We start from the raw sequence: 119,893 nt of genomic DNA on the forward strand, positions 1-119,893 counted from the left end.
GGAAGACCTGGTAGACACCAAAACTGTCTCCTTCAGATAAACAGCAATTACAGCTTTCATCTTTGAGAGAGAGGAGAAAATCAAGCTGCTTCAGATCTGAAAACATCCACAGGTGCTTCTGTCCATCCTTCCACTGTGAGAAGACCACGCAGCGCTGTGGGTCTGAAAGGATGTGTCAAGAAGCCTCACTCTTTAAAGCAACTAGACAAAAAATTTGGAAAAAGAAGCTGCGGACTGACTTTGTGAACAAAGGACTGACCACCCGAAAGTGCGACTTTGAATGCAGTGTGTGAGGACGGAATGTCCTGTAGCACAGTAGAGGGCATTGAGGTACAACACAGCAAGTGACCGTAACGTTCTGGCAACAGCGAACAGCCATCAAGATGTTTAATTGATACGGCCTTCTGGGTATAATAAAATGCTTAGTACACTGTTGCTGTCCATACAAACCAAAATCTCCATTGTGCCTTTCTGCAGCATTTGAACACAGCAGCTACCCTTCATACTGTGTGAGAATTCAATGATGAATGGACCCACATAACAAAAGTTGAACTTATTTTATCAGCAAAGTAAATCTTTGCCCTTTCCTGTGGAGCTGCCATTTTGAAGATGTTTATTTTGTAGACTGTGTTGATTGTTCCTGGGAAGTTCCTGTGAACTTGTTTTGACGTACATCTTATCGCTGATCCAGATATGAGGAAGTGTGTTTAGTTGGGACACCAGTCGTCCCACTCAAAGAAAGCAACTTCTTTACATTCTGTATATAATTATGAGCCTTTTTCATAAATATGTGCAAGTGGTTGTAAGGAGTTGAACCTGTGCTAATAAATGGAATAATAATAAGTGGTGGACAGTAACTAAGTAAATGTAATTCGTTACTGTACTTAAGTAGTTTTAACGTTTTCCTTTCACTCCACTACATTTCAAAGTCAAATATCTTACTTTTTACTCCACTAAACTGTGAGAAATCTGTCGTTCCTTTTGGTTTTTGTGTGTATAAAAACAAACAAAAAAACAAAAGAAGCGCGAAGCAAGAACCCCAATCAGGGCACAGCGGTCACTTTGTTCTAAGCTTGCATTGACCTGTTGGTCATACCAACCCAGGGCAAGCACACGGTTCAACATCAGTGCAGCAGCGTAAAAATTTGGGAGCAAATACGTCCCTAAATGATGAACTAACCTAACTTTGTGTAAATAGAGCACAATATAGAAATATGTCCACATATGCAGTCGAGACTGACGCGGCTTTTTTCTGAATTTATACAAACATTTTCATTTTATAGTAAATTAGTTTGGGTTAGTTTGTTTATGAACAGAGGCCTACAAATCAATACAGTAAAGGAAAACTTCTTTGTGATCCTGAGTTTAAAGACAGTTTTTATTCAACTTAAACTTGGAACTAAGTTGTAAATAAATCTGAAACTGAAACTTTGCTTGTGTATAAAAAGTGATTTCAGAGCCACTCGGTTCTCCCTGATGGAAACTGTTTACCTTCAGTGTTTTGTGCTTATGATCATTTTAATAGACGTCAGCGTCACTAATTAATGACGTTCTATTAAAACACTGGTTTACCAAGAGAGACGCTGGAGGACTTTCACCTGAAATGAGTTCATGAAGCCAGTCTGGTTATAAAAATGATAACAGGACATCAGAGCCAGAATTACTCTTTTAGTACTTTTACTTTCGATACTTACTTACTTTCGAAAGTACATTTGAAGGCAAATACTTTAGTACTTTTACTCAAGTTGAGGTCTAGAGTAAGGACTTCTATTTTTACTGGAGTAATATTTTACCTTGGGTATCTCTACTTTAACTCAAGTACATGATTTGTGTACTTCGTCCACCACTGATAATAATGAAATGTTCATTTCTGATACATGTTAGGTGTACGTGAACAAGACTCACCAAACATCCTGCACTTCCGATTTGAAACAAATATTTAACCTTCAGCTGTGGAAAATGTAAACTTTACACATAGCAAACAAAGTTGACTTGTAGAATCTCACAGTCTTCCTAATTCTTTGGAAAGGAGCTGACCTCAGACCTCATCATCACTGAGTGTGTTTGAGATTACTTCGATTGCAAGAAGGAGAAAATGCTAAACTTTGGAGATGTGAAAAATATTCCTGCATATTTCCCTGAAAAACTGGTATCGAGTAATCTGAAAAATACACTGTAAGAAATAAAGGTACAGGTACATTTTTCATTCATCAAGGTATAAACAGTGTAAATGTTCCCTCAAAGGTTCAACAGTGGTTTTAAGATCCAATTGTGTGAGTTTTTCCACAGGAAAAGTACGTATTTGTACTTTTTCATAGCCAAATGTTTATAAACAGAGAATAAAATAAAAGCCTGGAGGCGAGACGGGGTGTGTGGAGTCAGTATAGCTTAGAAAATATCATTTCAATGGATTATGGTTTAGTTATGTTCCCTGACTAAAGGTACTGAGATGTACCTTTGAGGATACCACCCTAGCAACAAAAGGGTGCTGCCCCAGTGACAGTACAGTAGCTTTATTTCTGTGTGTGTAGAAGCTGTAATAAAGGCAAAGAACACACTAAATATTCAGGAGTCAGGAGAAAAACATGCTAAAATATGGTGTGTGCGCTTTGCTGAGTTGCCCTGTAAAGACTGATATAGTGATTTAAAAGTCATTGGTGTTAAGTTGAATTTCAAGGGGGTTTTCGGGCCACATCATACATTTTGACATCACATGCACAGACTCAAAAAGAAGTTCAGACTCAATGTTTAGGTCTCAAAGGCCTTAATACTGATGAAGATGTGATGACAATAATAGACAATTGACTTACATCACTGGAAGACGTGTCCTTCACCAAGTTTTGACCAAGTTCTCTTAGAATACTCTTTCAACATGCTCACATTCATCTGTTCAGGGAAGGGATCTGACGCACAACCCAGGTTACAAAACGGTCTTCCCCATGTTACAGGCAATTCCACATTTCCACCAGATGTCTGTAAATCTTTAATAAGTGGCTGATTTCGAATGTTCGTTGGGCGTGTGTGAACAAGACTCACCAAACATGCTACACTTCCATTTTGAAGAAAATGTTAAAGCCACAGCCATGTTCAATTTACACATCTTACAGACTGTCACAACCTGCCATCTTCATTCTTCTTCTGGTTGGGCAGCAAAAACCACTTTCTCTGGTAGGCGCTGCTAGCAGAAGGCCTATGTGGTTTGAGAGTACATAGTTTAAAGCATATGTGAAGCCTAAATTGGCATTTTAAAGGTAGAAACCAGAAAATCACTCCTTTTCAGCCAGGTTGAGTACAGGAGTGTAAGATCCCATGCTGGGGCACATGGAGAATGATCAGGGGCTTCTTGGTCTGCTCTAATTAGCCAGGTAGATTTCACTTTTGATTAATACCAAAATAAAATATTGCAATATTCACATCATACAGTTTTCTTTCATATTATTTTTCGCTCATACAATGAGAGCACATTCTTATATCAGTCAATGTAATATACTATTAATTGTAAAAAGTGCATCAGTCAAAACCCATTGGTTTTAACAAAAGCTTCAAAAGTAAATGCAGAGGGAAAAAATATATGGAAATAAAAGAGATTTGACATGTTTTTATTGAAATAACAAAAGTGTTGAAGGGGAGGTAGAACTCCTCAGCAGTCTGGCTTTGGGCCAGAACCCCTTTGAGGCCTAAAATTAAACAGAAAAGGAGGAGCAGGGAGGTGGTGGGCATGAGCAAATGACACAAATGGGTTTCTGGTGAGTTTGCAAGGGGAACAGGTGGGTACAATATTTTTGTGCAGTTTGTTTACACTTTAAACAGTGCCTTGAGGAAACAGCCAACCCCCTTGAAATATTATCTGCATCACATATTTTTGTATTTTTTATTTTGTGAAATCATGCTGTATATATACAGGCCAATTCCCAAATAAGTGGAGGAGAAAAAAAAGCCTGTTTTTCCTTTTCCTCTGTTTGTGGCAGCAGTATGTCACAAAAATGAAGAAAAAAAAAAAAAGACATTTCTCAAAATACTGGCTTAATGTCATTGACATTTTGAGATTATTTTGAAATAACGAGATCCTTTCAAGAAAGTATTTCAAGAGAATAAGTACTTATGATACACACATACATTTTCTAAACTGCTTATCCTCCTGGGTTTTGGGGGGAACTGGAGCCTATCCCAGCTGTTGTTGAGTGGAAGGCAGGAGACACCCTGGACAGGTCACCAGTCCATCACAGGGCAGACAGACAGACAGACATACATTCATACCTAGGGGCAATTTAGCATATCCTGTTAGCCTGACTGCATGTCTTTGGACTGTGGGAGGAAACCGGAGAACATGCAAACTACCCACCGTGAATAGACACTAGTCAATATTGGGGAGAAAAAAAAGCAAATATGTAATTTTATTAAGATACTAAGCTGAATGAGAAAAGAATTCTTCATTTGGATACAGTAAGTCAATATTTTGAGAATTAGTCCGAGATACTAAGCCTAAATTTTGACATACTGCTGCCAGAAGCAGAACATGAAAAAGTGCGCTTCAATATGCAACACTAAACTGTCGGAACCAAATTAAGTGATTTGAGGGCTTGTCTCGCTCATATAGATTGGTAGGTTTGCAGCAGATTGTTCAGACTGTTTAAATTTCCAAATAGTGCCACAGATCTGCAATAGGACTGGGGTCAGAACTTTGACTGGGCCACTGGACTTTTTTTTTTTTTTTTTTGGTTTCTGGTCCACTCTCGTGCTGATTCACTTCGTCTCAAAATTCAGTTTCTTAGCAGACTGAAGACTTTGTGTTCTCAGTATATTTATTTTAATATACATCAAGTTTGTTCAATTAAGAAGTAACTGTGCTCGTTAGAATTTTTTATAAGCTTCTAGCCTTTAGAGCGAAGAGGTTTGAATACTTATGTAACTGGCATATTTCTGTCACTGATTTTCTTCTATCTGCAGACAAACAACTTAGGTTGGTGTTAAAGACATATAGTTAGAACTGCTCTGTATTTCAGAAAAGACTGATATTACAAGAGGGTTGGAGACTTTTGCAAGGCACGTTTTGCAGTTTATGAACTGATTAAATCACAAAAGTGTTGAATAAAAATAACCACCTTTTAAACATGCAGAATAAAATTTGATAGTTCAAAAATACAAATAATCAGGTAAAGCAGAAATACTTACAAATGGTATAAAAGCAATTAAGTAACATTTGCTCAGTTGCTCTCCACCTCAAAAAAGAACAGAGATTCTTAAAAGCAGAATTACACTCATTTTTTGGAAGTTGGTTAAAATGGTTAAGATGTGATCAAAGTCATTCAGAGTGGCTTGACTTGAATCTGCTCACAGCGGTGGTGGTTAGATTGTAAGAATGAGACGTCCAAGGTGTTTAATGCCTTTAAGGCACTTTACAGTAAGTTATTACATGAAATAGGTACAAATAAGCTGCCCGATGCCAGAGAACCTGTCTTTACAACAGCTTTATAATAAGGTTATGGCCTAAACTGTATTCTTTAAACTCTGTTCATAGAAGAGAGGACCATGCAGAGTGTTATAATACAAGAGTGTGGTTTTTTTTTTTTTGGTTTGTTTGTTTTACAACTATATTACCTTCATCATCATCACCTATAAAAACTCAGAAGTCCCGTGTAGGCTCCCTGGTCACTTTGTATAGTAATTAAAACGGCTATATTTTGGTTGTTGACAGTGCAACGCCTGGCTTTAAATCACCTCCACTGTAAAGAAATCAAAGTAAGCTTCTCTACAATGCAGTGTTCCACATCACACCACTCTGAATGACTTGGTTTACGTCTGTATGATTTAATTACACAGAAATCTTGAAAAATAGGTGGAATTCCCCTGAAGTGCTGGAAAGAGAACCGTCAAACAGTTATGACAACTCTTATCTGTATCTAGCATTAATTACACCTGTTACATCCCAGGAAAAGAATCGTTGTGGTCTGCATTTGATACAGAAGGTTCGATTCCCACAGCACTTACGCAGTTGGCATGTATACAACAGCTGCCTTTAGTGTAACTCCTCAAGTTAGGCGTCACACTCCATCAAGCCCACTAGCTGACGCTCACTCCACAGACACAAGATGTGTAACCACAACAAGCAGCACACAGGCAACATTCTTAAAAATAAACGTTCCTAAAGGTTCCTCGTCCTTAAAGTACAAAGAACTTTAACTGGTATGAAGTTTTTCCATTATGTGATTCTTTGACTTTAACGGAGGTGATTCACAGCTTGTGCATCATTCACAAAAATGGTTGCTTAAAGAACTACTGAAAGGTTATTTGAGGAACCAAAGGTGGTTCTTCTAAATCAGGATTATTTAATTAAAATGCAATAAAGTCCAGTTCAGCCGTACAATTCAGTGATATTTCAACATTTGTCACTTTTCTCTTTTTAGAGCCCACCATGTGAAATAACTTCCCTGACTCACTTTCTTCTCCGACTGCTGTTTCTCACCTCGTCCCTCCCGTGTGTGGGCCACTCACTCGAGTCTCAGTGCTCATGGTAATGCACAGATCTGATTGGCTGAGTAGCGTGACGTGTGATATTTACAAAGCATGTGATTGGTCAGCAAGTTTCCCAGCCATCAAAACGGTAACGTAAAGCCTAGAAATGTTACGCAGATTAAAATAGGACCACCCAGTTTACCAGTTATAGGTCCAAGTCCGCATAGGACAGCGTCTGGGTCCGGATCCGCCTATTAGGGACCTCTGCTCTAAATAATAATGAATTGAGTCATTAAACATTTTTACTACTACTGTAGGGTGTTTGCTGGTAGAAAAAAAAACCCTAGCAATAAACAGGACGCTTTCGTTCTTTTAAGGTGTTGATTTAATCATACAAATGTTCATTTACACATACAGGAAAAGGGCTTCATTTTTGTATTTGTCTTTTTTGTTAAAATGTGCTACCATAGGACTCTATGCAAACGCTCTGTTCATCCATTCACCATGCCACTGTGAAGAAAACCCAACAGCAAACAAAAGAAATATGTCCAAAAAAATTAAGGAAAGAAAAAAAAGAAGAAGAAAACCATAACATAGCAACTTCTCACTCAAACACAGCCTTTCGCACATAACTCTGACAGTAATATTAATCTGGAAACAGGCATATCTATTTTGTTGTGGATGAGGACATTCACAGACACAACTCAAAGGAAGACTCGACTCATGAGGCAATGACATTGTCCTTGAGCTGTAGGCAGCACACAATATTTGCAAAGTAATTTTACTTGTCCAATCTCTATGGCAATCCAAGACAGTCTCAGTTAGCTGTATAGTATCGTTGTGTTACGTAACTTTTTTTTTTTTTTAACTCTGACAAACAAAAACCGGATGACCCCCTTCAAGCACTGCATAGATAATCAGTGATCTCAACTAAACGCACAGCTATTCCGAAAACATAAGACGAAACAATTGTGTCAGTAATGAACACGTCAACATTTTATCAGTTACCAGATGCATAGCAAAGAGGGCCGTTTTGACAAACTGTAACATCAGTTAAAAGCAAATTACAGTGATCACGTTCACTTCAACATGTCAGAGTGATTATGGGCACAACACATACTTTCCATCGCACATCTTTTCCAAGGAATTGTTTTTGCATGATGACCAATGAATTGGGATACTGCACAGGACTCTATATCAGCCAATTAGATTATTACACAAGCCAATTAAAACTGCACAACAATCACAACGTTCAAATTTCATCATAAATTATAAATATAAATAGATATGTAATCTATTCCCTGACATATTGAATATATCATGTCCTTGCCTGTGTACATACCATAACATCAATCTGTAAACACAAATTAGGCTAAACATTTTCTTGTATATATGCATTCGTATGCATTTTATATTTGGGGTTTACCAGCAAAAATGTCACTTATGAAAGAACACATTCAAAAATCAGGAGAGTGAAGACAGTTCAATAAACATCCTCCATAAAAATAGTCAAAAACTTCCTTGACGTGAAACAGCCTAGATCATTTGTGACTAATTATATAGTGGTGAACTAAAAAAAGAAGAGGGGGTAAAAAAAAAAAAAAAAAAAACACTGTGGCTAAGCCGAGCAATAGTGTCAAATGATCATGTGCTTTGGGGACTCTTGCATTAGAAAAACCAGCAAGCCGTAATGAAATGAACACTTGAGTCAAACGTCTGTGCCTCAGGCATTGAGTTACTAGGATTGAAGCCACCACACACGCTCAAAAGCTATTGGCCTCCAAAGCGTCAGAAGAAGAATGAACTGTCCGCACGAGCGACTGCAAAAACAAGACCATAAGGGCTTTCAAGTGGGAGCTGTGGAGCTCAGTGCAATCGTGATATTAGCCCAGAATGATCAAAGGGCCGGTTAAGCTTTCCAGTATAACAGAGCTGCAGGTATGTGTTCTGATCATAGGTTCAATGGTTCCATCTTCTGGCCTCTAATAAGCACTACTGTTGAGTTTATGTTCTGATGCTGGCGCAAGTTTGTTATCTGAAATACTTTTAAAAGGACAATATCACTGATAGGTTTCTTCATAATTAAATGGTTAACATGTAAACAAAGCCATTCAGAGTGGTCTGATGTAAAATGCTTTGTTATAGAAAAACTTACTGAGTCACAACTGTTCACAGTAGTAGTGAATGGAACCAGGCGCCTTAAGTGTTCAGCGCATCTAAAAGCTCACAAAATGGACACTGTTATACAACAGATTGGAGTTAAGCTTTTGGCCTAAAACCTATTCTTTAATACATTCATGGCTGAGTGATACATGCAGGGCGTTATAAGGCAAAATAGTCCCTAAAGAATACTTACCTCTTCAGATTCACCACTAATTTGTCATTATAAACAATATATAAAAACCTAAAAAAAAAAAAAACCCCACACGTAGGTTCCCTGGTCGACAATAAATAACGGCTATACTTGTGCAGTAGACATTGCAACCCCTGGTTCCTATCACCACTACTGAACCTTTTCTCAAGCCATCAAACCACTCCAAGTGACTTTGCTAACAATTCAATGAGTGAATTATGAAGAAATTTTGAAATTCATTTGAAATCTATTGTTAGAATTCCACTTTAAGATCAGCAATCATAACTTAGGACTAAATAAGGCAAGTGCCTTGTGGATCACTTGAAGAAAAGTATGAAATAAAGAGTTCTGACCAAATCTACAATTATCATGAGTAGTACAGGTCAGGATGACTCATTTTTCCATGTAGATAATTACCGGTTTCTTTTTTTTTTTTTCAGTAAAATCGTTCAGTTTGCAAAGTAAAAGTCGAACAACATCAATGTAAAATATAAATCTACTTGACAAGCAAAAATTCTTTTTCAATGGCTTTTTTTCACTTCTCTTTTGTGCATCGTCCACACACGCGCATCCAAGCGCACACAAACATACGCACTCATACGCACATCAAATCTCTCACTTAATTCTACGGTTGCGACAATACAGACCAAAAAAACCTGTGTATTTCATTTTGAGGATTTCTAGCACTCATCTTAATTTAGCATTCACACATGCGTAACTCAGGTGTCGACAACAGCTGATTATTGATTAAGAACCAAAACAGCCTTGTCTGTATCTTAGGTCGTGTTGTGATGCATGGGGGGAGAGGAGGGCTGCAAAGTCTTTATAATAAATCTGTTACTCCCCTGTGTAACCCCGCAGAAAAGGGGGGGATTCCAGATGGTGATGATTTCTGTCCCTTAAGACTGTCCAAAAGGGTAGGGCCCATGGCAGCCCTATGGAGAAGGAGAGACAAATGAACAAATGTGTTGGTTAGATGATTTGACACCCCCCCCCCCCCCCCCCCGCCAAATAAACAAACAAACAATAATAATTCAGCAACAGTACACAGTACACATGTAGATCATATTATTCTAAAGGTTTGCGGTGGCGTATTTCTGCATTATCTTAGCAGAATAACTTCGGGGTACAAGTGTGTACTCATGACGGAAGTATCAGCACACCTTAGCTCACTCAGGTAAAGAACACTCCCTCTTGTGGCAGAGAGACAGTGTAGCAGTACGTGCAGTCTGTCACCTACACCGTTGTTCCCATTAAAACCACAACAGCACATCGACCATCACGTGCCCTATGTGCTTACCAGGTTAAGATTGGGCAGCATTCGGTTTTAAATCACACTGTCAGATAAGACATATTAATGTTTCATGAACTTGTGCTCTTCAGCCCTTCAGATTGGGTGTGTCAGTAAATAACAGCTTTGGAATGAAAGCCATGATGTGATGCAGCACGTTTAAGCACCACATACCCAATTAAAATGATTGTGCAGGTGATATGCCCAGGCTATACTTAGTGACCCAAACAACTGTGGACAACACTGACTGGAGCGTAAATATAACCACAGGCTGCTACCTGGTTAGTAAAATGCAGGCCCAAAATATCTGACCAAAGTGTTTTCTGAAGGTCCCACCTCAGGGGTATTTCACAAAGCAGGATTTCTCACTTAGCCAGAAGACTTCAACCAAAAGCTAGCACTGTCCAATAGCAAGAGAGCTAAAATGTTTTCACACTGGCCAATCCTCAGTTTGGGCTCAAGTTATCCAGCTTCTGTGGCTCCTGAGTGGCACAACCACCTAAGCACTTGCTCCATCGCTGGGAGATCAAAAGTTTGATCCCCTGTGATGCCACTACCATCCATGGCTGGGAGCCCAACAGAGCACAACTGGCCTCGGTAGGATGGCCCTCCCTCACGGGCACCTGTGAGCTGATGTAATAGAATTTGTACTTCTTGTTCAAGCATGTTGTCCAATGGCATTGCATTAGCAGCATCTCTGAAGAAGGCTTCATCCTCCTAGCTAGTGGGTTTGGGGAACAACTAAACATGGGGGAAGGTTTAAGCAAGGGAAAAAAAAAGTTATTCAGTTTAATAAGAAATCCGGCTTTATGGAATACACTCAGGGGTCCCAAGAGAATTTCACAAACCTGAACATCTAAAATACCAAAAAACAATTCTACTGTTTTGGGAAAGAGAAGGGACAAAAAACCAAGAATACCAGTGTATAAAACATTTTTAAACACCCCTGGTTAAATCATGTTTTGTTGAAAATAAGTTAACACATCCTCTACAGGGAAAACACTTAAATCCTCTACAGAGAACAAACATTTTTTTGCTTATTTTCTTGCACAATTTCTATTTTATTTCTTTTCTTTAGTTTAACAAATTTCAAAAAATAAAGTAAAAATCTTACATATGCTATAACCTTTTCATGTCACATTTCATATTTTATTTTTTCCCCCCACAGTGTGTTAAATTCAGCAAATAAACAGTAAGTCTACATTAAACGTGCAGGAGTGTGTTCTCTGTAGAAAATGCCTTAAACTTATTTTCACTTAGAAAATCAGCAAAACTTAATTTAACCCGGGCGCCCAGTCAGCTGTATGTGGTGAGCTGGTGTAGGCAGTGTTTTGGGTGTAGCAGAAGATTCAGTCATTTTGCTTTGGATGGATGCTAACTAGATTTCAACAACCAAGGTACTTCCTAGTTTGTGTGAAAAGCAATTTTTTCTTGCGACTAAACACAGCAATTTGGGTGAGAAGTTTATGATCTTCTAAACGTCACCGTCCAACTGTTCCTCTGCATAACAAACTAGTTCAGCAACAGTCTGGCTCCTCATGACAGTAAAGCCAGCAGACAAGCGTTCTGCTCCTGTGGCCCTGACTGTCCCCCGGATCACCTTTCTAGCAGCGGCCGCCTTCACATATGTGCATGCCTGAGTTCCAACACAGTACATTAGCAAGAATTGACAGTTATGGGGCAACAACTCTATAGTGGTGTCTGTCCTTGGCCTCTATCAAGCTTCTTACTGCTTTGTGTTTCAGCCTTGCTGTCCGAGAACTCAAACTGAGTCATGCTCAGTTCACTGACCATGCCAAGTGGCACTTTAGATCAGTGTAGCCTTCATACTATATAAATTTCTACATGCTCTGCAGATGTAAACCTTACATCCTTCTAGAATGAGCAGTACCTTTCGTTGGAAATATAATAAAAAGTACTGTATTATCTCATTTGACAGAACGAGGACAGATGTAACCCAATGCTGTGAATCATCACATCAATGTTTTTTTTTGTTTTTTTTTTAAAATCAGGTGTCACAAACTCAGGGGACAACAGAGTGACAGTATTAAGAAGGACCTGACTACTCTTTAGCTCTGCAAACATTTAAAATAAGAGGCAGCACCTCAAATTTCAAGTGCATGAGCGATATTTTAACTATTTCAGAAAAAACTGTAAATTATTAATTGTTAAACAATATATCTTAATTATCTCTTAATGTTTTTTGTCAAGTTATCTGCCTTGAGATTAGATCACAACTGAAACTGGATTTTCCTTTTTTCTTAGATGTGATGTTATGACTATCACTATCAGTCATTTTAGAGTCATCTGCAGCTCTGTTCATCACTTTGGATACATCTAAAATGTGTGTGTATATATATATATATATATATATATATATATATATATATATATATATATATATATATATATATAAATATAAATAAAAGTTGGAATCATCTGCTATATTAATAGTGCACATTATTTTATGTACAAAAATAACTTATACAATGTGGACTTAAAGCTAATAAACTTGACACCAAAATGTTCTAACCAATATTTCAAATGTTTTGAGTTATTATATAGAATAATGATCTACTTCAACGATCTGTCAAGTTATCCACCTTTTTTTAAAAATTAAGCGTTTTAGATGTTATTGCTACTGTAATTTCATTGTTAATGTTATGAAGCTTCTAGATGATTTTAGAATCATCCCTACAGCTGAGTCTTCCATTCTGGATACATCTTAAAGAATTTATCACTTTCCTAGTAATTATCAAAGGCTCGGACACAGCTCGGAGCATGCCGAATTCATTTCGCACATTATCTGAAATCAAATTTCGAAAACCTTGAATCCAAACCTCTGAACAGCTTTTCCAAACTTATGAACAGCAGTGCATACAAAACTAAACTAGCAAAAAATAAATAAATAAAAGTTTTCCATGATGTGAACATACGGCTGACAACCTACATGTACGGTCCTATTTTGACACCAAGGTAAGAGATAATGGTCAGTTTTAGTAAATGACCAATTATTAAGAAGAACAGACATCATGCACATACGTCAGAGGCAAAAGTCAGTACATACCTGGCTGTAAGTCACTACCGATAAGTTGTTTTGGAGACCATTTGGTGTAATATTTACAGAGTTGTGAGAGAGTCCATTTTGATCTTGCTGAATGGAGTCCAGAGGGGCCACCCAGGGGCCTCCCGGGTCCTTTAGGTTATCCTCGTTGGCATCTTGCTTGTTCTTCTGTGGTGAAGCAAAGGGGTTGAAGTCTCCCTCTACGTTACGATGTGGCTGAGTGTTGAATTCCGTCTCGAAGGAGGACAGCTGCTGCGTGACCCCAAGCAGACCCCCAACCTCCACACTGAGTATTACCCAGATCACGTCTACAGAACAATTCAAGAACACACCAAAAAAAAAAAAAAAAAAAAAAAGGTTTTCAATGCTGGACAGTCAACACATACTCTTGCAAGGTGCAAGATGATACTACACCATTGGGTACTGACTGTTGAATCTTGTTTGGCGCCTCACCTCCGTAGAAGAGTCCAGTGGCTGTGCACATTCTCCACTGGCCCTGGTACATGCCGGGATTAGCTGGACTGCGCATCTGCACACTGACATCTGAGATTTCCTGTGGCTCCAGAGACCGCACCATCACCATATTGACATGGCCAAACTGGTCCCCTCCTATGTATTTCAGGCACACACCTGGGGGCCATGACTCTGAACCTACAGTGTAAACAGAAACGCACAAAATATAATTTCTTAAAGCTGCATGGTGTACGTTTTTGTTAAAACTGAAAAAAGTAGCACTGATTTGGTGTCAGTGTGGTGCTGCGACTCCTAAAAATACTACAGTTTAACGTTGGATTTGGCAGCATTTTTCCAACTACCTTATACGCCTTTACATGTTAACGTTTCACACACAGGCTCATACAGAAGGTGCTGCCCAATGTTTAGGGCTCATAAGCACAATTGACAATATACTGATGAAAATATGATGACAATGATAAGTAATTCAATCAAATCCTCAGAAAACACAACCATCACCTGCTCAGGAAAGGGATCTGAAGCACAACCCACGTTACAAAATGTTCTTCTAGACATTGTGGGCAATTACACATTTCCACCCGAGAGATCTCCAAAACTAACAGAGTAGCTTTAATATGAATATTAAGACAAAATTAATCATCCTGGTATGTCTGAGGGAGCCCAGCCAATTACACTGAGAGGGGCCAAGGATGCACCAACATGGCCAACATTGCTGATATAGATATCTGATATTTTCATAGCGGCCGACGCAAAAAAACTGTGTTAACTGTATTTATAAAACGTACAAACTAGGACTACATCTATCTGGATTTAGCACGAGCTAACAAAGAAATAGAGTATTCACTTATAGCAGGTTACAAACTGAAATAAACAAAATACAGACATTTGGCACATTAGCTGAGCATTGTCTAAAACACTTCGCTCATCCAGAGTACAACAGATATCGGTCTGAAGTATAAACATCAACAACAATCTTTTTTTTTAAGCAATTATGTTCCTAAACCAAAATTATTTCAATAGCAATCTGCGTCCCCAAGCAGGACCCCGACCAGGGCTCCTGACTCCAAGAACCGCAAATTTTTCTTTCACTGGACACAGCGCTGGCATGAATGATGCATGTAACTGTTTACAGTCCACCCTGAATATCAGTATTTACAAAATCTATCACCAACCTGTGTTCTGTATCCGCCACGTCTTTGTAAACTGTGTGTCAGGGGGCACGGACTCTCCCTCTCCAATAGTCACATCTTCTACAAAAGACATTGATGGTGTGTTGATGTTCGGACTCTCAAAGTCATAATAAGCTCCAATTGCTGCTTGAAGATTCCTGTTAAGAGAGCAACGCCGTACCAGAAAAGATGGTGAGTTTATATTATTAAAATTGTGAAAAAGATGGGTTTATATCATTACAAAAAAAATAAATAAAGCCGAGCTAGCAACATATTTATCCCCAGAACGACAGGGTAGACTCTGTATTTACAGTAAAACCCGTCCTTATTGTGTAGTTTAGAATGATCTTCGGAGTGTTTTCAAAAGACTCATAACAGCTACATAATAATACACAGAAAAACGAAAGCAAGAAGTACAGAGAAAAAGATCTAAGGCGCTATAACGTGTCGAGAAAATTGTAAACAAAGTCGAGGGGCTAATAAGAGAAAGAGCGGAGTACTGTACGTTATGTAACTCGGCGCAAACACTTTGACCCACGACAGGAGAGGCTGCTGCAAACTTAGCTAGCGATAGTTAGCAACCTAGCTAAGTTAGTTAGCTATTTGGCAGAGACTGGAAAAGCTCGGATAAAAAGGCGATTGTTTTCCAAGCCCCTGAATTAGCTAAAAATGCACTTGTATGCTTACTTAACGTAAACGGCATACCACATAGTAACATTACGATGTCAAAATAGCCAAAATATGGACAGGTTGTTGAATCGTGACTGAGCTAGCGAACATGCTAAAGCTACCCGAAATCCACTCCAGGCAGAGTTAGCGTTAGCTTAGCTTAGACTAGCGAGCTTGAGCTCGTCTTCCCCAGCAACAAATAACCCAAAAGACCCCGGACCATATTCTCCCGGTGTCTTGTCCCTCAGTGACCCGATAGGCGAGCATTTTTGTTTGTGGACTGAATTAACGACGCGCTGTAACGGTCCTTATTTACACTAGCCCAGTGCTATTCCAGAAGTAGCTTAGCGCAGCTAGGTTAGCTGGGCAGCTAGCCTAGCGACATTGGCTGAAAGTCAGCTTCTTATTTGTCACCTTCCTCCTTAAATTTCGCAGCAGTTACATTCTGGTGCCTGAGGCGCCTGCACGGCACATAACTGCTGCATCATTTAAGGTGGAACGGGAACATTCCAACAAGACACTAGCGATCAGGAAGCCAACTTCAGCCTCGTATTCTGGCTGGCTAACCACAGCCATGATAGGAGCAAGTTTCGGTTTTACTGCCTCCCGCTTCAAACCCCTGAACACTACGCTACAGCCACACTACAGCTCGTTCCGGGGGAGACCTCGCGTTTAAATGAATGAATTTTACGCTAGAGTTGAAAATTAATAATGTCGGAAACGTGGGAACACGGCAGCCCATGTGAAAAAAAGGGCCCCGTGTGGATCCCGCGGCTCACCAGTTGGTCATGTCTAGGAAGAAGGCGCAGCCAGCGGGGTTGAGCTGGAAGCCCAGCAGTCTTTGGAATTCAGAGATGAGGACATCTTTGTCCGTGGTGCCCATGCAACTGAACTTCTGCATGAGCTCCTGGTCCAGGTCTATGTCCATGCCCTCCATCGGCGGCTGTCCCGGGGCAGCGACGGGAGAAGTTTTTTAATTTAATCCGAGGCCTTCTCCACTCATAACAACCGAGTCAACAACAAGCTCAGTACGCATGGCTGAGGGCCACGCGTGACGTCACCCGGCGGAGCGGAGGGGCACGTCAGCTGTTGCTATTCTGAGGGGGGTAAAAGAACGAACCTGTTTTACTCCAAGAGAGGGCTGAATGCGCTCCCTTCCTCCATTTTCTGCCCCCCCCCTCCTCCTGTTCTAAAAAGTGACGTGAGCTTTCGGTTTCCTATTTTCCCCCCTCAACGTCATCACCAGCTCAGAGAGAGCAATGTTGGTGGGGACAGAAGATGCAGTGCTATTTTCCTCTCGGCCTGCATGCTATCATCTGTAGAGCTCTTCTACCAGGTGCTCCATAAAGGGACCATCGTTTGTTTATGTTAATATATCATAGCCACAGTATACAAAACAGCACTGCGTCTTTAAAGGGGAATTCCACCAGTTTTTCAAAATGCCTGAGAAATGAATGAGTGGTGAATGATGTCAAATGGTTAATTATAGAGAAGCTTACAGACTCTGATTTCTTTACAGCGGTGGTGACAGATGCAGGAGTTGCCATGTCTACAACACAAATATAGCAATTTTATTTACCACTAGTGAACTTACACATGCCTTTTTTATTAATGTTATTTTTTACTTAATGTTAATGGTGGTGCAATGGTCATAAATCTGAAAAAAAAAGTGTTTTCTTTGGGGACTATTTAGCCTTACAGGGCCCGGCGTGTGCTTTTCCTGCCATGAATGGATTAAAATAAACAGATCACAGTAATTTTAGCCAAAACTTGATCAGAAAACTATCATAAAACATTGTGGCAGACATTAGGCAGCATCTATTTGGGGCAGTCATGGGCTGGATGTTAGGGAACCAGCCTCACGACCGGAAGGTCGCCAGTTCGATCCCCAGAGCCGACAGTCCATGACTGAGGTGTTCTTGAGCAAGACACCTCACCCCCAACAGCTCCCCGGGCACTGCGGATTGGGCTGCCCACCGCTCCGGGCGAGTGTGTTCTCTGCCCCCTAGTGTGTGTGTGCTCACTAAAGTGTATGTGGTGTTTCACTTCTCAGATGGGTTAAATGTGGAGTTGGAATTTCCCCATTGTGGGACTAATAAGGGTCTGTTAATCTTATTTAACCATTTCATGTCATCACTTTCTGTGAGGGAGCTTTTAGAGGTGGACGCCTGGTTCCTATCACACTTCTGACTCAGCAGGTTTCTCTAGAACAGAGCATTTCACACCAAACCACTTTGAAGGACTGTTTATGTCTCATCCTTTTCATTATGTAGATGAACATAATGAGCTGCCCCCTTTAATAAGCTGCCATAACAGTGTGACCCCCATCCCCAGACCCCCCTTCCCAGTCCTGGCAACCTAACACTGGGCTCATTTTAAGCTTTGTCTCATTGAGCACATCTGATTCAACTTCTTGTCTAATTAAGAAGCGCCTCGTTGGCTGGATCAGGTGTTTAGAAGATGGAAACTGCAAAAATGGGCGGAGCAAAGAACCACCATGAATGGGCTTGGGGATCTCTGGGCCACTAGAGTTTCAAATGCTTATTTCTGCTTGTTTTCATATAACACAGCAATAACACGAGAGTGAGTGTCCCCACTTCTACTGGACACTATTGTGAGAAGGTGTGAGTGTTCATTGATCAGTCACAAACAGCTGTGAGACTAATAACCAACACTGGACTTTGCTTTCTCTTGAAGTCATGAGATCTGACTGATTTATATGATCAATGCAGCCAGTAAGCAAGTTTTTACAGAAAACCAGAATAAGCATGTATTTTGGAGATATGAGATATTGTTCTGACAACAGTGATATGCACATTCCACCAGTTTCTCACATTTTTCAGTAAATTCAATTGCTAAAATGTAAACAAAGTCATACAGCTTTAGTGGTTTGATGCAAAATGGTTTTATTGTAAAGAAACCTACTGACTTACTTTCTTTACGCTGTAAAAAGTGGCTCGGTAGATCAACCTAACAAAAATACTTCATGTAGTAAAAAGTAAATTAACTAGTTTTATTCAACTTAAATAAATACTCAGAATGAACGGTTCTTAGAATCATGCCATTTTTTGAGTTGTAGAAAACTTCCTGGCCTAAAACTAACATCTAATACATTGTAAAATAAATGTCTTGTCAGTTCAACCTAAAAAAATACTTAATGTGGGAACAAACAATTGAGCTAGTTTGATTCAACTAAAAAAATTGTTCATTCAAAGTATTTCTTTAGGTTGAATAAAACTAGTTAATTTACTTGTTACCACATGAAGTGATTTCTTTAAGTTGAACTGATGAAGAATTTTTTACAGTGTATATTATTTGTTATTCTTTGTAGCTCAGCTCTGCACCCTCAGCCTCATCTGTTTTCCTTTTTTATACAAAATCATTTTCATGTTATTTTTGCCCATCAGTGTTCTCTCACTACAATTTCCAGCATGCATTATGCAAATACATCATTAGGAAACAATCACTGGGAATACAATCACTACAGTGCTCAACAAATCCTGACTGCTAACTACTGATCAAGAGGCTAATGTATACCAGCTGTGTGGTGGTAGCTAGCATTAGTCATATTGAATGAACTTTTTTGCTTTATTAAAGGAATACAGATGAAGAATCAGCCAACAATAAACAAAAAAAAACAAACAAATAAATATCAAAGAGCCCGCCCCCAAGGATCTAGCCCATAGCACTTTCCAGCTTCAAGATGCATCATCAGAAGGGGGGTTTTGCTGATTTTTATCCTCTTATTCCCCAGGGTATCCATCTGATTTCACCATCCATCTGATTTCACATGACCAAATCATAAGTCAAATTATTCAGTAGCTGCATAAAATTTATTTATTTATTTATTTATTACAAAAGCTCCTCTCAAATTTATGGAAAATGTGTTTTATGATCACACGTATTTCTACATGTTTATGTAGAAAATGTACATGTTCATGAAATTATGCCAAAAAGTATTATTTTATAAAAATATGTGAAACACTTAAGAGACACCATCTGTTTATAGTTTATAGCCCAGTTTTGTGGAAAAATGGCTTGACTTTCAGTAGACAAATGAATTGTAAGTTCAGCTTCTTTTATTATAAGGGTTTAAATTGACATCACCATCTATTTGACTGGAAAGAAGAGTTACAGCCTCGCACGATGCCCAGCTTCTGAATGGAGCTTATGAAATATGAAAGTTATAAAGAACATGATGAAGTGTGTTTTGGACCCATCGGTTGTCTCAAGGAGTTGAAGAGGTTGATCAAGGAAATCTCACTTTAAAGACTACTACAGGACCACTGTAAGAAGCAAATACACATGATGTTTACAACAGATGTAGCAATTGTAAAAATTGTATGCTATCCAGTGTCCCTTGAAGTTCAACAAGTTAGGCTTGTCATTTAGACTCATCCACTCATGACAGCAGCCATTTCCCCAGAATTTTTAGCCCTTTAAATTCTCAGAAGTCTATTCCATCCTGAAGGTTAAGATTTAGTGTTTACAAGGAAAACAGTTCAAACTGTCTGAGATCTTCCTGCTATAGGAGTGAGGAATGTACAATTAAGGAGTTAAAGTTTTCATTTTTTTTACATATTGTGGATATTGTTCTCATCGTAATATTGACCAAGTCCTCTCAGAAAATATTCTGAGTATGGTTTTATCGTTGTAATGTAGAGCAATGTCTCTCTGAAAACTATGACAGAATGTATGCCACCTACACAGACACACACACACAGCCTGAATGGTCTGACCCACCATTCAGCATGGGTACAGACTCCCAGTGCCTCCGTAACCTGATTAGTCGGCCTGTCAGTAAGAATAAGACCAGGCCTTGGATCCCCAGAGCAGGAGCCAGTCCATCCTCAACCATAGACAGGAGACAAAGCAGGGCCAGACAGCAAAGGAGCAGCAGATATCAACAAATATCTTCCCAGGTGAGGCAAGCAATTTTTCTCTGTGTATTTATGTCCGTTTACTGTGTTATTTTGTTTGTGCTCCGACAAATAGGGCCTTTTATAGCAGACACTGACTTAACAAACTTTAACCTGCACACACTCACCACTAACTGCTCTGTGTGTAACAGGCATCTCTAAAACGGCACGCAGTGTTGCCCTTGAAAAGCTGTGGCACATTTTTTGGTTGACTGGTTGAATATAACTGTGTATCTAGTAGTTTGCTTAAGGGGAGTTTCAGGTGGCCCATTGCTGTCTTTAGTTTAGACAAAGAGGAGAGGTGGTGGTGGTGGGGGGCTGAGAGAATGAGGGGGAAGGAAACGGCTGTTTAAAAAACTCTAGGACTTTCTCAGCCAGGGGGAGGGCAGCAGGACGCAAACTGTGGGTGGACCCTGATAACAGAGTCAAAGCTGGCGACCTCAGTGCTTCAAAACATTGCAAGCAACTGTGCACAAACTGGACTTTAAAGGGGCTTAATGGTCCCTCTGTAATTCCCCAGATAATACAGGCTTACGCTGATAACGACAGGACCAGGACCGTCTGTCTGGTGATCGGAGGTAAAGAGGATTTGCTCCACAGCAGGGGCCTCTGACCAGACCCCATCATTCCCATTTCTGCTGCATATTCCGGCCTTACTTCAGCCATGTCCGCTTTGCTGCTGGACGTCGACTCCAACCATGCTATGTCTCTGGACCAGGCCAAAGATGAAGCCGTGCGCTCAGCCGAGTTGCCCTCTCATGCCAGAAGGAGGCCACCTGGGCACCTGAAGTTGACCCGCAGTCTCTCCAAGTCAGACTCGGATCTGCTGGTGTCGCCCTATTGTGAGGAGGACGGGGCGTTGGGTGGACGGAGCGAGTCGCTGGCCAGCTGCAAGGCAGAGAGGAAACCAATGGAGCGGCTGCCCTCGTTCACATCAGAGTGGGATGAGGTACGTGCTGGAGGGGGTTAAAGGGTTAACATGAGAGAGAGAGAGAGAGAGAGAGAGAGAGAGACAGATAGACAGAGTAAACCCACATGAAGAGGGCTAACCCTCCTAGATCCCCTATGGCGTATGCACACTGATGCATTGAATGGACTTGATTCAAATGTGTACATCATTTCCACATGAATATAAGATTCTACATCAATGCAATTATTGCCAAAAGTAAGTGAGCTATGCTAATGTAACATATTTTATTCATTTGTAATAACACATTCATAACAAATTTGATGACTCATATTTTTCACTGCAGCTTCTAACATTTTGGTGCCACATTTGCGTTGGATATATTTAAAATGATTTCAAACAGTAAAAAAGTGAATAAAAAAACAAAACAATTACATATTCAGACCATCGATATTTATAAGCATTATGTGTTTAAACTCAACACATTAATTGAGATAGTAATAAGCTAAATACATAAAAGTCATTATTTATAGGGCACTTTCTGTTGGGAGGTGGCCGTCACCAACCTTAACCTCAGAATTTCTTGTGATAATAACACTTACCTATTTTATTTATAATTTTAGTGTTTTACCTTTTTTAAAGATCAAAATTTATTAAAAAATTCTGAGTTTTAAAGAGATTCAGTCCATAGGTGGAGCCTTATATTAGGACATGAGACTGCATCCTTGTCCCTCATGGTGACACGGTGAGCAGTTAAATCCCATTCTTTTGAAGCAAATGTATCCCAAAGGCTGAAAATGAGTTTGTAACGCTAAGAACTGTAACTACTGAAACTCATATTTTCCTTTTTGTATTTTAATGGAAAATCTTATGAATGTATGTGTTTACAGCTGTTTAAAGCTGCGCTTGCTAGTCATGCACTGACTAGGGGTTTTGAGTTCTGCTCAGAATGAGCTAAAATTGTCACTATTGAAACAAGTGATAAGGTTTTGGTGACATTAATATTGTATTGGTGGTTATAAAATGTAATGTTCATTCACTTGTTGTAATAAAATAAACATAATTAAGGTAATTAAAGCACAGGGTCATTCAAAGCATTTTAGTTTAAAGTTTATATCAGTTCTAAGTCTGAAATGCGTTTTCAACTCAGACTTTGAACCAGTTCAGTGGAACTATGTCATTTATGCAGTTTACTAAATTGATGAATTAATTAATAAAGTACAACGAAACAGTACAGCAAAATGCCTGTGATAAGTGTAGACCTCTAAGGGTTAACGGAAGGAGGTGGGAGAAGAGCGCGCCACAGAGGAATCGAAGGCTAGTGGAAGGGCGGAGGAGAGACAGCAGGCGGTGCGAGTGCCTGTGGCTGAATGCTGAACGCTTGGCTGGGCCCATCAGTCCCTCCTGCTCTTCCATGCTGGCCACGGCGCACGGGGCTAATTGGGCCTTAGCTGTCACTCCACATCTTCTCAGGCACCTTCCCAAGGGTCAGCAGCCCACGCTCAGCACACAACAGCTCTTCTCCCATCCCCTCCCCATCCCTCCACTCCTCCACTCCTCCTCCTTCTCCCTGCTTCCTCTCACAGCCTTTAGTCATATTCATAGCCAGGCTGTTGCCCTCACAATCTGTTTTATCAGCAATTCCCATCAGTAAGAGTGACAATGAAACATAGGACCTGTTGTTTTTGCATAAACACAGTACTGTTCAAATGTGTTATGAGACAATTATTTAACCATAAGAGCAGTAAATGCTAAATTGTTCTAATGCTGATATTATAACAAATAGAAATACTCATTAATACAATAGACGGCAATTTTGTGTCTGCTAATCCGTTGGCTTAACCTTTTAAGTTATGCTTCATTAAGTTACATCAGTGCTGGTGGAATTTAATAAATACTTCCAATAGCTGGGGTTCACTGAGGTGAAAATGTGACACTAATCCTGTGGATGACACAGAAATAACTGTAATAATGTGTCAAGGATGACACAGAAATGACTCTGTTTTTGAAAGCAAGAAATGAAAAAATATATTTTATTGCCTTAATGTAATTTAGATTTATTCTAATGTCACATAACTAGGATCTTATGAACAAACAACTATTGGCTCCTGTGGAAATGACTGAGTGAACAAGACTAATATGTATTGTATATACAGTATATGTGTATACATATAGATTACCACCAGAGGGCGCACTACCAAACTACCGAGCACTACATTTGACTAGTGTATTTTTTTATTTTTCAGAGAAACAACATCTAAACCTTCGTAATATATATTGCATTTTTTCACTGAAATGTCTAATTTCTACCATTAACATAACATAATATAAAATAACATTATAAAATAAAATTCACATAATGTAATTAGCGCCTCTAGCTAAATCAATCACCCTGCGTTAGCGCCAAGCTAACCGAGGTGTACATTCACTTCTCCGCGCTGGATTTAATACTATTTACGGCGGTTTTACAGTAACGAGGACATTTGAAGCTGGTAAGACGCACTTATAACATATCTTTTACTTTGTTTTGCAGTTTTCAGTGATTCTTCAGTACATATTTTAGCGTAAATTCTTACTTTGAATTTTGTTGACGCCTCTTAGCTCTCTGCCCAGCTGGTCAGTCGAGAGCACGTTATTACAAAAGTTATGTTTAGCATGTTTTCAGATATTTTGCTTCATTTAGTGTTACATTCAGACTGGCTACAAACTAGGGCTGGACAGTATGACAATATATGTCATTATCATGATACAAAACGCCACATTATTCAATATAATATGTTTTCTGAGGTTTGATATCACCAGTACTGGTAGATTACTGACCAACTGCCTGTTTCTTTGTGAAGAGAGCAAAAATAGACCTGCTTAACTGGGTTTAGTGCGACACAGCGTGCAGAATATTGAATAAAAATGACTGTGTTCATGGTATTTTTTTAAATGTAGCACTACTGATTCCTTTTTCTTAACTCCAACTGATCAGATATCTGAAAAAATAAATACTGTGACATCGTGAATCATGAAAATATCTTTTTATAGTATTGCGATGTGTTGTTTTTGCCATATTGTCCACCTCTACTGCAAACATAAATGAACTCACAGGCCTTCCTGTATTCTCTGCAGATTTAGGTCATGCATTTTTGTCAAAAAGAAAAACATAATTAAATGATTATTGTTTAGTTCCATACTACGCATGCCTTTTTAGATTCCCAGAGTAAGGTATATCCATACTAAAGTGAGTGTGAATGTAGAGTTACATATCGCTGCTGTCGGAAGAAAACCTTGTATCTCCAAAATGGTAACTTTACAGGAGAAGGAAAAAACTTACTTTACTTTCAATGTAAGTCAATGGAACCAGATTTTTTCCCATGTCATTTTGGGTCATTTCTTTTAGGCCAATCATCATAAAATTTACAAATAATGTAAAGAGTAGCAGATCCTTTCAAATTGTGTCAAAAACTGAAAAATGCCAAAAAATGGAGATACAAGGTTTTCTTCCGACAGCAAAGATATATTTGAATAGCTACATCCATCCATGTAAAATATTGGATCAGGTAACCTGGATGTTTTTGTATAATAAAGCAGTAAGCCACGAGAGGCTGCGGGTTACTGCGATTTTATCACGAGAAGGGTTTTCTAAAACTCCCTTCCCTGTGATAAAATCGCAAGTGCTATCAGATGTTGGTATTAATGCATGTTTAAGTAAGAGAATGAGTAAGTGAGCACGGTATCGGGCCGATACTCTATACCAGTATCGGTATCCACTCACGCCTTCTTCTCTGAGATGCTAATCCTAGTGCGGGTCAAATATGTGTGCCTGCATTAGAGGGGTGTTAATGTCTTGAGGCTGAGGCTGTAGGTGTCAGGAGGTGCTGATTCAGGACCTGTACTACTCTTCCCCAAGTTCACGTTTGATTAATCAAACAGAAAGCAGTGGAAAGTGGGGTCTAATCCACAAGTCAAAGCAATGTTCAGTCACAGGTCTGTGTTTTCTCGGGCTGGCCTAGGGGTGGAGTGTCCTGTTCTCAAGGACATCCTGTTTTGCCATGGTTCTCTAGCACTGTTTCCCCTCCAGGTTTCGGACACATATGGGCCTGGGAGCGAGAGAAAGGAATGAAACCATGAGAGAGGGAGCTTGGAGGTTAAGAGCAGGTCGCTATGACAAAAACAACCCTGCAACTCCCCTAAAGCCTACAGTTAAACAGTCATGTCGCGTAGAAGAATACTAAGAATACTAACAGGCTGGCACACACCAGCATGAAATTCCTCTAGAAAATTGCTGGGAATGCTCAGTTAAATAGGCAAGAGTGTTTGAAATTGAGGGCCTTGCCCTGTAAATCGCACTAGGCACCTGACACCAAGCTTCAATTGTTTGGTTACATCATGCCCCACCTCATTCTTTCATCAGAAAAGAATATGACAGGGTTTGCTCTCTAATGGCTTGTGAAAATGTTGAGTCTAAGTTTAACAGAGGCATCCTTGGGGAGTTCCAACACTACAACGCCACAGAGGAACGTCTACTGTACATACATAATGAAAGGACTCAAGTGCACGAATCATAGCTTCATCTTCAGGGTTTAGAGGGAGAATTTCTTGCGTTCACCACCTGCATGGTTTCAACCACAAAATGCACCACCTTGTAACCAATGTGTGAATGTTTTAGAGTTCCCGTAGAGAGCTTTTTGTTTTTTGTTTTTTTTTTTTCTAAATAATTTCTCGTTTGAGTGAGCGGTCAAACATTCTCGGCACAGATGGCAATATAACTCCATTCATAATTCATGCGGCAAACGGAAGATGTCTAGGGAGTGCATCTTCAGATAGCGAGTGAAAGATGCAAGAAGGAAAAGATGGAGGGGAAAAAAAAAACCTCTCACCTGTCAGAAAAGCTTCTGAGGTTCTCTGGCAAGTTCCTGCTCAGAGCAGTGCATTTACAGAGCGTCCTCGAAACGTCTTAAGTAGTTTCTGGGAGATTTCGTCTATTCCTTATCTCTATTCTGGTGCAGTCAGACACAGCAAAAAAGGGGCCTAGGTTTCTTTTGTTATTCCAAAAGCTACACAGCAGAAGCTAAAATGGACACGTATCCCAGCCTGATGGTTGCTGCATGCTGTTCCTACCCAGGCTTGACATCCCTTCTGTCAGACGCTTCCAGCATTCTATGCCATCACTCCATTACTCGATATTGCGGCTAGTCTTTGGGGCCTGTAATCTTGTTACCACTCTGGCACATAGGAGCGGCCAGGCTGGTATTAAATCTTTATTACCCCTCCACTTCACATTTTCTTAAAGCTGCTGGCTTTCACATCTTCACTCGTTAGTGTGGACCTTGTGTAATGTCCCCTTATTGCTGGCTCTGCAGATTGGAACGTTAGCATTTCATGCATCGTTTTTGGAAGCCTTGGAACTTCAAGGCTCCAGGCTACGACTGCAATAACTGATGTGTCTCTACCCCTCCTCCTCTATCCACCTCTTTCCCTTTCTTTCTTCCCGGCTCCAGCATAATGAAGATTTCTGACCACAGTTCAATGATTTACTCAAACAGTGAAAACGCACTGTGCACATTTTCAGGGTTGAGGCGGTTCACAGATTTACAGACACTCATATGTATCTTGGAATTGCATTGCCTCACTAGGTTAAAACCACAGGAGAGGGTTTTCTACAGCTTTTTTGTGCAACATGCACACATTGATTCATGCAGATGCGGTAATTCTTCACTGCCTTGCAGATGCCTCGTTTGTCTACTACCTAGTTATTAACCAAAATAAGAAGCCTCTAGCAATTGTTGCTATTTACTAGCAATTGTTGCAAACACAAACATGCCATTAAAAGCTGGGATCCACCCCTTGTTCAACATACTAGCTAATTATCAAGGCCTTTATGAGTGAAATCGTTTATGTTGAGTATGGAGAGCTACACGGGCTCTTCAGGGCCAGCAGTACGCACACTTAATTTAAAGCCTTAAGTCTTTGCCTATTGGCTCTTAGACATATACTCAGAGATCAGAACCTTACCCTTTGAATTTAACCTAATCTGTTCTTTCAGGAGAACTTCAGTGAAAATGCAGTAACAGCACTTTTGCTGATATTACGGCTTTAGGAATTACAAAAAGAACATTCTGTCCAATCCGAGGATGTGCAGTTAGTCACTTTTTTGTGTAAAGTCTATATTTACACCAGAAAAAATTGCTCTTGATTCAAATGTGGACAGTGGTTTCACATAAACAAAATATATTACTGCAGTGCTGTTTGATTCATTTTACAAACCAAAATTCATAAGTTCTGTTTCACCTGTATTAAAGTGAAAACAGGACAGAGACACCATATTTAATATTTTACCTTTTGAACTTTATTGTTTTTGTTTGCCTACAACACATTCCAAAAAGTTGGGACAGGAGCATGTTTACCACTGTTACATCACCTTTACTATTAACGACGTGTGGGGACTGAAGACACCAGTTAATCCAGTTTTGAAATCAGACATTTTTGCCGTTCTATCATTATACAGTACTTTAGTGCAACTGATTAAGCATTTTGTGCTCATTGTGGTGTGATATTAAAACCACATAAGCGTTGCTGACATAAGCGTGGGTGGTGTTTCTAAAAAAGATCTAAAAGGCAGCATATGTTGCTCCAAAATGTGCACATCTTTCAGCATTCGCACATTTGCCAAGCCGTAGGCACTAACACAACCCAGACCATGACAGGCACTGGCATCTGAACTTTACGCTGGTAACAGTCCAGATGGTCCTCTTTTTTTGGCGTGGACAACACAACGTCCATTATTTATACAAACTACCTTAAAGGCTGGCTTGTCATACCACTATACACGTTTCAGCGGTGCTCCAGTCCATTTCAGATGAGGTCAAGCCCAGAGAGTCAGTGGTGTTTCTTACATATGTCTAACTTGCATTTGTGCTGCAACAAACAAAGTTGTTTGACAGTTGTTTGTCAAAGTATTCCTGAGCCCATGTGTTGATATCCATCATAGAAGCATATTGATTTGGGGGGGTTCCCCAATTTTCTCAACAATTTAGTCGTTTCCCATTCCACCCATTAGTTAGGACCCAAACACACAGTACCACCAGCCCTAGGAGCGCAAAGCCTAGCACATGCCTCCTCTGAGACCTGTGAAGCCAGCCTCCACATCATTTTGTTGAGTGATGGGGGTAGAAGGGAGGCCATCCTACCCACCCAGAGAGAGTGAGGAATTCAGAGAATTGTGCTCTCTTGGACTCCCAGCCACAGATGGCTGTAGCATCACCAGGGATCTCCTGATGATAGGGTCAACATTTAGACGGTTGTGCCACAATCTGAGGAATTGAAGGTCACAGGCAGTCAATTCTGGTTTTCGGCTTTGTTGTTTATATACAGAGATTTCTGAATCTTTTGCACATTATACACAGAAATACAGTCCTTTTAATCGTTTGTTGAGAAATATGGTTAATAAATTGTTGGATTATTCACTGACTCGAACCTCAACATGCTCAAAGTGTAGGCTAATAGGTTTTCCTGGAAGCTCCTCTATACTGTCCCACCGTTTGTGAAAATAAGGTTTGTACTTTCTTTTGACAATAAGTTGGTTTATGTGGAAACAAAGCACACATTTGAGTCAAGTACATTCAGGGTGCCCTTTTTCCCCCAACATAACTCAATAGCTTCACTTCTCTCACCGTCCACAAGCTCACGCTTGAAACACTAGCCCTATAGAAACCCAGAAAACGGACTCAGCACTGGATTTCTCTAGATGAGCTTTGCATATGCAGAAGCATCTTGGAGATCTCTAAGGTCTACCTTCAGAGACTGCAGTGATGTAAGGTGCACTCCACGGTGGATGGCAGGGTGGGGGGATGCGATATAGAATGTAAGTAGGTTAATTTGGAGTGGAAAATGTGAAGGGCTGTATGACTTGGGGGGATCTTCCATGTGGGCCTTGGCGTCTGACTGCTAAATGAATCCAGGGGCTTGCTAGCATGTTGATGCCACTAGCACAGAGCAGAAGGAGTTTTCAGACTTTAAATATTACATAAAAAACTCCCCTTTTCCTATTTTAGTCCTCTCATATAAATCCATTGATTGGAGACAAGCAATCTCTAAGCTCCTGTCCATCTGAGGAAAAGTATTGGCTAAAGAGTGCTAACAGTGAAAAATGCCCTCTTGGTTTTGTAATCTCATTTGTGGAATATTGAATGCATCCGAGTAACAAAATGCAGTCAGGCCATTCAGTCGTCTTAGAACACAAATCCTAGCTCTATGAGCTTAATTTTTAGATAAAAAGGAGTGCTTCCAACATGGTAATAATGCTAATTATGACTGAAAGCTACTGTGTGCCAGCAAGCGTTATGTAAATGATATCATGTTAACTGGTCCACACTAACTCTCACTCTGGCTTTTTTGGGTGGGGGAGGAGGGGTGAAATCTTCTGTTAAGGAAATCTTGTTGTTTCTCTGTTCCTACAGTATATTAACCGAAATTAGGTCAGCTCTTGATTTAGAAGGGGCTTTCGGTGGTTGGTGTTCAAAGGCGTTTTGTAACTGAGTATCACGATCTGAGGATTAGTCACTTGTACTGAACACATGAATGCGCATTCAGTAAAAACAAACTTAAAACATTAGACTGGCTAGGGGAAAGCTGTAATACTAATATGGTGAAATGGTCTGTAACAGCTGCTGTATTTTAAAGCAAATCTATAACTCTGTCCCTGCCATCTCTCTCCACCAGATTGAGAAGATCATGACATTAATTGATGCAGGCATCGAACTCTCCAAGGAACATCAGCCAGCATCCACAGGTAAATTCGATGCTACACCTCAAAGAGACATGGAAAATGCCTCTGTCTCTCTCTGATCTCTCCCCAGTTCCAAGAGCATAGCAAAATGTGCGCTGAAGTAGATGACTTGTAGGCCAATTCATTTCATCACATTTGTTGGGAGGATTAGATGCCGAACCATGCCAAAGAAACTGTGCATGAAAGAAAATGTAGAGCGGTTGGTAAGTAATTGGACGACACATTTTTCTCCTGTTTTGTATTCTGCAATTCATATACTTTTATTTGAAATGAAGCTGTGGCTGTAAGATTAAAGTGCACAATAGCAGCTTTCATTCAAAGGTAATTATATCCATATGGTGAATTATACAGCCATCACTGCCAATATACATAGTCTCCGATTTCATAAATAATAATTGGATGACATAACATACGCCTAAATAAAATTGTCATGCTATTACTTGGTTGTAAATCTTCTGCAGCTGATGACTGTCTGAGGACATTGAGCATCTTCGCTCTTGATGCTCTGCCAAGCCTGTAATGACAGCCATTTGCTGCTTGTTTCTGTGGCTTTTTGCCTTCAATTTTATGTTCAGTAAGTGAAGTGCTTGCTCAAATAGAGTCCAGGTCCATTGATTCATTTGGTCAGTCAAGAACGTTCCACCTCTTGGTTCTGAAAGAGCAGTGTGTTTTGGGCCACTGTGCTGAGGTGCCATCCACTAAGCTTTGAGACATTTGGTTGGATCTCAGTTAAGATTCATTTGTTGACTTCTGTTGATTCGTCCTGCTGCTGCTGTTGGCAGTCACATCATCAGTACAGGCAAGAGAGCTAGTTCCACAGAATATGCAGTTCCACGATGCTTCATATGTTTCTTCTTTCTCCATACTTGCCTCTTTTACTCTGCTTCATCTCATCTGCCTTAAAGCTTTACTCCTGAGCTTCCCAGGTTTTGGACGGTAGCTTTGCCTGTATCTTGTGGTATCTATATTGAAAAAGAAATATATGGACATGAATTTTTAACATGTTTGAAATATGTTTCAAGTGCCATATTATTCAAATATATTTTAAAATACATTTATTTTAAAATGTATAGGGATGTATCAGATATATAAAGGTACCATATAAAACAAATATATGTAAACATATTTATCAAATTCATCTGAAAATGTATGAAAAACTAAAATATGAAAATACTGTCAAATGCCCTTAAATTTGTATTACAGTATCTTCATTTATATTAGCAAATGAAGCTTTAATTTGGCAAAAGTAACTGTTGTAGGTATTGATGCACACATTATTTGAAATACACTGGGTGTGAGTGCCTTACTGAATACGTACATGGTTAAAGGAAAGTACAATACAAAGATTAGAAGACAGTGCTGTTAATTCAGTTAATGTATGTTTAGTTATATGTGTAACTTTTGTTAAAACTTCAATTGAAAAAGTATAAAAACAAATACAAATAAGTGCATTTTTAAAATATATATTTAACAGATATGTTTTTGTCAAGTTTCATACTTTGCAAATGTATATTTGATAATCACATTTTCCATATGGATATGCCTCTTGAGGTCTCTGACATCTATTTTAGATTCTCAGACATTGGAAATAGCACTGCCTTAAAGGAACAGATTTCCAGTTTTCGTTAATAATCGAAAAAATTGTTTAGTCAGCTACTACTGTACATGCTCAGCTAGTTTGGCTGCTATTGTTAATCTCACCTGCGCATTCTTGCTTCTTAGCCTCATTACAGGCCCCCTAGTGGACATTCCAGCAGTGGAATGGATGCCTTGGATATTTTTAATTAATATAATCAAATAAAATATTTTCCCCGTAACTCTGTTTTCAGATTAACTAGGACACTGTTGGCGTGTGAGATGTTGAGCTGCTAGCGAGCAGTGAGGGTTTAAAGGGGAGAGATACAGTAAAAACTGTGGAAACATCTCACACCTCTTCACAAAGACGGCTGTGTCAAGACAAAATGGACAGCACAGCTGCAGCTTCCTTAATATCAAAATGTCATATATTAATAACATTTTAAACACAAATTAACGTTGTAAATGTTGACTTACTTCGCCACTTTTTGAGGACAAAAATCCAGTGTTTTTTTCTGGTAATCATATAAATTTCTGTCTGAAATTGTTTCTGTTGACTTTGATAGATAAAATGTTTTGCCTTTGCCTCTGATTTTGTCTGATTTTCTGCCTCACAATGGCCTGCTTTGCTGGCATTGGTGCTTCTTTGATCCTCATGTTAAGAGACAACAGCATGTTATATACTGGACTAGAATCCCTCAGTGGAGCAGTGGCTGCATTAACAAGCTCCTTCCTGTTCAATGTTGAAGTATATCTGTTATATCTGTACTTTTTCTTTTTGGAGCACTCTGTATCTCTCCTCTTCCAGTCTGGGACTTGGTTCAGTATTTCTGTACTTGATATTTTAACACAGAATGGGCACCTTGGCCTGATTTAGGATAGATAGAGGATACAGAGTGACCCACTTCCCTGGCAATGCTGGTCATCCCTGTGACTCTTGGTAATTAGGCCCTAAGGTTCCTTTTTTCCCTTACACTGCCTGTGTCCCTAAGTGGTAGCTATAAATGGGCAAAAGCAGTGTATTTTTATAGTGCTTTGTCTGGGAGAGATACATTTATTTAGAGTTAAAGTCTTGGAGAAGAGAATGGTAGCAGTATGGGACCTGAGTGAGTCATTATTTGTGAGCTAGTGCTCTCCAGACTCTCGTGGGAGGCTCCCTGAATGTTTGGAATGGTTTCGTAAGGTGTTTTGGGGGGATAAAAAGAGCTCACCAGTGCTTTGTTACTTATAGCTTATCAAATTTGTCATCGTAAGAACGTCAACATGACTAAAGGGTCGTTTTCCTGAGTTCTATTGTTTAAGAGTCGAGTGGCAACATAGAAAGAGGAATCCTTTAAGCCATTTGTTTACATCAGCTTTATCCATTTTTCTTGAAGGCCATTCCTTTTAGATTTCTCAAGAGCTCAGTGTAACCTTAATTATCCAATTAAGAGTCAATATGCAGTGCCCTCCAGAATTATTGGCCCCCTTGGTAGAGATAAGGCCTAAAACCTTCAGTCATCCATCAGCATAGATTTTGTCTGCAAGAAGTCCCGGGTATACCAATAATTTTGACAAATGTTTATTTTATTATGGATTTTTTTCCCTTTGAATAATTTCACCTTGTACAAAGGTTAAAGTTCTCACATTTCTTTGTAAGTTACAAAGTTTATTATTTTTTCATACCCTTTTTATCACATCTTATAAAGTGGATAGTCTTGGTTCTAAATACTTGATAGACAAGCATAAGCATTCTCATTGCGGTGGTAATTGAATGAGCAGACACTAAAAGGTGAAGGTTTCAATATTATACAAAACTATATTATGATATTTATATTATAAAAAAAAAATGAAATGAAACTGCAGTGTACAGTGATTAACTGAAAGTCCTTGTCCTCCATTGGTTGTCCACGGTTGCTTGGCAACAATAGTGTGGTCCAAACCTGGGCTGCCCACACTGTTTTGTCTTGGCGGCCAAAGTACAACATGAGTCGAAGGCCAAAAAGACAAAACAGTATGCAAATAAAGAAAGCAGGCTGAATTTTGAAAAATCCATTTTACTATATTTTACAATGTTTTTACATAAAAATATCAATTTAAAAGGAAAATATTAATTTGATCATTTATAGTTTATATATTATATATGTCATATGAAAATATGTTTGTTCTCTCATTAGGTTAGGGGGGTATTGTTAGGGTAACTCTCTGGTGGGCCAAATGAAACGTCCTCATGGGTGAACTTTTGGACGGTGGGCCACACTTTGAGTAGCCTTGCTCTAAATTAACTACATTTCTTGGCAGAAGAACTGTTTATTGTGATCATTATTATTATTAATATATTACATTATTTATTGAAAATGTGTGTATCATATTTTGTGTTGCTGAGCTTTTACAGAAAAGGTTTTTATCACAGGTAAGAACTCTTATGTGATAAAATGTGCTGTAGATGCAGATTACTGATGTGTATCTCTAAGATTCTGAAAGGACTACATTTGTACATGAAACACTTTCTTTCAACTTAATTAATGGCAATAAAACTGCAGTGTCACCACAACAGTATAACAATATTATTTTAATTCCAAGTTCTGATGATGTAATCAGATAGAAGGCATCATTCACATTCCCATTGCCAGCACCAGTTTACTCATTCAATTACAAAGCTGCGTCAACACCTAATTTGTCGCACAGCAAGCAAAGCAAAAGCGCGTTGCACAGGTGTTTACCTCAGATGGTGCTACCTCCTCTGGAGTTTTGAACCAGTTCAAAAAGATGTCCCCGTTAATCAGCGCTCTGCACTGATATCATCTCAGGCAGGGAACCGTGCTTATGAGGTTGTGAGTAATGTTCAGGCAGGCTGACAGCGCATGTGATTGCACTCCTCCCTGATGTATTTCCATAATGCCCTGCATGCATGCACATGCATCGATGTGTAAGACTGCCAAATTAGAATATTTCACGACGCCTTTCGTGCCGTCCGTGGAATATCAGAAGCATATACGGCGCCACAGAAATGTATGATAATGGCTCAAAACGCGAGAGTGCACATTTTTAACAATACGAAAAATCCCTGTGCTAGGGAAGACTCAGATGTTGGCATATTCCGCTATGAAGGTGGGTTTGGGGAGGATTATGCTACTACGCAATGCGTTTCGCTGACTTAACATTTAACATGCAGCCCCAGCACCCCCCGCTCCCCAAATGGTACGGTGACATGTTCATGGATGTAATTCCTCTGATAATTTACCATGGTATATGACTTGGCTGTGATTTAATTTTTCATAGAGTGCATGGGCTCTGGAAGCACTTAAGAGTGCAAAGGGGAGGGGGAGGAGGGAGAAAAGAAGAACCTACACGTTTTTCTACCCCCCACCCCTGTTTTCTCTCATCCTCTGGCTGGTCCTGGCACGGCAGTTTGTGATTTGGGTTTGTCTCTCTCTCTCCCCCCTCTCTCTCTCTCTCTCTCTCTCTCTCCTGCTCCTGCCTCTGATGATGTCCTTTCTGCACCAGCAAGATCAGAGAGCCTGTGTGCAATTTTAATCAGTGTGGTGAGGGAAAGGGGGGTAAAGAGAGAGAGAAAGAGAGAGAGAGAGGCTGTGGATTGATCGTGGTAGAGAGAGAGAAAGAAAGAGGGGAAACAGAGAGAGACAGTGAAAAGGAGGGAGGGGGTGAGATAGAGGGGAGGAACAGAACCTCGGTTTACGCTGTGCAGAGGCACACAGCATCAGACAGCATATGGCAGCCCTGCAGTGCTTGCAAACGAGAGAATATCTCTCTCAATGAGAGAGCGGGCAAGGGGGTGTGAGGAGAGGAACTGGTCGCAAAAAAAAGGGGGGCAAAAAAAGGGAAGAGGCGAGCGTGAATGGATGCATGAATGGGATTAGGATGAGGGCGTTTGCGCGGCACAGGATTGATGACTGCAGCCGAGGAAGGAAGGAGTCGCCGGTGGCTTTCAGGAGGAGGAGTGTATTATCTGGATGTTTTCGCTTTGTGAGCCGTGATTGCGGCCGCTGCTGCGACTGAGTGCGCCCAGAATTGGGGATATGCAGCAGAGCCACAGGAACATCCACCACAGACCAGGAGAGACCTCAGAGCGCAACCGGACCGCAGGGTGAGAGAAGGAACCGCCTGCAGGGCTTTCCAATGGAGATATCAAGCGTACCTGCCTTCTACTGGATCAAAGGTCGCCTCTGCTCGCTTTGATGATGATGCGCTCCGCTCTGGCATGCTAGACCACCGGAGTGCGCTTGAGCCAAGAAGGACCAGTAGTCCTTGGATTAGAGCGAGTGGAAACAAGTCGTCATCAGGGGCCGGTTGATTCGGCAGTGGCCACACTTGCGAGCCTCTGATGGATTGAGGGATTCTGAATCAACAGCAGGGCAGGAGGATAATGTGGACTTGGTAAATGTGACATGCATTTCATTTCATGAGCAGAGGTGATGCAAGGAGTCTTTCTTATCTCTAACCAGTTGGCACTGTAGCTGAATTCCAACATTGGCCCAGTGAGTTTGAGAGTGTGACAGTTAAAGGGTCTGTAATGGGTACTGTGTAAGTAAGTGGTTTGGGGCATTTTGAAAAGTCCTCCTTCTGCTGTCTGTCTTGAGGGTCACCAACTAGGTTAGACTGAGCTTCACAATGCAAAGTGGCATGTGCATCTGAGAAAAAGAACACATGTATATCAGGGAGATTGCTGCTTCTTTGTATCGTGTGGTAGAGGTGAAGATCTTGTGGCGCAAAAGTTCCCTGAGAACTTTCTGATCTTCTAGTCCATTTAGGTCTGAGTAGTTTGATTTGAATCAAAGGGAGCACAATTGTGTATCGCTCCACTATTTTCCTCTCCTTTCGAAGGACAATGCCAAATTGTCCTTCTCCACTGGACTCACTTACTTGAAGCCGCTCTTCGAAAGGACTAGCTGCCGACCTCTACCTCTGCCCTTCTCCTGGCAGCGAGGGCTCCTGGTGGCTCGCTCACCACTCTTGTCGTCTGTGTGTGTGGTGGGCCCCTGCTGCTGGTGGCCCCCTTGTCCAAGCCTGGACGCTGCCTTGCTGCTGCTGCCCTTGGCTCTGCTGGCCAAAGATGATGTGGCAGTGCCACATCTCGGCCTCTGAGTGCCGCTGCTACCGGCTCAATGGCTTCTCGCTGCTCAAACGCCTCCCTCTGTCGGCAGATGCAGCAGGGAGCCGGGTGCTGGAGCAGTCGGTGGGGGAGTGGCTGGAGCACGTGGGCTTCCCTCAGTACGAGAGCAAGCTGCTGCTCAATGGATTCGACGACCTGCGTTTCATGGTGAGTGGTCTTTTGTGCCCCACTGAATATTCAGCCAAGTGGTTGAATTAACTGAAATCTGTAGACCACAATTCATCATTCTTCCATTTCTCCAAACCAAGCTGGTCAAAAACCATCCCAAAAGGTGCTGAGGACCTTTTGTGGCTGTACCAGCTTGCTGTTTAAAATGCAACTGAAAGATCTGAAATCCAGTCAGAAACCATAGCTTGAGCTGGGTGCAGAAGTATGTCCAAAAGTATCCTGACACATGCTCTTTCGAAAAAAGGTTTCAGTAGGGAGCTTGTCCCCCTTTTGGCCCAAGAATATTAGAGAGATCAGGCACATAAGTTGAGTAAGTCTTGCTCATAAATGACACTCTAACTCCTCCACAAAAGGTTCAGTGGTGCTTAGTCCCTTCAGAGAACATATTTTCACCACTCCAGTACTCAAGGTGGGGAGTTGGGGAGCTTTGCATCACTTCACCTGCTGATGCTTAGCATTGCTCATTGTGATCTCAGCTTGTGTATGGGTGCTCAAACGTGTCCTATTCTAGTGTCAAAATTTTTCAATGGGTTACACAGCTTGTACGCTTGAAATTTAACATCGGTGTCAGCAATTGGCAAAGCCCAGTTCTTTAATTAGAAAATGTGTCTGGATACTTTTGGACATCCCAGGTATTTGTGTGCCTATAGTGTTTGTACTGTACTTTGTATAGTGTTACTTGTGCCTAATAATTATCAAAACATGATTTAAAAATGGACAAACACTGAACTTGAATGCATGTGTGCAGGGTAGCAATGTAATGGAAGATGAAGACCTTAGGGAAATTGGCATCACAGACCCGGGCCATCGGAAGAAAATTCTTCACGCAGCAAAGAGCCTACCGAAGGTGCTGTTTATAATCTTACCACCAACAAGTCAGACACACTTTTCAGGCTGTGAAGTTCTCAAAATTATTTATAGGCTTTAAAATTACAAAGGATTCTGTGAATAGCCAAAAAGATTGGTTAACATAAACAGCAAAATCCCCAGTGCTGAAAGCACTCTTACAACATTTATCTTTGACCAGATGTATGTATATAAACAGCATATGTGTTAATTCAACATTAGGGATTTCATTATGTAGCTTTTCTTCAAAATTAATACCCAAACTGATGAAATGTTTACTGTATGTTAGGTTCAATTTCTTGAAACTCAGTGCAAGGTGTTCTTTACTCTTTCTATAGGTTAAAGCTCTAGGTTGTGATGGCAGTACCTCACTAGCCTCCTGGCTGGAGATCTTAGGTCTTGGGGAGTATCTCCACAACTTCCTGTCCAGTGGCTATCGCACCCTGGAGTGTGTGAAGAACCTATGGGAGCTGGAGATTGTCAATGTAATTATCTCTTCTGAATTCCCTTTGCATAAACGAATGCGTCTTACAGTCCATTGAGATTCCAGTGGGATTTTTAGGGTGCTTTCACATGTACCCTGTTTGGTGGGGACCAGTCAACCCATTCACAGGTATGCACTAAACAAATGAACTGTGGTTTGCAAAAAATCTTCCAAAGGAACCGAGGATCAGTTTTACTGTTGGCAGAAACATGGTTTTTCAGTGATTCACACCAAACAAGGGATTTAAATATTAGAGCTTGCTTCTCTCTTCTTCAAGTAGTACATCAGAGCTGTATTGTCTACACAGTCTGCCTGTTTTAATATTCAACTATTCACAGTTGCCCATAGCAGGCACACATGCAATAAGTCATGCTTCTGATGTTGCCATATTGACTGCAGAACATGTTTTTGATAGTTGGGGTCAGCACCAGTAGCTTCACTAGTTCAGTTTAACCCATAATTAGGCCAAGAGATCATAAAGAAAAAGATAAAGTTTTTTGCTTTAGTTGTGATACATGTAGAAGTTAAGCATCTATATGTTCATGCAACATAATTGCTAGGCTAAGAAATTTATGTCAAGAATACACTGTGTGCACAATTATTAGGCAAGTGAGTATTTTGACCATATTATCATTTTTAGGCATATTTTCTAACTCCAACCTGGATAAAATTGAATGCTTAATGGATTTAAGCATAGCAGGTGATGTGTATCTGTGTAATGAGGGAGGGTGTGGCCTAAGGAGGTCAACACCCTATATCAAGGTGTGCATAATTATTAGGCAGCTTTTTTCTTTAGGCAAAATGGACCAAAAAAGAGATTGAACTAACTCTGAAAAGTTAAAAATTACCAAAAGTCTCTCAGAGGGATGCATAACTCCTGAAATTGGTAAGATATTGGGGCGTGATCACAGAACCATCAAACATTTTGTTGGAGGGTGGCAAGAAACGTGCTGAGAAAAAAAGATGCAAAATAACTGCCAAGGATTTGAGAAGAATCAAGCATGAAGCTAGCAGGAACCCATTAATCTTCCAGTTCTGTCCTATTCCAGAACTGCAGCCTAGCTGGAATATCAAGAAGTACAAGATGTTCAGCGCTCAGGGACATGGCCAAGGTAAGGAAGGCTGAAACCCGACCACCACTGAACAAGACACATAAGCTGAAGTGTATAGACTGGTCCAAGAAGAATCTGAAGACAGATTTTTCAAAGGTGTTATGGACTGATGAAATGAGAGTGACTCTTGACGGACCAGATGGATGGGCCCGTGGCTGGATCAGTAACGGGACAGAGCTCCACTTCGAGTCAGACGCCAGCAAGGTGGTTGGACCTTTTCGGGTTGAAGATGGGCTCAAAATCAACTCCCAATCCTACTGCCAGTTTTTAGAAGACACTTTCTTTAAGCAGTGGTACAGGAAGAATCTGCATCTTTCAAAAAGACGATGATTTTGATGCAGGACATGCTCCATCACATGCATCCATGTACTCCTCTGCATGGCTCGCCAGTAAAGGCATTAAAGATGAAACTTATGACATGGCCCCCTTCCTCACCTGACCTGATCCCAATTGAGAACTTGTGGGCAATTCTTAAACGGGAGATTTACAGTGAAGGAAAACAGTACACCTCTCTGAACAGGGTCTGGGAGGCTGTGGTTCCTGCTGCACAAAAAGTTGATCGTCAACAGATCAAGAAACTGACAGACTCCATGACTCCATCACTGTTATTGAAAAGAAGCTATATTGGTCACTAATTTTTTTTTTATTTCTCAGAAATGTTCACTGGAAAGCTTTGAGTTGTTTGTTTATAATTCTCACTTGAACAGATGAAAATAAAAAAGTGAGATGGGAAAATATTTTTCATTTCGCTGCATAATAATTCTGCACCATTATAGTTGCCCAATAAATGTGCACATATAGATATTCTCCTAAGAAAGCCAAAACTTCACTTTATTTTTCTTAAACATTAATGTTTGAGATTTATTAACATTTTTAGATTAACCAAGAGCACTGTAGTTGGTCATTAATAAAAATAAGACTTGTGCACATAATTGTGCACACAGTGTATAAAGATCTGGATTTTTTATGACCACTATGGCTAGTGGAAAAAATATGTTGATTATCTGGCCACAATGGAGGTAAACGTGAAAATAACCAAGTGCTCAAATCGCAGTCAAATTCCTGACCAACCTGTGTTATAAATGTGTATAATTTAGTGTCATCTAGGTAAAACAAACAGAATCAAATAAAAAGAGTAATAGTGTCACAAAAACCTAAGCTCTGGTGCAGACTTACAAAAAAGCCTTAGTGTCCTATCTCTGTTCCTTGACCACAAGTACTTAGCCAACGTGCTTAGTTATATGTGTATTTTGTAAAGGTCTAAATAGGAGCTTTCTTTGGTAGATTCCTCTTTGAGGATGAATAATGTTTGCTGTGGCCTGATTTAGACTATGTTCTGTCTTGTGTAGGTGTTAAAAATTGGCCCACTTGGCCACAGGAAGAGAATCATTGCTTCCATAGCGGAGCGACCATATGAGGAGGCACCTTCAAAGTCCAACCGCTTTGCCCAGCTCAAGGTACTGGACATGCTACATATCATATCATCACTGTAGAAAGAAAGTTTATATCTGAAATGGCAACTTTCTGCTTATATTGTTGTATTCTGCGTATCACATGTTGCTGTTATGTTTTCAAATGGTAAACCTCTTTAGTGTTGAACTTTTGGTATTTAACATTAACAGAAATCGCATGTCAATCATAGAAAGCATGAAATAGTTACACGTGGCTGATATTTTCACTGTTGATCTGCAGCTACTGCTTGAACCTGTGTACACTTACAGGAGAGTGAAGGGAACAGTGTTTTTAAATGCCTTTTTTCTTGTTTTCATTGACATCAAAATTATTTTTACATTTTTGACACTATTGCACACCTGTTTAGTCTTTGTTATTTTCTGCCAAAATTCTTTGCCTTTTTTCTTTTTTGGGCTGAAAACCAAAACTATAAATCTTTGGCCAAAAAAAATTTGGTAGCTGAAATTTTGGTGCATGGATGATTTCTGTTAATCCATTCGTAATGAAATATTTACAAAATTCAAAGAGCACCCTGCATTTTCAGATACCAGTCCTTCTAACAGTGATAATGTATATCATTTCAAACCACCATATAATATGTAATGCACACTGAAAATGTCCCTTTGCACTGCTCAGAGACTTGTGGATGCACAACATAGTACTCTCAGTGCAAAGTTCCAAGGAATTCTTGTGCTATTTTTATCTTGCTGCATTAATTATACAGTTGCGTGTGTGTTTTAGATTCAGGACCTCTTGTCCCAGAACCCCCCTCTTGGTTACATGGACCCATATACGAGTCGTTCCATGGACATGCTGCTGCCCCTGGGTGAATATGGGAGGAGAAGCAGAGCGCTGGATCAGGAATGCAGCGTCTCGCTCCGCTCCTACAGTGAGAGGCCGCGCTCACATGTGAGTCTCCTCTCTGGTGGTAGATGGTTGCACAAGAAAGTTTGACATGTGATCTTAGCATAGGGGGCTAGACCAGAACATTCAGCCTTTACTAGTTCAGCTTTTACTAGTACGGTCATTCTGTACTAGCAATCACTTGGAATGATTGTGATGGAATGAGAAAAATGGCTGCTTGTATGCTGGAATTGATTTGAACAATGATTACATTTCTGATAAATCATCTAAAAAAGTGAGAACTAATACATGCACCATTCTGCATTCACCACATGGCCAAAAACATTTAGACATATTCATATGTGCTTGTTGAACGCCTCATTCCAAACCCATGAGCATTAATAGGGAGCAATAGCTTCTACTCTTTGAGGAAGGCTTTCCACTAGATTTTGAAACATGGCTACATGTAAAGGGACCTGCCACAATATCTTGCACTGCGGGAGTAACTGCGCAGGGCCGGGCAGGAAACCGGCCAACTGTAGGTGAGAAATCCCACGAATTAATGAATAGCCTAAATAAGGCATATGGACCACTAAATCATATACAGTATATAAACAATATTAAATGATAACAGTAAAACAATTAAAATGATTGAAGTCATTCTAAAGAGTTGTGAAGCAACTGATCATGTGAACAGCACAGAGACGGCGGAACCTTCAGTCCAATGGTGACAGCTGCTAAGTCTATAAGGCATTTGGTGAAGTTACATCATAGTGAGACCGATGACCAGGACTGCCATGTTATTTCAGCAGAAAATAACGTATTTGTGAATAGACTGTGTCAGATATTGGATATCAGCTCGTCTTGATGGAACTGCCTGGGGGGCAGCGGGACAAAACATTTTGGTTGCAGACAGGAGCGGGACAAATGATCTTGTGGGAGCAGAAGGGAGCGGGACTGAAAAAACAGTCCTGCACAGACCTCTAGCCACAGGGATGCCTTTGATCTTAGTCAATAGAGCATTAGTTAAGTCGGGCACTGATGTTAGGTGATAAAGTGTTCCAATTCATCACAAAGATGTTGGATGAGGTTGAGGCTAGTTCTTCCACACCAAACTCACAAATCCATTTCTTTATGGGTGCTGCCATCTGCAGTGTCATGGTGAAATAGGAAAGGGTTTTCTCCTAAATGTTTCAACAAAGTTGTATTCTCTATATTGTAATTGTATGCTGTAGCATAAATATTTCCCTTCGCTGGAACTAAGATGTCCAACTTAAACCATGAAAAATTCCTCCAAACTTTGGCACTGTGCATTCAGGTTTGTAGCTTTCTGACAAACCAAGATTTGTAGCATATACAGTATGAAGTGTTGCTGTACTACATAGAATGCATCACAGTTAGAGTGTGACAAACATCAAGCTATTTCTACACTCAATTTGTGTAACTTAATAAGACATAATTTCAATTAATGAGCTGCAAGATGTGAGGTGAGAGAAGTAACTTTAGCTGAGATAACATAGCAATAGCATTTGTCAGTTTATCTAAAAGACAGACTGCCTTTCTATGTGTAATTTTCAAGCCCTCTGTGATTTACACTGTGACTTGCTGCAAAACTGAACCGTGCTCAGCATTACTGAGCGCTAGCATGCATTGACACAGAATGACACAGAATTTTTAAACACTTCATGCTTCAGTACTCTGCCCTGTTCTGTAAGCTTGTGTGACCTACAGCTTTACGGCTCAGCTGTTGTTACTTTTCTACTTCACAGAAATGGCACTGATGGTTGACTGGGGCATCTTCAGCAGGGCGAACCTACTTGTTGGAAAGATAGCATCTTGTAACAGTACCATGGTGAAAGTGTCTTAGCGAACCTACTACTTAGAAGAGATGTCCACATTGGGCCATTTGGTGTGTTTATAGCTCCAGCAATCAATACATTTAACTTTGTTGTCTGCAAACTGCTCATCGTTTGGACTACAGGCCAAGAGTATGGATCAAGCAGTGTTTTTGCTTCTTTTTTTTAAATAATTAAATCAATTGGCTGAAAACCAGCAAAACACCAAATGTTTATAGATGCTGATTTTAAGCAAAGAGCCTTATCTGAAATATTTCATTGGCCAGCACTCTGTACTCTTACTCTAATGCATCATATGGGAAAAGCCATCACAGTCTTTATTGGCTTTCCCTTATAATGAGTTGTTTTTAATTATTTACAACCTCCTAATACACCTGATTAAATTAATTGGATTAAGGTCTGGGCTTTGACTAGGCCATTCCAATACAGTTACACGTTTCCTCTTAAACCATTTGAGTGTTGCTTTGGCAGTATGCTTTGGGTCATTGTCCTGTTGGAAGGTGAACCTCTGTTCCAGTCTCAAATCACTGACAGACTGAAACAGGTTTTGCTCAAGAATATCCCTGTACTCAGCACCATCCATCTTCCCCTCGACTTGGACCAATGTCCCAGTCCCTGCTGCTGAAAAACATCCCCACAGCATGATCCGCCACCACCATGTTTCACTGTGGATGTGTTCTTGGGGTGATGAGATATGTTGGTTTTGTTCCAGATGTAGCGTTCTCATCGGTGGCCGAAAAGGTCAATTTTGGTCTCATCTGTCCAGAGCACCTTCCTCCATTTATTTGGGGAGACTCCCACATGCCTTGTGGCAAACTCAAAACGAGCCTTCCTATGTTTGTCTGTTTTTTCTGGCCACTTTTCCATAAAGCCCAGCTCTATGGAGTTTATGGCTCTGCTTGGGAACTCTGCTGCTCCTTCATGGTTACCTTTGGTCTCTATGCTGCCTCTCTGATTAATGCCCTCCTTGCCTGGTCTCAGAGTTTTGGTGGGCGGCCCTCTCTTGGCAGGTTTGTTGTGGTACCATTTCTTTCCATTTGATGATAATGGATTTGATGGTGCTCCGGGGGATCATCAGAGATTTGGATCTTTTTTTATAACCCAACACTGACTTGTACTTCTCAACAACTTTGTCCCTGACTTGTTTGGAGATCTCCTTGGTCTTCACGGTGTTGTTTGGTTAGTGGTGCCTCTTGCTTAATGGTGTTGCAGTCTCTGGGGCCTTTCAGAAAAGGTGTGTATATATACTGACAGATCATGTGACACTTAGATTGCACACAGGTGGATTTCATTTCACTAAGCATGTGACTTCTGAAGGTAATAGGTTGCACCAGAACTTTTTAGGGGCTTCATAGCAAAGGGGGTGAATACATATGCACATGCCAATTTTCAGTTTTTTATTATCAAATAATTTTTTTAATATATATTTTTCTCATTTCACTTCACTAACTTAGGCTATTTTGTGCAGATGCGTCACATACAATTCAGATTAAAACAACATTTAAATGCAGGTTGTAATGTAACAATATAGGTAAAAAGCCAAGGGTGGTGAATACTTTCGCAAGGCACTGTAAGTATCAAAAATGAAAGTACTAAAAGAAATTATAACTAATGTCCTGTTACTATTCTTTAACAAAACTCTTGCTTTATCAACTCATTTGAGGTGAGAATACTCTGTCACTCTCGTAACAGCAATATTTTAATAGAATGTCATTAATTAGTGACACTGATGTCTATTAAAATGATCAAAAGCACAAAACACTGAAGGCACAGTTTCCATTAGGTAGAACCAAGTTTTGGTTTGGTTTAAGATTTATTTGCAAATTAGTTACAAGTTTAAATAAAATTTAATTAAAAACTTGCTTTAAACTCAGGATCACAAATGAGTTTCCTTTACTATATTGATCTGTAGGTCTGTGTTCATAAACATAAATCAGCCCAAAAGGAAAAACAGATTTAGCAAAAAGTAGTGGAGTAAAAAGTAAGATATTTGACTTTGAAATGTAGTGGAGTGAGAGTAAAAAGTCATCAAAATGGAAATGCTTCAGTAAAGTACAGATAGACAAAAAACTACAGTACAGTAACTAATTACATTTAGTTTGTTACTGTCCACCACTCTCTGTAACATCTGCATGTTAGAATCAGTGTAGCAGTACAGCTCTGCAGGAGCAAAGCAAAAGAAAAATCAGTTAATTATACGCCATCACTGCAGTTATTTCATCAGTTTTGTTATTTCGTCATCCTTTTGTTCAGTTATTAAACATATTACTGTCCGTTGTCTCTTGAAAAAAAAGTTAGTGTTGCTTACAGCCTACTGGCCTGTAATGTGCCACGTCACCACTTTGTCTTGTCTGTTATTCATGTATGTGCTTCTGAAGGAACGTCATACAGATCGGCACAGGGAGTCCCGGCTAAACCTGCGGCCCACGAGCCAGTCTGCCTCCTACGCCACTGTCTCTACGTGGCACCACCATCCTGAGAAGCTCATCACCGAGGCTTGTTGCTATGAAGCTAGTGTAAGTCATTTCTGTGGCTTTCTTCATATTCAAGCACATCAGCATATGTTTTGCATACATTTGAATGAATTATGCAACAGTTTAACCAAAGTCCTCTGTACTTTGCACCATACAAGTTTAATCTGAACTGCTCAGCATTTTAATTACTTTTAGGCTTTGCTGTGGGTCGGTTAACCAATAAAACCCTACTTAATTCACATATGCAGTATATACAGAACCAGACAAAAGTTAGGACACACCTAATTGTCATGCGCTCAGATCCAGCCTCGCAAGACAGGGACTCCAATTCCCAGAGTCCTTTGGAGTCTCATGTGACTTCATACTCCCCACCCCACTCTTGGCGGATCAATAATCAAGTCTCCTGATTATTTAATTACATTTACATTACATTTACGGCATTTGGCTGACGCTCTTATCCAGAGCGACTTACAATTTGATCATTTTACACAGGCAGGCCAAGGCGGTGTTAGGAGTCTTGCCCAAGGACTCTTATTGGTATAGTGTAGGGTGTTTGCCCAGGTGGGGATTAGATGGGACTCTAAGGTTGGGCTATTTAAGCCCAGACATAGCACTGCTACAATGCGAAGTATTGTTCCGCTGAACCTTACCGAGCGGTTTCACTGTACCGTTTGTTTGAACTTTGGTATTGCTCTGCTAACTTTCATTTTTTGCCCTGCCCCTTTTTGGATACCTCTGTCTTTGTCGTTTTGGATATATACCTTTTTGACCTTGGCTCGGACTGGGATTTTGATTCTCTTTTTTTCTATTGTCGATTGATAATCTTGCCGTTTATTATAACTACTCTGATTTCCGATCTGCGTTCGTCTGCAACTCTCTCACCCCTACACTAATTAGATGCATGCTTTTTAGAATCTTTTTATATTCTTCTTAGTTTGATCTAAAGGCGTACGCTTAATTTGCTTAATGGACTACTTTGAAGAATCTACAATATGTAGATTTGTTTAACATAATTTGGTCATTTTGTTGTAATAATCTATCCTTACAAATGCTCTTTCATAGCAAATGTTGTTAGGCTGGACAAAGTTATTTAGACATTAATAATGAAAGCACTAAGACGTTCGTAAAAATGTGATTCTCTAAATTAACTTAAGAAGTTCTGAAGTATTCTGTTAAGAACGTATTAATTATTTTCTTAAAATGATTGTAGTGGTTTATAAACTATTGGCCATTTGTCTTGTAATCTACCTTACATTTTACATCTTACCATGACGCAAAATACATTTAGAATATAAACGTCATTTTAGCCAGTTATTCATTTTAACCTCAGTATCAAACCAAAACCAAAGCTAACTTACCACTTGTTTTTATAATTGTTCTTATGAGAAAAAGTTAAGAAATGAGTTAAGAAAAAAAAGAGGAAAAATAATTTACTTTATTTATTAACTTTTTTCTTAAGTATGTTTGAATGTTGATGTTCTGTCTGTTGTTCTCACACTTTTGAAGCTGGCCCACTTTAGAATAAAACCGCTCTCATAAAGTGTTTATGAATGGTTTAGAATGAGTTTATGAATGGTTATTAATTAGGTTTTAAACACCTTAAAAATAATGAATAAGCAGTTATAACACACACATAAAAAGGTGATCTGTTGCTTGCTATATAGTGCACCCACATTCATCTCTACGGTTAAACCTCAGATCTTGCTCTTGGCTTATCTTACATTGCCTTCTCCATCAGTCAGCATTAAACCTGACAACTCCAACAGACATATTTATCATATATTGCACCTCACTGTTGCCTTTTTATATTTGTGGTGTAACTGATTATTAATGATTTTAAGGTGCTCAGGACCTAACTAATAACCACTAATAAGCTCATTTAAAACCATTCATAAATCCTTTATAAGTGTAGTCTTATTGTGCAGTGGTACTGTAATTTTCAGCAACAAAATGTAATTGTAAAGCTTGTCCAACCTGCAACAGTAGCTATGAATAAATGAATGCATTTTGAGTAGAACATGAATAAGTCATTTCACTATTACTTTAAAAGGTGGAAAATAGAAAAAAAGAAGCAAGCGTGTCCAGACATTTGACTGGTAATGAACATCATATAGCTCCTATATACGATAATATTAGTACTGTGAGAATATTATGAGAACACTTTGTTCTTGTCATTCAAAGTCAACTGCAGTTGGTGTAGTGTAGTGGGTAACACCTCTGCCTTCTATGCTGTAGACTGGGGTTCAATCCCCCACTTGGGTAAGCACCCTACACTACACCAATAAGAGTCCTTGGGCAAAATTCCTAACACTGCCTTGGCCTGCCTGTGTAAAATGACCAAATTGTAAGACGCTCTGGATAAGAGCGTCAGTCAAATGCTGTAAATGTAACTGAGAGGGAATAAAAAAAGATGGTATTGTTTATGCTATGAGAAATATCTGTCTATCCTAGTCTGAACAGAACAAATGACTTTATTCCTAAATGGTACCGATTTAAGCATAAAAAAAATACTGAGTTTTTCTCTTTGTAGTATCTGGGTTCTGTGATTATCAGAGACCTGCGAGGTATTGAGTCTACTCAGGAGGCCTGTGCGAGAATACGGGTAAGCACAACTGCATTTTTACTTTTCACTTTGTATTTGAATTGATCTGGTGCCACTGTGGATGCCCTGGTTCTTTGCTTTGACAGTTTAAAAAACAGTCCTTATTGTCTGTCCTTTGGTTTGATCAATATTTTAAATCACTATCCAATTAACTAATACAGGATAGCGTCATGAAAAAACGTTGACAATTCAACTTACCAGACTAACAAGCGCTTCTGTCTTGTAATGTCTGTCAGAAATCAAAAGACCATCGGAAAGGCCCCGTCGTAATCCTGTCCATCACTTACAGAGGAGTCAAGTTTATCGATGCAGCCACTAAGGTAAAAGTCAACCAATCCAATTTAACACAAAGACACCGTTAACGACCAATGGAAAAACAATGTCATTTCACTTTAGTCCTTTAGATGGCAAATGTTTTATAGTGAGAGAAAAGTCTTTGTGAAATATGTAAGACATGTGCATATACTCACCGCTGCAGGCCATTGTGGCGGAGCACGAGATCCAGAACATCTCCTGTGCTGCCCAGGACCCTGATGATCTCCGCACCTTCGCCTACATCACGAAAGATCTGAAGTCTGGGCACCACTTCTGTCATGTCTTCACCACAGTAGAAGTGGTAAGGGCTCCCATTTGAATCAGTGTAATCACTCAAGCACCCAAATCGGCTCCATTTATGAAACAGATTTAATCTAAAAATGACTATGTGGAAATTAATGTTTAAACAGGCATTTATAAAACATGAATTTGATGTGAAACCATGCATAGACTCAGTCTGATTTCGAATGGCAGTAGCACTGTGCTACATTCATTACCGTGTGAGATTCGTGAAAAGTTTTTATATGTAAATGCTGAAAATACATCTTAAGGACATATGTAGAAATAAAGTGTTATTTTATGTACAACCCCAGTTCCAGGGAAGTTGGGACGTTGTGTAAAACATAAATAAAAACAGAATATGATTATTTGCGAATCCTTTTCAACCTATATTCAATTGAATACACTACAAAGTCAAGATATTTAATGTTCAAACAGATAAACTTTATTGTTTTTTGCAAATATTCACTCATTTTGAATTTGATGCCTGCAACACATTCCAAAGAAGTTGGGACAGGGGCAACAAAAGACTGGGGAAGTTGAGGAATGCTCAAAAAACACCTGTTTGGAACATTCCACAGGTGAACAGGTTAATTGGAAACAAGTGAGTGCCATGACTGGGTATAAGGGGAGCATCCCTGATAGCCTCAGTTGTTCACAAGCAAGGATGGGGCGAGGTTCACCACTTTGTGAACAACTGCGTGAGCAAATAGTCCAACAGTTTAAGAACAACGTTTCTCAACATGCAATTGCAAGGAATTTAGGGATTTCATCATCTACAGTCCATAATATCATCAAAAGATTCAGAGAATCTGGAGAAATCTCTGCAAGTAAGCAGCAAGGCAGAAAATCAACATTGAATGCCCGTGACCTTCGATCCCTCAGGCGGCACTGCATTAAAAACCGACATCATTCTGTAACGGATATTATCACATGGGCTCAGGAACACTTCAGAAAACCACTGTCAGTGAACTCAGTTCGTCGCTCCATCTACAAGTGCAAGTTAAAACTCTGCCATGCAAAGCGAAAGCCATATATCAACAACACCCAGAAACGCCGCCGGCTTCTCTGGGCCTGAGCTCATCTGAGATGGACTGACACAAAGTGGAAAAGTGTCCTGTGGTCTGACGAGTCCACATTTCAAATTGTTTTTGGAAATTATGGACTTCGTGTCCTCCAGGCCAAAGAGGAAAAGGATTGTCTGGATTGTTATCAGCGCAAAGTTCAAAAGCCAGCATGTCTGATGGTGTGGGGGGTTTAGTGCCCATGGCATGGCCAGCCTGCACATCTGTGAAGGCATCATTAATGCTGAAAGGTACATACAGGTTTTGGAGCAACATGTGCTGCCATCCAAGCAGCGTCTTTTTCAGGGATGTCCCTGCTTATTTCAGCAAGACGATGCCAAGCCACATTCTGCACGTGGTACAACAGCGTGGCTTCGTAGTAAAAGAGTGTGGGTACTAGACTGGCCTGCCTGCAGTCCAGACCTGTCTCCCATTGAAAATGTGTGGCGCATTATGAAGCGCAAAATATGACAACGGAGACCCCGGACTGTTGAGCAACTGAAGTTGTACATCAAGCAAGAATGGGAAAGAATTCCACCTACAGAGCTTCAACAATTAGTGTCCTCAGTTCCCAAACACTTACTGAGTTTTGTTAAAAGGAAACTTCTCTAGAACGTGTTGCAGGCATCAAATTCAAAATGAGTGAATATTTGCAAAAAACAATAAAGTTTATCTGTTTGAACATTAAATATCTTGTTTTTGTAGTGTATTCAGTTGAATATAGCTTGAAAAGGATTTGCAAATCATCGCATTCTGTTTTTATTTATTTGTTTTACACAACATCCCAACTTCATTGGAATCGGGGTTGTAAACGAGGTCCCAGGACGATACTTCCCTCAGAGTTATACTGGTACATAAGCTTCAAAATACAGCAGTAATTAGACTTATACATGTTTTCTGTGTTTTTGGCGTGGTGTATGGTATTTGGCAAATGTCCTTAGCCAGAGTGACTTGCAATTTAATCATGGGTCCAAAGCAGGCGAAGGTAGTGTTTGGAGTTGTGCTTAAGCAATCTTATAGGTGTAGCACAGTGTTTTTTTTCTTGGTTGGGGGGCTTGAGGGGGTTAAACCCCAGTCTGATGCGTGGGGAGGGCATATTGGCCACTATGTATTTGTATCCCAAAGGAATTCCCAAAGGGGAATTCCATGGATTTTTCAGGACATCTGGATAATTCTTCAATTACCCAAAATTGACCAGTGAACTTAAGCATGTCCTGTAAATTTGTATATGTTATGTGAAAGATAATCTGAAAATTTGAAACAAATGGTTCTCATGTATGTCTCCGCCACAGATTCTTTTGAAAACATGTGCCACATGTGTCAGCCTCCAGTCCTGGTGGGCACAGACTCCACAGACTTCAGCATGCTGCCTCATTAAACACACCTGATTCAGCTAATCAGCTAATTAGCAAGGCCTTTTTGAACTGAATTCAGAGCACTAGATGAGGGTAAATGCTAATCTTGACCTGGGCAATGTGGCCAAAAATGTAATGTCATGATAAAACCATTTTATACCGGACCGGTCGATATCAATACATATCACGATAAATGTCAGACCATTATTTCTTTCAAGTTTGAGAGTGACATTTGCTCTTGGGTGCTTAAAAGCTGTTTTAAACTATCCTTTATGGTCATAACATGACAAACACTCACCAAAGAGTGGAACATTACACAAATCTGTCATGGGAGACTTAGAGCAAGTTTCTGATTAGCTGTTTTTACCAGGTGAAAAAGCACATCTGCAATTTTTATAATAGTCATAATTTAAGAAAGAAAACAGATTATTTTAGCTGTCTTGTGACGAGTGCTAAACTGTTTAGTTTCTCAACAACATTAGCTTAATTGGAACAGCAAACATTAGCTAGATAGATAGAGCATATCACGGTATTCAAACACCAGCTAGCAGATGACTGGCTTTCTCTATTCTATTGCAGTAGTTTGAGGGGTGAACCTGAAGTGTATCAGGCTTGATAAAATATGATATTGATATGATATTGGGCTCTAATATACATGTAGCTTTTTGCTGTTTGAAAGTACTATCAGAAGGCTCCATATGTTTCAATGGAGCTCTGGCTGAAAAGAAAAGGCTCTATGTGTGTCGATGGAGCCTGAGCGAGGGGGGCCCTAGTTTCAGGTCCCAGGAGAGAGTTGGGCCTCTCTGTCTTTCTAGAAGCTGAGGCCATAATAACAAAAACCAGATGTAAGCCATACCATAAGATATTGTCACATGTTAATGTATGGATTTTGTGTTATGTGTGTGCGTAAATTTAGCTTAAAAAGCTGAAGCATCTTGGACTGGAGGAGAGATTCCACATTGGCTTCTGGGTCTCTGCAATAAGGGCTTTAAGCGCTATCTTTAATTTTAAATAAAGTTGTTCATGTTTAAATTCAGATAGTGTCTACAGAGCTTTCGTCATCCCACCTACACAACTGAGAATAAACAACAAACCGCAATATATCTGACACTCGCTGTGTAAAAGCATTAACTGCAGTGTGAATCTCTCTCACCAGAGTCCTCCTTCTAGGTACATTTAAACTGAAAATCAGCGCTTTTTGTCATGTTGATCTACAGTAACATCAATTCATCATGCTGTGTGAGTGACTCGAGCGCTGCTTCAAGTTAGCCAGGTGCTGAAAACTGCTAGCCTGGGAAGCTAGCGCTCTCCCACTCTCTAATGCCACACATAAAACATCGCATCCTCAGGTTCCTTTTGTTTAAATCAGGGCTGTAACTTCCATGAACCCACTTCTTTCTTTCACTTTTGTTGCTTGGGAATGTACTAATACTAAAATATGACTGAGTGCTGTGGAAGCACTGTAATTGTGTGGAGCAGGCATGATTTAACGCTGATAAAGCTTGTTCGAATGTACGGAAAGAGGTGCGATCACTGTAGGACAGTACAGTTACACCACTTACCTTGTCACTCACACTTGCTCACAGGAGAACAGATCACCGGTCGCTCCACTCACACAGGGAATTCCACATTTCAGATGTTGCTAAAGTATATTTGGCGACCCTTTTTTACTCCCTCTCTAATCATGTTGAAAAACTCCGAAGTGCACCCTCTCCTGGCGACAACAGAGTAGTGTCACAGTAGAAAGAGAGAATGGTGTACTATATTAAACATTTATCAACATTATTTAACATTTATCAACAATATTTAACATTTTTTATAGCTCTACTGAGGAAAGTTGTATCGCAATAATTATCATTATCGTTTTATCGCCCAGTCCTATGCTAATCTCTGCAGTGCTTTGGCCTGGAAGGTCCTCGGTTTGACATGCCTGTTTTAGACCGTAATCATCTTAAAGCAATGTTTTACGCAGAAGATATGAGCTTTAACAGTATAGATGAATGAGGGCTCATTATTTGGCAAGCAACAGGTCACCAATGCCTTTTTTATGCATGTGTTATAACTGCTTATTTAGGTGTTTATGATTTAATTAAACCTCATTATTAACTATTAACTATTTTTAAACCATTTAAAAACTCCTTAAAGGAGTAGTCTTATTGTGAAGTGGTACTAAAAAGGATGTTGACAGCATATCTTTAAAAGCTATTTAGAAAGTTATTTCTTTGAAGCATTTAGTTACTTTAGTGTTTGTCGATGCACACCAGTTTGCTGTAGGTGGGTTTGTTTGGTTCTAGCGAAGATCGCAGATCAAATCTCCTGCTCTTACATGTCAGTGATCTGTGACTGGTTATATTGCATGTGAGTAAAACGATACTTTCAAAGTGAGCAGCTCTGGGCACCACTGTCTGATGATATGTTGATATGCAGATGTCTAAAGGCTTAGTAATAAAAACAGCCGGTTTAACTCTGAGATGAAGAGAAGTTAGAAAATTTGTCAAGTAAAATTTTATTTTTCATAAAACAACACAAATTTTTAATTTCTCTTTTCAGATTTTTGTGAAAAGTGAAATCTTGTATTTACTCTGAATAACGTATTCAACATTGCTCTTGTCACAGACGCAGACCTATGAGATCATTCTGACTCTAGGACAGGCATTTGAGGTGGCCTATCAGATGGCTCTTCAGGCACAGAAGGCCCGGCGTCACAGTTCCTATGCTGGTCCAGTCTCTGAGGTCATTGAGACCAAGACCAGCAGACCGACTTCTCAGTATCGCAACAGCATGCGTCGGTCGATGGTGAGCAACCACTGTCTCAAACATTTACTGTGTATAACTTGGTATCTTTTAAATACGTTTTGAGTATGTTTACATCTTTCTGTATATCAGATGTCCTGTGTTGCATTTTCCCCTGTCCTAACTGATTTCTGTCTTGTCTTCTCCTGTCCCTGGCTTGTTGTCCTGGGCCTTTAACACACATATGTGCCTCTGCTCTCGCTCCTCCTCCTTCCCAGGGTGCACCTGTACTAGAATGCCGCTGCTGCTACTGTCACACCTGCTCTGCCCACCGCCCCTCCTACCTCCCGCTGCCCTCTGTCAGCCCTGGAGTCCAGGTTCTGCACTTCTTTCATTCTTTCTTTTCATCTCTCTCTTTCTACCCTTCCTCACATACTCGCATCTTCTCTACCAGTCATTTTCCACCCTTTAACTAATTTTCTTGCCACTTTTCATTCTTTCACGTTTACCTACTTTGTTTAATTTACACATTTGGTTGTCAGGCCATCAGCTTTACAACACAAATTGAAGTCCGGATACTTCTGCGAGGGTGCTGCAATGTTTGTTCAGTGGGGAATGAGATAAAGAGGATCACGTCAGGGTTTCACGTGTCCGAGTCAGAGGTTTTAGCTTGAGGATTAGCTTTTTAATATTTGGTCTTTTGATCATATTCGGCCTATGTTAACAGTTTTGCCTGGACGGTGGTCGCACCAAAGTAAACAGGACATTCTTGAAATGCCAAAATGGAACTTGCTTTCGAGGAATTTCATTCAGACACAGTGATGTCTTTAGTCATGTCCTCTCAAGACAGGTTGTGCCCATTGGGGCAGAATATTTTCTCAAAAAAAGAAAAACTCTTCCCAAAAATGGCTTCCTTATGTTTAAAACACCATCACTTTCCAGCTTTTGAAAAATGCGCATTTGCTCAGATCTACTGTTCCATCTGCAGGAGGAAAATTCTGAATTGTATCACATTAGGTTTTCTGACTATTTTGAAATGTAAAAGGACACTCCAGCCAAAATTAAAAATGAAACCATCGCTGCTCGTGTTGGAAATATGCTTACTTGCATACTCCAGCAGTACAGCAGTAGTCTTTACAGTGGTATGTTCTGCGTTAAAAACTAGGATAACTCCTACTGATGATGCATCTTGATAGTTACAGGAACATTTGAAAAAGTTCTTTGAGGAAGATTTTCTAGGGTTATTCTGAAAGCTGTTTGATGCAGGAGGAAGGTAGATAGGCTAATGTTGCAGCTAGGAAGCAGAAAATCCTTTTACAACAATGTAACTGTTGTAGCTATCTTCATATTTGGAGAATGGATTACTCAAATGACAAAAAAGGCTCATCAGATGAGGAGGACAACAAGCTAAAAGCTAAAGTTAGCAAGGTAGAAGGGGATCTAGATACCTTATCTCAGTTTGGCTTCATTTCTCTGAATTAAAGGGTAAAAAAGTTATCTCAGATGTTGATTTTGTGCTGAATAAAATTAGAATTACTGTTTTCTGTACAATCTTGTTTAACAGCAGAGGTAAAACTATTGCTAGTTTGGTTGTCTTTAATAGCCAATAGCTCAGTGGTGAGGAGTCAAGATTGGTTGACGCCACAGGGATTCCCAGTGGTTGTTTGTATTTGCATAATGCATGATGGGTATTGTAGTGAGAAAACATTGATGAATGGAAATATGAAAACAGTATAAATTTGTGAATTCTTACAAAGTGATGTGGCCAAGACACACAAAGCTGCAGTACAGAATACTACAGGGCTGCAAGTTTTAGGTCAGAATGCCCCTTTAAAAAATAGCAATCTTCTTAACTAATGTAATAGCAATTATTAAAAAGCATGCAAATTTAGTATTCATGTTGTTGGAAACTGGACCCCGGGGTTTGATAAAAACAAAGAAATAGCTTAAAAAGATATGCTAAGATGGCTAAATACATGCCATCACAGTTATCTACCAATGTGCAGTTAAGATCATGCTAACTGCTGACCTTCTTTTCATGTGAGCTTTCCTGCGATGTTTAAGATTTTTAAAAGTACTGAAAATGATAAATGGTTATAAAGGATGTCATTTTTAAATTGACATTACTTGTTGCATTACCAAATGTTCAGCTTTGTCTTGATGAAAGTAATGGAATGGACAAATTCTTAGTTCAGCAAAAGCACTGCATCATGTCCAGACACCACTTTTGGTGTGTGTTAAATGTTCACGATGATTTCTCCTACACCGTGTCCATTCTATGGCACACGAGGTGGGCGATGCGTTGGCTGGCATCCAGTCCCGCAGTCTCACGCCACCTACCCCTCCTCCCTCCCCGGCAGATGGACCCCGCAGAGCAGGAGATGGACGTGCAGTCCTTGGGCAGCACCAGCTGGCTCTTCGACCCCCGTGACTCCTCGAGGCCACCCAGCAGCGCCAAGTACGAGACCACCATATTCTGAAGTGGGGGTACAGCCCTAAAACCCCAGCCCCACATCCGTCACACACCCTTCCAACTTGACCGCCCCCCTTGCCCCCTGAGAAAACTTTATTGCCCTGTGCCTTTTCACTGTGATTTGTAGCCTCCCTCAGGGCAAGATCTATTCCCTGCACTCCCCCCAAACCTCCCAGCCCTCACCTGTGTAGCCCTCTACTTCCACTTCTCCATGTTGAACTGGGTGCTGGATTTCCTGGACCCTGCCCTCCAGGGCCCTCCTTGAATTCTCCCGTCTCAATCTGACGGCCTGCGCATTTGCCTCTGAATGGTTTAGCCTGATCTCTTTTCTTTTTTTTTTTTATCACAGTGCTGAATGTTTACGGTCCAACCTCTCATATCAGTGGGTTTTGCTGCTGTGAAGCCTCTGAGCACAAACTGAAGTATAGCGGTTTATCAAGTCTTCTCATGTAGTTCAGAGACCTGTAGCGTTTATATCTTTACTTTTTTCTTGGCTGACATGAACCAAACTATGTTAGCGACGCAAGCATTTTTCAGATCAGCACAGCAATACTGTCATGACCAGTGTTGAACATTATTACCATTACCATTTCTAGATGCGATGTACAACAAATTCCCTTTTGCACTGTATTCCCAAGCACTATATATTCTTTCTAGCTTGACCCACATTTCCGTAGCCTTGATTTTTCTTCACGTGTGCTTTTCTTTATTCCCAATTCACACCCAGTGCTTCCTCTGTCTTACCAGGCATCCGCAGCTGTGAGGGCCTCTGAAGAGCACCTATTCCAGTTTTGCACAGAAGTGTAGTCTGGGATTTGAAATGCAATAATGAGTAAAGAGGGAATCAGGGCACAGGCTTAGTACAGTTCCACCCCAAAACGGCACTAAATGTCCAAAACCAGATACTCCACTGTTGCGTTTCTGTAAATCTTTACCATGCAAATTCATGACAATGTTGTTGGCTGCATTGATCATCCCTTGTTTTACCCCTCCTTACTTTAGCATATATGTAGCATCACCAGGGCTATGACTAAGTGTGGTAAATTGCAGCATGAATTTTGAATTAACTACGGTTAATTTCTTGAAGAGTTCCAAGTGAAAATCGTGAGCAGTTTTGTATTTGTATTCTTACATTGTAACATCACTTAGTAAATACAGTATTTGTGTATATCTGTTCAAGCTCGTTTTGATTGCTGGTTTGTTTTTGTAAGTATGACTTGCTTACCTCAGTCGGCAATGTTGACAACACAGGCGTTCGTAGGAGACAAAGTGTCTTGCAATTCAAATGACGGTAAACGCTTAGGCCTGCTTTCAGGTTGAAAGGATCCAATCATGGACCCAATTATGCACCATATGAGGGAACGAACTGTAAGCAGGATGGGGGATCAAGAGGAAGATAGGCAAAACACAATGGAGTGGGTCTTATCAGCATATTGCAAATTCTGACTTCTGCTTGCCTTTATGAGAATGAAATACAAAATCAACTCAGATTCATTGGCGGAATGAAGGATGGGCTACTTTTCCCCTTCAGTCTTCAGTTCTGCATTTTATTTTTGAAGCTTCTTTGATGAGAGATGCTCCAGTGGTTGTTTTCTTCAAACAGATTGCCCTCTAAACACACAGTATTTGATATATTACATGTTCCTAGTCATCTTTTGTTGTATGTTCCTCGCTGTGAATGTTCTGTGTATGGTGGGCTGTCAGTCATGCTCAGTTGCACTGCTTGTCTCTGCCGACTCCTGTTCCCAAGGTCGTTTGTTAAAACAGTGTTGGTTCCTCTGTGACCGTGTTGCACATCCTCAGCCTCCTGACCATTGCATCCACATGCTGTCACTTGCCATTAGCCTCGTTTGCCATTGTTGGTTTGCACCCGTTTCAAAATCTGCCTCTCATTGACCACCGCTGTCCCATCTCAAATCACACCATCACATCGTACTAAATGTTAGCTTTGTATGTTTTGTTTGAGACTGTTCATTTTAGCAATATTTTTTAGATCTTTTTCAATTTTGTACCATATTGCTAGATTCACTTTAAGCAAAAGACATAAAATCCAGTTGGCTAAAGAGACTACTTTCTGAACTCAAATATATTTCTTCCCGTGTAGCTGACTCCGCCTTTCAAGTTTCCGGACACCAAGGTGTGAATAGAAGGGGAATCAGGTGAAACGTTGCGTGCGAGTGACAGATCGAGATGTCAATCATTCAGTGGCCCTAAATTGCGGCATGAAGAGAACGATCCCGTACTGTGATTACTCCTATTATGAGCTTAGACAAAGTCACAGCTTGGAGGATTTGCTTGAGAGAAGGGCCTGTGCGCATCACGTCTAATGTTACACAGCCACAGCATGCTAGTCTTTTATATGTTTGAATAAAATAAACTCACTATTTACTTGACTATTTAACAGCGACAAGAGACCATCTCAGAGAGGTCGCCAACTTGGAATTTTGTGGAAAACTGTGAAAAACTGGAGTAGCATCCTAGTACTGAACACTGTGTGAACAACTAACATTTTTAAAGTCCCGTCCCTGTCGCCCTCCCCCCAGCCTGGGGTTTATTTAGACATGTGGAACTCCTGGACATGAAGACTGACTGCAGCAAGACAATGTACATTTAGGCTAATGGCACTGAAGGTAGATTCGCCTCACTTTTACAACAAGGAGTTAATATTCTGTTCACTATAGGGCAGCTTTTAGTATCGCTTGGATGGCTTATGTGACCTTAGACGCAGAGCCAGTCAAAGTTCTAAGAGTATGCCTGGAAAAAGAACACCTATGTCAGAAGTGATGAGCAAAAATAAATCTTTGTAAATCAAAGCACTGCATCTAGAAACTGACTTTATCTGAAATAAATTGACTGATTAAATACTCACACTGTGAAAAGGCAGAAAGGCAGCACATTTATAACCTTTCACATTAGCAAGTTGTGTTATTTATGCTTACGTGGAGCATTTCACTAATTTCTAAACCAAAAAAAGCCCCTGTCTTCATAATCACTTGCACTTGTCTATACCAGTTGCATTTACATGTTAACACCTTTCTCTTCTTAAGCCTGAGACATCTTATTTTGTTTGCACTGAGTAGTTGGGTATGATGTTAAGACAGTTTATTTAAAAAAAAAGGAAAAAAATGAACTGAACACTGGGCTGTGTCAAAAGATAATTCCTAATTTATGCTTCCCTACCCAAAATGTTCATGTCATGTAACAATTCTTTCAGTTAGTTAAGTCACATCAATATAAATGTCACTGACCTAATAAAATTTAAGGACATTTTCCTTTTTGCCAGTCCTTTAGCCATTTATGATTCTTGCACACTTCACACTTCTTATGTCTGGAATATTACAAAACTTTATTGGGGTCTTAAATCATACAGCTCTAAATAGGCGCACAAATAGTTGCTTGTCTGGTGTTACTCCACATTTATCTTCTGTATCTTAACCGGTGAATGATGGCAAATTGGAGGAAGTAAAAAAGCTGGATATTTTATATAAAAAAACAAAACAAAACATCCAACCAAATTAAAATAAGAAAAAACTGTGTGCCACCAAATGTGAATCACCGATATTTAGATGGGGAAAACATTTAAAACAAGTGTAACATCAGGGGTACTTATTTGATGGAGTCTTTGTTTGGGAAAGGTGGGCAGTCATGGCACAACAAGTCTTTCTATCGATCCGGCCGGGCCATGCCAGGTCTGACAGACAGCATCATTGGCCGAGAGGGAGGTCGCATCATATGGGGGCCAGGCATCATTTGCATGTGTCCACCCATAGGGGGCCGCATACCTGGGCCTGCAGAAGAGAGATTCATTTTGGTTACTATCAACACAGATTCTCTGTAGAAACTCGCCAGTAAGTAAAAGAAACCGTCACCCTACCTGGACCACCAGGCATCCCATGTGGAGGAGGGCCCATCATGGGCATCATTGGAGGACCACCCATTGGAGGGGCCGGTAGCATGCCTGGCCGAGGAGGTCCACCTTTAATGGAAAGTTCAATGTCAGTGAATGAACATAAGCACTTTTGCAAAATTCTGCTAGTATTCAGTTTCCCTGCAAAACCTGCATTACAGTTAAGCCTAATGTATATTTTATAAGGCCCCGCTGTCATCTGACAGTTGGTGTTGTCACGCATTTGTAGTTCAGTGACGGGTGTCTTTAGCATTTAGATGTTATATTTATGGTACATAAATTGAGAGACAAAATACTTGTCATGTTGCGAGAATGTAAGACTTAATGAAAAACAAGGTGGTTTATTTTCCCCCCTTGAGCCTTGATCTTTTCATTTCCAAGAGATCTGTACTCACTTACAGCACTTGTACTAAAGTTTAAAAGCCAGTAAAGTTTGATAGATACATGATTCTATTTCTAAATGGCAAAATTATTGTTCATGCATATGCACTTTTCTTCCACAATATGAACCGCACACTTTAAATTATAAGCTGTGCAACTGGCTTATTCTTTCTAAACTAGTAAGAGCCAATGACTATGAAGCAAAGCCTAATATGCAGTGTTGTATGGGTAAGTAGAAAAACCAAGATTAGTCGCAACATCATTTTCCTTAAAAAAAAACCCAGTACTTACTAATATTAGGATGTGGGAGGAGGGATCCACCTGGAGGAGGAGCACCAGGGAACGGCGTGGGGGGAATTTTCCCCTGTTGGAAAGCAGCCGCTGGAATGACATTCACAAAAATGTTTAGTATGCAATGCAAGAGATATGGGTTCAAACCTTTTCAACCAAACGTCCTCTGAAACAGCTTATGAAAAGGAGAATGCTGCTTTACGTGTGATGAATATGTTGTTTTCAATATGCAAATAAACACTAAAAAATGATTAGTGGCAGATTTCAAGAAAAGCATTACTTGCAGTGGTTGTATATTTACATTAAACAGTGCAGTACAATACTACATAGTTGAACCTGCTACAATTGGTGTTGTACTATACTGCTCAAAAAAAACAAAGGGAACACTTAAACAACACAATAACTCCAAGTAAATCAAACTTCTGTGAAATCAAACTGTCCACTTAGGAAGCAACACTGATTGACAATTTCACAGCTGTTGTGTAAATGGAATAGACAACAGGTGGAAATTATTGGCAATTAGCAAGACACACTCAATAAAGGAGTGGTTCTGCAGGTGGGGACCACAGACCACTTCTCAGTACCTTTCTGCTTTCTGGCTGATGTTTTGGTCACTTTTGAATGTTTGTGGTGCTTTCACACTCGTGGTAGCATGAGACGGACTCTACAACCCACACAAGTGGCTCAGGTAGTGCAGCTCATCCAGGATGGCACATCAATGTGAGCTGTGGCAAGAAGGTTTGCTGTGTCTGTCAGCGTAGCGTCCAGAGGCTGGAGGCGCTACCAGGAGACAGGCCTGTACACCAGGAGACGTGGAGGAGGCCGTAGGAGGGCAACAACCCAGCAGCAGGACCGCTACCTCCGTCTGAGATGAGATCCTCAGACCCCTTGTGAGACCATATGATGGTGCGGTTGGCCCTGGGTTCCTCCTAATGAAGTACAATGCTAGACCTCATGTGGCTGGAGTGTGTCAGCAGTTCCTGCAAGATGAAGGCATTGAAAATATGGACTGGCCCGCCCGTTCCCCAGACCTGAATCCAATTGAGCACATCTGGGACATCATGTCTCGCTCCATCCACCAACGCCACAGTGCACCACAGACTGTCCAGGAGTTGGCGGATGCTTTAGTCCAGGTCTGGGAGGAGATCCCTCAGGAGACCATCTGCCACCTGATCAGGAGCATGCCCAGGCGTTGTAGGGAGGTCATACAGGCACGTGGAGGCCACACACAATACTGAGCCTCATTTTGACTTGTTTTAATGACATCACATCAAAGTTGGATCAGCCTGTCGTGTGTTTTTCCACTTTAATTTTGTGTGTGACTCCAAATCCAGGCCTCCATTGGTTAATAAATTTGATTTCCATTGATGATTTTTGTGTGATTTTGTTGTCAGCACATTCAACTTTGTACAGAACAAAGTATTCAATGAGAATATTTCATTCATTCAGATCTAGGATGTGTTATTTGAGTGCTCCCTTTATTTTTTTGAGCAGTGTATTTTGACTCCATTTAGTGTGGCAGCATGAGGTTTTAGACACAGCATTTACTTGACTAGTAAAAGTAACTGTTGAAAGGATGAAGTAGTACTCACTCGTTTTGTCTATAAGGCTCTGTGCTTGCTCCTCCATCCATTTCTGATAATAATCCTTAACATTTTCTTTATGTTTGCGTCCACTACAGTGTGTCTTCCTTACTGAGGGCTGCAAAGGCAACAATCAAGACATGTCAAAGATGTTTTTCAAAGACAAACATTAATGTTAACTTAATTCTTATGGATGTCCAGAAACATCAATACATACCGAATCATGTGTTAAGTATGTATCGCAGTAGTCACAGTAAAACCTGAAACACAGGAAAAATACCATGTTTGTCAGGCTGGTTTGGCAATTTGCCGAATCCTTCTTTGGAACCTGAAGCACAATAATGAAGTTGGCTTCTTACTCGACTGAAACCCACCATAAATGACTCCAGAATTGAAGTGCTACACAATTTAGGGTGGAACCGAACACTCAAATATGAAGTCAACTTTAAGGGGAACTCCGGTGACTTTTTAATGTACACATTGTGATCCCTGGCTCCTACCACAAACACTCTGTGTGTGTGTGTGTGTGTGTGTGTGTGTGTGTGTGTGTGTGTGTATATATGTATGTATGTATGTATGTATGCATGTATGTATATATATCTCAATAAATCAAAGCCTGTGAGTTTCTCTACAATGAACAATTTCATGCCCAAACACTGTGAATGAATCTGTTTACATCTCAAAGGCTGAATTATGCAGGAATTTTGAGAAGTCGGTTGACTTCTCCTTTCGGTACCGTGGCTGAGGCAGCCATACAAGTTAGCCGACGCAGCTAACACGCTAATAGAAGTCATTTTTGATGTAGGTTAGCATTGTTAGCAGTTTTTTGCGATTATTTTTCCAAACGATTAGTTAGCTCTAGTGTTAATGTGCCCCAAAAACGGCAGAACACACAAACACCGGTTAAAACGCAGAAAATAAAACCGGTTTTACTTCCAAACAGCAGAACAACAGAAAGAAGCACTGAGGAGCCGAAGCCTAGCTTAGCTAGCATGCTACAATGCTGTTACTCAGATTATCACCGACTTTCTGATCTCGATAAACGAAATACAAGAACCTCATTCAAACCCAGACATTTCTGTGTATTTTGTGTATTTAAAAATAAGTAATAAGTTAAAAGAACTTACTTCGGCATCTTCACGGAGAAAGACGGCGCTGCACCAGCCGGACCTTCAGTCTGTCGGAGGCTTTAGTGGATCCTGTGCGTGAAGACACAAGAAAGACTCCACCAGCGCCACCTGGTGACCCGGTGGAGTCAACCTGCACACTTAAAAAGATGGTTCTTTATTAAAGCCGCTGGTTCTATTTAGAACCATGAGTTCTACATTGAGCCCTTTCATGCTTAAACGGTTCTTTGCACGGAGAAGCGGTTCTTCACATTGATGGAGAATGTGTTGTATTTGATTCTATGTAGAACCTTTTTGATAATAGTTCTATATAGTACCAAAAACGGTTCTATTTCAAATGTCTAACAGTAGAAAACCCTTTTTGGTGCTATACCGAGCCATTTTCAAACAGGTTCGCTGATGTGATGGTGGTGTGTTAGTGTGTGTTGTGCTGGTACGAGTGGATCAGACACAGCAGTGCTGCTGGAGTTTTTGAACACTCACTGTCCACTCTATTAGACACTCCTACCTTGCCGGTCCACCTTGTAGATGTAAAGTCAGAGATGAGAGCTCATCTGCTGCTGCACAGTTTGTGGTGGTCGTCCTCTAGACCTTCAGCAGTGGTCACAGGACCCTGTTGGCTGGATGTTTTTGGTTGGTGGACTATTCTCAGTCCAGCAGTGACAGTGAGGTGTTTAAAAACTCCAGTGGCACTGTTGTGTCTGATCCACTCAGACCAGCGCAACACACCACCACGTCAGTGTCACTGCAGTGCTGAGAATGATCCACCACCCAAATAGTACCTGCTCTGTGAGGGTCCATGGGGGTCCTGACCACTGAAGAACGGGGTAAAAGGGGCTAACAAAGTATCAGAGAAACAGATGGACTACAGTCTGTAACTGTAGAACTAGCTATAAGTCCAGCTATACAGTAAGTGGAGCTGATCAAATGGACAATGAGTGTAGAAACAAGGAAGAAACTCTACACTTGCAGTGGCCGGCCAGGGTGTATATTCAGTTGCACCTTGTGTGTCCATCACAGGGGTGAGCAAAATGGCAAAAAAAGTAATATTAGATATCTTCATGACATTTTTACATCATGTGCATTATAATATTTAGTTGTACTGAAGTTGAAAGACAAAAAAACTATCAAAAACTACAAATCGAGTGAGTTTTATTCAACGTTTTCCAAACTGCACAAGTCCAATTAAACAGGACTAATTATGCTCTTTCTGTAATGAAACATGCAGTTGGTGAACATTCTTCAAGTACTGACAATTTCCAAAACATGCCCAGGAAAGCGTACTGTGATGTAATTTATCATAACAATGATGAACATTGTCATATCGCCCGTCACTAGTCCATCACTTTAAAAACACATCTGGACATAAGGACAAACTCATTTGCCGTTGTTACGCTGCATTTAACATGAATTTATTTACACACAAACAACTCAAACTCTTACAACTGCATGCAACTAGATTGAATCAGCAAATCTAGCGCCAAAGATTTCCCCACAGCAGTTTCTATGTAGCAGCTAGAGGCGAACGACAAGACATGACAGCCTTGGTAACACTTTACTGAAGGCCAGCATTCGTAAGGATACAGGACACCTGCAAGAGCCTTTCATGACGAACACTATAACACTGACAAACGAACTAATCCTGCATAAACTTTAATGATGGCTTATTCCAGCAAGTCATGTTTTTGAAGTTATATCACTTGAGCCAGGGTTATGAAAACTACTGCTGGTGGAAATAAGCCTTTGTAGGCCTAAATATCTATACAGGTTTATGTCAATTCCCATGAACAGCTTAAATAGGTGTTGTGGAGCCTTATGCCCTTCAGTAAGGTCTTAGCAGCTGATCAATGATCATCACAAATCAATCATTTGTAGTAGGGATGGGCAATATGACAATATAGATCATTATCATAATATATTGTCAATGCAATACAGTATGCTTTTCTGAACATGTCGCATAAAGCATCAATACTTTAGTGCAACACAGTATGCCCAATTTCCAACAAAAATGATTGTGGTCAGTTTTTAATAGTATTTTCTGTATAAATGTGGCACAACTTGTTCTTTTTTCACTGTTCCACTGATCAGATGAATGAAAAAATAAATATGGTGACTGTGTGCATCATGAAAATGTCCTGACATATTGCAATATTATATTTTTGCCAAATCGCCCACCTCTAATTTGCTGTCCAATTATTTAGACTTTAGGAAGTCATACCAAAACAAATGGTAGCTTAATGCAAGAGACGTTATAATGATGCTTCATGAAAGTACAGATAAGAATGAAAATACATTTATGTTTTTTTAAACATTCCTCACTGACTTGACCTCTGCACACATGGAAAGCTGGAGTATTAACCATGCATAACGGTAGAATTCACATAAGACTGAATCTGCTGCAGCAGCAATTATGAAACCACTGTACTGTACTAGGTTTACTCCAGTGTTTCATAGGTATAGATTTTTTACACATTGCTGAAATCCTTATATCTCCAAAATGGTAACTGTACATTTCTTTCAGTCCATTCATCATAAAATTTACATACAATGTAAAGGACAACATAATTTTCAAATTATGTCAAAAACTGAAAAATGACAAAAATGAAAATACAAGGTTTTCTTCCGAAACATCAGCATACCTCTTTGCATGGTTACCGTTTACACTTGTTTATTGGTTAATGATATTATGAACGGACCATATTATAGCATTTCTGTTGACACATTCTGAGAAAGAAGAACTTATTAGAAAAACCCATGGATACCTTTTTTCCCCCATGTGGACACTAAAGAAGATTGCAGGCAGTCCTTCCCTTTGTCTTTCAGGTTCCATAGGTACTTTAGTAATTGTTAAAAATAGCATGCCGTCTGAACAAGACAGCAGAATATGCAGATGTTTTATTTTAATTATGATCTAATCAATCAGTAGAACAATACACATGACTTTTTTTTCTTATTTACATCTGAGCTCTGTCTGTTCTATTCACACAAAACCTCAAAAGTTTAAAAGAGTCCTTTGATATCAATCAAAAAGTGCTGCCATAGCATGGCCTGCAGGGTTCAAGTCTGCATCAACCTCATTCTGAGCCTTCAAACCTCATAATTCTATCTTAATAAGGATCTAAAATGTCCAAATTGTTTCATAATGAAGAAAAAAAATACAGTGATAAAATTCTAAATATCAGAGGAAATGTGCATTTTCTGTCCACAGTCCTTCTCCTCTCTCACGAGTGAACCAAATACTAACATTGCAACAGGATGATGTCAAGTGATGCCATCACATCCACCAGCTTCTCCAAGGCCCAACGCTGGCCTGAGCCCACTGTCTGTTTATAAAATGGCTCTCAGAGGTTAGACTTGGGTCCACTGTTCACAGGAATGGCCCTGAGCTCTGTCCGCATGCACAGGTACTCGCCAATGACCGCCATCAGAGCAATGCAGGCCATGTTAACCAGCCACCATGACAGGGCAACAGGGAGATGAGAATTATAGATCCAGCAGCCGATCATATGGAAGAAATGAACCGTAACTGTGAAGTCCAAGCACTGCTTCCCACGACGGATGAAGAACCACAAACCCAAAGCACTGAGGGAGACCCAGAGACGGACAATTAGACCAGTGTGCTAGGTTGTACTAGCGCATAATGCGGCTTGAAGCTAGTTGTTTGCATATATTCATGTTTCAGTAATGTTTATAAAGACACTGCGTTCTTGCTATAGTAAAATTTACTTATTACAATATAAGAAGAGAAACTGAATTCTATCTGTAATTCTGAAAGGATCACTAAAGGACAGGCACAGTACGTTGACAGACGTATCGTGCAACAGAAGGTATAATTATTAGAAAGTACATGGGCTTTTTTTTTTTTATATAAAAGTGGACAGTACAGAATACATAAATGGACAGTACTTACCACGTAAGAGAGTTCAGAATGAAAGCCATCATAGACAGCCGTCCTTGTGTGGTTGAAAAACCAAGAACCTCAAAACAGAAAGCAGAAAGCCATAAAAATCTCTAGCCTTTAAATGTACCACTGTCTGAAGGAAAGCTTTATCTGTGATCTCTACAGCTTCTCATTGAAGCAATTACTTTCTATTAAGCCATGGATTTTGAATAGGAAGATACTATAACTATATACAATACACAGTGATTCCTATAGCTTTGGAGCCACAATACAGAGGCCTGCACCTCTGGGCTTGAAAAAAAACTTACTTCATAACTAAAGATCTGATCAAGTGATCTGTTTGTCTGTACAAGACCATCCACACCCGCCATCCACAGCCCCAGGAAGCTGTAGTAGATGCACTGCATGAGGATAATTTGGGAAATGATGAGGACTGGATCCCAGATGTAGCTGCGGAAATGACTTGCCATCTCTGAACTGTGGAGAGGGACACCCAAGTCCCAAGAGAACAACAAGAAGGCAGCCTGGATGAATGGGTTCACTCTGTCGCCCAACCTGGGCTCTGGAATAAACCAGAGAAGCAAAAGAGACAGACAGAGAAAAATGAACTTACTGTGATAGTTTATATAAAGGGGCCTGCAATTCTGGTTATACTGCTATTGCTGTTGCACAGCTTTGCATCCCTCAGCCTTATCAGTTCAACAGAAATCATGATGTCGATTTGGTTTTTTATCTTTTCTTTCATCAGTGCTCTGTCTGATAGCATAGCCACTGAAGAAGATGCTAATGATATTCAGCTTCTTAGAAGAAACATGAGCTATCTGGCTTGCTTCTGCACTAGCTATGAAACTAAAAAGCAGTCACATGTTTAAAATCATGAAATGCAGAGCACATATGACATCACTGTTCCACAGTGACATGCAGAAAATGAGCCAAAATGAAAAACAAAACCTCTATTAGAATATTTTAACATCACATGGCCTCTTTACTGACAAACAATTCATGAGGATTTGCATTTTAAAAAACAAAATGCTGAAATCATGTCAGAATTGGATACAATCCACTTTAAAATGCAACAAGCGCTCGGCTATATTGCCTTTTACACCATGAGGTATTATAAACGGATTCTCCTCACTGAAATGCAATCATCCATCCATCCATCCATCCATCCATCCATCCATCCATCCATCCATCCATCCATCCATCCATCCCTTATCCGAGTCCGGGTCGTGGGGGCAACAGCCTAAGCAAAGAGGCCCAGGCCTCCCTCTCCCCCGCCACCTCCTCCAGCACTGCCGGAGGGATACCGAGGCGTTCCCAAGACAGTCGAGAGATATAATCCCTCCAACGTGTCCTAGGTCTTCCCCGGGGTCTCCTCCCCGTCTGACATGTCTGGAACACCTCCCTAGGGAGGCATCCAGAGGCCATCCTTACCAGATGCCTGAACCATCTCAACTGGCTTCTCTCAACGTGGAGGAGCAGCGGCTCTAGTCCGAGCCTCTCGCGAATCGCTGATCTTCTCACCCAACCTCTAAGGGAGAGCCCTTATTGAAATGCAATCAATACAGTGAAAACAGTGAAATGCAGTGCGCACACGGGACTGCATTTAAACTGTATTTTTAAACACGGGGCATTTAAACAGTAACATGCAGCACATGCGCCAAAATGAAAAGGATTTAATGTTGCTTGAAGTACTGCATGGTGGCGAGCAATATAGTCGTGCCCTTATTACATTTCAAAGCAGATTGTAATCTATTCTCACACAAATTCAGCATTTCGTTTTTTAAAATGCAAATTCTCATTTCAGCAAAGAGGTCAAGCGAGAGGAAAAACAATGTAATAGAGGTTTGTTTTTTATTTTGCCATGTATTCTGCATGCCAATGTAATGACTGCTTTTCAATTTGGCATGAATTCCCCTCTATACTAGCAAACCAGCGGAAAACTAATTCAAACAGCCAGCACTCAGGGCTCCACCCAAAGCACTTAACTGTTCAAAAGTTCACCCCAACTTCAAGATACATTATCACAAGGGTTACCTAGCCTTTCCATTGGGATATCTCGCTGTAGAGACTATTAGCGCAGCACTATTGGATGCGAGCAGGCATGTTTACAACAGATGGCTGAATTATTGCATTTTTTTATTTTCGCCGGAGTGTCCCTTTAAGACAACAGCAGGAAAACACTATCGACAGGTCACCATACCAAGAAAGCAGCTAAACACTGAATATTAATCTCCTTTGAACCTACATAATAAATAAGTAATTAACTACTAACTTACTATTGAGTAACACTGAACTCAAATCTCAAGAGTGCTTATTTTTGATTTAACACGTTTTAATTTAATTTTAGCGATCTGACCACTTCGCTAAAATGGGGTGCAGTGCAGTCAGAGTGGTTAACTCGTCAAACCCAGGCTATCCAATTCAGATGTTGGTTAACGATGGCTAATTTTATCCCCCTCGCTAAATTACAGTCACGAACTCGCAAATGTAGAAGTTATTTTCGATTAAAATCCCCAGGTGCTGTTTTTTCCCCTCCAAAACACGCCGAAACTTCAAAATCGCCTTAAATGGCTTAAAGGGGAATTCCGCCACTTTTTCAAAATTTCTCAGACTCAGTTTTCTTTACAGCGGGTTAGCGTTAGACGTCGCCATGTATACAACACAAATATAGCTAGTCTACACGTGTCCTCTGAGTTTTATAACTACGTAATATTTATGATAGCTAGTAAAGTAACCACAAATAAGTCCATTATTATATAGTCAATAAGTAAATAAGTAAGTCATTAGGGGACTATATTGCCTTCTAACGCACTACATGTACCCCTCCGCCATGAATGGACTAAAACGCATTCGAAGCCAAACCGTTACAGGTTAACAAAACTATTCAAATATATAATTTTCTGTGAGGGAGCTTTTAGAGGTGGGCGTCTGGTTCCCATCAACACCACGGTGAAATGTTCCTATAGACCTGAATAGTTCACACCAAACCACACTGAATTACTTTGTTGACATCTTAACCGTTTAATTATGCAGCTTACCTGGAATTCAAAATAAATCGGTGGACTTGCCCTTTAAAGCTTTTTCAGTGTACAGCAACCTAAACGCGTCAGCCTGTGACACGTTAGTCGTTTACTAACCTCTTAGCTATAAAACGAACTTAGAGAAGTTACACAGACCCTCTAGCTTACAGATAATAACAGTTCGCTGCATGTCACCACGACCTGCTTCGGTCAGCCGAAATATCTGACCAATAAGATGACGGTGGTCGCGCTGTTAGCTCAGGCTAACGTTAGCCGAGTCGCAATTAGCTAACAGGCTACAAAAGCACTTCGATTACCTGAAGCGCTCCTGACATCTGATTTGGAAAGTCCGTCTCCGACACGAAGACAGACCCCTGTGAGTTCTAGCACATCCTGCTTAATGACCGGATAAAGACGAGACTGAAGGAGAAGCGGACGGGTTATATCAACAACATCAAACCAGCCTCACGAACGGGGCTTCCGCCCGGCGACGCATTTCAAAATAAAAGTTCAAATAAAAACAAACCAAAAAAATGTTGTCAAAAGGAGACACGACAGTGAATGGATTCATTAATAAATGTAAGAACGTACACGTACAATGTGAGCGTAACGTCGTCTATGAGGAAAGAACGAATGTATACTTGTAAAAGTATACATTTAAAAAAAAGGACAAAGGTGGCATCCAGCGAACCGGTTTCTTGTTACATTTAAAAAGGATATCTGTATGAGCTGTTCATCCTGTGACGTATGCTCAGAAACTCTTCTCCGCCTGTTTTGCCACTGTGTACACACACACACACACACATACACACACACACACACACACACACACTTGCCACTTTATTGGGTATTAGCGGCACTTGTGTGGACGAAAATGCCTTGTTGATGTGAGAGGTCAGATGAGAATGGGCAGACTGGTTCGAGAAAATAGAAAGGCAACAGTAACTCAAATAACCAACCAAAATCTCTGAGGAACGTTTCCAACACCTTGTTGAAAGTGTGGCATGAAGAATTAAGGCAGGTCTGAAGGCAAAAGGGGGTCCAACCTTTTACTAGGAAGGTGTACCTAATAAAATGGCTGGTGAGTGTGTGTGTGTGTGTGTGTGTGTATAGATGGTTAATCATCTGCTTCACTGCAGTTCCTAAAATGACTTTTATACATCAACATATTTCCCGACGAGACAAATTCCGATTCCTGCTATTTAGATAGTCTCCACTAGAGGTCTCAAGCTAGAGTGAGCTGCTGGAGACTCAGATAGTGACCAGACTCAGAGACAGCAGTTCACACTTGCAGTGTTTCATACTTGTGAGCTCATTTATTGCACTTATAGTGTCCAAGTGTGTCTCCTTTTAAAACATATAAAAGCACGGTGCCAAAGACATGGGACATGGGACTCCCTTCGGAAAGTGTGCCGCATGGCACTTTTCCAACACAATAACGATCCCAGTCATACCTTCAAGATGGCAACTCATTTCTATAGTGTTGTCCCATGAAAAGATATAATAAAATATTTGCAGAAATGTGAGGGCTGTACTCACTATTGTGAGATTTTGTATAACAGGTATAACATTATGACCACCTCCTTGTTTCTACACTCATTGTCCATTTGATCAGCTCCACTTACTTTGTAGTTCTACAGTTACAGACTGTAGTCCATCTGTTTCTCTGATACTTTGTTAGCCCCCTTATACCCTGTTCTTCAGTGGTCAGGACCCCCATGGACCCTCACAGAGCAGGTACTATTTGGGTGGTGGATCATTCTCAGCAGACGATAGCTCATCTGCTGCTGCACAGTTTGTGTTGGTCACCCTTTAGTCCTTCAGCAGTGGTCACAGGACGCTGTTAGCAGGATATTTTTGGTTGGTGGACTATTCCCAGTCCAGCAGTGACACTGAGGAGTTTAAAAACTCCAGCAGCACTGCTGTGACTGATCCACTCAGACCTGTGACACACACGAACACACCACCCAAATAGTACCCGCTCTGTGAGGTAGTACCCAGACTGTGACTACAGTCTGTAATTGTAGACTGTATTGAAGTGCACCTATACAGTAAGTGGAGCTGATAAAATGGACAATGAGCGTAGAAACAAGGAGGTGGTCAATCAACTTTACTACTGACATCATTCATTCCGGTTGGTAGCGATCTCTTGGAATCCTCCAAAATCCAGAGTACTGAGTAATTTAAAGTAAGAAAAATGACTTATTTGTGAAGAAAGGAATCAGTTACACTTTAGGACATTAAGATTCAGTTTCTAAATCCATGTTTCTAATTTAGTTACTTATTCTATGATTCTGTTTAATTTAGTTCCTCATTCCACGTTTCATAAACTTCAAGCATAATCTTAGCATCTGAATGACCCTGCAATTGGTCACACTTCTGACGTTTGATCTCAGCAGTGTATCAAAAAAGAGAAGAATAGAGCTTAACAAGCTTCAGTTCCTATGCTGATAGATGCTGGATGTACTAAGAAGTTCCACTACAGTTCTATAACTTAGGCAGTTATTTGACCTGCTGTTTTTTTATTTTTTTAAAGGTACTTTTACTTGAGATGTAATTTCACTGATGTAACAACACTTTTAACTGCAGTGCAGGTTTAGTCTACCCACATCTGCTGATGTGTTTTCAAACTGGAGAGCAATGTGATGACTTGTGTGGCAGTCATGTACAGCAGTGGGTCTATGCTGCCAGAGAGGGGTGTTAAGTTTTATCTCTACTTGGTAAGTTTTGTTGTTGTTGGTTTATTGAATCTGTATCATCTCATATTTAAAAACATGACTCTGTTTCTCTGCATACTTTGTTAGCCCCCTTTACCCTGTTCTTCAGTGGTCAGCACCCCCACGGACCCTCACAGAGTGGGTACTATTTGGGTGGTGGATCATTCTCAGCACTGCAGTAACTGTCCACTCTGCTAGACACTCCTACCTTGTCAGTCCACCTTGTAGATGTCACCTTGTAGATCTGCTGCTGCACAGTTTGTGTTGGTCATCCTCTAGTCCTTCACCAGCGGTCACAGGCCGCTGCCCACAGGACGCTGTTGGCTGAATATTGTTGGTGGATTATTCTCAGTCCACCAGCAACACTGAGATGTTTAAAAACTCCAACAGCACTGCTGTGTCTGTGGAGAGCAATGTGATGACCTGTGTGGCAGTCATGTACAGCAGTGGATCTGAGCTGCCAAAGAGGGGTGTTCAGTTTATCTCCACTTAGTAAGTTTTGTTGTTGCCGGTTTATTGAATCTGCTTTTGTCCCATATTTAAAAACATGACTTTTGTTTACAAATGGAAGATGTTGTTAAATGCTAATAAAAAGGAACGCATGCCAATCAAACAATTTGAAGACATGGTTTGCCCACAAAATAAATCTGTAATGTCATAGAACAGGGTCATGTTTCTATGTGCAGGTCAGTCCTGTGGGGTCACACGTGATCTTGTAATGAGAATACACATCTGGGGACAGCCAGCTATGCCTACTTTGGGGGCAGTCGTGGGCTGGAGGTTAGGGAGCTGGCCCTGTGACCGGAAGGTTGCCGGTTCGATCCCCAGGGCCGACAGTCCATGACTGAGGTGTCCTTGAGCAAGACACCGAACCCCCAACTGCTCCCCGGGTGCCGTGGATAGGGCTGCCCACCGTTCCGGGCAAGTGTGCTCACTGCCCCCTAGTGTGTGTGTGTTCACTAGTGTGTATGTGGTGTTTCACTTCACAGATGGGTTAAATGCGGAGGTGTAATTTCCCCGGTTATGGGATCAAAAAAGTATCACTTAACTTTACATACGCTACCTTTGCATGACATGAGCGATGTGGCAGCATGACTGCTACAGCTCACACGTGCTGGTTATATACTTATAGCAGTAGTACTGCAGAGCAATGGAACAATAAAGTTCTACAGACATTCTCTTTCCAAAAGATAGAGAAATAATAAAGCTATGTTGCTTAATAAAAATATTGTTTGTAGATGAGCATGGTTCCTTTGTTTGCCCTTGACAGCATTTTTACTTGTGCTTGGGCAAATTGTTTCAAGCTTAGTAGACCTACCTGGAAAAATATCCAGTATTTTGTTCAATAATGGTAATGAATCCAAGTTTTTACTCAATTTCCTTTTCATTTTCAGTGGTTTACATTGATTATTTCAGTGTATTTTGTGCAGCAAGCAGAAAAAAATATCAAGAAGAGAGCCCAACTACAGTTCAGTAGTTTCATTTTGAGAGTTTAACAGTGGTCACGTTTTATTTACAGTGATTCTGCTAAAGCAAGCAAAAATCCAATATGGTTGGAGTGTTTTTAACAATTTCTACTTTGTAACACCAAAAATAGAGTGATGAGCAGCTGCTGAGATCACACTATTTTAATAGATCAGAATAGGTCAGAAGTGCTGCATTCTCACGTTGATAATTGATACTGTTTTAAAGTATTGTTTTATTGGCATTTAAAAGTCCATGACTTTTTCACATTGATGCACATTGCCCGTTGCAAATGCCCAGACCATTATCCCTCCTCCTCCAAAACTTTACTGTTGGCATCTTTTAACTGTAGAAATTTTTGTGGAATATTTTAAAACAGAAAGAAACTACCGGAGGTTGCCAGTAATCTGGCTGTCTGTGGAAGATGACAGGAGCTGATGATAGAAATGTTGTTAGATCTGTGAAGGAAAAGCCTCAAAATGACATACAAATAAATGAATGTCTACAGGGTGCAGGAGTGAAAGTGTCAGCATTAACCTTTTTTCAAGAGAAGGAACCCAGAAGCTACACTACAAGATCCAAATATCTCAGAAGCACCAAGAATTCACAAGAAGGACAAAGGTGAGCCTGAAGAGATCTGGAGCAAAGCTATGGACAGATGAGGCAAGGATAAGTCTTTCTCAAAGTGATGTTCTGGGACAAGTGTGGGAAAAAACACATCACTTCATCTGTGATGCATGGTGGAGGTAGTGTCAAGGCTTGGGCATGCAAGACTGCTTTGGGAATTGACTCACCGGTCATAATTGGTGATGTAACTAGTCGTGACAGCTGCTGAATGAATTCTAAAGTGTACATAAACAGCTTGCCCTCAAGATGTCTTTTGGAACAAATGTCTCCAAATTCATGTGGCAGACATTGAACCCAATGCATTCACAATCATTTCAGCTGCTTAAAAGGAAACTGAAGTCAATTACTGCATGTAAAAGTTTTGGGACCAAAAGCTTCATTTTGCTTTCTATTTATTTGCCCCAGAGTAAACATGATAAATTATATATTTTTGTGTGGAAAACATTAACCAGAAATAAAAGCTGACACTCTGCTTCAGTGTCATGCTCATCTTTTGATGTGAAATACAAAGATTATACATATGTAGCATAAAATAGCGATTGAGTTTCATCACTATGTGTTTGGGTCTGTATTTCAGATGCCCAAATGTGATATTCCAGATGAAAATGTTTAACTTTTCATATCTGAAACCAAAATATGAAGCCAAAACACTACACACTTTAACATTTAACTCTATGAGTTAAGTCACACATATGCTGTTCTTAATGAACCCATATGACCCCTGTAAATTGTATTTAAAAAATGATCATTTAAAAATTTAATGATCATATTTGACATTCATGGCTGTTTGTACTGTCTTAGCCTTGAAGGGATCCTTCTCTCTAAACAGTGTGCAATCAGATATGAATCTGTGTACAGGCCATTTGAAATCAATACTTGGAGGGATTGAAGATAAAGTCATTCATGCATATGATAGTTTCTGATTACTACTACAGAGCTGTTGTACATTTAAACCCTTAATACATTTATCGATTGTTTTTGTGATGCATTGTAAATGTCTAGAGACTCCTGCAGGACATTTATACATCACATGAACCTACATTTTCTATGATATGCCCACAAAATGGTGATGAAAGCAACCCCCAGTAATGCTCTCCCTAAACCAAATAAACCATTAGTGGTCCACTAGAAATACAACCAACCAGATGACTCCTTACAATTCTGTAAAAATGGTAAATGACGGTAATGATAAAGAGTTCCCAGAAAGATGATATTAAGAATTCTTTGCAAATATGGAGATTAAATGTATCCAGTCATCACAACAGCTTCCTGATACACAAACCTCAATTCCAAAACAAAGCTGGGATAGTATGTGAAATGCAAATAAAACAATGATTTGTATATCCACTTTAACTTGTAGTTAATCTTTGTGTGGCTTTCAGGTCTGAGGGACCCATTTTCAATGTTTACCAAAAGAAACAATTATGCAATTTATTATTATTTCAACCCCAGATTCTTGGCATTTGCTCATTTTCTGTGAAGAACATATAAAATAAGCCATTTTCAGTGACGCCACACTGTTCACCCCCCACACATCTATATTACACATGTGGTGTTGGGTGAACCTGAGGGGAATAAAAGTGTGGAGGTGCTGTGTCCTTCACTCTGTTCATGTCCTGCTGTTTGTGTGTGTGTGTGTGTGTGTGTGTGTGTGTTGGGGGGGTTGGGTGGACAACATGAACAGGCTGCTGACTGGCTACAGCTGCTAAAGCTAAAGCTGCTAAACCCTATGCTGGCCACTTGTGATATTTTAAACATCTGTTATTTTTACATAAATTGTTAAGGCTGTATTGATTTCAAAACAATAATGTGGTGGGTCCACCAGGCCACTGAGTAACAAACACATCAACACCACAGAAGAGTTCAATGAAAGCAGTACAAAGACAATATATTTAATGTTTTACCTTATTAACTTAACTGCTTTTGTAAATGTGTACTAACATTGTAATTCTTTCCTGGAACTCGCTCAAAAAAGTTGGGGCGGCGGCAGTTTAAAACTAGTAATGCTGTGAAATATTCAACAACATCTTAAAGAGGTGATGCAGTCATGTATATAAAAATGAGCATCAATGAAAGCATAGTCCTTTATGAGCAAGATCCAACATTTTGAGAACAGACAGCCTCATTCTCCAATATGTCCCTATTTTTTTCCTAAATTTGAGAAAGGTCCTAAATGTACGTTAGATTCATGACATGGTCTGACTATGTGTAGGTTCTGTTCTTACCTAAGAACAAATCCCAAATAAGAGAATGTGAATGTCAAAATCTGCGTAAGTGAATTAAAAAAAAAAAATTCTTAAGAACAGTTGGAGAATGAGGCCCAATGTTCCTAAATGAGCTATATCAAGGATTTCAGGTGTTTCACCCTCTACAGCATAATATCTTCAAAAAATTCAGAGAATCCGTAGTGTGTGAAGGGAAAGGTTGAAACCCACAAGTGAATGCTTCAATCCCTCAGATGGCACTGCATTAAAAAGCAATGGATTACGGATGGATAATGGATTTTACCACATGGACTCAGGAATACTTTGACAATCCCCATTTGTTGCTGCAAGTTAAGGCTATGCTATACACAGTAGACATCCTATACCAACAATGTCCAGAAACATCGCTAACTTCTCTGGGCTCGAGTTCTGATCTGAAATGGACTGATGCACAGTGGAAACAAGAATTGTGGTCTAAGGAGTCAACTTCTTAGATTGTTTATGGAAAAAATATATCTCCATTTCTGTCAGTTTGTGTTTATTTACATCATTTGAACATGGCAGCTGTCATCACTTTATGATGAAAGGACTGATAAACACTCCAGAATTACTTGGAATAAAATCTCTTTACACTAACTTACATTTAAAAGGTAAGAACATATATATATATATATATATATATATATATATATATATATATACAGGAGATACATGCTTTTCTATGGACAGCAACAATATGTTTAGTTCCCAAGGCCAAAGACGAAAAGGACATCTGACTGTTACCAGCGTAAAGTCACAAAGCCAGGGTCTGTATTGGTATAGGCTGGCCCTAATCCTAAACTCAACCTTATCTTCAACCCAAAACCTAACCCCAACCCTCACCCTGGCCCTAATCCTAAACTCAACCTTATCTTCAACCCAAAACCTAACCCCAACCCTCACCTTGCCCTAATCCTAAACTCAACCTTATCTTCAACCCAAAACCTAACCCCAACCCTCACCCTGGCCCTAATCCTAAACTCAACCTTATCTTCAACCCAAAACCTAACCCCAACCCTCACCTTGCCCTAATCCTAAACTCAACCTTATCTTCAACCCAAAACCTAACCCCAACCCTCACCTTGCCCTAATCCTAAACTCAACCTTAACCTCAACCCAAAACCTAACCCCAACCCTCACCCTGGCCCTAATCCTAAACTCAACCTTATCTTCAACCCAAAACCTAACCCCAACCCTCACCTTGCCCTAATCCTAAACTCAACCTTAACCTCAACCCAAAACCTAACCCCAACCCTCACCCTGGCCCTAATCCTAAACTCAACCTTATCTTCAACCCAAAACCTTTGTTGTGTCATGGATTCATCTCATGGGTTCCACTCACCTCTGCCACTGTGTTTTTGGACTCTGAATCATGTTTAAATGAAAGCAACTCGCACTTGCATCCTGCCCCAATGCCTCCTACGTGACACCTCAGCCCAAAACATAACCCTCACCCTCAAATGTTTTTGACATGCTGCTGAGAGTCTGAGGTTTTGTGTCATTTAAAAAGAACAACTCAAATAAAGTGTCACCCATGCTGCTATCCCAACTTTTTCCATGTTGGTGGCATTAAATTTAGAATAAGCATATATTTACAAAAATATATATACATTTCATAAGCTTTTATAATTTACTGATCACTGTGTTGTGTTTTTATTAGCATTTTGCAGACTGTCCCAACAGTTTGTAGCACACACCCTTGGTCTTTTCATGTTCAGTGTTTACAGTCTCTAGAAAGTGACTGTAATGCATGTAGTGTAAATATCACTTATAACACTATAGTCATACAATATGAGTCTCTGTTCATTTTTTTCCAGTTTTATTGGTCTTTGGTAAGACTTTGACATGAAGCTTTAGGTTCCACAGTATCATCATAACTTCATGACCAATTGACCTATTGTCATGCACAAGTAAAGGTGAGCTGTTCCAATGCAGAAAGATAAGGCAACTGAACGTACGTTTTCAGAGCTCTAGTGCTGTATTTTCTAAAGCATTTAAAGCGAGGAGTTCGGGAAGTTTATCAAACAAAAACTTTCAGATGTTTAAATGCAACAACCAGCCAGTCAATAATGCAATGAAGCTATAGAGATTTGCAGTGGATTGCAGTGAAAATGTTTGAATGTGTATTTGGACAGAGACATATGTGGTAATGTAAAACCCAGTTTAAAGGGGAATGCCACCAATGTTTCAAAATTTCTGCATAATTCTCAGGGTGGTTTGATGTGAAATGTTCCATATACTTACTTATTTGCTTACTATATTTCTTTACAGTAGTGGTGATTGGAGCCACGGGTCAGAATGTCTACAACACAAATATAGCCATTTTATCTTCAGGTACTTGTTTACCTTTCAATGCCCTACATGTCATTCTTTGCCATGAACTGACTGTAAAAAATATGTTTTAGGCCAAAACCATCCCTCAAAACTACCATAAAGCAATGTCCCAGGCTCTAGGCAGCATATTTATAACAATTTCATGTAACAGCTTTCTGTGAGCAAACTTGAAGAGGCATTAATCTCTTTAGATGCCTGGTTCCTATCACCACCACTGTGAAAATTTGCTAGGTTTCTCCAAAATGAAGAATTCCACATCAAACCACTCTGAATGACTTTGTTAACATCGTAATGCTTTGATTATATAGAAATTCAGAAAAATCTCCTTATCAGTGCTTCTGTGTTCATACTGCATGGAGTTACTATAACATTGTTGCATGTCAAGCATTAATATCAATGTATGAAGGAATTTTAAGGTGTTCAGTGCGGGTAGTGCAGTGTACAAATTGGCAATATTCCTGCTCAAAAACACCTGATTTAACTCAATAGTTAATTGCCAGGTTTAGTTAAAGCATTATAGCAAGGAAAATACACAAACTGTGCTGGTCCTCTTCACACCTGTGGTAGAGAAAAAAGCAGGCGTGTCAAATTGAGCTGAATCAGGTGTGTTTATTGAGGCAGTCTGCTGAAGTCTGCAGTGCTTTGGCCTTTAAGGACTGGAGCCTTACACATGTGGAGTAGAGGATAACTGCAAAATGCTGCACTTGTTTTCCACACCAGGCTGCTGCAATGATTTTCAATTTCTTGAGACTGTTCTGGAAAAAATATCCAAACTCAGTGATTTATTGAAATCACTTATTATTTTGGGGCATTTTTTAATAAAATAACTTTTTGGAATTGGTTCTCTACAGTTCATATACACTCACCGGTCACTTTATTAGGTACAGTTGCTTGTTAACACTAATAGCTAATCAGCCAATCACATGGCCGCAACTAAATGCATTTAGGTATGTAGAGGTGGTCAAGACAACTTGCTGAAGTGCAGACCGAGCATCAGAATAGGGAAGAAAGGGGATTTAAGTGACTTTGAACGTAGCGTGGTTGTTGGTGCCAGATGGGCTGGTCTGAGTATTTCAGAAACTGCTGATCTACTGGGATTTTCACACACAACCATCTCTAGGGTTTACAGAGAACGGTCCAAGAAAGAGAAAATGTCCAGTGAGCGGTCAGTTGTGTGGACAAAAACGCCTTGTTGATGTGAGAGGTCAGAGGAGAATGGGCAGACTGGTTCCAGATGATAGAAAGGCAAGAGGAACTCAAATAACCAACCAAAATCTCTGAGGAACGTTTCCAACACCTTGTTGAAAGTGTGCCATGAAGAATAAAGGCAGTTCTGAAGGCAAACCAACCTTCTACTAGCAAGGAGAAATAAAGTGGCTAGTGAGTGTATATATAAAATTTAGAAAATATTTGGGTATATTACAGTGCAGTTTTAACTAAACTGTAAGGCCAGTTTCCCAAACCCAGAATAAGCCGTATCTTATGCTAAAAAGAATTTATAATGTTGAAAAACCACCATTAGTTCAAGACTAAGTGCTTAATCCAAATCAACCCTTAGGGTACTGACAGAGCCCAGTGGGTGGAAATGATTGCATCCAAGTTTGGCCTAAAAAGTATACTAGAAGCAAGTGAATTAAAGGGAAATTCTACTACATGTATATTTCCACATAATTTTATCTTGAAAGTTCATGGTAAAGGAACTTACTATCCAAAACCACCAGTGATCTTACACTACTACAATTACTACTACTACTACTTTTTCTGAGGTGCCTTTCAGAGAAATTAAATGCTACAGATGCCTGTTTCATTACCACCACTGTGAACACTCTAACTGACTTTACATCTTAACATTTTATCCATGCAGAAATTGAAACATAGATCTTTAACAGAGACAACTTAAAAGACATGTGTCATGATCCAACCCTCACAGGCCAAAACACTGCAAACTTCAGCACAGTACCTCATTAAACACACCTGATTCAACTCATCAGCTAATTAGCAAGGCCTTCACAAACTGAATTCAGAGCGCAGATGAGGGTAAATGCTAATCACAGCAGCACTTTGTCCTGGAGGGTCCCCAGTTTGACATGTCTGACTTAAAGAATGACTCTACTACTGTAAACTCTTAGTTAGGGAGTCTGTAAAGAAACAAAAACATACATTCCCAAATAAGTGCATCAATTTAATGTGTTTATTCCATTTTCACTCCTCATAATGCCTTTCTATCACTGGCTCCTCAGAAATACTCTCAAATAATGCCTTGTCTTGCATATGAGCATGCTTACCAGCATCAGAAAAGCAGCAGGTTAGTAATATCTGAAGGGGCTGTAGATGGAGCTCTGGACATTACCTCTTGTGTTTTTATTCCATGGCACTGGGAGCAGGAAGCTAGCTTAGTAACCACAAGACGCATTGATATGCCTTTGTTTCAAGCTTCTTCAGATAAAAAACAGACTTTCATATCTGAAGTCAGTGAAGTTACTTCTGAATGCTGAAATTTTCATTAATGTCTGTATAATTAAATCACTGAGATAATAAAATAACTCAGAGTGGTTTGATGTGAAATGCTTCATTCTTGAGAAACTTACAGAATCATTTCTTTTCACGGTGGTGATAATAGAAACCAGTTGTCCAAAGTGTTTAATGCCTATAAAAGCTCCGTTACAGAAAGTTATTACACGAAAATTATTACAAAAATATCAGGTGATGCCTGGTAGACGTTGTTTTAGAGTACTTCTGTAACAAGGCTGGAGCCTTAACCCTATTTTTTATTAAACTAAAATGATCCACGGGAGAGAGGTACACTATACAGACAAAAGTATTGGGACACTTACACATCACACCTACATGAGCCTTTATAACATCCCATTCTAAATCCATAGGCATTAATACAGAGTTGGTTCTCCCTTTGCCACTATAACAGCTTCAACTCTTCTGAGACGCTTTCTAAAAGATGTTGGAGTATGTCTGTGGAAATTTTGCCCATTCATCCAGAAGAGCATTTGTGAGGTCAGACACTGATGTTGGATGAGAAGACCTGACTCACAATCTCAGCTCTAGTTCGTCCTAGGTGTTTGATGAGGTCAGGGCTCTGTGTGGGTCAGTCAAGTTCTTCCACACCAAACTCACCCAGCTATGCCTATATGGACCTTGCTTTGAGCCCTGGGACTCAGACATGCTGGAACAGAAAAGGTTCTTGCCCAAACTGTTCCCACAAAGTTGGAAGCATATAGCTCCAAAATGTCTTGGTCTGCTGAAGCATTAAGATTTCCCTTCACTGGAACTAAGGGGTCTAGTTCAACCCCTGAAAAAGAACCCCATAGCTTCATCCCTCCTCTACCAAACTTTACAGTTGGCATCATGCAGTCAGGTGTTCTCCTGACATTCGCCAAACTCAGACTCGTCCATCAGCCTGACAAATGGAGAAGCGTGATGGGATAATAGTACTTACAGTTGACAGGGGAAGATCTGGCAGGACATTTCAAATTGACTTGTGGCAGAGGTGGCAACCTATGACAGTTCCATGTTTAAAGTCACTGAGCTTTTCAGTATTCACCCATTCTACTGCCAACGTTTGTCTATTGAGACTGCAAGGATATGTGCTTAACTTTATCCCCCTCTTGGCAATGCATGTGCCTGAAACACCTCAACTTAATAAGGAGGAGGAGTGTCCCAATAATTTTGTATTTCTTACAATTTACCACTATTTTTCAATATCAACATTTGAAAACTCATTATGGACTGTAAATAGAATAGCTATATTTGTGTTGTAGACTTTGTGACCCCTGGTTCCTATCACCCTCACAGTAAAGAAATTATCATTGTATAGGCTTCTCTACAATGAGTCATTTCACATCTAATCACTTTTGACATCTGAATGATGGAACTGTGGGGATATTTTGAAACAACACTGGAATTCTCCTGTAAGGCAGTTGATCCCATTGTCAAAAAGCTCAGTTTGCTATGGCATGATGCATCAAGTTGGCCTAAATTTTGTTTGAATAAGTTTGCTTGTTTAAGTAACTATTTTTAGGCTTTGGCACTCTGTGTCTGTATTCTAGCTCTGCAGACTAACAGTTGTCCACTTTAGCAAGAATTAGATGGCAGTGCTACAGGTTGCCAACAGTTTTCTCAGTAATAGGCAGAGGGCCAGATGGATATGGACTGGGGTCATGAGTTTTACAGAGCATGCAGCGCTGGACAATCTGAACCAGTGTGGCCCTGAAGCGCTGGATCCGGAATGCATACACCAGTGGATTGAGGGCAGAGTTGACATGGGACATGAAGATGCCCACATATATAGCACTTTTTGGCAAGCCACATTTGGGGCAAAAGTATGTGATACAGTTCATTATGTGAATTGGCAGCCAGCAGAGGGCGAACAGAAAGAGCACCAGCGCTAATGACTTGGCTAACTTGAGCTCTTTGTGGTAATATTTGCTGGAGTCGCTGGAAGCCTCTGCGCGGCGGTTTAGCTGCCGTCGAATAACGCGAAAGATCTCTATGTACAACCCAGTCATGATGGTGAGGGGGACCACCACCCAGCCAAAGAAGTTGAAGTACACCATGTAGTCCATGCATATGACAGAGGTGAACTGGCACTCGATTGGTGATGTGCTGCTGTCATTCAGGGTTTGGTGCCATCCAAACATTGGAACCAATCCGGTAATAACAGAGCTCAGCCAGCACAAGCCCACTGCTACCCATGCTCGCCGCTGCGTTACAATGATGCTATACCTGTCAATGCAAGACAGAAACAATGTTAAAGATTGTGGAATATTTACATCATGTCTTCATACACTTTTCTCCCTATGACACCTTTTTATAGGTAGTTATTTGATACACACACATATAATATCCCTTTGGCATCCTAGCTGAATGGTTGTAAGGCAAAACACTACAGTTGATTATACGGGCCAAGCCAAGTGGTGGCCAAGAGATGGATGGGTGGGTGGATGGATGGGTGGATGGATAAGTGGGTGGATAGATGAGTTGGTTGATGGATGGGTGGGTGGTTAGCTAGAAAGAAAGAAAGAAAGAATGAAAGAAAGAAAGAAAGAAAGAAAGGAAAGAAAGAAAGAAAGAAAGAAAGAAAAAACAGAAAAGAAATAAAGAAAGAACTTTATTGATCCCAGAGGGAAATTACAGTAGCAAGACATATAATTGCATATATTAGGCATTACATATATTAGGCAGGAATAAAAAGTACCGGGTAAGCATTCGATTTAAAATGACTCTTTCTAATTTATTTGTATGCAGTCATTTTAAATCTAATGCTTACCCGGTACTTTTTACTCAAATAATTGTACTTTAGTAAATACAGAGAACATGTTGGGTATTTTACTGTAATTTAAAGCAGGACTGTCTTGGAACTCATGTTACTCATAATTACCAAGCACTGTCACTGCCTTTTACACCTGGGTATGTATGTGCATTTAATGACAGTCTAGATTCCAGTGATGAGTGAAAGTTTTACATGATGCTAATTTAAAGTCAAAATCATTTTTCACTCATAACCTCACTCTTTTCTGTCAGACTAGCTTTCTTATCATTACACTCTTGAGTAACCTGAAGCAAGGGCAGCGTAAACATGCAACTTCTATGCTCTAACTACAGGACATGTTTTAAGTTAACAGTGTGCTCTGAAAAAATCTGCAGTGAACAAGAATTTTTGCCCTTCTTTTGTTGTGCTAGTGTATTGTAATCCTATAGAATACACTACCTTGTCACTCCATTGACTCCAACATTTTCCATTGTAAAAGTTCTGGCTTCACTTCCAGTTGATTAAAAAAATTCTTCCTAGATTTTTTTGTATCAGACATTTTGCAAAAATGAGATTTATATATACAAATGAAGTGTTATTGAGTTTAATATGCATACATGTGCATATTTTTAAAAATCAAGAACCTATTATTTTTTTTGTAAAGGCAGTCTCCAGAGAGAACAGAGAACAGATTATTATTATTATTAAAATATCATTGTTTAATCGTTTAATCAAGATAACACTGTTATAAAGTGCTTTTCAAGTAATTTTATAGCACAACAATTGCACAAATTCAGCTAAAAGTGATGTTATTAAATTCCCCTGTATTTTCCTTAAATATATTTAGGCTTATTAAAAATAAAATTTAATTGCTGCAGGTATAGCTTAGATTTTTGCCTCTACATGTAGAGAATTTCTGAATTAATTGGTCTGTTCATCATGAAATTTTAACACAGTGTAAAGTTTAAATGATATTGAAAAATGAAAATAAATTGGACATACATGTTTTTCTCAGGACAGCAATGAAATTTGGCCAGTCTGTTTAGATTCTACAGGTAGCATGTTTTTGAGTGATATATGATTTGGCTTGGTAGTGCCACATGTGGGCATAGCATTGGGACAATAGTGGATGTGAATTGACCAAAGATGCTGAAATGAGCACTTTTCTGTTTGAGTTAGAGCTTCATTTTCACGATTGCAGTTCAAGAGAAGACGTTAATAATGCAATTTATCCCAAAGCAAAATATGACTGACGGGTCGAAATGGTCATATCTGCCTGTTTTATCTTGCTTTAGTCTTATATTTTCTTTGCATGCAAGATATTCTGACTATAGACACCCATACATTGGAGTCCAATGATATTATTTGAGATGTTGTTTTATATTGTCTCACAAATGAATGCGGCAAATTAGCGCACATACAGAACAAAAGCACCTTGCTCTTCCTTCCAAAATTGCCTTGTTCTTCTTTGACACAGTAAGCAAATAAAGTGGTTAGATTGCCTGCCAAAATGCAAACGGCAGCAGGTATGTCATTCCGGCTGACGGGCAGAAGCAGTTTCATTTCGTTAAAAGCCTTGCATATCCAGCCCCTGTGATTTGCATCACACTGGGTGGAAATATATTGTTCTTCAGTAATTTCAGCAAGAGACCTGGTGAAGGTACTATCGATACAGTCAACTTATATTTACTGACTTATATTTACATTAAATGATGTCCACATGGAAGTAATAAAGTCCTGCTGGAACACCTCCAAAAACCAGCTGGTGCAGACTGGTTCACAATTCCCTTTTATTGCTTGTAATCAAGAAATCATCTGATGACTTACTGCCAGGCAAGCAGACTTCTCGGAATCCAATGTCCTGGAGTCAGCGAAAGCCAGGATGCATTTCACTGACTCACATGGATGATTTAATTCAATTCTGTCAGAAGGCACCCACCCATTCATTCTAAGAAATAATAGAGTAAGAGGCTGACCGCAGATGCAGTTGACCGTGACAGGTGGAAGGGATCTTTGGCGGCACTCACCTGGTGGGAATTTTGATGCGCAGGTAGCGGTCAATGGCAATGGCCAACAGGGAGAGGATGGAGCTTTGGGTAATCATGAGAAGCAGACAGGAGAGGAAGAGGCAGGTATAGAACGATGTCTTCAGCCCCAGGCTGATGAACACTGCCAGCGGGATGACCAGGGCACCCACAGTGATGTCTGCAAGCGCCAAAGACACGATGAAGCAGAAGGTAGGGTCCCTGAGTGCCCGGTTAAGGCTCACCACTAGAATTACAAGCACATTCCCCACCACTGAAGCCAGAGCGATGGTGCCCTCGATGGAGATGTACATCATGTCCACATGCTCCCAGTGCTCTATCCCTGGAGAGGATGGCATCTCCGTTATGTTGACCACAGGTCCCTGTACCTCAGAGGTACTAGGTCTCTCCTTCTGTGAAACAGAAGACATTCTCTTTCCTCTAGCCTTCCCTCTCTCTTTTCACGCACATCTGTAGCAACATTCCCATTCTGCTTCTAATCTTTTCTTCTTGGTCTCTTGGATTCGATGAGCGAAAAGAATCCAGCTTTTCCAGCCCACGCTGGCTCTCTGGCTGCCATGTGAGGATCAGGTGAAGTTTGCCAAGCTGCTCACTGTGACTTTAAGCTTCTATCTTCTTCCTCTCTTTCTATTTTCTCCCTCTCTTTTTCTCCTGTTGCAGTATTTCAATGGGAGGGGTACGTCGCTCACTGCAACAGCATCCTCCTCCTCCTCCTCCTCCCACAAGTGCTTCACTTGGCCCTGTTCCTCTCTCTCTCTCTCTCTCTCTCTCTCATTGTCAGAAATGTACAAAGGCTCCAACAGACTCACTCACCATGCATATGTAAGAAATCAAATTGTTCTCCAGTGGTTGTCACGATTTAATGATTTAATTTAAAACAAACCCACTTTATCAGAAAGGATAGACAGAAATTTGCTCATTAAACTTTCACTAAGCCTTTGGGCCAAGTGACGCATAGTGTTCTATACAGTGCTACATTAATTTATTTTTATTTCTAACAATATAGGTACCCATTTGGGGCTATATAGAATAATTTCAAAAGCTTCTTTAAATAATTGACTATAAGAGGTTCTCTATCATAGAGAAGCATTTGAACATTCACCTATGAACAGAGGTGGACGAAGTACACAAACCATGTACTTGAGATACCCAAGGTAAAATATTACTCCAGTAAAAGTACAAGTTCCTCCCTTTAGACCTCCACTTGAGTAAAAGTACAAAAGTATCGAATGTAAAAGTACTAAAAGATGACTCTAGTGTACTACTATCATTTTTGTAACAAGACTTGCTTCATGAACTCATTTTAGGTGAAAATACTCTATAGTGTAGTGTCATACTATACTCTATACACTATAGTGTCACTCTTGGTAAACCAGTCTTTTAATAGAACGTCATTAATTAGTGACGCTGACGTCTATTAAAATGATCATAAGCACAAAACACTGAAGGTAAACAGTTTCCATCAGGGAGAACCGAGTGGCTCTGCACTCTCACTGTGTGCTTAAACTGAGTCGGTATGACCAACAGGTCAAAACAAGCTCAAAACAAAGTGACTACTGTGCCCTGATTGGTGTTCTTGCTTCATGCTTCTTTCGCTTTGACATGTTTTGATACACACATAACTACACACTCTGTAGCAGATAGGGCACCCCCTCCCCCCCACATCATTATTTTCAGTTAAATATCCATTAAATATAAAACATTCATTTTCAGCAACAGAAACAAAGTAGAAAATACATAATTAACAGTAAAATTACACAAACGTCAATGACTAAATTAAAGATACTTACCTTTTTAGCATTTAGTGTGTCCACCTTTTCTTTGCTATTACAACTTTAAATCTTTTCAGGAGACTTGCTTTTAGTTATTCAAAGAAATGTGCAGAACCCTCCAAGGTTCAGTCTTACACGTTGCTTATATTTTCTACTTCTCATGACCCAAGTAATCCCAAACACATTCAACAATGTTGAAATCTGGAAATCTGGAAATCTGGGGTGGTCAGTCCAATGATCGGAGAACACCAGCAGCTTCCTTGTTTGGTTTGCAAATTTTCTTCTTCTTTTGTTTGCCAAAACAGAGTGTTTAAGCATCAACTGCTTGGAACAAGAAGCTTACCAGTGATAAATGAGCTGATACTTCATGAAAGACTACAATAGATCCATCAAACAGTTCTCTTTCTCATGCAGAAGTACTGCTGCACATTTTAACGTATAGGCATATTTGTATCTTGACCAACAGTCAAAGATTCAAGAACAGATATCCAGGTTTGGCTAAAATGGACTAAAATTACAAAAAAATGAACAGCTCATGATCCAAAGCATGCCAGTTCATGTGTGAAACATGTTGAGGTTCTTAACAGCTACACATCCTTTCAGACCAATAGCACTGAGTCGTCTTCTCACAGTGGAAGGATGGACAGAAACAGCTGTGTGTGTTTTCAGATGTGAAGCAGCTTGATTTTCTCCTCTCTCTTGAACAGGAAAGCTTTAAATGTTTATCTGATGAGAGCAACTCTGGTGGTCTATCAGGTCTTACTTGATGTTATACGTTCCATTTTCTCCTCATCTTTTTTTTTTGTTTTTTTTCCCATTAGACTTTCTCCTTCTTTATGCAAGCATACAGATTATCTTATATCTGACCTCCTCAGAAATATCTCTTGATAAATGAGTAGCTTGAACTTAATGGCTGTTTTGACTGGAAAATAAATGAATAAAGGGTGCTGTCTGGTTTTGCACTGTATTGGGTTTTTAATGCATTTTTCCGTATGTAGCTTTCATATTTGTAAAAATTTCTGGGAATTCCAGCACAAAATTCCAGTACTAACACAGCATGTGTTTCTGTAGAGAAGTTTGCATTTACTTTTAAATATATTGAGAAAGTGTTTTGAAATATATTCACAAGATGTTCTGTGCTGTCAACTCTGTATACTGGAATATAAAATAATAATAATAATAAAAATAACAATAATAATAGTTATAATAATAATAATAAGTTACATTTATATAGCGCCTTTCACATATCCAAGGTCGCTTCACATAGCAAGGGCAAAAAAAGAGAAAAAACTAAGCAGTGGAGGAGAAAGAAAAATGTGTATTAAAGAGAAAAGTCTTTAAGTCAGATTTGAAAGAGGAAAAAGAAGAGCAGTCACAGAGGGATTAAGGAAGAGAATTCCAGAGTTTGGGGGCCATGGCACTGAAGGACCTCCCTCCCAAAGTGGAAAGTCTTGTGCGTGGGACAAGTAAGTAAGTTATGACAAGAAGGCCTGAGAGAGCGAGAGGGAGTGTAAGAGATCAGCAGTCCTCTGAGGTAAGCAAGGTTATACAAGGCTTTGAAAGTGAGTAGTAAAATTTTAAACTTTATACGGGACGAGACCGGCAGCCAGTGTAGCTGAGAGAGAATGGGGGTGATGTGAGCTGAACGCTTAGTATGGAGAGTGAGATCTCTAGCTGCAGAATTCTGAATGTACTGTAGCTTTTGTATAGACTTTACAGGGAGACCAACAAAGAGGGAGTTACAGTAGTCAATACGGGACATAACGAAGGCATGAACCAAAGTTTTGACGAGCAATGTTATGTAAATGAAAGAATGCAGTCTTAGTGAGGAACCTGATATGCAGATCAAAATTAAATGATGAGTTGAGTAAAACACCAAGATTTCTAACAACAGGTGCAGGCTTAACAAGCAGGCCATCGATACTAACTGAAAAATTGGATGATTTTAATAGTAAAGGCCAACCAGTAAGACTTTTTTATCAGTTTCTGTGGACCTAGTGTGATAAACTGTCTGTCTGACTGTAAGATATGACCTGAACCACTGTGAGGCTGTGTCAGTGATACCAATAGAGAAATGATGAGAAATGAGGACATTGTGATTAACAGTATCAAATGCTGCACTTAAGTCAAGGAGAAGGAGAATACTGAGAGAACCACTATCAGCAGACTGGAGAAGATCATTAACGACTCGCAGAAGAGCTGCCTCAGTGTTGTGGTGAGTCCGGAAACCAGACTGCAATGGCTCATAGAGGGCATTATCACTGAGAAATGTCTGGAGTTGGGAGGCAACCACTCTTTCCATTACTTTAGCTAAAAATGGAAGGTGTGAGACGGGTTTATAATTAGAAGGAGAATTCGGGTCCAATTCAGGTTTCTTAAGTATAGGAACTGCAACAGTTTTAAGGGCAGTAGGAACCAAACCAGAAGAAAGTTAATTTATCACTGTAGCAATTGGAGTATTGATTACAGATGAACAGGCCTGGAGTAGAGGGGTGGGGGCAGGGTCAAGCTGACAGGAGGAAGCGTTAGACTTAGTGATGAGTTCAGAGACAGAAAAGGAGTCAACAGGTGTGAAACAAGTTAGCTTTGTGTTTAAAGTAGGAAAATCAGTAAAGGTGAATGACTGAGAAGTAGAAGGAAAGAAACTATAGATCTGATTCATTTTATTTGAATGAATATCTTTCATATATATATTTGAAGGAATGTAGAAAAGCCTGACATAGCTCAGCTGAATGGGGGCACGTTGACACAGAAAGATGGAGGAGTTTAACAGTTCGAAAGAGAGTTTTTGGACTAGACTTAGCATTATATATGTTGGAGGAGCATTAAGGGCATTCCTATATTTCTGGGTGGGTTGACTGTAAAGTAGAGAGTGGACAGTAAGGCCAGTTTTTTTATAAAGGCGCTCAAGATGCTGACCAATGGCCTTCAGTACTCTTAGTTCAGGGTTGAACTCTCTGAAGCAAAATTATTAAGCAATCCAGAAATAGTCTCATTATAAAGAGAAACCATGCTCTCAGGGGATGATAGGTTTTGTAGGTCAGACAGGGCTGAAGACTGAAGAGAAGCAGCAAACAGATTGAGAGATTGACTCACCTAATATCACAATATACAACAGAGATTTTTTTCTCAGGGTGGAGGAGGGGGGTAGAAATATGAAAACTACATTCAATGAACTTATGGTCAGAGATAACAGAAACTGAACCAGAGACAGAGATATCATTCAAACCAGTAGTAGACCATGAATGTGAGTTGGAAAATCAACATGCGGCATTAAGTTAAAACACTCTATAACTGAAATGAACTCAGATGTGAAAGAGCATTGAGTATCAACATGGATATTGCAGTCACCAAGCCCAATTATGGCAGAGCAAAGAGTTGAGATGATTGTGAGGACTTCATTAAGTTCAAACAAGAAGCTTGCAGCAGGATTAGGAGGGCGATAAACTAAAAGGAACAGTAGAGGTGAGGAGGAGACGACCTTCAAAGCAATATAATCAAACGTTGTAGTATTGAATAGTGAAAATGTATTAAACACTCCAGCTGGAACTCCACTAACTTTCATTTACCTCACTCCATTTTTCAGTGGCATCTCTGTCCTATCCCCCTCTCTGTCATGTCACCTTGAAACCATTGATTACATTTATCTTGGAGCATCAATATATAAAAGACATTTGAGTAATTGGAAATGCACTATACTATGTATGAGTTTTTGATTTATGCTGCTGACGATCAGTAATAATCAAATCCACTGCTTACTTACTTTTCACACAGTGACTTTTTAGTGTTGCTCTGTCAAATGAAGTATGAACATTTGAACAAGTAGCAAACATATTTTAACATAAAATGCAGTCTGTAATTATTCAGACAGTGATACAACATTTGTTGCATTGATTTTGTAGTTTAAAACAAATCAATAAGAGCAGCGTGGAGACTGTCAGCTTTAATTCATCTTGTGTGAGACGTCAAGAGAACATATCTAGGACTTAATGCAAGGACTTGTAAAGCAAAGGTGCAGCGGTTGTAAAAGAGGCCATCATGAAAAATGGTATAGCCAAAACAGAGTGTTTAAACATCAACTGCTTGGAACGAGAAGCTTACTAGTGACAAATGAGCTGATACATCATGAAAGACTACAGTAGATCCATCAAACAGTTCTCTTTGTCATGCAGAAATACTGCTGCGCATATCAGCATATAGCCATATTTGTATCTTGACCAATAGTCAAAGATTCAAGAATAAAAAAAAATTACTAAAACTACAAAAAACTAACAAAAAACAAACAAAACTAACAAAAAATGGTGTTTTTGATGTTTTTGTCATAAGCTTGGTCTCCCAGAACTCCACAGGCCTGCCCAGAATCATTCTCAAAGTTATTCATTCCTCTCAATGTACCAGATAGTTTAATGATATAAATAAACTGATGTGAAAATATATCCAACAAGGCTTTAGTGAATAGTGTAGAACATAAAGTTGAGTTTACTGCTAACTTCCAAATGAAAAATCATTCTCTCCACAAATGTTCATGTGCAAAATTACTCAACCTCCGAAGTCATTATTTTATAGCATTCTTTACACTTTACATAGCCTCTAATACATATTTCTGAGAGGTGCTCACAAGCTTCTGACCCTACTGGAATCATTGCCCACTCCTCAAGTTCAAAAGCTTTCAGGTTATAATCGTTCCTTGGTTTCCATATCGCCACAGCATTCTGTAGATCCCACATAAGATTTTCATGGGACTGAGATGACCACTCAAGGACGTTCCAGTACCAGTCCCTAAATCAAGCTTTGATTGACTTGCTGGAAAGTCCAATGATCACCAAGCTTCAATTTACACGCTGATGACTGCACAATCTTCACCATAATGGCCTCGCAGTTCAAAGAATCCATGATGCCAGTTACATGATCATGATTGCCATTTCCAGCAGCGTCAAAACACCCCCACAACATGACTTCCCCACCTCCATGCCTGACCATGAGTATAGTGTTGTTTTTTTGTTATACACCTTGTCTGACAACTCCACAGGTGTCCAAAATCCTTGCATTTTCAAGTTGACTTTTTATGTGCTTTTTGGTCAAGAGTGGATTGTGGCAAGGTGTCCAGGCATGAAGCCCCTGCTTGTGTAGTGTTCTTTACCGTATTCACTGATATTTTTGTTCCGGTCTTATCAGGTCACACTTTGTCTTTGGCAGTAATGCGAAGCTTTTTCTCAGATGTTCTGTTCAAATGTCTGATTCCTTTTGGTGAAATTTTGCTCTGTCTTCCATGCCTGGGTACATTTGCTGCTGTGCCATATGTTTTAAACTTACCTATGATACTTCCTACCGTGCCTCTTGGAACTTAAGTGTCTGGGGTATCTTCTTGTAGATGCCTTTTTTGCCATGATTTATATATGTCTCACAGTTGAAGCAAATTGTCAATGCATAGTTCCCAAAGGTTTAATTGTGTTGTAGCACAGTTTTGTACCCTTAAAGACTATCAGTGATTTAAAAACCTGCAATATTAAATAGGGGTGGAATAATTTTGACATGGCTGGATTAAGAAGATATCCTTTTACACATCATACATTTCCACCATCAATCTGAATAGGTCACTTTTACAAGGTAGTTTAAAAATGATCTAGGTCTTTATAAAGAGTTGAATTTATTGTTTTATTATTTATGATTAGTAAATCCTTACTGTCTCAGCAGGGGTTACATATTTTTGAGCGCAACTCAAATTTAAGTAAATTTATTTGCTGAAGTTTTAAAGTGGCAAATACAGTATGACGCAAGCACAGTACAGTAAATGTGTTGTAAACACATAAATGTGATGCAAATTCAGAAAAGACTTTTTTCAAAATGACTACACTTGAGCTTCATTTTACAAATGTGCTCCAAACTCAGAAAACACAGGAAACTTCAGGAATGCCGCAAAGCAATGGAAACAATGGAAATGTTTCTGGAGAACTTTCAAAGGGTATAGGATGTCAATCATGGAAAATCACTGATAGGACTTGATATTCATTCTAGTGGTTAAAATGTGCTGTGTTATGATGTGTACTGTGGTAAATATCAGTCATATGCATTGTTGGTATTTGAAAATGTATGCGCAAGATGCAGTGATATTTATTATCTGTTCAAATAGAAACTAGCTTACTTTTACTGTGAACATTTAGGCTGCGTAGAATTTACTAGTTTGAATGGCTCCATCACCTTTGAGTATCTTCAGAGGACATTTCTTCTGTTCTGTGTTCGTTTTTGCAGCATTTCTTTCTTATTACTTGTTTATATTCTTACTCCTATCTCCTGTTTATCATTTATATGCTATACTGAGATAAACAAGGTGGCTAGATAGTGATAAAATGAAAACTGACGAAAAGTTTTGTTTAAATGGGACACAATCATGATGGTCACTATGCTATAAATGATGCTAGCATTAGCTATCTGTCGAAATTCCTCACTACCCACCTGCTCGGATATCTCCTCATCCTCCTGAGTGAGCTTTTTTCACACCTTGGTTTTCTGCAGTTTTTGCCCCTGCTGTTCTTCTTTACACAATTCAGGTAAGAAAATTGCAAAAAACAGTAAGTTAATAAACTTAGCGGAGCACTGTCTATTGAATTAGCCAGTAGCACACTGTCACATTTAATTTGATAATCATTCAAGACTGATTTTAGCTTCCTGTTGGAAGTTCTGTTCCGTCTTACATAGTGCAGCAATTATACACTAGCACCTGAGCAGGTGTCTGAATGTAAATGTGGAAAGGAGATAAGAATAAGAAGCTAACTTCAGCTTCATCTAATCTTTAATCACTGTATGAGTTACAATCAGCTGGACCACCTGAGATGGGTGGGCTACTGGTTTTACCCTTCAATTTCTACGTATCCAGCCTTGGTTGAATAATTTATAGCTTGTCTTAACAGTTTGTCGAGTGTTCTTGTGCTTTAATGCTTGAGTTTGTACCTCACCTTACCTCACAGTAAGAAGCCCAAAACGCAATTGGCCCACCGGGGATTCTACCGACTTACCTGATTACCCACTCTGGCACCGCTTTGATCATTTTACCCTCATCGTCACCGATTAATAAAAAATCCAAGGTACTTGAGTGAGGAGCCAAAACAACAAAAATTCTGCACCCATCCAAATGCTTACACACTGAAACTTCTCTCTCTCTCTCTTTCTCTCTGTCGCTCTCTCTATATGTATATATTGCCCTTTAAAAAGCCAGAATGCTAAATTGGCTACTACACTTGCCAAAATTAAGAACTTTTAATTATTATAAAACTCCACTGCAGTCTTGTAACAGGATAAATATCCTTTTTTGCTCTCTGACTCAATGTTTTCTTCAAAGAGTACGTTAACTTCACTGATATAGTTTAATCAATCAAGATTGAAACATCTGCTCATAAAAGCGTCCGGATGTTTTTCAGTTCCTCAGAATGATGAGTCATAGAACGTATCTGTAATCAAGGAGAAGCATTGATTTTTTCCATGTTTAGATTTGACAGCAATTTGAAAATTGTATGCAAGTTAATCACTTTTTTTAATTTTACATTTCATTGGTTCGATTGGTTTCATAGAATTGGAAACTTTCAACCTCTAACCCCAGTAAAGAGAGATTTTTAAGAGAAATGTGGCTGGAGAACCTCAATAACCCAAGTCTTGTAAATAACATCATCGCTCTCATTGACAAAAAGGTTGCATGAAGGTTATGTGATTCAAATGTGTATTTTGGCTCATTTGCGTGGAGCACATTTGAGTCATGTAAATTCAAACACCTTTTTTTCTGTGCTAGGAGCATAATTTTTGCATGTCACGAGCCTCCAGCACTTTCAGCTATACCACACTGCTTTGTAACAAGAGTCTTCTTGTTGCAAACATCACATCAGGCATTTGGTTGCACCCCAGAGATGTCAGCAGCGTACCAACAGCAATAATGAATCTGATTATAGGCGTACTGGACTTGGTGATGATGTGAGCTGCAGCTAATAGGAGTAAATGGAAAACACTCTAATCACCGGGTGCAATAAAGTAAGACATTACCAGTGTCCTAACTGAGCCTCTACTGTAACGGAGAAGGCAGGGTTTTCTGACTCAGTGCTATCGTTAGACAACTCATTTCTGCACTGTTGATGCTCACAGACTCTTTGTATGTAGTTGTCAATTGCTAGAAAAAAATATTTGTTTAAGCTTGGTTGTAAATTCTAAAGCAGTCTTATCGCTGTTGTCAGAACAAAACCTCGTATCTCCATTTTTGTCGATTTTTTTGGTTTTTGACATAATTTGAAAAAGCATGTTGGCCTTTATATTGTGTGTAAATTTCATGAAGGATGGACCAAAATAAATTTCAAAAATGACTTGGAAAAAAGTCTGGTTCCATTGACTTACATTGAAAGTAATGTAGGTTTTCTCCTTCACCTGTAAAGCTACCATTTAGGAGATGTGAGGTTTTGTTCCAACAGCAGCAAAAAACATGTGAATGCACGTCAAACGGTCAAACCACAATTAAGAATGTGGTAGCTAAACATTTGAATATCAGAGATCATTTTGGAGTTTATTTTCCTATATCAATGAGTTTTTGATAGTCTATTTGAAATGATTGACAATGGACAATTTTTACTTTTTGTATGTTAATGAATGTTCAATTTAAAAATGTAATTTCAGCAAAAAAAATAACAGCTCACTGTAAAGTCTATAACATAACGTGTCTGCTGGTTAAAGTTCCTACTAAACAAATTTGAAATGGTATGATTCTGCTTTGCCCGTCTGTACATTTTGTCTGGTCTCATGAACCTATTTTAAAAATTCATTATTTCATTCACTGTTAAAAATGTGAGGTCAGCTCAACTCAATGTGGTATAGTAACTGATTACATTTCTTTAATTTTTTGAGTTGACCCAACTTGAGGACACAAGGGTTCCCACAGCTCAAACTTCTTAGTTGAGTCAAAAGTTCTCTTCATTTTTTTGTTCTGCATCTCAGTTTGGTAAATAAAGTGAACCTGTTTTTTATACTGGCTTCCCCACTATCCAGGGCTCTTTACATCTCACGGTCCTGCTAGACATCTTTTCCTCTTGGATGTCTATGGTATCGCTGGGGCTCAAACTCACAACCTCCTGTCCACTCAGAAACACATGAAGCAACTCTGTTTTTGTCTCTACAAATCTTTAATACACTGGAGAAAATATTTGTTGTTTTACCTTTAAAGCTTGGCATCATCTCAAGTGGTGCAACAGTCTAATCATTCATCTCAACATCAGGAGGTTGTGAGTTTGAATCCCAGCAATGCCACAGCTGTCCATATCCAGAATCCCAAGAGGAACATATGCCAGATGGGACTGAGTGATTGCAGGAGTGCCTGCTAGTGGAGAAACTGTTTACCTAAATGAGATGCAGACCTAGAAACAGTAGCTGGGCGATTTTTCAACTCGGCTAAGAAGTTTGAGTTGTGTGAACTTTAACTGAGTCAACTCAAGAAAATCCATGAGATCTGTTACTATATCATTTCATGTTGAGCAGGCTTCTCATTTTTTTCCTTATAAAGTAGAATGTTTGGTAACACTTTACATTAAGTGTTGCAAATACACATTATTAACATTGTTTACATATTACTAAAATAGTAATTGAGCACTATTTATTACTTAGTAATTGATTAAGTGCTTAGTAATTTGTGAGTTTAACTGAGTTTCGTTTGTTATTAGATCATAGTTTAATTACTCATTAACTGTGCACTAACTGCTGTCTGCTTATTGCACTGCTAATGAACTGAAGTGTGCTTGCTCTGAAGAAGTAACACAAGAACTAATTTGTAATCCTATTAATTATCTGTTATTCTGCTGATTTATCACGGAAATTTTCTTCCACTTTGCAGTCCATTGTGAAACAAACAGTCTTTGAGATTTATTGGACACTTTCTTTCCCTTTCACATATTCTGCTGCCTCACAGTCCTCAGATCTGTCTTTTCTTTAATTACTCTTTACTTCCTATAATTAAGCATTATTTACTACTTCATGTATCCTTCCAAGTAAAGCGATGATGTTTGCTGCTGAATTATACTAATCAAACCATGAACTAACCATGAATTATACAATTCACTGTGAATCACAGCAGAAACTTTGTTGACCCTCTGAATGGAGGGTGTACCCAAAACTGAATGTTTTAGCTATTGGTGATATATAACATAAAATATCACATGGGGGATATATATCAGCAAAATATGACACTTGACAGATAACAGGTGTGATTTTTCACTAAGTGGATATACTGGTTAGGCCTAAAACACAGGCCACTTATTCAAAGACGTCTGTATACGGTTCCCCTTACAATGCAACAGGATGAAATATGCACCTTAACAGTATCAGTCATCACATTATTTTATTATCTCAAATTTTAAGTCATCAAAATGCCAAGGAAGCATATTCCTGGATATCTAAAGAGCCTTTGATTGGATGAAATTTAAAATAAACTGAACTGATCTGCTCAAGTCAACTAGACAATGACTCCTAATTAAGTCTTAATTATGGTGAGTAGAAATGATCACTTTATTGTGAGAGACACAAAGTTATTACATAGTAAATGAATAAGCTAAAGCTATGAAATAATAACAACCTAAACTATGAGTTAACAGTACTGAGTCACTAATTACTAAGTATAATAATATTAAGTACTAAGTACAATATATAATAGTACTTAACAGTTACTATGTAATAACTTTTAAAGAACAGTTAACTAATATACAAATAATGAGTAATTACTTATTAGGACACACTTATCCATTAATTCACAACATTTAATATAAAGTGTAATGTTGAATAATTCACCACTGTATTTAATACAGATGCAAAAATTATTCTGATTTCTTTACAGACAAATTTACCGACTTAGCAATTTTCGCAAGTTTGGTTTTAGCCTTTGTTTTTCAAAGCAATAATCTCACACTATGTGGGCTACTTAGCACAATGAATAATACATAATTATGCTTTGACAATTTGGTACAGATGTAGCAGCAGCACAAGTGCACATACCTGCCTGATGCTATTTACATTAGAAAACTGTAGCACAGATAAACCAAAATAAATATAATGAATTGGTCAGTTGTGTGTTTGGAGCAAAAAATTTGCCAATTGCAACCCCTTGTATTGAAACACTGTGATGTTCAAAGAAATAGAAACAGGGTGAATACAAAAAGCTTGTACATGAATACAGATCTGACCACAGAATACAGAGTCTTCCTCACTAATAAACCCACTGCCATGAGCATGCTCACAGCTGTCATTAAATCAACCAAGGGCTGGGTTCATGCTACATGAAATTCAATTAAGAGCCATTTAAGGAGGTTTTAAGCATGATACACTCCCTGAAAATACTCACTGCTGTCATGTCTCCCAACATAAGTGCCCTCTATGTAATTGTGAGAAGAATTTATTTCAGACTAAAGGGCAGATATGACAGATGCAGGTGGGCCTAAGTCAAAACAAAGAAGATAGGTGTGTAGAAGGAGAATGCCTTTGCTTATGTATGTATATATATATCCATCCATCCATCCATCCATCCATTTTCCAAGCTGCTTCTCCGTCAGGGTCACGGGGGGGTGTCAGTTTTTGACATTGTTTGACAAAATACCTGTTGCCCTTCACACTGTCTGTAAAAGTCATGATAAATGGATCTGATGGACATGGCCCAAAATGACTTTCTGGTTCCATTGACTTAAAAGTAAACTATGTTTTTTGCTGTGTTTTTGTCAGTTTGGAGACACAAGGATTTGTTCCGACAGCAGTGATGTGTATAATGTATACACATTTATATGTACATGAATGTATATGTGTAAATACATCTTTATTAATAGTTATTACTTAGGTCATAAACGCCTTTAAAACATGAATAGGCAGTTACAACTCATAAATAAAAATATTTGAATGTCTGAATAAACAGCATAAAAATGCAAAACAGTCATATCATTAAATGAATTACAGTAGATAAGAAATACATTTACGGCATTTTGCTGACGCTCTTATCCAGAGCGACTTACAATTTGATCATTTTACACAGGTAGGCCAAGGTGGTGTTAGGAGTCTTGCCCAAGGACCCTTATTGGTATAGTGCAGGGTGCTTGCCCTGGTCGGGGATTGAACCCCAGTCTACAGCGTAGAAGGCAAAGGTGTTAACCACTACACTATCCAACCCAACACTATCCAACCACACTATCCAAATACAAAAACAAGGAATACAGAAAATGCAGGCTAGCACTTTGAAAGTGGTAACAACAGTAGCTTTCACATTTCGGGAAAGTAAACGTGATTCAAATGCCTGCTGCTTTTCAACTCAGCTCCACATCAAATAACCAGAGAGGCAGAATCTGCTGTGCTCTACCTTCACACACAGTGAATGCGATCAGTCAGCATTTGGCTTTCCTCCATTCCTTAATGAAATGGTACTGAATCCACACATCACTGTGGGACATAATGGCTTGGACTTGAGAGCTATTAACTTTATAACACAAGATTAATGTTAGGCAGACTTGCCCAGTGCTCAGGTACTGTATCACACTATGCTGATAATTGAATCTTATTGATTATCTCATCTAAGCAGCTTTTAGGGGTTTAAAGGTTACTCGTCTTTGTGAAATGGAAATTCTTCAGTGCATACTGTGTCATTACTGATATGCCTGCAGCTTCGGCCTCTGCATGACTGCTTGTTCAATGCATTGTGCACAAACTTCATTTGGCGGAATTAGCTTAACCAACCATTCGTTCAAATACATTAAAATGTGCAAAAGGCAGAGCCTGAGCACCATAAATTCTGGTTTCTCCTACTGAGGGTCACCAGAGCAACAGACCTCAAGAGATCCCACACTATCTACCATAACTGATAGGCCTATAATGACTAAAGCTCATCTTACTCATGCTCCACTCCCCAGAGCCCACTTTAACATTCTCCAGCTGTTTCATCTGCACTCACCTCCACATGGCCCAGTGCCAGAGAATCAATTAAGTAGACCATTGCTAAGCATCTGCCAGAGTGAGCAGCCTAACTTAATATTTATTGACTGAATGAATGCATCCTGCCCTAAAAACATATTTTCAAAACAGCGACTGTCCCAGCATTCTATTTGAGCTTTGGCAGTCGTGAACATGATGTTCCTGTCTAGAATTTCGCCTCAGCTCTTGGCTTTGTATTCTTTGTGTGCAGTAGCTGGCCACTGGAGCTTTTAAAATGAATGAACATTATTAATGTAAAGCATTGCTTAAGTCTGATACACAATTAGCATCAAGAGGTCATCAGTGTTGTAGGAATAGTGTTTAGAGAGGGTGAGGCATGACCTAACACGTTTTCTTTGTTTGCTGAATAATTTATTTGAATAAAGTATTTGAGTAAAATTAAAAGTTTTACACAACCAACCTACTGTTTACAATCAGTTCAGTTGAAAGTGGCAGGAGTGCAAATGTTACAATTTACCACATAGGTGGGGTTAAAGGAAGGGGCCAGTTGTAACAAGTTTTTGTAAATCAGTGTAAAATATGAATTCTTCTGTACAGTTCAATGTTGTTTGAACCAGAGGAGCTTTCCACCCTAAACATATAAACATGTATTCATCAGAATCAATGTGATTACTGATAAGAGTCTCTGTCAAACACGGGCAAATTCACTTTGAACTACAAAGCAGATGAGTAAATATCAGGACAATAACATTTAAAACACTTTATTTGGATAGTCCACTTTAGATGCTGTGTAGATGCTTAATTATGGTATCTCAGGGCAGCCCCCCAAGCACGAATGCAATGTTGTTCTGACCCGTACTCATCTGTTAGTTTTTTTTTCCATCCCTTGTGTAAGCATGAGGGTTCGACATAAGGTGGTTGGATTACTCTTAGTTTAAAAAGGAATGAGGATGGAGACAGATTTCTATCTAGCAGCATCTTTTTAATACTCGAGCCTCACGGTCTCGTTGTTGATTCTCTCTTCCAACATCACGTAATTTCCCCAAACCAATCACAAGACAGAACAGATATTTGTGACAATAAATGAAGAATAATTTTTCTAAAGTGCTTTACACTCATACTGCTAGAATTAAACATTCAAACATGCCAGTAGAAAACATTCTAAACTACTATTCAATCCATCAGCCCAAATTTAACTCTAGACTCCCATTCATGTCACTGCCATGCAAACTCTGATACTTCTTTGCCCAACAGCCACCAAACTACATGTCCTCACTCAGGGCAAGTGCTAAAGCTCTAATCCATTGCCATACTGACCCGCACTCCTCTGTGTGTTGTTTTTTCATCCCTGGTTCCTTCCATAGAGACCCATTCATTTTTGCCCTCACCCAAGCCCTGTTATTTCCTTTGCACAACAGCCACCAAAATGCATGTACTCACTCAGGTCAAATCTCCAAGGTGTAATCCACTGCCATACTGACCCTCACTCCTCTAGCTGTCATTTTTTTCATCCCTCTTTCCTCTCATAGGCTCCCATTCATTTTCAACAACCAGTAGCTACTACTTGACAACTCCCTTGTCCTTCATTCCTCGTACTCCATGGCAACTGCCTAGCAACAATTTATCTGCCGCATGGAATAACATAGCAACCACTTAGCAACATCTTAGCAATCGCCTGGGATATCATAACAACCACATTGCACTCCTCTTACAAGCACCTGGGATACTATAGCAACTGCCTAGCAACACCTTAGAAACCACATCAGATACCATGGCAACCACCCAGCAACACCTGAGCAGCTACCTATGATGCCATAGCAACCATCTATCAACACCTTAGCAACGACCTGGAACACCATAGCAACTGCCTAGCAACCAGCTAGGGTACAATACCAAACCCCTGGCAACACCATAGCCACCACTTGTGCCACCTTAGCAACCACCTTGGATACCATAACAACATAGTAGGAAGTGAGAACCATTTAAGTTGTGCAACTGTTTCTAGTTTTCTAGTTTACAACCACATAACTACTAAACTGACCATAATTGTCTTTAACTCTAGCCCTGCTCTAGTGCTAACCCTAACCTTTACCTCAATGCAAAACCTAAACCCAACTCTCATCTTGGTCCTAACCCTAACCCTGGTTCAAATCCTAACCCTAACCCCACCACTGCTTAGAATCAACTAATTTTTTAACAGAGAGTTTGTTAACAATTTGAACATCTGTAAATAATCTGTATAATAATCTATAGTAGACTATCCAAATCAAGCAAGATCATTCCACTTCTTGTAAGTCGCTCTGGATAAGAGCGTCTGCTAAATGCTTTAAATGTAAATGAAAATATTTTATTTATATGATATCTATAGCATATTTGGAATCATCATTATTTACATTAGGGGGCACAGCATTAGCACTAATCCTGCCAAGTAGAGGCAGCATTTCAGCTTGGCTAGCTTTCACTGTGACTTATTTAGATCCATTTGTATGTGCTATATTACAGCCTCTAAGAGGCAGACTGAGAAACAATGTAGGCGTGAGAAACAATGTAGGCGTGAGAAACAATGTAGGTGTGCATTCTGAGTTCTGAACTGTATGCAGAAGTTTGCATGTCTCTGGTCAAATTACTTGTTTTGTTGATTTTCCTAACTAACTACCGCATCCTCCACAAAGGAACTGCCACATGCTCTATACAGAAACTACCACATTCTCTATGAAGAACAGACTTAAATATAACCTTTTTTCTGTAAATGTTAGTGCACAACTTTTATTTACTAAGTTTAACATATTGGAGAAACATAAAAATAAAATACAAATTGTGTTATAACTTTTGCACAGGCCATATTTGATGTTTTGTGTTTTTTCCCAATATGTTAAATTCAGCAAATAAACATTAACTGATCATTAAAATGTGCAGGAGTGTGTTCTCTGCAGAGGATGTGCTAACTTTTCGGCTATCATTCACTTTTAGTCAATAAAATCAAGCTTGTATTTAAACTCAGTAAGTGTAACAGCACTACTCGTGTTTCATTGTTATGCTTTGGATAGAAATGAAACAGTTAAATTCTTGAAATGTAGAGCATGAAATTGACCAATCAGGAATTTTCTCTGTGGTATCTAGGTAGATATGGCTAAGAGAGCTCTCCTATTGGTTAGAACTTCAAAATACTCATGGTGGGCCAAGATCCAAAAAGACAAACCAGCTCGTTTGAAGTGTATTGGCTGTAAGTTTACATGTTGCCAGTTTTTAAATATTACAATGGATTATTTACACATGAGACACACTGTCTTCCTATAAATTATGGGAAAACATAATTTTCACAACTGTAGTCAAAATGTCATAATGTCAATATAAAACTAGCTGTTAATCTCTATTAGCTTGTAACTACTAATTGCATACAGTACTGGGCAAGTCAAAGACCACCCTTTTGTTTATTTGATTTCCAATCATTTCCATTTCCTGTAATTTCCAGCCATTAAGTACGAAGTGAAAAAGTGAAGAAATAAAAAAGCAGAAAACATTTGTTTAACAGAAAATTTCACAAAACTCTCAACAACAAAAGTAAAGAATGGACAAATTAAATACTGAAAAGGTTGCATCATATTAGATATAATTTATTCAGTATTTAATATGTGTATTCTTTACCTTTGTGCACTGTACTGCTACTTTAGTCCTTGTATTCTTTCAACCTTAAAACCAACCAGTTACAGCTGAGTCAACCCAACAAAACTTCCCAAAGGTGTGACTCACATTGTGTTCCCCTTGAAATAGACACTAACATTCACTCAAACAACTACCCAAACTCACCTCAGTTGCCTGTCTAAATTTGCAATTGAGTCTCATTTGGATCACGAGAAGCAGAAAATTTAACCAACTTGTAAGAGTGAACTTTGGGGATGTGGAAAAAGATGCCTGCATATTTCTTTGCAAAACCAAAAGTGAGTGTCATGAAAAGAATGGAAGCTGTAATAAAGGCAAGGAGTGGGCAAACTACATACTGAAAAATATGATATTACATGTAGTTGTTGAGGCACTTTTTCTGTTAAGCATGTGCTTTTTAAGTTGTACTTAATTGCTGCTTTGACTAGAATTGGAATAAAAGATAATACTAAGAGTAAAAAATAAGATAAAAATATAAACGCTATCCTTCACAAAAATGAACAATATAAAGAATTATAAATAAATAAAAGCAAGAAATGTACACTGTAAGGATATTACATATTTTATTTAATAAGTTATTTAATTGCATCTATATATTAAAATTGTTCTGAAAAATATGTATAAAAATGTATATGTGCAAATGACCTTTGCTTTTTCTCTGTGTTTACAGAGCTGGGGGGTTAGGCAACTCTCTAGCAGGCCAAATGAAATGTCCTTGTGAAACAGTTTTGGCCAGTGGGTGCTACTGGCCTAAATTAAAATAGCTTAACAAAGTTGTGGTTATTTCTATTTGTCCATTCCACATTGTATTTACATAAAGACAAGGCTGGTGAAGTTCTCTTAATGCTTTGCAGTTCTGCAGCAGGTAATGCTGAACAGCACCGGTATTGTAAGTTAGGAAAGATTTGTGGCAGATTTAGCAGTGCTGTTTGTGTTGCTGCTGCCATTATTCTCTACTGTCTGGCTGCTCTGATCTTGCTGTTCTCTTTTACATGGGAGAGCCTTCTTCAAGACCATTATGTATGCTTCCTTTATCTTTGGTACCTTGAAAGCATACACTACAGGATTCACCGCTGAGTTTGCATGAGACAGGAGAATTCCAACATAGAAAGCATTAAGAGGAACATCAGACCAGTAAAACTGAACAGTGTTCATGATGTGTAGAGGCAGCCAGCAGGCTGCAAACAGAGCTAAAACCAGAGCCAGTGAACTGGCCAGCTTCTGTTCTTTAACGTAATATGCACTGGACTTGATGGTGCTGCCGACACCACCTCTCAGTTGTTGATATATCATGCAGAAGATGTAACAATACAAGACAGACATGATGATCATTGGAGGAAGGAGGCAGCTGAAGAAGTTGAAGTTAATCATGTAGGACATGGGAATGACGGTCAAGAACGTGCACACAATGGTGGAGTTTGCAGACTCACGGTTGTTCCATCCAAATATGGGAGTAAACCCCAATACAGCAGCTGTCGCCCAACATGCTGCTACCACAGCCCACGAGTGCACCAGTTTGACTTTCCCTTTGTACCTGAAAAATACAATTTTAAAATGGTTTTATGGCAGATTTTATGGCTACGGCTCTGCTACAGCACTGCAGCTTAATGTTTTCCCCCATTCAGACTCATGCTCATTGGTGTATCTTGCCTTCTGCCCAATGACCGCTGGGATAGGCTCCAGTACCCCCTGTGACCCAGAAAGAGAAGCAGCTTAAAAGATGTGTGTGTGTGTTGCAAGTTCTGAAAGAGTTCTTCTATTGCTCTAAGCTTAACATCATAGCAATAGAAGAGCCCTGCTATACAGAACCCTTTTCAGAACGTTTACATATAGAACCATATATAACACATCCTCCATCAATGTAAAGAACCATTTCCCCATGCAAAGAACCCTTTAGGCATGCAAATGGCTCTTTGAAGAAGCACCTTTTTTTAGAGTGTACAGGTCATAGAAAATCAACACCACATACATTTTATCTGACACAATGTTCATGCAAATTGTCATGTTCAGAACCAAACCTTGTGTCTTTAAAATCGGTAACATCACAGGGGAATAAAAAACATTCAATGTAAGTTTATGTAAATGAGATTTTATTTCAAGCATTTGAAATAAACCATTCATGATGAAGTGTTCACACATTGTAAAGATCAGCTCACATTTTCCAATAATGTAAAAAAAAACTTTTTTTGTGGTATGGACTTTGACAAGGGTATTTATTCACCATTTTTGAAAATGATCAACAGCAACATATTTTCCAAAAAATGACCAATTTACTGTATATTGCCAGGGCAAACATTATAAGACTCATTCATTCACTTTTAGCAATGCATTATGTGAAATATTATATGAACATTAGACAGGAGTCCTTTTGGGCCATTCCACACCAGCTCAAGGCCTTGGAGGTCACATGGATTATTTTCATGGCAAAAGTACTGAATGCACTGTGCCACTCTGAAAAATTGGATGTGTTTGTGTTTGGTTACTTCTGATTGTTCTAACTAATCCACAGGCGATTTACGAGCTCTGTGATATTTGGTTAATTGCCCCTCTTAAAACTTAAGACAATGTTGTTGATATTGTCAGCTATAACAAATATTGCATCTTTTAAATTGCAATATTAATGTAAAAAGGAATAATCTTTTAGCCCTATATTATCATTTATGTTTACCATGAGTGATTCAACAGAAATGGTCTAAAACTGCATAGTATACTTCTTTCTTAGCTGAAATTAAATGCTAGGAATGTCTTTTCTTTCCATTTTTAAGATTTAGAACCTGCTGAAGAAAATGTATAACTAACTGAACAAACCTATAACTAACAAGCTATTTGCATCAACAAGTTGATCATTTAAATATTAATTGTTATAATTAAAAAATAAATAAATAAATAAAAGTTTTTGCTTGAATACCTTCATGGAAATTGATGACGTGACTTGTCAGGTGGGCTGGAGCGAAATCAACATTGATTAACAATTTTGAGGGAAACTAGTTGTTGCTAACACAGATTTATGAATACGTCTGTTGAGGTTTTCGGACATCCGGGTTGTGATAGTAGCAAATTACATATGAATTTGTCGTATAATCTTCGAGATGCTTCAGCACTCATTAATGGTGGGAACATCCCTCTGCATTTAAACCTCTGTGGGTGATTCATCTCTGTGAGGTTGGTTTTGTGATACTGGAGGAATCTGATATGAACTGATGGCACTCTTCACATGAGCGCTGAAATTTTGTACCACAAGTTGGCACGATTTGCTGTTATTTAACAAAGATTGCTCAGTATTTCTTGCAGACTGAATCAATAAGAGAGGATACAAGGAAACATTTTTACATTTGCATGGCAAAAAAGTCTCCACACATTTCCAGTGAGATGCAAATGATTTCAGTGCTCAGTTTGCATGTGAGTGTTTATATAGAGTCTCTACACTGGACTGATTGTTTACTATAGAGTACAGAATAACTGGCAAACGCAATGGTACATTATATGCTTGAGCAGCTCTATTGTTCTGCCCAGGATTAATAACGTCTATCTAAAGGCATGAATCACCCTCCTAAAAGGGGAACTTCACCAGAGGGTATTGTGTAAGCATTTGGTCTGAATTCAGCTGTTAATTGCTCAAGTTAGCTTTAGGGCAGACTTTAAGAGACACTCCAGCCAAAATGAAAAACAAAGCCATCACTACATGTGTTGATTACACGCCTCCTGCAGCGGTGCCAAAATGCTCTCTAGAACAAGACTTTGTGGTTTAAAGACTAAGAAAACCCCTTTCTGATTACGTATGTAATGTGACAAAATAATAAATAAATAAATAAATAAATAAATAAATTTTTAAAAATGTAAATAAATGAACAGCAGAACGTGTAATGTACTATTTCTTCTAGTACACTAATACAAAAGACCAAACCTACATGCTGTTGGTTAATGAGAAAGCAGCACCTCATCAACATTGACTGAAGGAAGAAACACAGAAATAAATAAATGGAAAAATAAATAAAATCAGAATTAAAAAGAATATCCATGTATTTAATTCAGTGTTTCTGCTGATGTGTATATACTTGTGGCTTTACATCTCATGATTCCATCCCTTACTGCTGCTAATTTTGCTGGTTAATTAATTTGACCTTTGTTTATTTATTATTATTTTTTGATTTGGCAAGTTGTGTCCTCTAAACGAGTTAACGTCACTGCTCAGCACTGCTTCACGCAGCATTCAAAAATTCAAAAGCATTTTAATGATGGTAGATGTAAAGAAATGAAATCGCTCTGTTGTTGGTTTTAATGAGTTTTCTCTCGTGACTTAACATATAAGTCAGTGATACTGAATTAGTTGTGTTATTTGCATGAAATTGTGTTGTCACATTTACTGTTTATATGGTCAATGTAATCTTTCCTGATGGCTCCTAATCCTCTATTTGCATATTATTTCACTTGTTTTGCTCACCCTCTTCTCCTGTCCTTCCTGTTGGTCTACTTTCCTTTGTTTGTGCATCCGTTTCAGACTCCACTGTTAACTGGATAGCCACATTGCTGTTGTTGGGTTTAAGTTCGATTTACTATGAAACTGTACAATCCTACAACAGCACAGAAATAGCTCAACAAAATTAAGTAGATTTACCTCAAAACTATTAACTTTATATTATTTTTCTGCTTTAATTAGTTTAACTATAGGTACTGAACACAGTTGCGTGGAACCACTTGACCTTTTTTTAGTAAATCCAACATTTCATTGTTTTGAGTGTGCACACATGGATGCCGATATTCCACTGGTCTGCGCCAGTGCTGGGCAAAGCTTTGCTAAACATCTCAGCGCTCTACAGCACACAGCACAGAATTTTACTCTTACTTCATTATATTACAGCCATTCTGAGGCCACAGAAAACCATAGTAGATTGCGTGTGACTTGAAATTTATACAGAGAAAGGAAGTGAGTCATTTACAACCCCAGTTCCAAAATAGTTGTGACAGTTGGCGGAATGCAAATAAAAACAGAAATCAGTGATTTATGAATCTTATTTGACTTGTATTTAAACATAAACATATCAAATATAAGACTGTAAGGTTTTACCTAGTCAACTTCATGATTCAGGGAATCATGCAAAATCTCTGTATGTAAAGGAAAAGGCACTGCCCCACCAGCACTCAAGGAGTGCCCCTCCTGAATCATAGATAGCTGATGCTCATTTGGAGAAGAGCCCCACCAGCCTAAGACTGGCTCTCTCTCAAAGAGAGAAAGGGCAGAAAAGAGCCCAGGACGCTTTATGGTAAGAAGCCTGATTGTTTTGTGCTGTTTGTACTCAGTTTAATGTGTAAATGAAGAACATCAGTTCACTTGCATTGGTATTTGTGTGAGTGTGTGTCTCAGCTCTCACTGGGTTTCTCAGTTGGTGTGCGTCGGCCCTTCCCCAGGCCAGCAGCACAAGGTTATAAACCACAGCTTAATGCCTGTGTCCTTTGACCCCTCAGACAGCACTGCATTAAAAAAACATTAAAATTTATCAAAGTTTCTGTGATAAATTGTACTGCATGGGCTCTTTAAAAAACATCAACAGACACTGTTAGTCATTGCGTCCACAAATGCAGTTAAAATGTTCTATGCACAGTAGAAGACGTAGGTCAACAACGTCCAGAAACTGTTGGCTCAAATGATGCACAGTGGAAACATGTTTGTGATCCGAGGAGTCCACCTTTCAAATTATTCATAGGCATGGACATTGTATTTTCTGTGCCAAAGAAGAAAAGGACCATGCAGATTGTTACCAGTGTAAAGTTCAAAAGCCAGAGTCTGTCATGGTATGAGAAAGTAGAAGTGTTCACCCTGTATATCTATGAAAGCACCATTAATGCCAAACACATTTAGACCTTATCTTTTTCAGTGGCAGTCATGTATATTTGAACATGACAACATCAAATCGCATTCTGAACAGTTACAACAGCATGTCAGCATAATCAGGGAGTCACCAAATAATTATAAAGTGCTGTCAAAAGGAAAGGTGATGTAACAAAGTGGTGACAATGCTTCTGTCCCAACTTTTTTGGAACATTATGCAGGCATTAAAAGTCTATATTTACAAAAAACAATGAGTTTTATAAAGGTAAAACATCAAATATTGTGTTTTTGTACCAGCTTCAATTTAATGCTAATCAAACAGAATTTATTAATCATTACTTTCTGTTTTCATTGGCATTTCACACTCTCCTTCCTGTGTGATGATATGTGATTCATTGCTTTGTGGCATGGCATGTCCAGTGTGCATGGGCCTTTAGTTTTGAAAAGCTGCAAGCATTTTGGGGTGGTTGTTTTGGGAAGGTTGTTTTGCTATAACATTTACTGCTTGGAACTGAATATAACATATGTATTTATTAGCCTTTTTTTATCCTGCATGCTAGTTTTGTAATGAGAGAACTCCGATGACTGAAAACATGAAAAGGATGTTGAATTTGTGAATTCTGTCATACCAAAAAATGCTAAGAGTACTTACTGTGACAGAACACTACATACAAAAACATATTAAACTGTAGTTTTAGGCCAGAATGCTGATTATCCCACTGATTAGCTTTCAAATTCTATTTTACCATGAACATTTCATATAAAAACTCAGAAAACACATGTAGTTTCACTGGTGGTTTTGGATAGTAAATAAAATGGCTATATATGTGTTGCAGACATTGCACTCCCTGGTTCCTTTCACCACCACTGTAAAGAAATCGAGTCAGTGTGTTTCTCTGTAATGCACCATTTCACAATAAAACACTCACACTGACTTTGTTCACATGGCAACGATTGAATAATGCAAAAAAATTGAAAAATCAGTCAAATTTCACTTTAGAAGCAGAATAGGCAAATGTGCAATTACATATTTTGCATTTGAATTATTCCTTGAATAATGCACAGTTACACCGGAAATGCTATTGTAAATACACAACCTTTTGCTTTGGAATTTTCAAATTTGTATGTGAATTTGAATAACATCCTGAATAGGCTGCCATTATATAGTCTGCTTGTTCTTGAGTAAAGATGACTCTGCATTTCAAGACAAGAAGTTCATTTTAAGTTCTCTAACTAAGCTTGTTTTGGATTTTTTTCATCTGATCATTCAAATAAGCAACGTGTCACAGTTATCACAATCAAAGTGACTCTGTAGGTGAGCCTTAAAAAGATAAACAGACAACATTCTGTGCTAAACTGCCACACTTGATTGCACAAACAACAGTTTTAGTCCTGAGGTTTTAACAAAATACCAAATACATATTTGCGCTCTAGGCTTACTAGAAGGAAGTAGGTGGTAATAAATGTGAAGCTACAGGCTATTTTATTTTTTTAACTCCTTTGGCCTGGAATTCACATTCTACAGAACACAAATATACACTAGGAGATTCTTACCTAAGAGGGATATAAACACGCAAAAAACGGTCCACAGCAATGGCCAGTAAAGAGTGGACTGAGGCTTGAGTCAGCACGATGACGACACAGCTGATGAAGAGGCAGCCATAGAAAGATATCTTCACCCGGCCGTCCACCAGCACAGCCAGAGGGATGGCCACAGCGCCAACCAAGAAATCAGCCACAGCGAGGGACACAATGAAGCAGAATGTGGGCTGTCTGAGGGCTCCTCGTTTCCACACTGCCCAGATCACCAGCATATTGCCCAGGCAACATGCTACAGCGATGATTACTTCCAGCACAGTATAGACCACCTCTGCACCATCAGCCATTGCAAATTAGATAAAGAAGAAGAAGTTCAGAGATGCTTGCTGGCTTGTGGTTGTGGTGAGTTTATGCAGGAAGCTCTACTCTTAGAAGAAAATTGCTTGCTCATTTGTGCACACACACATACATGCACAGTAACATGAAACCTGAAAGTGTTGACGTTGCAGACCACAAAATTTGTGTGGTTGTGGCAAAGGTTAAGAGGTATTTACTTTATTATCTATATATCAGCATTTTGTGTTAGCCATAATTGTGAACAGAACCTTTATAGAGACATTATGGACATAGCATATGCAGATATTTGGTTGTCATGTAGGTTGTCATGTAGTATATAACGCTGTTAAAGTTTCAAAACATAATGTTTACTCTCTAATATTTACTTTTACCCTGTTCTTCAGTGGTCAGGACCCCCATGGACCCTCACAGAGCAGGTACTATTTGGGTGGTGTATCATTCTCATCATTGCAGGAACACTGACGTGTTGTTGGTGTGTTAGTGTGTGTTGCGCTGGTCGGAGTGGATCAGACACAGCAGTGGTGCTGGAGTTTTTAAACACCTCATTGTCACTGCTGGACTGAGAATAGTCCACAAACCTAAAATATCCAGCGAGCAGCATCCTGTGGGCAGCATCGTGTGACCACTGATGAAGGACTAGAGAATGATCAACACAAACCGTGCAGCAGCAGATGAGCTGTCGTCTCTTTACATCTACAAGGTGGACTGACAAGGTAGGGGTGTCTAATAGAGTGGACACTGAGTGGACACAGTGTTTAAAAACTTCAGCAGCACTGCTGTGTCTGATCCACTCGTACCAGCACAACACACACTAACACACCACCACCACGTCAGTGTCACTGCAGTACTGAGAATGACCCACGACCCAAATAGTACCTGCTCTGTGAGGGTCCATGGGGTCCTGACTACTGAAGAATGGGGTAAAAGGGGGCTAAAAAATATGCAGAGAAACAGATGGACTACAGTCTGTAACTGTAGAATTACAAAGTAAGTAAAGTAAGTAAAATGTTGGACCCCCTTTTGCCTTCAGAACTGCCTTAATTCTTCATGGCATACTTTCAACAAGGTGTTGGAAACGTTCCTCAGAGATTCTGGTTGGTTATTTGAGTTACTGTTGCCTTTCTATCATCTGGAACCAGTCTGCCCGTTCTCCTCTGACCTCTCACATCAACAAGGCATTTTCATCCACACAACTGCCGCTCACTGGATGTTTCCTCTTTTTCTGACCGTTCTCTGTGAACCCTAGAGATGGTTGTGCGTGAAAATCCCAGTAGATCAGCGGTTTCTGAAATACTCAGACCAGCCCGTCTGGCACCAACAACCACGCCATGTTCAAAGTCACTTAAATCGCCTTTCTTCTCCATTCTGATGCTCAGCCTGCACTTCAGCAAGTTGTCTTGACCACCTCTACATGTCTAAATGCAGTGAGTTGTGGCCATGTGATTGGCTGATTAGCTATTTGTGTTAACAAGCAATTGAAGCACCTAATAAAGTGGCCGGTGAGTGTATATAGTAAGTGGAGCTGATAAATGGACAATGAATGTAGAAATAAGGAATGGTCATGAGGTTATGTCTGATTGGTGTATATCCACCTATACATCCTACAGCAGTTTAGGTCTGCTCAGTCAAGCAGCCACTCAGCAGCCAATCCGAACAGAGCTCCTTCACACATTTCAATTTTAAAGCAGCCTTTTCAAACCCAAGAGATAAAGATTGTGACTGTGTTTGTTGCATAAAAACAAACAAATATTATAAGAAAAAATAAAAGGAAGGGAAATCTAGGATACAGGCCATTTAAACCAGCAAAAATACCTGCCAGTGATCAGAAATGATGAGCAGGGCCTGTGACTTCATCATGTTTGTGCAATCACAGCACAACTTAAAGATCTTGCTAAAGATTGTTGCCAGGAAAGTATGGCTTGCTAATAAAGTGAGATTTGAGGTGCAGATTTTGGCACAGAAGTGTGAAGTAATCAAGACGTAAATAGCAAATGATAATTTTTCCGATAGTCAGAAGCAATAAGTAACCCATTACTGCTATGCTAGGTCTAATACTGCTTTCAAGGGCAGATGTAGTGGTTGTTTTCTCTGAAGAGGTTCTCATTCACCCTCCATGTACGTACATGAAGTTTATTTGAGAGATAACCAGAACACTGAGGTTGTAACATAAGTGTTGTAGTTTATGAACTCACTGGCCAAGATTGGTTTTGGCCTGTGTTACTGGTGTTTTCATCTGAAGCAGAATTAATGTGGGTTAACTACACATGTTTAAAATTCACTTTACCATTGTCAATTATTATATCTGTACACTTTACCTGATTGCTTTCATCACTCTACTGTGATCAATAAAGTTGTCAGAAGGCAATTTGTGCAACATTGAAATGTTTGATGTTCCCAGCTTCATCATCGAATTTTGAAGGATGTTCATGTGATGCCTCCAGGGGAGAAATCATTTTCCTGATAAAGCCAAGACCACTTCAGAGCATAAATATCACTGCCTTCTGCTAAAGGTGCCAAACCAAACAACTATCCACATTTCAGCATACTTCTAGCGACCTATACTTCCAGTAAGACCACACAACGTGTAAAAGAACACTTTGTTGCATGCTTTGGACCCCTGTGGAGTCATGTGACGTTAACATGTAAAGATCAACTCAATGCCTCTGACTTATAGATTACTATTTTGGGTCTTACAGACTTCATAACTGACCAGGCGTTATACTGCCATTCATATTCATTCCTACACTGCCATTACATATGCTTCTTTTTCTGGTTCCTAGATAGCATCTGGAGGAGGGCAACTTCAGAGCCAGTATGTTGCCTTCATATGTTTTCATTTCATGGAGTAAGACTTCCAGGATCTGTCACAGACAACACATCTGAAAGACCTCAAGCTTGTTCATATTTGACTTAAGCAACATCCACATCTCTGATCCACAGATTTGTGTTTGGAAGATATGCATCTTGGTCTTGACAGATATTTTCTTTCACAGACACCATTTGGGCGAGGCGAAGGCCGCAGAAGTCTGGTCCATCCCGATGTAAATTTCAGCCCCAATCTGGGCCCAAAGGTTGCAAATCATTCCTTTAATGAGAGTTGACAGTGTGTTGATCCTTTGGGGTCACAGCATACTTAAGTTGACATCTTGAACTTCTCAAAAACTGCATAGTTTCCGTTCTTCGAAGGAGCATCTTTTCAAAAGTATTCATTCCAGTTTTACTTTTAAGTAAATTCTGATTGTAATTAAGAATACTTCAGTGTTACGTCCAACAACGCATTGTTTACATGTTTTTTTTTCCTCTCTCCTCTCTTGCACAAGCTTCTGCTCTCGTCAGCTTCTTGCTCTCATGTCTGTCGTTGCCATCAGGTGTTGCTGCTGAGGGTGGTGTAATTTCTTTAGGGTTTGTCTGTTTTTGTTGACGGAGTTGGGTTATGTTTTGTATTTTTGTTTTGTTTAGATAAGTTAGCTACTTTGGGAAGTTATAATTTTCTTTGTTCTTTTGGCTGAGACCACTCCTGAAGCTTAAGCTTCCACATTCTGTAATAAATGAGAGTCTCATGAGACTAGTAATACATGTTTGAGTGTAATGGGAAGTTGGGGGAGACACCTATGTTGTGACCTACCCTAGACAGGTCATAACACTCAGTAACAAAGAATAGGCCTACATTTTTGTGTGAGATGAACTTCATTTAAGAGAACTAAACTCTGGCTAGGCTACTGATATATATATATATATATATATATATATATATATATATATATATATATATATATATAATGAAATATAAATAAAAACAGAACAAATAAGGAGAGCTCAGGGTTTTATTATACCAGAAGCAAAACAGTTTCAGTGGCTTTTTTTTCTCTACCAATCACAAGTGACAAAACTTGTAAGGGTATTTTGTGCAAGTTTCTAGTGGCATGCCACTTGCAGCAAATGACTAAATTAGACCACACCAGCAACTGCTGACAGCTGGTATAAAAAAGGCTACACAAACTAACCCAGCAGTGCACCGGCATTGGTGCACTGCAGAAATGGCAAAGTGCCTCTTATGGTTTAAAATGCACTTCACTCAGCTGTTCTCTCATAAAAAAAAGCAGCATCTGTGTATGAGGAAGAAATTTGTAGTGTGCCATGATGCATCCACCTCTGCAGTGAGCACGCTGCTACTACATTGTTGTACCGATCATTTTAGCTAGTGATTGTTTTTAATGGTTTGAAATATAAAGGATAAAGTTAATTTAACCCCTTGTATGGCCTTGGACCTGCCAGCGAGTCCAAAGTTTTATTATACACTTCCAGAACTAAAATGCAAAGTGCAATAGCTTCCCTTTACATGAGCACCACTGAAGTGTCAGAACTAGTAAAGGAGGCCTTCATAAGGCTAAAAAACATTAAATCAAGATACCAAACAACTGTTGTTGTGAAGCAAAAACACAGCAGTGAGCTTATAGCTATATAAAAGGCAATCTGACCAAGCCTAGAAGACCACAGAATACTTTTAATCACAAAGAGAATCAAATCACATCATCTTTGGAACATGGTGCTGTAGCCATGTACGGCTATCACTGGATCAGTCCTTCTTGGTCATGTGTGCACTGAAAGCAGCAGGATGTATTATGAAATGAACAGAAGCATTGTAATTGCTCAGATTCCACCAGATGCTTAAACTATTGGACAGTGCTCACCTGCCACCAGGCAATGACCTGAAACATTCTGCTAAAGCAACTATTGCTGACAACAAGTTCAAAGTCAAAAAGCCCCTAAAAGAAACAGGAACTGGAAATAGTGACATGGGGCCCTGCAGAACAGCACTAGGGAAGATACCATGGCTAGAAAGAGTACTGAAAATCCCTACTTAAGTACTACAAGTGTACTTATAATTAACTTGAGAACAAGGATTAAGAAAAAAAAGAAGATTGAATAAGTTGTTTATTGGAAAACTACTAAGACTGCTAGTGCACACTCACATCTCTTTGTGAACTCTTTGTGAAGGAGCATGATCTGCATTAAACCACACCCAGTTTTTGGTTGGATGATTATAGAAGGTTTCCTAGTTTAGATTTCCTTAAAAGTTTTAAGGCTGTTTGATTGTTTCTGTTTTTCAGCGTGTCATCAAAGTTACTTAATCAAGAGTCAAACTAATGAGAAGATGAATGAAGAATACTCAAACAAGTATATCTTATCTATAGACAATACACATTGAATTCACAGCCTTCAAACTGTGTAAATTCACTGATACCCACGATACATTTCTATCATTAAAGCATTAGCAATAACAGTTCTATTTGAGATGGTCTTTCCTGATCTATATTCCTCTGATAATTACGTTAATTACCTAGAATCAGAAATGTATTCTTACTTTAATTAATTATTTAATTAAAACTAAATTTAATCACAGAAAAACTCAATTAGTCCGCTTAAATAACCTTATCAACATATATCCATGTTATGATGATGGCACTAACACCTTCAATCTAAAACTTGGACTACTTAATATAAGATCACTAAACTCTAAAGCAGTCGTCGTAAATGAAATTATAAGCGATCATAAATTTGACTTTTTTTGTCTTACTGAAACGTGGGTTAGACCAGATGAATATTTAGCGTTAAATGAAGCCACGCCAGTAGGCTATAATTATGCACATAGGCCAAGAATAACAGGCAAGGGAGGTGGAGTCTGTGTAATATACCAAAATACTCTCGATATTAGTCAGAAACAATTCGACACTTTTACTTCCTTTGAGGTCCTCTCTATTCACGTCACAAATCCGGTCACAAAAAAGAAGCCGTTCTCATTATTTAACATTTACAGACCACCAGGGTCATACTCTGAATTTATAAAAGAATTTAGTGACTTCGCTGCAAACCTGGCTGTGTGTAATGATAAAGTAATAATTGTAGGAGATTTTAATATTCACTTTGAGAAGGTAGACGACCCATTAAAAAGGGCATTTACCTCAATCCTAGACTCTGTTGGTTTTACCCAAAATGTAACAGGGCCTACACACTACTGTAATCATACGTTAGATTTAGTTTTGACACGAGGTCTTAACATAGACAAGCTTAATATCTTACCGCAAACC

The 119,893-nt window shown here is 39.5% G+C and overlaps 6 protein-coding genes across 10 annotated transcripts; 1 reads left to right on the forward strand and 5 right to left on the reverse strand.

The window, feature by feature from the left end:
- Window positions 1-6,820: 6,820 nt before the first annotated feature.
- Window positions 6,821-16,410, reverse strand: ilrun (inflammation and lipid regulator with UBA-like and NBR1-like domains). Its single transcript, XM_037535004.1, has 5 exons — window positions 16,253-16,410; window positions 14,808-14,962; window positions 13,615-13,812; window positions 13,165-13,469; window positions 6,821-9,741 (listed from the first exon to the last, which is right to left on the reverse strand). Exons 1-5 carry the CDS (start codon window positions 16,408-16,410, stop codon window positions 9,706-9,708), a joined length of 852 nt encoding a protein of 283 aa, XP_037390901.1. The 3' UTR covers window positions 6,821-9,705.
- A 4,391-nt stretch (window positions 16,411-20,801) lies between these two features.
- On the forward strand, window positions 20,802-60,274 carry anks1ab (ankyrin repeat and sterile alpha motif domain containing 1Ab). 4 transcript variants are annotated; one of them, XM_017708395.2, is made up of 14 exons: window positions 20,802-21,341; window positions 30,009-30,078; window positions 36,795-36,910; window positions 37,680-37,778; window positions 38,116-38,262; window positions 40,723-40,830; window positions 41,567-41,734; window positions 45,903-46,040; window positions 48,529-48,600; window positions 48,837-48,920; window positions 49,079-49,216; window positions 54,230-54,409; window positions 54,625-54,723; window positions 58,924-60,274. In XM_017708395.2, exons 1-14 carry the CDS (start codon window positions 21,057-21,059, stop codon window positions 58,960-58,962), a joined length of 1,743 nt encoding a protein of 580 aa, XP_017563884.1. In that variant the 5' UTR covers window positions 20,802-21,056; the 3' UTR covers window positions 58,963-60,274. The 4 variants fall into 4 exon arrangements, with proteins under 4 accessions (XP_017563884.1, XP_017563883.1, XP_017563886.1 ...); XM_017708394.2 differs by having other exon boundaries at window positions 56,707-60,101; XM_017708397.2 differs by lacking the exon at window positions 54,625-54,723.
- Window positions 60,142-64,209, reverse strand: snrpc (small nuclear ribonucleoprotein polypeptide C). Its single transcript, XM_017708399.2, has 6 exons — window positions 64,109-64,209; window positions 63,199-63,241; window positions 62,991-63,099; window positions 61,399-61,488; window positions 60,694-60,795; window positions 60,142-60,607 (listed from the first exon to the last, which is right to left on the reverse strand). The coding sequence occupies exons 1-6, from the start codon at window positions 64,114-64,116 to the stop codon at window positions 60,483-60,485; spliced, it is 477 nt and encodes a 158-aa protein (XP_017563888.1). The 5' UTR covers window positions 64,117-64,209; the 3' UTR covers window positions 60,142-60,482.
- A 1,034-nt stretch (window positions 64,210-65,243) lies between these two features.
- Window positions 65,244-71,538, reverse strand: sys1 (SYS1 golgi trafficking protein). Of its 2 annotated transcripts, none has more exons than XM_017708393.2 (4): window positions 71,350-71,538; window positions 68,318-68,571; window positions 68,019-68,086; window positions 65,244-67,690 (listed from the first exon to the last, which is right to left on the reverse strand). In XM_017708393.2, the coding sequence occupies exons 2-4, from the start codon at window positions 68,477-68,479 to the stop codon at window positions 67,450-67,452; spliced, it is 471 nt and encodes a 156-aa protein (XP_017563882.1). In that variant the 5' UTR covers window positions 68,480-68,571; window positions 71,350-71,538; the 3' UTR covers window positions 65,244-67,449. The 2 variants fall into 2 exon arrangements, with proteins under 2 accessions (XP_017563882.1, XP_037390669.1); XM_037534772.1 differs by lacking the exon at window positions 71,350-71,538 and adding an exon at window positions 71,051-71,338.
- A 10,116-nt stretch (window positions 71,539-81,654) lies between these two features.
- On the reverse strand, window positions 81,655-88,339 carry LOC108433657 (adenosine receptor A1). Its single transcript, XM_017708371.2, has 2 exons — window positions 87,708-88,339; window positions 81,655-85,154 (listed from the first exon to the last, which is right to left on the reverse strand). The coding sequence occupies exons 1-2, from the start codon at window positions 88,133-88,135 to the stop codon at window positions 84,527-84,529; spliced, it is 1,056 nt and encodes a 351-aa protein (XP_017563860.2). The 5' UTR covers window positions 88,136-88,339; the 3' UTR covers window positions 81,655-84,526.
- An 18,334-nt stretch (window positions 88,340-106,673) lies between these two features.
- On the reverse strand, window positions 106,674-113,824 carry LOC108433662 (adenosine receptor A3). Its single transcript, XM_017708377.2, has 2 exons — window positions 113,463-113,824; window positions 106,674-107,615 (listed from the first exon to the last, which is right to left on the reverse strand). Exons 1-2 carry the CDS (start codon window positions 113,792-113,794, stop codon window positions 106,976-106,978), a joined length of 972 nt encoding a protein of 323 aa, XP_017563866.1. The 5' UTR covers window positions 113,795-113,824; the 3' UTR covers window positions 106,674-106,975.
- Between the last annotated feature and the right edge of the window lie 6,069 nt (window positions 113,825-119,893).

Source organism: Pygocentrus nattereri, chromosome 26 (genome assembly GCF_015220715.1).
Source record: "Pygocentrus nattereri isolate fPygNat1 chromosome 26, fPygNat1.pri, whole genome shotgun sequence".
In the NCBI taxonomy this organism is placed as follows: Eukaryota; Metazoa; Chordata; class Actinopteri; order Characiformes; family Serrasalmidae; genus Pygocentrus; species Pygocentrus nattereri.

Bases quoted from the DNA above. Each gene is read 5' to 3' on its own strand.
- ilrun (XM_037535004.1), bottom strand. From the start codon at position 16,410: ATGGAGGGCATGGACATAGACCTGGACCAGGAGCTCATGCAGAAGTTC. The intron at 14,963-16,252 runs GTGAGCCGCGGG...CTCTCTTAACAG, and splicing joins TTCCTAGACATGACCAACTG to GAATCTTCAAGCAGCAATTG. The intron at 13,813-14,807 runs GTTGGTGATAGA...TTTACACTGTAG, and splicing joins GTGGCGGATACAGAACACAG to GTTCAGAGTCATGGCCCCCA.
- anks1ab (XM_017708394.2), top strand. From the start codon at position 21,057: ATGTCCGCTTTGCTGCTGGACGTCGACTCCAACCATGCTATGTCTCTG. The intron at 38,263-40,722 runs GTAATTATCTCT...TGTCTTGTGTAG, and splicing joins GGGAGCTGGAGATTGTCAAT to GTGTTAAAAATTGGCCCACT. The intron at 41,735-45,902 runs GTGAGTCTCCTC...GTGCTTCTGAAG, and splicing joins GTGAGAGGCCGCGCTCACAT to GAACGTCATACAGATCGGCA.
- snrpc (XM_017708399.2), bottom strand. The intron at 60,796-61,398 runs GTAAGTACTGGG...TTTCCATTAAAG, and splicing joins CCTCCCACATCCTAATATTA to GTGGACCTCCTCGGCCAGGC. The intron at 60,608-60,693 runs GTAGGGTGACGG...TCTCTTCTGCAG, and splicing joins TGGGATGCCTGGTGGTCCAG to GCCCAGGTATGCGGCCCCCT.
- sys1 (XM_017708393.2), bottom strand. From the start codon at position 68,479: ATGGCAAGTCATTTCCGCAGCTACATCTGGGATCCAGTCCTCATCATT. The intron at 68,087-68,317 runs GTAAGTTTTTTT...TTCTGTTTTGAG, and splicing joins ATCAGATCTTTAGTTATGAA to GTTCTTGGTTTTTCAACCAC. The intron at 67,691-68,018 runs GTAAGTACTGTC...GGTCTCCCTCAG, and splicing joins ATTCTGAACTCTCTTACGTG to TGCTTTGGGTTTGTGGTTCT.
- LOC108433657 (XM_017708371.2), bottom strand. From the start codon at position 88,135: ATGTCTTCTGTTTCACAGAAGGAGAGACCTAGTACCTCTGAGGTACAG. The intron at 85,155-87,707 runs GTGAGTGCCGCC...TTGCATTGACAG, and splicing joins CGCATCAAAATTCCCACCAG to GTATAGCATCATTGTAACGC.
- LOC108433662 (XM_017708377.2), bottom strand. From the start codon at position 113,794: ATGGCTGATGGTGCAGAGGTGGTCTATACTGTGCTGGAAGTAATCATC. The intron at 107,616-113,462 runs GTAAGAATCTCC...TGTATTTTTCAG, and splicing joins CGTGTTTATATCCCTCTTAG to GTACAAAGGGAAAGTCAAAC.